The sequence below is a fragment of the Piliocolobus tephrosceles genome, chromosome 11 (genome assembly GCF_002776525.5).
Source record: "Piliocolobus tephrosceles isolate RC106 chromosome 11, ASM277652v3, whole genome shotgun sequence".
In the NCBI taxonomy this organism is placed as follows: domain Eukaryota; kingdom Metazoa; phylum Chordata; class Mammalia; order Primates; family Cercopithecidae; genus Piliocolobus; species Piliocolobus tephrosceles.
The window spans coordinates 56,605,405-56,715,742 of record NC_045444.1 but is presented as its reverse complement, the minus strand read 5'-3'; the positions used below and the strand labels follow the sequence as shown (position 1 = coordinate 56,715,742).

General features: G+C 42.1%; 3 protein-coding genes, 1 long non-coding RNA gene and 1 pseudogene across 5 annotated transcripts; 3 read left to right on the top strand and 2 right to left on the bottom strand.

The window, feature by feature from the left end:
- Window positions 1–1,374: 1,374 nt before the first annotated feature.
- ERICH2 (glutamate rich 2) lies at window positions 1,375–29,623 on the bottom strand. Of its 2 annotated transcripts, XM_023185980.1 has the most exons (10): window positions 29,118–29,623; window positions 23,141–23,171; window positions 22,893–22,941; window positions 22,642–22,678; window positions 20,441–20,536; window positions 17,938–18,086; window positions 15,514–15,695; window positions 7,936–7,993; window positions 2,245–2,316; window positions 1,381–1,584 (listed from the first exon to the last, which is right to left on the bottom strand). In XM_023185980.1, exons 1-10 carry the CDS (start codon window positions 29,621–29,623, stop codon window positions 1,460–1,462), a joined length of 1,305 nt encoding a protein of 434 aa, XP_023041748.1. In that variant the 3' UTR covers window positions 1,381–1,459. The 2 variants fall into 2 exon arrangements, with proteins under 2 accessions (XP_023041749.1, XP_023041748.1); XM_023185981.2 differs by lacking the exons at window positions 17,938–18,086; window positions 20,441–20,536; window positions 22,642–22,678; ... (1 more) ...; window positions 23,141–23,171; window positions 29,118–29,623 and adding an exon at window positions 16,485–16,559 and having other exon boundaries at window positions 1,375–1,584.
- LOC111522169 lies at window positions 29,539–104,900 on the top strand. Its single transcript, XR_002725184.1, has 6 exons — window positions 29,539–29,603; window positions 76,070–76,199; window positions 76,532–76,575; window positions 78,117–78,163; window positions 80,602–80,691; window positions 104,689–104,900. It is a non-coding gene; the product is annotated as an uncharacterized LOC111522169 (long non-coding RNA).
- SP5 (Sp5 transcription factor) lies at window positions 86,467–89,203 on the bottom strand. Its single transcript, XM_023185982.2, has 2 exons — window positions 88,983–89,203; window positions 86,467–88,287 (listed from the first exon to the last, which is right to left on the bottom strand). Exons 1-2 carry the CDS (start codon window positions 89,031–89,033, stop codon window positions 87,142–87,144), a joined length of 1,197 nt encoding a protein of 398 aa, XP_023041750.1. The 5' UTR covers window positions 89,034–89,203; the 3' UTR covers window positions 86,467–87,141.
- On the top strand, window positions 90,022–91,661 carry LOC111522168. The gene has a single exon (XM_023185984.1). The coding sequence runs from the start codon at window positions 90,941–90,943 to the stop codon at window positions 91,280–91,282; it is 342 nt and encodes a 113-aa protein (XP_023041752.1). The 5' UTR covers window positions 90,022–90,940; the 3' UTR covers window positions 91,283–91,661.
- Window positions 90,094–90,907, top strand: LOC111522167 (annotated as a pseudogene).
- Window positions 104,901–110,338: the final 5,438 nt, after the last annotated feature.

Below are 110,338 nucleotides of genomic sequence, written 5' to 3'. Positions count from 1 at the left end.
TGAAGCAGGAAGATCACTTGAGCCCAGAAGTTCAAAGCTGCAGTGAGCCATGATCACACCACTACACTCCAGCCTGGGTGATGGAGCAAGACCCTGTCTCAACACCACCACAAAAACAAAACAAAATAAAACTCATGCTGAAATTTGATCCCCAGTATGTGGTGGAGTTGGGAGGTGGGAGGGGTTTGGGTCAGGCAGGTGAGTTGAATCCCTCATGAATAGATTAATTTGGGGGCCAGGGGTGAGTGAGGTCTTAACTCTCATAAGAATTGATTAGTTCCCATGAGAGTGGGTTGTTAAGAGTCTGGCTTCCTTGGTTTCTCTTGCTTCCTCTCTTGCTGTGTGATCTCTTTGCACATGCCTGTTCCCCTTCTAGTTTCTGCCATGAGTGGCAACAGCATGAGGCCCTCATCAGATTGCACTGCTCAATCTTTAACTTCTCAGCCTGCAAAACCACAAGCTAAATAAACCTCTTTTCTTTATAAATTGCTGAGCCTCAGGTATTCTCTTATAGTACAAAAAACAGACTAAGACAGTTACCTTACAACCTAATTTGAAGGTGACAGAAATTCAACAAGGACTACAGAATCAGCACAATAAAATAGATTGATAAATAAGAATTATAAGTCCTGTAAATGTTTTATGAAATAATATAAATATTTCCATTAACTTTCACTTCATTTGGTATATATGTTCTATTATTTGCCAGGTACTTGTCTAGTTGCTAGAGATATTATGAGGAAAATGATAAAGTCCTGCTTCATGGGTGTTACATTCTCTGGCAGGTAGGGAGAAGATGAAATGAACAATTAAACAAGCATTTCAGATAGTGATACATGATGTAAAGAACACACAATGAATGGGCTGGGCACAGTGGCTCATGCCTGTAATCCCAGAACTTTGGGAGTGCAAGATGGGGGGATCATTTGAGGCCAGGAGTTTGAGACCAGCCTGGTTGATGTGGCAAGATTCCATTATCTAGACAAACAAACAAACAAATGATGAACGATATAAAAGTGCCTGAAAAGGTGGTAATTTATAGGGTACTAAATGTATGAATTCTGGGGCAATAATGTCCATGCACAAATCCAGGCTCTATAAACAAATAGGTGTATGACACTGGACAAATTATTCACCCTCTCTGTGCCTCAGTTTTCTCATCTGTAGAATGGCATAATAATAGTACTTAATGGGGTTTTTGTTTTATATAATGTGTGTAGAGCAGTTTGAACAGTACCTGGCACACAGTGCTATGCAAGTGTTTTCAACTGTTTGCCCCTCTGAGTAACTCATATATTGAGCTAAGGTCTAAATATTAGGAAGAGTCTTAAGCTAAGAATATAGATAAAAGAAACTGTACCAAATAAGGAGTAATTAGACTAAAACGCCACTGTCGTCTTTATATTTGCATGGTATACATTAATGAAAATACATGAAGCTTTAAGTATCACAGCAACACTCATGATCCATCTTCACCCTCATCAGAGCTCTCGTCGCTCAGCTCCTCATCGCTTTCTCCTTTACTCTCACCACTGCTGTCTTCATCACCGTCTTCACCATCTTGCTCACGATTCTGAGTTTTCTCTGCCACAGAAAGGAAGAGGATTGCTTAAAGTACTTCTTAATATTTCACTCTGATAAAAAATTCTCCTTGCCCCTCCCTCTACCAAGAAATACATATATTTGCAACACAAGAACTGAGTTGGACTTGGCTAACTGCACATAGGGTCAAAGTGGTAGTACAAAGAAGAAACATATTTTTACTGGCATACAGGTGTTTTTGATAATTTAAAACATAGGTCTATAAAAATATTTTACTATTGTCAATAAAATTCTATTTAATAATTTCATAGAATTATTTCTATCACAGAATTTTATTGACAGTAGTAAAATTGTCCATTGAAAGGAAGTGAGACATGGTAATTTAGAGGGTTTGGCTTCCCTTGGAATTGTGGGTAATTCCTTTAACACACAGCTGTGTTAGCATGTTCTGCTTGTCAGTACCTGATGCCTGGTCCCCAGGGAGTCTGCTCTGCTTGGGCAGTTCTGTCCCACAGAGAGAAGGGGGTCATTGTGACCATCCACAGAGGACAAGCTGTTTCACTAAACCATTTAGGACAGCCATTTAGCCTTTTCTTAACCACTTCCTAAAGATGTATTGACAATCTCCCGGGATAATGGGTTTTTAAAAAGTGAGTGCTTATAGTTCTATGAGAAAAAAGGAATTTCAATTTTTAAAATTACCCATCAGCAACATTTCTTCAATAAGTGTGAAAAACTCCTTGGCCTCAGGATTTTCTGGTTCATAGATGAGGACTGAAAATGGACCACAGAATGTGTGTTATTAACGTTCAGTGTTTCAGCAAACAGGCTCCTTAGAATGAAATTGAACTGTCGTGCGGAGCAGGTGAAATGCACAAAGTGATAAACACTAACAATTATACCACAGATATATCTGAGTGCAAACAGAGGAAATGCTGCACTTATATTTTGTGCTTTGGAAGATAAATGATCCTCATTATATTTTATTTTCTGTTTTTTTCTTTTTTTTCCTGAGACAGGGTGTCGCTCTGTCACCCAGACTGGAGTGCAGTGGCGTGATCTTGGCTCACTGCAGCCCCTGCCTCCCAGGTTCAAGTGATTCTCATGCCTCAGCTTCCCGAGTAGCTGGAACTACAGGTGTGCGCCACCACGCCTGGCTAACTTTTGTATTTTTAGTAGACAGGGTTTCACCATGTTGCCCAGGCTGGTCTCGAACTCCTGACCTCAGGTGATCCACCCCCCTCAGCCTCCCAAAGTGCTGGGATTACAGGCGTGAGCCACTGCACCCAGCCCTCATTATATTTTCTACCTCCTATCCATAGAACACAATCTCTACCACCTCAATATGGCTTCCCTCATAGGCCAGTAGCCAGAGTGTTTCATGAACATAATCATTTCTCAAAGAAGGTACAAATCCTGCAAAATATGGAGACTTTGCTAATGAGAAGACTGTGTGCCTAGAGGTCTGTTAATCCTTCATCTCATGTCATCCACCCATCTACGTGACATCCTTTACTAAAGGTCTCATTGGAACACAGAGGAAGTTTTTGTTTGTTTGTTTGTTTTTAATGCAACCTCTTCCATAGTAGAGATGCCATTTTGTTACATCTTTCCAATAGGGGAAACTGATGTTACTTCTTTCTCTTCATCTTGACAACTTTTACTATAGTCTACACTTTGGTTGTTGCCTGCTTAACAACGTTCTCCAGCTTCATTGGACCCATTGTTTTCAGCACTATTTATTCCTCTCTGCTGATTCTTTATGTGACTGTGTTACCTTTCTTTTGGACCACACCAATAGACTTTTTTAGGCTTGTTAGTATGTTACTGAAATCCTAGAGGCCAGAAAGACTTATAATCTTAGTTTCAGAGTTGTCTAGACTATTTTATTCACTTTTTTAGATCTCGCTCCACAGATCTTGCTCTACTTCTTTCTACCAGCCTTGAGGAGTATTCATAACTCCACATCATCTGTTTAATATTGTGACCCCTGCTCAATATCTTGGTGGCTTCCAAGGGGGGCACTGAAACATCAAGAGTGCTCTTATCTGGCTAAAAGTAAGAGATAATTGTGAGGCTGGGCACAGTGGCTCAGACTTGTAATCCCAGCACTTTGGGAGGCTGAGGCAGGTGGATCATTTGAGCTCAGGAGTTCAAGACCAGCCTTCACAAACCTGGTGAAACCCTGTCTCTACAAAAAAATACAAAAATTAGCTGGGTGTGGTAGCACATGCTTGTAGTCCCAGCTCCTTGGGAGGGTGAGGCAGGAGGATGACATGAGCCCAGGAGATGGAGGTTGCAGTGGGTCGAGATTTTGCCACTGCATTCCAGGCTAAGTGACTGAGGGAGACTCTGTCTCCAAGAAAAAAAAAAAAGAGAGAGAGAGAGAGAGAGAACCATTGTGGACATTGTAGATGGTTCAACTAGACCCCATTGGCTCACAGGACCCCACTCATGGCTTTCATCTTGATACACCAAAGAAGGGACTTTACTTCTTAATCTACTAACTAACAATTTGTCATCAGTCTGGGTTAGCATGACTGTGTGCTTGCTTAGAAACTGCTTTTAAGGATTCTATAGGTATTTTATGTATCATTATACATACACATAAGGTTTCTGAGCGCCGGGCGCGGTGGCTCAAGCCTGTAATCCCAGCACTTTGGGAGGCCGAGACGGGCGGATCACAAGGTCAGGAGATCAAGACCATCCTGGCTAACACGGTGAAACCCCGTCTCTACTAAAAAATACAAAAAACTAGCCGGGTGAGGTGGCGGGCGCCTGTAGTCCCAGCTACTCGGGAGGCTGAAGCAGGAGAATGGTGTAAACCTGGGAGGCGGAGCTTGCAGTGAGCCGAGACACGGCCACTGCACTCCAGCCTGGGCGACAGAGCGAGACTCCGTCTCAAAAAAAAAAAAAAAAAAAAAAGTATACTGTAGGCTAATAGGAAAGAGTGAGTTATTTTACTCAAAAATAAATAGAAGGTTTTGTAGGAACAAAATTTTCAGAAGATACAGTATATCTGTATTTGCATTAGACATATAATGGCATGAAGTATTTTGGTTTTTGAGCCATTATTCTTTAACATTTACAACTGATAATTTATGAAATAAATCTTCTAGGACCTCCATGTATTATGTAGAGAGTCTCAGGCTGTCTGGGAGCGGAAGTGTGGCACCCTAAAGAGACTGAGCTGCGGGTTTTTGACTTATAGGTGAAGTGACCAAAAAATAGGAAGATTTATTGGCACCAAATCTCATAGTCACTCATGAGATGAATGGAGAAATGTAAAGTACTTTGGACTCTTGACTTTTAGTTCCATTTAAAAACCACTTTGGGCCAGGTGCAGTGGCTCATGTCTGTAATCCCAACACTTTGAGAGGCTGAGGTGGGAGGATCGCTTGAGCCCAGGAGTTTGAGACCAGCCTGGGCAATGTGGTGAAACCCTGCCTCTACAAAAAATACAAAAATTACCTGGGCATGGGCCGGGCGCGGTGGCTCAAGCCTGTAATCCCAGCACTTTGGGAGGCCGAGACGGGAGGATCACGAGGTCAGGAGATCGAGACCATCCTGGCTAACACAGTGAAACCCCGTCTCTACTAAAACAATACAAAAACTAGCCGGGCGAGGTAGTGGGCGCCTGTAGTCCCAGCTACTCGCAAGGCTGAGGCAGAAGAATGGCGTAAACCCAGGAGGCGGAGCTTCCAGCGAGCTGAGATCCGGCTACTGCACTCCAGCCTGGGCGACAGAGCGAGACTCCGTCTCAAAAAACAAAACAAAACAAAACAAAAAAATTACCTGGGCATGGTGTTATGTGCCCATAGTCCCAGCTACTTGAGAGGCTGAGGTAGTAGGATCCCTTGAGCATAGGAGTTCAAGGCTGCAGTGAGCTGTGATTGTACCACTGCACTCCAGCCTGGGTGACAGAATGAGACCCTGTTTCAACAGTAACAATAATACTTCAGTGTTTTTATAAAAATAGAGGATTGAACATGATTCTATCAGGATTTCTTCTAATTAGAAATTCTGGCTGGATGCAGTGACTCTTGCCTGTAATCCCATCGCTTTAGGAGGCCATGGCAGGCAGATCATTTAAGCCTAGGCAGTTCAAGACCAGCCTGGAGAATATGGCAAAACTCGTCTCTACAAAAAATACAAAAATCAGTGGATGTGGTGGTATGCATCTGTAGTCCCAGCTACTAGGGAGGCTGAGGTGGGCAGATTGCCTGAGCTGGGAGATTGAGACGGCAGTGAGCTGACATTGTGCCACTGCACTCCAGCCTGGGCGACAAAGCAAGACCCTGTCTCAAAAAAAATTCTATATTTGTGGGTCACCAAAAATAATTTTGACTAAAATATTTTATTCAATGGCTCTCAGGGTCAAAAGTGCTTGAAAGGATTATTTACCTCAGACATAAGATAGGAAGTGTTGAAGTATTCAAGAAACCAATTTGTAAAATGAGCCAATGATCTAGAAGTACCCTCTCCACAACTGGGACTCTTGCGAGGCAAGCCAGGGCAGACCCTCAATCCTTGTACTACATTTTCACTTAAGGACTTTACTGTAAGAATGAATTTAAGTTTAACACTACTTAATATTTTGAGTCCTGCTATCAACAAGTTTAATTGTAGAGTTGCTATTTTCTCTTTTTTAACATATTATGACTAATATATTAGAAGAAAAAGATGCATAAAATAGTTGAAAAGATGATAAAGTTCAACAGAGAACCAGAATCTTTCCAGGTTGCTAAATGGAAATTCTAAAATGGAAAAGACAATCTTGGACTCACTAAATAGTTTTAACAGCAGAATGGACACAGCAGAAGATAGAATAAAGAAACTCAAAAACAGGTAAATAGAAAATATTAAAACTGACACATAGAAGTAAAAGAAAGAGAGCCAGGCGCCATGGCTCACGCCTGTAATCCCAGCACTTTGGGAGGCTGAGGCAGGAGACTCATTTGAGACCAAGAGTTCAAGACCAGCCTGGCCAACATAGTGAAACCCCCGTCTCTACTAAAAATACAAAAATTAGCCGGGCGTGGTGGCACAAGCCTGTAATCCCAGCTACTCGTGCGGCTGAGGCATGAGAATTGCTTGAACTCAGGATGCAGAGGTTGCAGTGAGCTGAGATTGCACCACTACACTCCAGCCTGGGTGACAGAGCGAGACCCTGTCTCAAAAAAAAATAAAAGAGAGAGAAGAGAAGAGAAGAGAAGAGAAGAGAAGAGAAGAGAAGAGAAGAGAAGAGAAGAGAAAAGAAAACAAAACACACCAGAGCGGAATATAAGATACACATGGGACACCAGGAAAAAAAAAGTCAAATTTATGTGTAATTGGAGGCCCAGGAAGATAAGAGAGAGAAAAGGGTAGAAATGGTATTTGAAAAGGTAATGGCCAAGAAATTTTCAAAGCTGACGGAAACATCAACCCACAAAGGTAAGAAACTCAGCAAATGTCCCCAACAGTACAACTGTAACAAAAAACCCACAACTATTTTGAATATCAAGTCAAACCACTAAAAACCAAAGATAGAAAGAAAAATAAGGTAGATCATATTATTGCTCTACTCAAAAGCCTGCAGAGGTTTTCCCACCTCAGGGGAAACAGGAAGGTTTTTAAATCAAGAAAAGATCCTATGCAATCTGACAACCTCCTGCCCATGACGCCTCTGACTTTATTTCCTATCACACTTCCCTCTGCTCATTCTGCTCCAGTTACACTGTCCTCCTCGCTGTTCCTTTCAGGCACGCTCCTGTCATAGCACATTTGCCATTCACCCTCCCTGGCACACTCGTCCTCCAGATATTCATGTGGCTCTTCTTCAAGTCTTTCAGTGAGGCCTTCCTGGGCCATCCTATTTAAAACTGCTTTGCCTTCCTCCACTACCTTCTATTCCTTCTTCCCTACTTTATTTCTCACCATGACACCTATCATTCATGACACACTGTCTGTTTATTGTCTTTCCAACACTAGACACAAATGTGGGATTGTCATCTGTCTGACTGACTATTGTATTTCCAGTGCCTGGAACAGTGGCTGGCACATGTAGGCACTCAATGTTTGTGGGATAAATGCATGTTCAGTTAAGGTTTGACTGCTGTACCACCTGACACTTCTCTGAAACTAAAGGTATAAAGCTACTAACCCATCATCATGAGGGTAAAATTTTTTTATTTATTTTCCAGTGATGGTAATTACATTAATTTATTCCACTGAAATGTACTCTAGAGATCTAAATTAGTCCTTATATCAATCAACCTAATTTACTATCAAGGAATCACTGAGACACTATCAGGGAATTCACTAGACTTCTGATAATCAAGCCATCTTACATATTATTGAATTCATTTTTGAAAACAAAGATTAGAAAATATGAAAGTATTTTGTACTTACTCATCTGACATAATTTTTTTGCCAACTGGTACTCTCGGGCCATTTCTGCTCTCAGGAACTGGAAAACATTAAATTCTTCAGATAAGTGAATTTAAATGTTGTCAACTCAAACACCCTAGAAAATCTTTCATTAATGCTTAGTTGTTTTGCTTTTAACATTTCCATGTTTTTCCAGGAGTCAGTCTATAACCAATCAATTAATCAAGGATATTGAAGGACCTCTGATGGCAAAGCCACATAGGGTAAGGATACCTCTGCTTTCCTGCAACCATACTGTGTATGTACTACTGAACAATTGCAGAATATGTAGGTTGATTCAACTGGCACAGATAGTGAAGACATAAATCACTTTATTTCAATATTCCTTTGGTTCAGATACAGGTTTCATTTGTAACTTAGTCCATAATTATATGACAGTTGAAAAAAATGCAAACTTACAAAATGTACACTTGATATTTTCCAGCATTGCTCTTATATCATCCAGTTTTGCTTTTATTATTTTTATTATACTTTTCTTGTTACAAAATAATACATCTTTTTATGTAGGAAATTTAAAAGCTAAATAAACACATTCTGTTCCCAATTAAGAAGCACTTACATTTCTACCATCTATGAAAAATAAACACATTTATTTTTAACATCTTCATGTATAATTTCAAGTATTATTTTCCATAAATGAACACATATGTATTTACCACATTTAATATTATTTAGTAACTTAAAAAAAAAAAACCCACAGATTGTGATCATTTTCTCCCCATGGCATGAAATATTCTTACATATTTTTTACTTACTTAGGCTACAATTTACTAAACTAATCTTCTATTATAGCTATTTAGACTGCTTCCATTAAAAAAAACGCACACAAAATCCCCTATACTTTGATGATTGTTCTTGCTTGTGTGTGACATATTCTGAACCACATGCAGGTATATGAGTTTTATTCTGTAAGAGACAGAGGCATATAGTAATATAAAAGAGACCCTTCTCATACACTTCCAGATATTTGATAAATACCCAGGTACTGTTTTCAGAAGTAGTTCTCTACCAGTTTTCTCAGTTTCTCCCATGGGTTTAAAAAATTTTTTTCTAATGTAAATATAACTCTTCCAGAGATTTTTCTGTAAGTCATTAATTTCATCAAAATTCTCATTCACATACTAATTAACATGGTATGTTCAACTCATGCAATAGAATTCTTTTATTTTCAAAATCTATTCTTGTCTAGGTTAAGACATTTTCATTTTCATTCCTATTTGTGGTTTTCTTCCATTTTAATTATGATATCTAGTAGTTCATATCTATGTCATCCTTTTTTCAAATATCCAGCTCTTGATACATTAATTTGGTTTTTAAGTTTGAATTAAAGTTTCTTTAATTATTTTTCTTGTTTTATGTTTATTTTTCTAGTTTCTGGCATTAATATTTACTTCATTTATTGTCATTCTTCCTTGAATCATCATCATATCATCATTGAAGCATTTGAAATTTTAAGCCTTTTTCAATATTTTAATATTTAGTGTTGTGGTGATCACTATTTTCCAAATAGTTTTCGAGTTTTTTTTTTTTTTTTGAGATGGAGTCTGATCTGTTGCCCAGGCTGGAGTGCATGGTGTGATCCTGGCTCACTGCAACCTCTGCCTCCTAGGTTCAAGCACTTCTCCTTGTGGGATTATAGGCATGCACCACCGCACCTGGCTAACTGTTTGTATTTTTAGTAGAGATGGGATTTTACCATGTTGGCCTGGCTGGTCTTGAACTCCTGACCTCAAGTGATTCTCCTGCCTTAGCCTCCCAAAGTGCTGGGATTACAGGCGTGAGCCACTGCACCTAGCTGAAGTTTATTTTTTATTTTTCTTTTACATTCATGCCATTTAGCAAAATTTTTTTTAGTTTTAAGTGGTTTTAATTTGTTATTGTTATTTTTGTTATTAATGCCTAGTTTAATTGATCATAGAGAATGTGATCAATACAATATGCAGCTATTTTTATATTTTTAAAATCTATTATGAAAAATTTAAATATACACAAAAATAGAGAGCATAGTAAAAGAAATCCAAGTTCCCAATTCTCAGCTTCAAAATTTGGGTTCTATCAATATCACCACACACTCTTTCCCCCGCTCTGTCTGGATTATTGTAAAGCAGTTTACGGATACCATCTCATTTTACATTACTATAAAACCCAATCCAAATATTACTATCATACCTAAACATTTAGGAATTTCTTAATATTATCTAATATGTAGTGTATTTAATGAAGTGTATTTAATTTATGTAATAATTTATGTAGTGTATTTAATATTAATAATACTAGCCTCAGAAAAATAAAAGAAGTATAGAATCAATTTCAAATTCCCTTGTATTGACCTATTTGTTGTTTTTGTTAGCATAAAATATATTTCCTTTAACAGTTCAAAAGGCAGTAAAATTACAAAATTCTTGCAATGGATGTTTTGCCAAAGCCCTCGATGAGAATTATCTAACACTCCAAAATTATGCTGAAGACAGGTTTACAAAAGTATTTGTGATATTCAGAATAAAGACATGCTTAATAACTAAACGAAAAGCATAAACACTGATGAAATCTGACTGGAAAAAAAAATCTAGCTAGAAGCTAGAAAAGCCATTTTAAAGATAAATTCAGAAATATAAATTTGGTGGAATATTATATGTTACAGAATTATTACTAATTTTCTTAGTTGTGATAAGGATATAGTGTTACACTGAAGAATGAACTTTGGAGACCCAACTTGAGTATTTATGGGTGAAGTTTCATGATGTCTACAACTAATTTCAAGTGTTTCAGTCAGAAGTATGTATCTAAGCTGGGCGCAGTGGCTCACGCCTGTAATCCCAACACTTTGGGAGGCCAAGGTGGGCGGATCACCTGAGGCCATGACTGCGAGACCAGCTTGGTCAATATGGTGAAACTTGATCTCTACTTAAAAAAAAAAAAAAAAAAAAAAAGGCCGGGCGCGGTGGCTCAAGCCTGTAATTCCAGCACTTTGGGAGGCCGAGACGGGCGGATCACGAGGTCAGGAGATCGAGACCATCCTGGCTAACACGGTGAAACTCCGTCTCTACTAAAAATACAAAAACTAGCTGGGCGAGGTGGCGGGCGCCTGTAGTCTCAGCTACTCGGGAGGCTGAGGCAGGAGAATGGCGTGAACCCGGGAGGCGGAGCTTGCAGTGAGCTGAGATCAGGCCACTGCACTCCAGTCCCGGCGACAGAGCAAGACTCCGCCTCAAAAAAAAAAAAAAAAAAAAAAAAAAAAAAATTAGCCAGGCATGGTAGTGCGTACCTGTAATCCCAGCTACTCAGGAGGCTGAGGCACGAGAATCACTTCAACCCAGAGGCAGAGGTTGCAGTGAGGTGAGATTGTGCCATTGCACTCCAGCCTGGGCGACAGAGCAAGACTGTCTCAAAAAATCAAAAAAAAAAAAAAAAAAAAAGAAGTATATGGCTAGGTTGTATCTATGCCTCTCCTACCAAAAGAGAAAGATACAGCAAATGAGGCACAATGTTAATGAGTAGTGAATCTAGTAAAGAGTATTTAGGTGTTCATTGTTCTACTCTTTCCATTTTTCTATAGGTTTTAAAATTTACAAAATTGGCTGCGCGCGGTGGCTTACACCTGTAATCCCAGCACTTTGGGAGGCCAAGGCAGGTGAATCACAAGGTCAGGAGATCAAGACCATCCTGGCCAACATGGTAAAACCCTGTCTCTACTAAAAAGACATACACACACACACACACACAAAATTAGCTGGGTGTGGTGGCATGTGCCTGTAGTCCCAGGTACTCAGGAGGCTGAGGGAGAAGAATAGCTTGAACCCAGGAGGCAGAGGCTGCAGTGAGCTGAGATCACGCCACTGCACTCAGTCTGGGCGACAGAGCGAGACTCCATCTCAAAAAAAAAAAAATTAATAAAATAAAAAAATAAAATTGGGACAATTATAAAGGGATGCACTGTGAAAACAAAAAATCTTATCCACAGTACAAAACAATGGAAGTAAGCAATCTCATATTATCTGAATTTTTACATGAAAATGAATTAATGGATGACTTTTATAATTAAATGTTGAAAAAGAAAGAAAAAAAGAAAACAAGCAACTCCAGAGAGTCTGGTTATGGTAAATAAGGTCATTGAATGCTCTATAATTCAAGAATGATTTAGGTATCTAGACAAAAGGAAGACTCAGTGAAGTCTTTCTAATATTTGGCATCAATTTTTCTTCTTCCTTCTTAAAAGCACCTTATAATATTAAGGAGGTTTCAAAATTTCCTATATATGCTTTATTCTAGGAAGGAAATATAGTAAATATAGTATGATTGATTATGTGATTCCATGGCTAGCAATTGGATTAAATTATCTAAGAAGAGAAGTACATAAGCATATTTTATTTTGTGCTAAAAATCTAATTGAGGCTTTTGGCCATGATGGAGTAACAGAGACCAGACTTACTGTCCTTCCTTAAACAACCATAAAATTGGACAAAAATATATGAAGCAACAGTTTTCAGACACTGGACAACAGGTATCACAGGACGGTGATATTTCTGAGAGAAGGGAAACAAAGTGCGTCCTATGATTGCCTTAGCTTACCACTTGTAGGCTGTTTCCAGGGGCCAGCATGAGGAAGACGAATCTAAACACAAACCAGTGATTTCTCTGGGTTGAAATGACATAGTTTGGACTGCAGAGATTACAGCCAAGGTGGCTATAATTTTCAAAAGAGGAGGGAGTTTCACAAAGACAGAGGGCTCCAGCAATCTGCAGCGGTGTCTCTTTGAGTCTTTGGCTGGTAATGATCTGCATGTGAGTGTGAAGAAACTATCTGAGCCCGGAAAAAGAATCACTAGAATGAGCAGGTGGAATAATCACTGGCTATCAGATAGGGTTGAGAGCAGCTCATGTTCTTACCAGCCCGAGTGGAAGGTCCTCCTAAATGCAGAGCACTGGGGAATCCCCATAAGGGCACTGCCTTAGTACTGTCCCTACGCTACATAAAGGCTGCCCTGGATGCTCCCTAACAAAGTTTAAAGGCAAGGGTCAAAGAGATACCTGCTTCCAAGCACCTTAGCTGTGCCCCAGAACAAATATTTACAGAAGTCCAACAATATTTACAGAAAAACAAAAAACGTTTGTACCCAAAAACATAAAATTTACAATGTTTGGGATTCAGTAAATAATTGCCAGGTACCAGGTGTGGTGGTGTGCACCTGTAGTCCCAGCTATTTGGGAGGCTGAGGCAGGACTGCTTGAGCCCAGGAGTTTGAGGGTGTAGTGTACCATGATTATGCCTGTGAGTAGTCACTGCACTCCAGCCTGGCAAAGCAAGACCCTATCTATTAAAACAAACAAACAAAATACAGGCAAGCAAATAAGGAAAAAAATAAGACCCATAAGCAGGAGAAAACAATCAGTAGAAACTGACCTAGAATTAACAAAGATGATAGAATAGCAGGCAGGCATGTTAAAACAGCTATTATAAATATATGCCATATGCTCAAAAACAGACGTAAATATGAACGTGATGATGAGAGAAATAATAGGTATAAAAATATCTAAATAGAACTTTTAGAGATGATAACTACAGTATCTGAAATGCAAAAACATATAATGCAGGATGAGATTAACAGCAGATTATAACTGCAAAGAAAAGATTATAAACTTGAAGACATAGCAATAGATACTATCTAAAAAACATATGAAAAAAACTGAAAAAATTTAAGTGGAATATCCGACTTCTGGGACAATACTGGGTGGTTCAGTGTTTTAGCAATTGTACCTTAGATGAAAAGAGGAAGAGCAGAGGTCAGAAAAAATATGTGAAGAATAACTGAACATTTTCCAAACCTGATGAAGACTATAAACTCACAGATCCAAGAATCTTAATGAGCAGAACTATGAGGAAAACTACACCTAGGCACACTATAATCAAACTGTGAAATAAAATAATATGGAAGAAAAAATTTGTATAAGACATATTATATACAGATGAATAAAGAGAAGAACAGCAGATATCTCTTCTGAAACTATGCAAGCTATGAGACAATGAAGCAACAGCTCAAAGCACTAAAAAAAATTTTGGCAATCTAGAATTCTCTAGCTAAATATTTGTTTTAAATGAAAGTGAAATTAAGACCTTTCAAGACAAAAAAAAAAAAAGCTGAGAGAATTTATTGCCAGTAGACCTGCATTATAAGAAATATTAAAAGAAGTTTTTTGGGTAAAGGGAAAATGATATCAGGTAGAAATTGGGATCTACATGAAGCTATGAAGAACACCAGAAAATGCACATATGTGGGTAAATAAAAAGGACATTTGAAAAGAGATTTTACAATCTCTTTAAAAGAGAATTAACCACTAAAAAAATGAACTGTATTGAGGGGCTTATAATATATGCATTAATAGAAGTAAAATGTATGGGAAAATAATACAAAGGATGGGAAAGGGAAATGAGTGTCCTCTTATACAATATACATGAGGTTGTATAATAATAATTAAAGGTAGACTGTGATATCACAACAAGTGAGGTAAAATTGTTTCGTCCTCCATAGAATTGTCAGTAAATGCTCATGTATAATTTCTGAGTGTGTTATTTCAGGCTTCAATGCCTTCATATGTGCCTCTTCTGATGCCAGTAATGCCTTCTCTTGTTTTAACAGTTGAATTCTATACTTGCCTCTTCCTTCAGGTTTCTAAGATTCTATTCGTGTCTCTTCCTCTAAAAGTCCTCCTCTTACTCTTTGTTCCTCCTGCTTCTTTTCTCAGTTAGCCCCTTAATCCTCCCTGTCCCCAGACACTTAATAAATACTTCTATTACTAGCATGCATTTCATCTTATTGTAATTATTTATATATGTGCCTGTTATAAAGGGCAAAGACATGTCTTATTTATTTCTATATCCCCAGCATCTAGCATAGTGCCCAGTGTACAGAAAGCTTTCCTTAAATCGGTCCTTGAAGAGTTTTATACCAACACTTCTCTTAGCCCTGCCTCAGCCTTACCAAAATATTGCATGTCCCTTCCAGAATCTTCTTTCACCTCTAACATGGTGAAAGCAGTAAGAGAGATGAGTAGCCAGGTAAGCATCTGTGTGTGGACAAGGATCTTTTTATTAATTTTTTTAAATGTTCATTTTTTATTGATATATAATATTGTACACATTTTAAGGGTACATGTTTGATACTTGTATACAATGTGTAATGATCAAATCAAGGCAATTGGATTAACCATCATCTCAAAAACATTTATCTCTTCTTTGTGCTGGGAATATTACAATTTTTCTCTTCTGGTTTAAAGTATGTAATAAACTACTGTTAACTATAATTTCCCTACTGTACTACTGAATACTAGAATTTATTCCTTCCATCTAACTGTACTTTTGTGCCGCTTTATGGACTTCTCTTTTTCTCCCTTCTTCCCGTCCAGCCTCTGGTAACCACCATTCTATGTTCTATCTCTATGAAATCTACTTTTTTAGTTCTCACAGTAGTGATTTTAAATCTTCAATCTTTAGTTATTTCAATATTAAAGTTTCTTAAATTATATGCACAAGTAAAAACTTACTTCTGCCATTAACTCTAGTGGGGCCTGAGTATTCTTTTTAGGGTTACTATCTTCATCATTATCTTCATCATTGGTATCATCATCATCATCCTCTGCTGATTCTGACAACTTATCAATATCCTGAAGGCAATATTCATTATTTTTCTCATGCTTTACAATGACTGCATCTTTGCTCACTTCACCTAAAAGAGAATATACCTAATCAATCAATAGACATCGAAAAGTTTGCAAATTAAATTTTGCCAGATCCTATTACCATTTATTAAACTGATATATTAATAAAAGTAACAATTATCATAACAAACTTATATTCAAAACACTACATATTTTAACTCATTTAAATCTCTCAACATCAATGAGGTATGTACTATTTTTATTCCCATTTATAGGTGAGGAAACTGAGGGACAGAGAGGTTAAATATACTGGCCAACTTCACACAGCTAATTAAGTGGAAGATCTGTGAGTCGGTCTGGCCCTAGAGTCCATATTCTTAACTATATCTTGTACTATTTTTACTAATACACAATAAAATAAATATACTTCTATTAAAGTAAGCTTAAATCGTCTCCTGGGGAAATACTACTGAGTGAGTCTGCTGGCTCCTTCAGCTTTGTGGAAGTCTTTCACAGTTTGAAATTGAACTTGTGTTACACCCACCCCTTCTTGTATGATTTGAGTGCCTGGGAAGTTTTTGAGATGCCTTCTTTGATGGGAAGGTGGCCATGAGCTATTCTAAATCGTGTATACCCATTTGTGTTAGAAAGAAGAAAATGAGGAAATCTAGGAGAGCTTCATATAAGACAATGTTAAGAAAAAAAAAGACCAAAGACCAAAAAAAAAAAAAAAAAAAAAGATAAAACTTATGACTTTAAAACAAACTCCTGACCCTAAACCCAACGTACTACCCTGAAAAGGAGTATCAAGTTCTTCCAAGAGTATGATGGTTGTGTTATTCAGGCCATCCACCTACCTGTTTCTGGCTCATTTACAGTCTCCATCAGCTCACAACCACCCTGATCGTCCAGTGTGCACCCAGCCTGTAGACTGACTCAAAGCACTGATGTCACCAAGGGAGGTCATAATGAGGAATTAGGGACATTTTGTGATGTCACAGGAACGATCTCATTCATGTCACAAACACTTAGCAGCATGATAGAAGTTTCCTGATCCCTAGATCTAAAGCAGCCCTCTCCCCAGGAGCTGTTTGTTTACATTATAGCATCTACCACAACCTGTAATTATCTTGCTTATGTGTTTGTGTTTTTATTTATTTTTTATTTATTTATTTTTGGAGACAGGGTCTTGCTCTTCACCCAGGCTGGAGTTCGGCTCACTGCAGCCTCTGCTCCCCAGGTTCAAGCGAGTCTTGTGCCTTAATCTTCTGAGTAGCTGTGACTACAGGTGCACCCCACCACACCTGGCTAATTTTTGTATGTTTAGTACAGACTGGGTTTCGCCATGTTGGCTAGGCTGGTCTTAAACTCCTGGCCTCAAGTGATCACCCACCTCGGCCTCCCAAAGTGCTAAGATTATAGTGTTTGTGTTTTTAATTGCTTTTTCTTTTAGACTAGTCAAGTGCAGTAGCGAGAAGGGGAGAAAGAGTAAAACAAGGAGTTAATTCTGTAGCTATGAACAATCAACTTGGATAACTTACTATCTTTACATCAGCCTATTATTTATTTTTATTTTTAATTTTCAATTTCTTTTAGACTTCTTTTTGAGACACGGTCTTGCTGTGTCACCCACCCAGTGCAGGGACATGATCATAGTTCACTGCAGCCTTGAACTCCTGGATTCAAATAATCCTCCTGTCTCAGCCTTCCTAGTAGCTAGGACTACAAGTGTATACTAGCATGCTTGGCAATTTTTTTTTTCAATTTAAAAATTTTTTAAAGGTGGGGTCTTGCTATATTGCCCAGTCTAGTCTCAAACTCTAGGTCTCAACCTGGGCTGATCCTCTTGCCTTGGTCTCCCAAAGTGCTGAGATTTATAGGCATGAGCCACTATACCTGGCCTGTTATTTATTTTTAATAGTCAGCTGTATGTCTTCTACTAGAATGTAAACTTTATAAGGACAAGGGCTTTCCCTATTTTGCCAACTATTGTATCCACAGCCTCTAAACCAGTGCCTGGCACTCTGGCTTTCAACTGTTGTTAAACATGAATGGAATGTGTTAATGCTTTCATAGGTATTTTAACTTATTCCAGGACTTAAGACTCTATAATTATCATCTTATGTAATGTATATCCATGGATCTCATATCAGGCTGAATATAAGAATCACCCAGAACATGACTTTGAAGAACTACTGATTCTCATTACCCGCCCCAGATCTACAGAGTTGTCAGTTCCCCAAGGTTGCAGAAAAGGAGGGTTCAATTAGAAGCCATAGTTAGTTAATTCAGTGAAACAAATGTTATTACCCGTGCTTTCTTTTAAGCAGGAAGATGACGGTAGGTCAGACTGTAGATTTGTTAAGATATCTTTACTTTCGATACTCCTTGAAGATACTCTATTTTCAATATTCTTTAAAGAGACTTTATTTTCAATATTCTTAGAAGGGACTTCCTTCCTATGTTAGACAGTGAAAAAATATTTTCTTAGGTCATAATTCTGTTTAATGCTTTAAACACACACACTACATTTAATATAAACATACAATATAATATGCCAACAATAAACTAAATAGCTAAAATGTAGTATCTTCTTTGTGGAAAAGCATTACAAATTATTTTACAATGATTAAAATTCTATTGCTGACTGGCATTTGTTACTGTATTCCTAGACTCTTCAGAGTTCTTTAACACACAGCATTTAAGTAATCAGTTATATAAATGTCTTTGGTACATCACAGTGACATGATGGAATAAAACTAAGAAAATTAGCCTTGAGTTTTTAAGTTTATGAATTGATTTTTGCCATTGCTAAATGCTATGCTTATGCATAGCATAATATTAGCCCTTAGTCATAATATAAAATAGCCTTTTTCATTAAGTAGCTTAACTAAAAATGGGTTAACTCTCCCTTTTAGACTTCAAACTTGAAGCTTCATGTTAGTAAACAACACACTGAAACAAGGAATTCTTAATGTGGTGCCCTCTGTTCACAAACATAGGCACCTTATGCTTGTGGAAAAAAATCCCAAGTCTCTTTTTTTGAGGCCTTGAGAACCTTTTAATTTGACTCCTTCATAAAGTTTTAAAAATTCACCTTCTAGGCTGGGCGCGGTGGCTCAAGCCTGTAATCCTAGCACTTTGGGAGGCCGAGACGGGGGGATCACGAGGTCAGGAGATCGAGACCATCCTGGCTAACACGGTGAAACCCCGTCTCTACTAAAAATACAAAAAACTAGCCGGGCGAGGTGGCGGGCGCCTGTAGTCCCAGCTACTCGGGAGGCTGAGGCAGGAGAATGGCATAAACCCGGGAGATGGAGCTTGCAGTGAGCTGAGATTCGGCCACTGCACTTCAGCCCGGGCAACAGAGCAAGACTCCATCTCAAAAAAAAAAAAAAAAAATTCACCTTCTAGTTTGCATGGAAATATATAAAAAGATGTAAAGTATTATTTGTTCCCCAAAGTTACAATGGCTCTGTTTTTTTCCTTCATGGATATATGGATCCAGAACATTAGTAGTTAAGTTAGTGGTCTTATGCACTAATTTAACAAATAGGTTGACCCGGTTGTTATATTCTTAATACTATGGGAGAGAATGGAATCTTTACTCCCCCAGTATATATGGCTAAAGCAAAACCCTTCTCTGGAAATGAAAAATGCACAGCAAAGATGATTTACATTTGTTCTGCCTCTGCCCTGCTCGATCTTCTAGTTGTGACAAAAAGCATCCAAGAAGAAACTCTACATAGGAAAAGTTGTGGAATCATTGAAATATTCAGTTTCCAGGATTGTGAGACTCCTATTATGTAAAAGGTCACCACACTAGTGATTACTAACATTTATACGCTCTCATAGCTGATCTACATAAAAGGGTTTTGATGTCTTTTTTCTTCCCTGAATTAAAGTATTTCATTGAATCTAAGATACCATCTATTTATTATAAGACATACCATTGTTTTATGTACACTAAAAAAGAAAAAATATTGCCAAATATAAGTGTAAGATGACATTGATTGTAAAAGGTGTTAAAATATGAAAAAAATGTGTGCTTTAGAATAAAATATGGCACTTCTATATTCACTGAGTTATATACCTTAAAAAAGGAATTTAGCTAGTATATTTCTAGGTATTTGAATAACTAGAAATGCCTATAATAATTTTAATGAAACACACATGGAGGCAACCAACATACTGAATGACCTGAAGATAAATGGAATATTACTATTTGGAAGCAGTGAATATGCCAGAAAAATACCTGCATGAGAGCTGATCAAATCCTGATTTTAACAGTAAGATATAAACGGCTTTTCTGTTCACTTTCTATGGTCTTTCTTGCGTAGTTTCAAAGAATCAGAGGCCCAAAGGTCAATTTCCTCTTCCCCTAAAATCTATTGACTTCTATTTGAGAAAGTGATGCTATTTATGGTCACAAGGCCCCTAACTATTTAAGAAAAACAGATAACTAGTATACTATAACATCTGTTTTTGTTAACTATAATTACAACTGAGGAAAGATTTAAAATTTTACTTTATGTAGTAATATCCTTTGGAAATGCAAAAGTATTTAATTTAGTACTTAATAAAATTACAGAGCTAATCAGGTTAGACACTCCATTGGAACATATTTATGATAGAGGGCAGATAACCTAAGTTTTAGAATTTTTTCCTCAGTGTGTTGGGTATATTTAGGAAGTATCCCAAAACTTCTATTGAAATTAATAATTTTTTCAGGAGATTTCTATTTTAAACTTTGTCATAAAATGATTTATACTTGTCAAACATGGGCCTAAAAACAAAATTAATTAAAACTTACTTTTCTGAGAATGTCTTAGCTACATTTAGAGAGACCTGTGTTGGTGGGGTATTAAGTTTGCTTGTCAATCTTGGTCTGCGTCCAAAGAGACATTTACTTGAGGTATAAAAGTGGGAATAAAAAAATAGCTCGTTATTCATTTTAGGAAAGGTTATAAAACATGTGATTATGTAAGAAAAGTCCTAGAGATACAATTTTTTTCAAGCTCAGTCAGTGTTGAGTGCTGTGGATTTGCTTCAGCCATTTTCCCCTCAATCTTTATGCTTGAAAGCTTGACCAAAAAATCAAGTAAGGTCAAAAATCTAGAAAACTTTATCCAGCATTAAATACATATTTTATTTCTACTGCTGAAAATAGTTTGTCAACTAAAAGCACTTTGCTTGGTAGACAAAATCTTTCCCACATAGGATTTCTAAGGAAAAAGAAAATGTTAAATGTGGGATTTGTGCGCCCAGAAGTTTGAAACTCATGGTTTATAGAGTTCACATACTTCCTGGGACTGGAGTGAAAAATACAAAAACTAAAGCAATGAAAACACTTTGAGTTTTCCCTAACCCAACCTAAATGAAATCTTTTGGCAAATCTCACTTGCCAGTCAGACTATGAAGCCACAGCAGCAGGGTGGAGAGTGGAATGGAAGCTACACTGAAAAAATTCATCAACTTTGCAGGTCAGTCACACTCTTCCCGTGCAAAGATCCCCCCTGATGTTTTTTCCTACTTGATCATTTTTCTTTAGGACTAGCCCTGTTTACCTTCAACTCTGGGTGAAGTACCTGAGGTGACAAAACTACACACCTGTGAAGCTTATTGGCTACACTGTCCACCCTTCTCCTTCTCTGCAAGCAAATTGAAGGGAAATGATCATTTTGACCTTGCAAGAAGCAGTTTGAGAGGCAGACGCAATTGTGACTGATATCAAGAGAACAAGTAGCCACTCTACTTTTCTATTTTGGCCTAGGCTGCATCTGATTTATCCCTGGGGTTTATCTACCTCACGAGGTGAAACGCCCCTTGCTGCAGTTCCAACACTGCTTATCACTCAAAGAACATTGGGGCTCATGGATACAACAGTAATTTCTTTTCATCTGTGATCTAGTAACTTCTATTACTATTATTGAAAGTTACATTTCAAATATCCCTCAAAGACAAGTAAACATTTTTTAGATTTTATTAAATGTTTTCAACCATGTAATAGGATACGTATAAAATTACATGTAGACTACTATATGTGACAAGGCTCTTTTTGTCTGGTTGATTGTAACTTTAAATGAAAATAAATAAGGTCCTCTGTCACTGATTTGCTATACATTACTTTCTCTTTAATAAAAAAAGTATCATATAATATGTAATATATATATAATTTACAACAAAAGCCAAGGTGGACATTTTTAGTTTTGACAATATGAAAATTTAAATATATGTTGCCTAAGGTAGAATTTTTCCCAGCCAATCTTTAGAATAAACCAAAACAATACGAATTTGAATGGAAGAACCCACCAGAACAGTACCTACTAATTTGTCAGTAATCCTCACAAATGTGTATATGATCAACTTTCGAGCTGTAATTTTTCATAGAATAAATAGAGATTTTTTTTTCAGAAAGTAAGAGATGAATACAGGAAGGGCTTTAACAGATTATCAGAATCAGAGTCTTGAACAGGGCAGATACTTAACATTTAGTTACTAAATTAATATTGTACTGTGATTTTTTTTTACACTTGATCTTAGCCAAAAGGCTGGAAATGATGTTATTTTTTTAATACCAGTTTCTTCAACTAGTTGAGGTGATTATTTTCTTTATTGAGTAGTAACAATTCATGTTATAGAAAATAATTGGTTTAATTTTAAAGTAAATATTCACTTGAAGAAATATTTTGAAAGAAGTAAGTATCAAAGGGAAATAGGAATGAGCTATGAAAATTATGATACAAGTAAAATACAGAATACAGGGTGTTTAAGCATTAAAAAGTAGAAGTGAATATTATCTACACTTCTACATTTTTATCAAAATTCATTTTTCATTTTAACTGTCCTTTTATCTAAGTAACAACTGCTTTGACTGAAGCAAAAGCTGAAGTGCTAATCCATGCATTTCTGGCCTTTCAAATTTAATTGGGTGACAAATGGCTGCATTATCTAGTTCTAATTGCTTAAAAGGCATGGGAGAAATCAGCTGCACAATCAAAGACATTTTCTTACTCTGACATTGCTTCATTAGATTCAATCATCACTTTTCCTGAAAGAGAAAAAAATACCCTCAGTATTTTATTAACAGTGATGTCCCTAACATACATTTCTAAATGGCAAATAGGAATTTTAAAAAGATGGGCAAAATAATAAAGGATTTAATTGCTAAGTCATTCAATGACACTTGCCATTCTAATATTCTTCTTAATATTTAGGACAAAATAGTGGCTAAACATATTCTTTCAAAGTAATAAATCATTTACCCTTTGGATCAGATATTAGCAATCTGCCATTCTGTCTGTTCTTTGCTGTCTAAAATAGAAGCAGAAATAAAAACTAGCATTATTATTTTAGTTTGAGATATTTGAAATAATTTACTAATAGCCTTTATGTAAACATTTCTATTATCTAGAATGAAATGCAATTTTATACTAAAGCTGATTATTTAAAAACTGTACAAATTGATGGTAAAATAGACCCAAAATATCCTAAAAAAATTATATACTCTCACCTTTACAGTATCTGTCTTGTCTACAGAAGTCCTGCAAAAACCAAAATATTTACTTCATAAGCCTCTAAACACTTATATAGATTTAAAATACAAATAGAACACAGAACACAGTCTGTCAGTTGGGTATTAAGTATGTATTTTGTTTTTGTAGTTAGTAGCATTATTTCCATTCTAACTGTAAAATCTCATTCTTCTGGATTATGAAATTTAGTTAAAAAAATCTAGAGAAATTAAGCCTTTTGCAGGGAGGGGGTGGGGAGGGAGAGAAGCACAAAAGATAACTAAGGGGTACTGAGCTTAATACCTGGGTGATGAAATAATAAGTAAAACAAACCCTCACGACACATTTACCTTTGTAACCAACCTTCACACATAACCCCAAACCTAAAATAACAGTTTAAAAAAAAAGAAATTCTCTGTTATCTTTTTGGTTTTATGTAACTTATCTGCCACATTCCAGTTTATTGGTGTCACAAAAAAACAAAACAAAACAAAAAAACACCTTTTAAGACCGGGTGCGGTGGCTCATGCCTGTAATCCCAGCACTTTGGGAGGCTGACGTGGGTGGATCACCTGAGGTCAGGAGTTCAAGACCAACCTGACCAACATGGCAAAACCCCATCTGTACTAAAAATACAAAAATTAGCTGGGCGCAGTAGTGGGCGCCTGTGATCACAGCTACTTGGGAGGCTGAGACACGAGAATAGCTTGAACCCGGGAGGCAGAGGTTACAGTGAGTCAAGATTGCGCCACTGAACTCCAGCCTGGGCAACAGAGCGAGACTGTCTCAAATAACAACAACAAAACACCTTTCAGAGTACATGTGACCAGAACAAGAAGAAATTCTTCCACAGTATTTCAAAATGTGGTATTTTTAATAAAGTATTATTTAAATACATATAGAAATGACTTTTGATTTTAAAATATAATCCTTAGCTCATAACTTCTCATGTGTTTATTAACATAAGGGTACAATGTTTTCTCTATGAATTTTTACCTAAGTTACCTGATCATAGGACTGATTTTCCTAGAAGGTAGCCTTTTATATATCTGGATAAATTTCATTCTCATAGTTAAGAGAAAAATAAACTCAAGGTTTCTTTTCAAGTATGCGAGTGGCCATACTTAAAATTTTCCTAAGTAACAATTCACTTGTTCACCCCTCTAACAGTGTTCCCACGCCCAAACCAGACTTTAAAAATTATCATAATTATTACCTACTGAGGGATTTCTGGAATATAAAATTCAGGGCCAAGACTATGGACAATAAAAGGGAAGCGTCATTATTTCATATTAAATTTTTACTTTTTTTAAGTCCAAGTCCCTTACATTGACTTATGCTCCTGAATAAAGCAGCTGTATATAAAATTTGCCTCAGGCTTTGCTTTCTGGGGAACCCTGACCTAGCCAGACATTACATATGTTAATTTGATTAGCTCTCCAAGAGGCTCACAGAGAACTAAAGTCTATCGGAACAGCACAGCATCTTTTGGGGAAACACAGTGGTGGAAGACCAAACTCTAGGATAAATGAAAGATTTTCCTCTGATTATCTAGGGCAGTAAAGCTCCAAAGAGGAAACAAAGCAATAATGAACTAAATAAGGCCTTAACAAAAGAAATCTAACACGATCTCCCCTGAGAGAGACTTTCACTTCACAGAGTTCCACAATCCCGTGGGTACCTGTGTGTCCCATAGAGCATCACCTTTATATTTATTAACAATATTATTATTGAGACAGAGTCTCACTCTGTCACCCAGGCTGGAGTGTGGTGGTATGATCATGACTCACTGCAGCCTCGATCACCTGGGCTCAAGCAATCCTCCCACCTCAGCCTCCTGAGTATCTGAGACCACAGGTGTGCACTACCACATCCAGCTATTTTTTTTATTTTTTATTTTTGAAGAGACAGGGTCTCACTTTGTTGGCCAAGCTGGTCTCGGCCCTTAAGCGATCCTCCTGCCTGGGTCTCCCAAAGTGCTAGGATTGCAGGAGTGAGGCAACATGCTGGCCCACCTTTATATTTAGAGCAGTCCTTTCCTTTCTAGCTCTAGGATCTTCAGAGATTGCAACATTCCACTCTTCACCTAGATGAAACATTCGTGCATGTAATTCTCCTCCCATTTTCACCTGGTGAAAACGTAGGATGGACAGATCCCAGCCCTTGATGGAGACCCATGCTGTGCTAGGTCTGGCTTTATCATTAGCTAGGAAATGTCCATTTCATCTCCTTTCATTACATTGAATTCCTTGGGAGACAGTACAGAATAATACTCAAAAGATGGGGCTCTTGGGATGGGCATGGTGGCTCATGCCTGTAATCCCAGCACTTTGGGAGGCTGGGGCAGGCGGATCATGAGGTCAGGAGATCGAGACCATCCTGGCTAACATGATGAAGCCCCGTCTCTACTAAAAATACAAAAAAAAATTTGGTTCGGCGTGGTGGTGCGCACCTGTAGTCCCAGCTACTCGGGAGGCTGAGGCAGGAGAATTGCTTGAACCCGGGAGGTGAAGGTGGAGGTTGCAATGAGCAGAGATCGTGCCACTGCCCTCCAGCCTGGGTGACAGAGCGAGACTTCATCTCAAAAAAAAAAAAAAAAAAAGATGGGGCTCTTGAGTGAAAGAGACTAGATTCACATCCCAGTTCCAGTCCCTTCCCAGGTGAGCCTGGACAAGTCATTTAACTTCTTTAAGCTTCCATTCTTCCATCTGAAAAATGGGGATCACTATGGTGCCACCTTTGGTGGATTATTATAAGGATTAAATGGAATAATCTGGGTAAAGTGTTCAGCAGAGCCTGGCATATAGGAAGGACACTGTTGAAACAACTCAACGTTTTATTTAAAAGAAAAGTTTGGAAAGATGTCCTATGGTGATGATTAAAATTGCTTAGGGAAGCAAAAATGGGCCTTTACTGCGATTGAGACAAGCAGATTATCTCTGAGGGCTTTTAATTAATTTCAAAAACTACCTAAACCCTATAAGTACTGACACTTGTTTAGAAAGATCAGTAAGTCCAGGGAAAAAGCAGACTAATTTAGAACACATATAAAGCTGATATCTTTTAACAGTCCTTGTGGCAATGGGAACAGCACAGTTTATGATAGTTCCAAATTTTCATGCACTATTCAGTGTCTATTTAAAACAGGTATTTGGGTCAGATGTCGTGGCTCACACCTCTAATCCCAACACTTTGGGAGATCGAGGCCAGAGGACAGCTTGAGGATAGGAGGTCGACAACAGCCTGGGCAACATAGCAAAACTACGCCTGTATAAAACATTAATTAGCCAGGCATGGTGGTGTGTGCCTGTAGTCCCAGCTACTCAAGAGGCTGAGGTGGGAGGATGGCTTGAGCCCAGGAGCTTGAGGTTACAGTGAGCTATGACTGTGCCACTGTCCTCCAGCCTGGGCAAGAGAGTGGGACTCTGTCTCTAAAAAAAAAAGACAATAAATCATACAATACTAGACATTTGATGAGCACCTACTACATGTCAGATATATGAAGATACTCTGAGAAGTTCAGAATCTTATAGGTGAAGTGGGTACTAACTTCTTATATGTATGTGACAGAGCAAGCTTCAAAGTACTGTAACAAATGCTTCCCTCTAAGGGACTACAGTGTAATTTCCCATACTGTCCAAACTGAGGAATAGTGATTACCAGGATCAATCAAATTCTTTCTTTTGGGCTCATGGACTGGAGATACCTAAGGAGAGTCAGCAGGCAGTGGAGGCAGAACTGGAAGAACAGAGGTGAAACTGCCTTTGCAAAGATTGTAACAGTGATAAAATTATGACAGTGACAGAGATCTGACCTGACTGACTCCATCTTGCTTCTAACCTCCTAGCTGCCCTTGTTCATTCCTAGGCATAGGCCAAACTAACTTTGGGAAGAAATCAGTTTATAGTTAACACTGAGACAAAGATGTCTTTGTCTCTTTGCCACTCTTTCCCAAAGCAAACCCACTTCTTGCCTGGGGACCAGACTGCCTTTTTGTAGGATTAACAGATTAGCCACAAGATTTAGAAATTGTAGTTTAGGAGTCATGCAACCAGAGGCCACAAGATTCTGAACCTCCCCAATTGGTATTATTTGGACTCCACACTCCACAGACTTCAGGAAAAACAAAACAAAACAAAACAAAACAAACAAACAAAAAAAAACAAAAACAGCTTTTATAAAATGAACTACCAACATTTAAAATTCAGATTTCAAAAAAATTTTTATTTTAGATTTATCTTGTAATATTGGAAGACATTACATGTTTTTTCTTCATCCCACTTATGCAAATATTTTACTGTTTTGTGCTACTGGTTTTTATAAGCTACCTTGTAGTCTAATAGGCAAAGACAGAATGAATAGCTAGCTAGCTACACACTCAGGCCCTGCAACTCTGCTAAGAAGGACAGACAGAGCTGATTAAGCACTATCTTCTATCCTCAGGGAGCTTGGTGGCAGAACATTACATGATGCAGGAACAATATTTCATGGCATAGCTTCAAATGTGAATACGAATGGTGTCAAGGATCATCCATCACTTACAGTCATTCTTTCAAGTGACTAAATATAAATTTTACATATTTCCTTTACAGTGTAATATAGTGCTAGGATTCCAGACTCTGGAGTCAGGTTGTCTATGTTTAAATCCCAGCAAATTGTGTGACCTTGAGCAAATTCCTTAACCTCTCTGTGATTCAGTTCCTCAACTGTAAAGTGTGGATAAAAATACCACCTATTCATAGAGTCAAATTGCAAGGATTAAAATAATTAGCTACTAATAAATAATAATAGTAGCACTCATCTCCTGCTAGAACTACAATTACTATAACTCCTCCTATACTATTGTTAATATTTACAGCCGAGGGAGGCCAGCCCTGAAGATGAACTGTCACAAATGAAGCCAGTTCTAAATGCTGAAACTGGATGGGGCAAAGAGGGGAGAAAACAGCGAGGATGTGGCTCAACCGGTGAGCATACGTGGAAAGCTATGGAATTCTGGAGTGGGTGCAGTGAAATACCTACAGAGATGCTGGAATTCAGCTCTGGAAAACTCTTAACACTTAAAGAGAAATGCTGTTGTTATTGTTGTTTTCCAGAGATTACAAAAATCAAAACAATTTTAATTCACAAAAACAAAAAAAATTAAAAAATAACAAGTTGGATTTGGGGATCATTGCATTCGATTTTTAGAAAAATGAAACATATTAAAAGACATTTCCACTGTCCTTTTCAGATTTTTAAAAAGCGACTTTCTGGGGTTCTCCTGGGGTAAAAATAGATTCAGCCAAGACATCTATGCCAAACAATAAATTGATCATTATACCATGTGTTACTTTAAATGCTACAAGGGCTCAGTGTAGAGTAGTTTGAGTAGTCAAAAGACAACAATATCAACACTTTGGAAGTTTCAAGTCAATTTCATCATCGCGTAAGATGAGAACAAGGCCCGGGAATATAAATGATTTGTCCAAATTCCATCGAAATTTGTATGGCTAGCAAGTTATATCTAGCTAGCAGTGATGTCTTCACTAATTTTCCAAAAATAAGTAAAATAATTCCGGGCAAGGGCAAGGACTGACAGAGGGGGCGGGAAGCCCTGAGATGAGCTGGGCCATCCTAGTTATTTGCCGGGAAGGAGTTGGTACGTGTGAACCGGCAGGTCAAAGCATGGTGGTGTAGACAAGCCTGTCAGAATCGCCCAGTTATCTCCACACCCGCGTAGACCCGAACAGCTATTCCTCACCTCTTCCGACCACGGCGGGAGGAGGGTGCCGCGAGCCAGGCGCACCCCGGCCGCGCGCATCCTCCCTTCCCGGCGGCGCCTGGCAGCCGCGGGGCCCAGAGCCCGAACCAGGAGCGGTAGAGCAGTCCGCAGGCTCGGGCGCCGGGTCTGGGGGTGGTCTGCTGTGGGGGCTGGGTCAGGCTGCACACCGGGCTAGGGAGAGGGAGACTGGTCTTTGCTTCGGAGTGTCTTACCAGCTGGCGGCTCCCTCCAGCCGACCATCCGAAGGGCAGACACCGAGAGCCAGCCCGGCTAGCTGCTCGCGCGGGGCTCTGGGCTCCGAGTCTGGGACGCCGCGTCGCCGTGGAGACTGCACGGCGTGTGGAGGAAGCTCGGGCAGCAGCCGAGGGTGGGGGCTGGGGGGATGGGGCGACGGCGGGGGAGGGGGCGGGGGCGGGGGCGGGGGCGGGGGCAGCCCGGGGAGCCACGGAGAGGCTGGGTGGAGGCGGGCCCAGGCCGGAGGGCGGTGGAGCGCGCGGGACGGAGCGGGCGGGGCGAGAAGGGCCCGGGGCGGGGCTGGGAGGCGGGTCCGGGGGGGCGGGGCGGGGCGGGCGGCCAGGCTGAGGGACAGCCCCGCGGTCGTGGGTGTCCCGCGGCGCCGGAAACTGGGCGCACACACCCTCGGATTGACGTGCGCACGCGCACCGGTTACCTTCAGGAGCGCCGAAGAAGGAAAGAGGGTTGGAATGTCGGTGTTCATACCTGATTCTAAGCGAGGGAGAGGGAAGGGGGCGGGGTGGCCTCAGAGTTTTAAAGTTGGGGAATAAAAAGAAGTCTTGAGTTGGGAGAGATGGGTGTCCCTGGTTGTGGATGAACAAGTGACCCCTGCAGGACTTAGTCCCCCAACCTGAGGTCGCCCCAAGAAGATTATGGGTCTCTGGGGGGAGTCCCTGGACGCCAGTTTTCCCAGAAGTCAGATTCAAGTGATTTGAACCAGAGACCCAGCTCTTCCCGCAGCGAGAGCAGCCCAGGTTCCCTCTAGCGCCGGAGCTGCTGCTCTGCCACGCCAGCCAATGGGAGGTATTAGTGTTTAAGTAACTGCTTGGGTCACAGAAGGGGGTGGGGAGCTTTTCTGTTACAGAATTCTAAAGGTCCCTCAAGCTTGGCTTCTAGGAAAGAATTGGTTATTTTTCTCCACTTAGGATGCCAGAAGTAACTAGAATCAATTTGTTGCTAGGCAACGTGTTTTGAAGGACGCCTGTTTGTTGGACTCAAATCTGGATTCGACTTTCACGTGGTAGACACATAATATCAGGTGTACTCCCTATTTAATCTCTGGAGTTGGTACCCGCTGAGGATATGTACCTTGGTAGATGGTTGTGAAGCTAAAATGACATTAAAATATGTAAAGCTCTGACATGTAGAAGATGCTTAGTAAATGGCAAATTTTACTGTTATAATAAAAATAGAACCAGCTGGACCATTTCCGGAACCAAAAGAATACAGAGACATGGTTGTTTTTTAATTCTCTTAGTCATCTGTTCATTCTTTAAATCTCCTGTGAGCCCTTGATGATAGGTAGGAGGCTAAGGAAAAATGGCAGAATGGAAGTTTTTGAAAAGAACTCAGTGGAGTCATTGACAAATACATCCCTAGTTTGATAAGGACATAGCAGGCCACTGCCTCCTCTATTACAGGAACACCCTTACTAGAAAATGTCTTGTTTGATTGAGGACTTTTCATTTAAACAAGGCAAAGGGTATGTCTTGATCAACACCTTTGAAAACATTAGTGTTGCTGAATTTGCTTAGTACTGATGAATGGGTAATGGCTGACTGGTTATTCCCACTGATCTACTACAAGGAAGTGTAAGAAAACGTCAAATTTGATTAAACTTTCTTTCTCTACCTACTTCCCCCTAACAGAAAAGCTCAAGTTCATTTGTAGAATGCAGTGTTTTTAATGTTTACTTATTGCTCCTGAAAGGGAGCAAAAATGGATTAATGGGCCGGGCACTGTGGCTCACACTTGTAATCCCACCACTTTTTGTTTTGTTTTGTTTTGAGACGGCGTCTCCCTCGGTCGCCCAGGCTGGAGTGCAGTGGCTGGATCTCAGCTCACTGCAAGCTCCGCCTCCCGGGTTCACGCCATTCTCCTGCCTCAGCCTCCCGAGTAGCTGGGACTAGAGGCACCCACCACCACACATGGCTAATTTTTTTTGTATTTTTAGTAGAGACGAGGTTTCATCGTGTTAGCCAGGATGGTCTCGATCTTCTGACCTCGTGATTCGCCCATCTTGGCCTCCCAAAGTGCTGGGATTACAGGCGTTAGCCACCGTATCCGGCAATCCCAGCATTTTGGGAGGCGGAGGTGTGCGGATCGCTAGAGCTCAGGTGTTTGAGACCAGCTTGGGCAACATGGCGAAACCCTGTCTCCACAAAAAATATAATAACTGGGCATGGTGGCACGGGTCAGGTGGGGTGGGGGGGTCGAAGTTGTAGTGAGCCTTGATTGCGCCACTGCATTCTAGCCTGGGCAACAAAGTGAGACCCTGTATATATATATATATGTGTGTGTGTGTGTGTGTGTGTGTGTGTGTGTATAAAAGATTTAGGATCTTGGAGAATAAAAGTATTTTCTCCACATTGACGAGTGGTTAGAGCGATCTGGCTTCCACCTTGGGCCTCAAGGTCTTCAAGTACCAAGTGGAAACATGTGCACTACCTGCCCCTATAGCTCAGAACATGGAATGAGAGAAAATAAAGCCCCTGACACAGAGCCTGGCACATGACAATTCCTCAACAACTCAGATAGTATTATTACTTCTACCATAATATTCTGTATATAAATAAAACTACTTTCAGGATACCTGTAAGAATTAAAGATGATTAGGTAAGGTGCCTGGCCCAGTGCCTATTTGAACCCATGATGATTACTTTCCTTCTCTGATGAAAAAGCACTACATTTCATCTTTATTTGTATAACCTGAGAAATAATTCACCTAACTTTTGTGCAGAAGTTATTATTGGTGCTATACTCAAAAATAAAGCACAGTTTAGCCCTGGCCTTTATATTTACACCACTGAATAAATTACCAAAAGTGTCTGTCTAGCGAGAGTTTGTTCTAACAAAGTGGAGAGGAAGAGCCAGTCTTATATAAATATTGAATCATCCCACAACTACGTTTCATTAAACTCCCTGATTTTTTTTTTAAACAGAGTCTTGCTCTGTAGCCCGGGCTGGAAAGCTGGAATGCAGTGGCCTTATCTCAGCTCACTGCAACCTCTGTGTCCCTCAGCCTCCTGAGTAGCTAGGACTACAGGCACAGGCCACTGCCTGTGGCCTATTTTTTTTTTTTTCTTCTTTTTTTTATAGAGACAAGGTCTCACTGTGTTGTGTAGGCTGGTCTCAAACTCCTGGGTGCAAGCAGTTCACCCACTTTGGCCTCCCAAGGTGCTGGGATTACATGGCGTGAGCTACCATGTCCGGCTAACTCCCTGATTTTTAATGGACTCATTTTTATTAAAAATCTGAATGTTAGCAGTGCCTTATGTTAAAAATGTTTAAATCACTTTTAGTGTTTTTCTGATTATAAAACGAATACAGAGAAACACAAAAGAAAAATTACTCAAGCCTGTAATCCCAGCACTTTGGGAGGCCGAGACGGGCGGATCACGAGGTCAGGAGATCGAGACCATCCTGGCTAACACGGTGAAACCCCGTCTCTACTAAAAATACAAAAAATTAGCCAGGCAAGGTGGCCGGCGCCTGTGGTCCCAGCTACTCGGGAGGCTGAGGCAGGAGAATGGCGTGAACCCGGGAGGCGGAGGTTTCAGTGAGCTGAGATCCAGCCACTGCACTCCAGCCTGGGCGACAGAGCAAGACTCCGTCTCAAAAAAAAAAAAAGAAAAAATTAAAACCATCCAGAATTCTACCACTGAGTAATAGCCTCAATCAATAATTCTATTTTTCCTTCTATCCTCTTTGTGCGCATATATATATATTTTATAAAATTTGCATTAGATGTGTACACAGTGCTAGCATCCTTTTTTGCTTAACTTTCCCTCTTAAACCTTTCCCAGATGTATTTAAGTCTCAAAACATTTTTAATGGCTGTATAATATTTATCCATAATTTATTCAAACAGTCCCCAATTTGAAAATTTTCAACTTTTCTTATGTAACTCATTGTTTCAAAAATATTTGTTGAGTACTTAGTATATACCAGGCACTATGCCAGACATAAGATTTAATTGGTGAACAGTAACTATAAAAATAAGGTTTTGATGAACAAGTTTGCAAACAAATCTTTGGTGGCATCTTTCATTTTTAGACTCAATTCCTAGGACTATGAAAACACAACTTCAAAAGGCATTCTTCAAGCTTCAAAGGCAAATTTAAGAAACCAAATTTCTGAACTGTAAAATATTAACTTTTTGGAAAACTACCAACAACGGAATTAATATTTATTTCGTGCAAAGTGTGAACTTACCCAGAAGATGCTTTCTTGTTAGTTACTGTGAAATACCCAGGGTATTTGAAGTATATTGACTTTGGCTTTTACCTCTAATTCTTTCCAGGATTTGCTGGTTTTCTCAACAGTGTGAGATTGTTTGAAGTCTATGCAAATTGCCCTACTTCCTTCTCTCACAGTTAAAATGTTAACTATTTTATTTCCAGCTTTCCTCTTGTAAGAATATGGCTTTGCTGCATTTCTTTCATTTACCTTTTCATGTGAAACATTTTGTATTTTCACATTTATTAATCTGAAGGCAGATTTTTTCTTCTAAACACAAATTATAATACATATATTCCTATGACACATGGACTTAACATATCCTGTAGTTAATATTTGTCAAGAAACATCATGTACATTAACCAATGCATTTAGGGAATTTAATAATAGATATTTATTTATTAAAAGCAACAATCTTTCCTGCAACACCCCCCCCCCACACACACACACACACAAACACACACATACCCTACTATTCTTTGACAATTAAACGTTCATATATTAGGTCAAACCATATGAAATTACCATTTGTGAATAAAAAATGGTCAAATAATGGCAACTTCATATGGCTTTATTTATATTAATATTTTATTAAGTAGTTAATATTTTTTCAACTTTCTTCAAGTATTGAACTTCCTGATTATCATACTAAGGATATACTTTATTATTGCATGAGATTGTGTTTGTTTTGACTTTCATAAATATTGGAATCTAGTCAGGAGGGTGCCATAAAATGTTTGTTTATTATTTCAAAGACAGTAGAGGGAGCCTGGAGCCAAAACATTGTTATTGTAGGCTTCGTGGAAATGATTATTATCTTCCAATTCTTGATGTGTGGATAAATGTAAATACTAGCATATATGTGAAATAGCAATTTTTTAAATATTTATTTTTAAAATGGTTGGTTGGGTCGGGCACTGTGGCTGATGCCTGTAATCCCAGCACTTTGGGAGGCCAAGGCAGGTGGATCACTTGAGGCCAGGAGTTCAAGACCAGCCTGGGCAATATGGTGAAACCCCATCTCTATTAAAAATACAAAAATTAGTTGGGCATGGTGGGCCACTCCTGTAATTCCAGCTACTCGGAAGGCTGAGGCAGGATAACCGTTTGAGCCTGGAGGTGGAGGCTCCAGTGAGCCGAAATTATGTCACTACTGCATTCTGTCCTGGGCGACACAGCGAGACTGTGTCTCAAAAAAAAAAAAAAAAAAAAAAGTTGGCTGTGCTTAAAGCTTAAATAATGACTTTCATAAGATGTGAAAGAGAAGGTTGGCAGCTGAACCTCAACTGGGCTCACACTGGGGTCAATCAGAATTTCATTGTTCTCTCTCTTCTCTGAGTATTGCTAGAGACAGCACACCTTCACACGAACACATCTGTGCTCTACAGTTTCCCCCTTTTCAACCCATAGTGTTGATCGCCATTTCATTTCCATGGGCATTAATATCATGATTCTTTATTTCAACAGAACTTCAAAATATGTTACCATTCCCAATTTTGTATCTTAAAGAGTCATTGTAGCCGGGCGCGGTGGCTCAAGCCTGTAATCCCAGCACTTTGGGAGGCCGAGACGGGCGGATCTCGAGGTCAGGAGATCGAGACCATCCTGGCTAACACGGTGAAACCCCGTCTCTACTAAAACTACAAAAAACTAGCCGGGCGAGGTGGCGGGTGCCTGTAGTCCCAGCTACTCCGGAGGCTGAGGCAGGAGAATGGCGTAAACCCGGGAGGCAGAGCTTGCAGTGAGCTGAGATCCGGCCACCGCACTCCAGCTGGGGTGACAGAGCAAGACTCCGCCTCAAAAAAAAAAAATAAATAAATAAATAAAATAAAATAAAATAAAAGTCTAAAGATTTAAAAAAAAAAAAAAAAAAGAGTCATTGTAGTTTAGTTGATGGCTTCCTGCAGACATGTAGGGAGGCACTTGGATCCTGTCACCAACTCATATCTTTCTAGGAAAGTGTTTAATAACTTTCCAATCCTTTCACGGACTGGGAATTTTGTTACCCTTAGTTAAAGATGTCTCTTGCTGAACTCTCCTCAATCATCCTTGCCCTCAGCCCAATATTTTGTTGAGTACCCGCTGACCCTGGTGTTACAAAGGGGATCTTAAGGTAATAACTGGTGATATTATCACCATTCTTTACTGTAAATAGTCTAGGGAGGGCTCCAAGTCCCTGAGGTAACAGGAATCCCTAAATCTAGAGATAAGATGGAGAAGAATCTCTCTATTGTAAAACCCAAAAGGAATCCATAGGTAGAATCAATCAGCTACAGCAGGGTTTCCTAAACTGGTGATAAGTGAAAATTCTTCTGGTATGTTATTAACATGCAGAGAAAAAAGCATTCCCCCTGGGGGAAATTAGTTTGTTTGTTAAACTGTTAAACAGAGTTTTTTGTTTAATGTAGAATGTCTCAGAGGCTTTAATATGCTAATATACTTTGTCAGTTTCTCAGAGGGAGATTTTTTTTTTTTTAATGTGTAGCCTTTCTCAAATTTATTTGACCAGGGAATTTTGCTTTTTTTTCTTTGTGCTGTTTGGGAACTCTTGAAGTACTAGATACTTCCTATGACTGTGACTTGAAGATAGCTGTGAGAAAAAGGCCCCGCCCCAACCCCACTCAATTGAGAATCAACTAACCTAAAAGCAAATAAACCTGGGGATTGTACCCAGTTATATAATGACATGAAAGGTGAAATAGTTAAAACTAAACACAAGTTGAAGGACTTTTCGTAAAAGCTGGGGAAAGCAAATGTTGGAAAAACGTTCCACTGGGGTGTTTCCCCTCAATTAATAAACAAACTTAAGTCAGTCTCAAAACAAAATGAAACAGAAAATAAAGCACATGGTCCTCAAAAGTGCCCTTTTTTGCCCTGTCCTCAGCACCGAGAGTCTCTACATGTGGGCATCCATGTTCTAATTTTCATCATTGCTCAGCATGCCCTTGCTGGCTTTGCACCGCACTGCTGAAACTGCTCTGGCAAATAGTGTCAGATTCAGGGCGGTATGTGAGAGGGACCTTCTGCTTCTTGCCTTAGGAGATTTTTCTTTTTTTTTTCTTTTTTTTTTTTTTGAGACGGAGTCTCGCTCTGTCGCCCAGGCTGGAGTGCAGCGGCCGGATCTCAGCTCACTGCAAGCTCCGCCTCCCGGGTTTATGCCATTCTCCTGCTTCAGCCTCCTGAGTAACTGGGACTACAGGCGCCTGCCACCTCGCCCGGCTAGTTTTTTTTTTTTGTATTTTTAGTAGAGACGGGGTTTCACCGTGTTAGCCAGGATGGTCTCGATCTCCTGACCTCGTGATCCACCTGTCTGGGCCTCCCAAAGTGCTGGGATTACAGGCTTGAGCCACCGTTTTTCTACTGCATTTGACATAAGTACTTCTCATTCCCCCCCCCCCCCCCCCCCTTTTTTTTTGAGACGGAGTCTTGCTCAGTCGCCCAGGCTGGAGTGCAGTGGTGCGATCTGGGTTTTACTGCAAGCTCTGCCTCCCAGGTTTACGCCATTCTCCTGCCTCAGCCTCCAGAGTAGCTGGGACTACAGGCGCCCGCCACCACGTCCGGCTAATTTTTTGTATTTTTAGTAGAGACAGGGTTTCACCGTGTTAGGCAGGATGGTCTGGATCTCCTGACCTCATGATCCACCCGCCTCCGCCTCCCAAAGTGCTGGGATTGATTACAGGCGTGAGCCACTGCGCCCTGTCTTCTGGACACTGAACCAGATTGAGAACTAGCCAGGGCCAGGACAAAAGCAGCTTTCAATCAGATATGCCCACTGTGTGCCACGTCAATTTACTATTGCCATGGTAACACTTGGTAGTTACCACCCCTTTCCATGGAAATGACGCAATGGTTACTACCCCTTCCCTAGAAATTTCTGCATAAACCATCCCTTAATCTGCATGCAAGTAAAAATGAGTATAACTATGACTGCAAAATGCCCTGAGTTGCTACCCTATGCCTGATGGGTAGCCCTGCTTTGCAGGAGCAGTTACAGAGCTGTAACACTGCCTCTTCAATAAAGCTGTTTTCTTCCACCCTTGGCCCTTAAATTCTTTCCTGGACAAAACCAAGAACCCACTGAGCTAAGGTCCACTTTAGGACTCACCCTGCATCAGCAGGGTCTTGCTCTGTGGCCCAGGCTGGAGTGCAGTGGCACTATCACAGCTCACTGCAGTTTCAACCTCCCAGGCTTAAGCTATCCTCCCACCTCAGCCACCGGAATAGCTGGGACTACAGTGTATGCCACTATGCCTGGGTAATTTTTTTATTTGTATTTTTGCAGAGATGACGCCTTCCTGTGTTGCCCCGGCTGGTCTTGAACTCCTAGGCTCAAATGATCCTCCTACCTTGGCCTCCCAAAGTGTTGGGATTACAGGCATGAGCCACCATGCCTGGCCTTTCTTGTTTCTTTTTGAAACCCTTCTGTCTTTCATGAACCTCATTCTCCCAGTTCTCCTCTTCATGAGCTTCTCTGTGTGTTTCCTGCCTGAGCTCACACTGTAAAACCTTGCTGTGCACTAAGATCCCTTCCCACCTGTCGACATGGTCTCCCTGATGATCTCATTTACACTAAAAGTTTTATCGACCACCTTTATGCTTACTGGCCCTAAACTGAGCTTCAGGTCATATATTATCTAACTACATGCTGGACAAATATACTTAAATATCCCATAGACATCTCAAACTCTATTTGTCCAGAGCTGAGCTTATAAGTTTTCCCTCTGCCCCAGTTGTCACTGTGTGACCACAACCTTCATGTCATTAAATCCAAAAGTACCTTTTCATCTCATCTTATTTGACCTTTCAGCTATATTTGACACATTGCATTCCTTTATTCTGTGAACACTTTGCTTTGTTTCTGTGGGTCTATATCTTGCTTCTGTGACATTATACCTTTCTGATTTTCTTCCTGGTTCTGACTACCTTTTTTTGTGTGTGTATGTCAATTTACATTTCTCTACTGAATATTTAAATATTGGAGTTTCTCGAGACTCCTCAGCTACTGCCTCAGTGGTCTATCACTGCATAACAAACAACCTTGAAACTTAGTGGCTAAATGTAATCCCAGCACTTTGGGAGGCCAAGGTGGGCGAATCACATGAGGTCAGGAGTTCGAGAACAGCCTGGCCAACATGGTGAAACGCTGTCTCTACTAAAAAATACAAAAATTAGCCGGGTGTGGTGGTATGCACCTGTAATCCCAGCTACTTGGGAGGCTGAGACAGAATTGCTTAGAACCCAGGAGGTGGAGATTGCAGTGAGCCAAGATTGTGCCACTGCACTCCAGCCTGGGTGACAGAGCAAGACTCTGTCTAAAAACAAAAAAGAAAAAAAAAGAAACTTAGAGTCTATAAAGTGGCAAATATTTTATTTGATCATGATTCTATGGGGTAGCAAGTTGAGGTTGGCTTGGCTGAGAGCTTCTGCCGCTCCTATCTGTGATCACTCATGACCTTGTCTGGTGGCTGACTGGGACCTCAGTAATCTATGACTTTAGTCTCATGTATGGGTGTTGGTAGTGGCTGTTGGCTGAGCCTTTGTCTCATTGTCGTTTACCTTCTCAAAGGGTTAATCTAGGTTTCTTAACATGCTGGTCTCAAGGGCAAGAGCAGAAGCTGCCAGTTCTCTTGACTTCTAGGCTCAGATTCCCACTCATCACTTTCACCATATTCTATTGGTCAGAATAAGACACAAGGCCAGTTCAGACTCCAAGGGTGGAGAAATAAACTCCACCTTTTAGTGGGAGACAAAATCACATTGCAGTCATGCAAATTTGGCAAGAGGCATATGTGGCTATTTTTTTTTTTTAACAGTATACTACAACCCATTCCTCTTCTTATTCATAATCATTTTCTAAGAGATTTCATCCATTCAGCTTGGCTCATTGTCCATCAGTAACTCCCTCATACATGTCTTCTTCTCAGACCTCACCTCTGAATTCATACAGCATGAGCCTTCTTGACTTCTTCATTTGGATGTATCAATGATACAAACTCAGTAGTTCTAAAACTATATTAATGATTTTCTACCAGAAGTCTTGTCCTCTTTCAGTCCCTATCTTAGTGACTATAACCACTGGCAAGTAAGGAGCCTGGGCAAACATCTTTTTTTTTTTTCTTTCCCCATGTCCAATTCATAACCCAGTTGTGTCAATTTTATATTTTGAGTAACTCTCCACACCACGCACTTTTCTCCATTTCCACTTCTACCACTTTAGGCCAAGCGACCAGCAACCTTTACTTGGATTACTGCAACTGTCTCCTAATATCACTTCATTCATTCTTGTCCCCACTATCAAATCCATTCTCCATTCAAGAGCCAGAGTAGTCATTTAAAATGCAATTTGAAAACTTTTTGTTCAAAGTGACAAACTAAACAGCTATGCTTATCATCTCTTCCTCCCAATACCTTTATTAAAATAATATAAAATTTTGAAAAGCCTACATCCATAACAAAGAGAATTGAGGCAGGGCTGACCGTTGTTAAGTTCAACATTTTTAGAGGGAAGAAAGCAATGGAGAAATAGTAACTGATGAATCAAGATAGAGGCAGTCTAAGCCTCTATGTTACATGGAAAATAGATCCAAAAAGAGATTCTTCTGGAAAAGGCTAGAGATTTTGGACTAGATGGCTGCAGGTATGAAAGGCGGACATGTGACATCGAACAGAAAAAAGAGAGGGTTAAGTGATGGCCTACAATGAACACCATCCTCCTCATTCATTCTAGGACAGAACAGTTGGTAGCCAAGTATTCCCTGACTTACCTTAGGCCAAAGAAGGAGGAGGAGGAGAAGGTGTACCTCCAAAAATATTAAATGAACCCTCTTCTTTTTTAAAAGATCTTCTGTCCCTCCTGTCATTCCCAAGCCATTACTGATCTGCTTTCTACCACTATAGATCTCTGTATTTTTCTACAATTTTATATCAATGGAATTATATAGTATATACTTTTTTGTCTAGCTTCTTTAACTCAGCATCATAATTTCAGATTTAATCATGTTGTAAAATCAGTAGTTCATTCCTTTTTATTGCCAAGTAGTATTCCATTGCATGGATATGCCACTATTTGTCTGTTCACTTGTTGATGGACATTTGTGTTATTTTTGGTTTCTGGCTGTTACAAATTGAGCTGTTACGAACATTCACGTATAAGACTTTAGGCTGGGTTCAGTGGCTCATGCCTGTAATCCCAATGCTTTGGGAGGCTAAGGCAGGAGGATCACTTGAGGTCAGGTGTTTGAGATCAGCCTGGGTAACATAGTGAGACTCTGTCTCTACAAAAAATACAAAAATAAAAAAAAATTAACTGGTTGTGGTGGCATGTACCTGTAGTCCTAGTTACTCAAGAGGCTGAGGTGGGAGGATCACTTGAGCCCAGGAGTTTGAGACTAGCCTGGGCAACAGAGTGAGACCCTGTCTAAAATAAAATAAAATAAGATAAGATAAGATAAAATAAAATAATTTAAAAAAACAAAAAGACTGTCTATGGACATATACTTTCATTTTCTTGGGTAAACACATAGGAGTGAAATGGCTGGGTAATTTGGTATATGTATGTTTCACTTTTTAAGACACTGGCAATGCGATTGTATGTTTTATGCCCTTAACAGCAGCATATGAAAGTTCCAGTTCCTCTACTTCCTCACCTAGTCCAGGTATAGGCAGACTTTTTTTTTTTTTTTTTTTTTTTTTTGTGATGGAGTTTTGCTCTTGTTGCCCAGGCTGGAGTGCAATGGCACGATCTCAGCTCACCGCAACCTCCGCCTCCCAGGTTCAAGTGATTCTCCATAGGCAGTCTTTTAAATTTTAGCTATTCTATTACGTCTGTTGCATTATCTCATTGTAGTTTTAATTTTAATATCCCCAATGACTAATGGTTTTGAGTGCTTTTTTCATTTGCTGTCCATATATTTTCTTTGGTGAAGTCTTTGTTCAAATTTTGGGACTGTTTAAAAATTTCCTTTCTAATTATTTAGATGGGAGGGTTTATATACAGTCTTGTATTGCTTAATGGTGGAGATACTTTCTGAGAAATGTGTCATTATGTGATTTCATCCTTGAGGGAACATCCTAGAGTGAACTTACACAAACCTAGATGATATAGCCTACTATACACCTAGGCTGTATGGTATGGCTTATTGCTTCTAGGCTACCAACCTCAATAGCATGTTACTGTACTGAATATCTAGGCAATTATAACACAATGATAAGTATTTGTGTATCTAAACGTATCTAGGCCAGGCTCGTGGCTCAGATCTGCAATTGTAGCACTTTAGGAGGCTAAGGCAGATAAATCACTCGAGGCCAGGAGTTTGAGACAAGCCTGGCCAACATGATGAAACCCTGTCTCTAGCTGGGAGTGGTGGTGCATGCCTGTAATCCCAGCTACTTGGGAGGCTGTGGCATGAGAATCACTTGAACCTGGGAGGTAGAGGTTGCAGTGAGCCAAGATCATGCCACTGCACTCCAGCCTGGGTGACACAGTAAGACTCTGTCTCAAAAATAAACAAACATATCTAAACATAGAAAAGGTACAGTAAAAATATGATACTATAATTTTATAAGACCATTGACTGCAATCTGTTCTTGACTTAAATGTTACGTGGCATAGGACTGTATATATATATGTATATATACACATATATAATATATATACACACATATATAGTATAAATATATATTTATACTAGTAAATAAATCCATATATATTGTCTTTTCATTTTCTTAAAGTGTCTTTCAAAAGCAGAAGCTTTTAATTTTGATGAGGTCTAAGTCAAATTTTTGCTTTTATAAATCACTATTGTGTGTGTGTGTGTTTTTTTTTTTTTTTGAGACAGAGTTTCGTTCTTGTTGCCCAGGCTGGAGTGCAATGGCGTGATCTCAGCTCACCTCAACCTCCACCTCCTGGGTTGAAGTCATTCTCCTTCCTCAGCCTCTCAAGTAGCTGGGATTACAGGCATGCGCCACCACACCTGGCTAATTTTGTATTTTTTTTCAGTAGAGGTGGGGTTTCTCCATGTTGGTCAGGCTGGTCTCGAACTCTTGACCTCAGGCGATCTGCCCACCTCGGCCTCCCAAAGTGCTGGGATTATAGACGTGAGCCACTGCGCCTGGCCATTTTTGTATTTTTTTGTAGAGATATGGTTTTGCCATTTTGCCCAGGCTGGTCTCAAACTGGGCTCAAGCAATCTGCCCGCCTCAGCCTCTCAAAGTGCTGGGATTATAGGCTTGAGCCACAGTGCCCAGTCATGTTTTGCAGTTTCTAGTGTACAGGTCTTGAACATCTCTTGTCAGACTTATTCCTAAGTATTTAATATTTTTTGATGCTATTGTAAAGAGTGTTTAAATTTCAATTTCTGATTATTTGCCATTAGTATATAGAAGTACAATTAATTTTTTTTTTTTGAGTTGGAGTCTCACTCTGTCACCCAGGCTGGAGTGCAGTGGCGCGATCTCGATACACTGCACCCTCTGCCTCCCGGGTTCAAGCAATTCTCTGCCTCAGCCTCCTGAGCAGCTGGGATTACGGGAGCCCACCACCACACCCCACTAATTTTTTATTTTTAGCAGAGACAGGCTTTCACCATCTTGGCCAGGCTGGTCTTGAACTCCTAACCTCGTGATCCACCTGCCTTGGCCTCCCAAAGTGCTAGGATTACAGGTGTGAGCCACTGTGCCTGGCCAATTTTTTTTTTTTTTTTTTTTTTTTTTTTTTTTTTGAGACGGGGTATCCCTCTTTCACCCAGACTGGATGGGATTTCGCCATGTTGCCCAGGCTGGTCTTGAACTCATGGGCTCAAGCAATCTACCTGCCGTGGCCTCCCAAAGTACTGAGATAACAGGTGTGAGCCACTGAGCCCAGCCAAATACTAGTAATTTCTGTATTTTGATTTGGTATCCTAAGACTTTGCTAAATTTGCTTATTTCTAGTAGTTGTTCTGTGAATTCCACTGAATTTATACATAGAAGTGGTGTGGAATACATAGAATTCCACTGAATTTATCCACTGAATTTATACATGTCATCGGTGAATAAAGACAGTTTATCATTTTCTTTCATTCTAGGAGCCCATTATTTCTTTTTTTGTCTTATTGCACTGTTTAGAGCCTCTAGTATAATGCTGTATAGAAGTGGTGAGAGTAGACATCTTTGCTTTATTTTTTATCAGAGAGGGGGAAAGCAGTCAGTCATTCAACATTAAGTATTATGCTTTTGGTATTATTTTTTTTTTAATGAATATCCTTTACAAGATTTTAAGTTTCCTTCTATTCCTGAGAATTTTTGTCAGGAATAAACATTCAATTTTGCCAAATGTTTTTTCTGTACCTACTGAGATGATCATATGGTTTTTCTTCTTAAGTTTACTATTATGTTGGCCGGGCACAGTGGCCCACATCTGTAATCCCAGCACTTTGGGAGGCCGGGGCGGGCGGATCACGAGGTCAGGAGTTCGAGACCATCCTGGCTAACATGGTGAAACCCCATCTCTACTAAAAATACAAAAAATTAGCCGGGTGTGGTGGCGGGCGCCTGTAGTCCCATTTACATGGGAGGCTGAGGCAGGAGAATGATGTGAACCCGGGAGGCAGAGCTTGCAGTGAGCTGAGACTGTGCCACTGCACTCCAGCCTGGGCGACAGAGCGAGACTCTGTCTCAAAAAAAAAAAAGTTTACTATTATGTTGAATTGCATTGATTTTTCTACTAGTAAACCTAACAATTTCTTGGGATAAACTAACTTGGCCATGATATATTGTCTTTTAAAAATATTGCTAGATTCAATCTGCTAAAATTGTATTAAGAATTTTTACATATACATTCATAATAAGGTTAGTCACTACTTTTCTTTCTTTGTAAAGTCTGTCTAGTTTTGGTATCAGAGTAATACCTTCTAGAATGGGTTGGAAAGTATTATTTCTCTTCAATTTTCTGGGAGAATTTGTATAGAATTTCTCTCTTAAATGTTTGGTAGAATTCCCAAGTGAAGCCGTCTAGACATGGAGTTTCTTTGTTGGAAAGTTTTTTTTGTTTTTGTTTTTTTTTTTGAGACAGAGTCTCGCTCTGTCGCCCAGGCTGGAGAGCAGTGGCAAGATCTCGGCTTACTGCAAGCTCCGCCTCGCGTGTTTTCGCCATTCTCCTGCCTCAGGCTCCCAAGTAGCTGGGACTACAGACGCCAGCCACCACGCCTGGCTAATTTTTGTATTTATAGTAGAGACGGGGTTTCACCGTGTTAGCCAGGATGATCTGGATCTCCTGACGTCGTGATCTACCCGCCTCGGCCTCCCAAAGTGCGGGGATTACAGGCATGAGCCACCGCGCCTGGCTGGAATGTTTTTAAAACTACAAATTCACTTTCTTTCGTAGGTATAGGGCTATTCTGGTTACCTGTTTTTTCTTAAGTGAGCTTTGGCAGTTTATGTCTTCCAAGGAATTTGTCCATTTTGTATAAGTTGAATTATTGTCATAAAGATGTTCATAGCCGTCCTTATTGTCCTTTTACTACTTATAAAATATGTATTGATGCCACTCTTCTCATTCCTGATACTGCTAATTTGGGTCTTCTCTCTTTTTTCCTTATCAGTATAGTTAGAGGTTTCATAATTGTATTTGTTTTCTCAAACCAACTTTTGGTTTCATCAATCTTCTGTATTGTTTTCTTTTTTTTTTCTGTCACTGATAGCTACTCTGATTCTATTATTATTATTATTATTGAGACAAGGTCTCACTGTGTCACCCAGGCTGGAGTGCAGTGGCACAATCATAGCTCAGTACAACTTCAAACTCCTTGGCACAAGTGTTCTTCTTGTCTCAGCCTCCTGAGTAGCAAGGATGATGGGCGTGCACCACCATGTCTGGCTTACTCTGATTTTTTGTATTTCCTTTCTTCTACTTACTTTAGGTTTCATTTGGCCTTCCTTTTCAAGTTTCTTCTTAAGATGAGAGCTCTCAGGTCAATGATTGAAGGCTTTCTTTTTTTCAAATATGAATGTTTAGTGCTATAAATTTCTTCCTAAGTTCAACTTTAGTTGCATTCCACAAATTTTGAATGTTGTGTTTTTCATGTTCATTTAGTTCTAAATAGTTCCTAAGTTCCCTTTTCATTTATTCTTTGACACATGAAGTATTTAGAAGAGTATAGCTTAGTTTTCAAATAATTATGGATTTTGCAGAGAGCTTTCTGTTGTTGATTTCTAATTCAATTCCATTGTGATCCGAGAATATACTTTGTATGACTTGAATTCTATTAAACATATCTGTACTTTATAATGGCCCAGACTATGGTCTATCCTGGTAAATGTTTTATGTGCACATGAAAAGAATATGTATTCAGCTGTTGTTACATGGGGCGTTCTATAAATGTCAATTAGGTCAAGTTGGTTGATAGTTTTGTTTAAATCTATATCTTACTGATTTTTGGTCCACTTATCCTACCAATTATTGAGAGAAGGGTGTCAAAATCTCCAACTATAATTGTATACTTATTTATTTCTCCTTGCAATTTTATCAGCTTCTCTACATGTGTTTGCAAGCTCTGTTAATAGGGACATAAACATTTACGATTGTTATAGCCTCTTGATAAATTGATCATTTTATCAAAATTAAATACTCTTTTTATCCCTGGTAATATTCTTTGCTCTGTAATCTATTTTGTCTGATATTAATACATTCCCCAGACTTTTTTTGATTTGTGTTACCATGATATATCTATCTTTTATCCCATTATTTTTACCTATTTGTGTCCTTATATATAAAGTTGGTCCCCAGTAGTTTGAATAGATTTGCATCTTGCCTTTTTAACCAATCTCACATCTCCACCTTTTAATTGACGTATTTAGACCATTTAAATTTAATATTATGTTGATATTGGGATCATATATTATTTGTTTTCTATTCATCCTACCTGTTCTTTATTCCCTTTTTCCTATTTTTCTTCATTGTCTTGGATTAAATTATTTTTATGATTAAATTGTATCTCCTTTGTTGGTTTATTAGTATAACTCTTTGCTGTATTATTTCAGTGATCGCTAAGGCATAGAGTATACATCTTTAACTTATCACAATCTATCTTTGAGTAATATTATACCACTGCACGTAGAATATAAGAAATGTAAAACATGCTTCCTTTTCTCCCCTCTTGTCCTTTGTGCTTTTGTTGTCATATATTATATTTCTATATGTGTTATATTTACATTTAGTTTCCAAATAGATAATACATTTTCTTATTCTTTGCTCTAAAGAATTGGTTATCTTTTACAGAGATTTAAATAATAAGAAAAAACTTTATATTTACCCACAAAGTTACCATCTCCAGTATACTTCATTCCTTTATGTTGATGCAGATTTATATCTGGTACCATTTCCTTCTGCTTGGAGGATTACTGTTAACATTTCTTGTAGTGCTGGTCTGGTGATGATAAATTATTTTGGCTTTTGTATGTCTAAAAAGGGTCCTTGTTTTGCCTTCCATTTTTTGACAGAGATTTTGGCTGGGTAAAGGATTTTGTGTTGCCAGTGATTCCCTCTCCTTCCCTCCCTTCAGGACATTAAAAAATGTTGCTCCATTGTCTTGCACCTTTATCTTGCCATCCTCCACTTGCATTGTTTCTAAAAAGAAATCTGTCATACTGTTCTTTGTTCTTTGGCATATGATATTGTTTTGCCTCTGTCTGCTTTTATGATTCTCTCTTTATTACTGTTTTTAAGCAATTTTATTACTATGAGCCTTGATGTAGTTTCTTCCAAGTTTCTTTTTTTTTTTTTTTTTGAGACGGAGTCTTGCTCTGTCGCCCAGGCTGGAGTGCAGTGGCCGGATCTCAGCTCACCGCAACCTCCGTCTCCTGGGTTCACGCCATTCTCCTGCCTCAGCCTCCCGAGTGGCTGGGACCACAGGCGCCCACCACCTCGCCCGGCTAATTTTTTGTATTTTTAGTAGAGACGGGGTTTCACCACGTTAGCCAGGAGGGTCTCGATCTCCTGACCTCGTGATCCGCCCGTCTCGGCCTCCCAAAGTGCTGGGATTACAGGCTTGAGCCACCGCGCCCGGCCAGTTTCTTCCAAGTTTCTTATGCTTGAGGTTTGGTGAGTGATATGGTTTCTGTGTCCCCACCCAAAATTTCATCTTGAATTGTAATCCCCATAATCCCCATGTGTCAAGGGTGGGACCAGGTGGAGTAATTGGATCATGAGGTGGTTTCCCCCATCATGTTCTCATGATAGTGAGTGAGTCTCACGAGATCTGATGGTTTTATAAATATCCAGCATTTCCCCTGCTTGTACTCACTCCGTCCTGCTGCCCCATAAAGAAAGTACCTGCTTCGCCTTTGCCTTCCCCCATGATTGTAAGTTTCCTGAGACCTCCTCAGCAGTGTGGAACTGTGAGTCAATTAAACTTCTTTCCTTCTAAATTGCCCAGTCTGGGGCAGTTTATAGCAGCTTGAGAATGGACTAATACAGTGAGCATTGTGAATATATTGGTTTATAATTTTATCAAATTTGGAAAATTTCATCCATTACTACTTGACATATTATTCTCTCTCACCTCATTTTTTTTCTGTGGGAACTTTAGTTACACATATATTAGGCCCCTTGTCCCACAGCTTGATGATATTCTGTTCATTTCTTTTTTTAATATTTTTTTCTCTGTGTGTTTCATTTTGGATAGTTTCTATGAAAATGTTTTCAAATTCACTAGTCATTTCTTCTGCAATGTCCAATCTGACGTTAATCCCATCCTGTGTGTTTTTCATATTAGACATTTTAGTTTTCATCTCTAAAAGTTTGATATGGATCTTTTTTATAACTTCCATGTCTTCAATTACATACTCAACCTTTTCTCTAGCTTCTTGACGATAATTATAATAATGGCTGCATTAATATCCTTGTCCACGAAGTCTATCATTTGTATCAAATCTAGGTTAGTTTCAAATGACTAATCGTACATACACCCCTCCCCCTGTTTTTTGCTTGTTTTTTAGAGACAGGGTCTTGTTCTGTTGCCCACGCTTCAGTGCAGCAATGTGATCATAGCTCACTGTGGCCCTGAACTCCTGGGCTGAAGTGCTCCTCCCCACTCAGCCTCCCCAGTAGCTAGCACTATGGGCATGAGCCACCTTGCCCAGCCTATTGTACCTTTTATTGTGGATAGTAATTTTTTGTTTCTTCTGGAAATTTTTGGATAGATGTCAAACATTATGAATTTTACTTTTTGGGTGCTGGGTATTTTTGTCTTCCTATAAATATATTTGAGCTTTGTTCTCTGGTGCAGTTTGATCCTTTTAGGTCTTGCTTTTAAGCTTTGATAGGGAAGGCCAGAACAGCGTTAAGCCTGAAGCTATTTTTCTTTTCCCCACTACAGAGGAAAACCTGTCTGAGTGCTCACTCTACTCTGTGCCCTGTAAGTTCTAAGGTTTTCCACCTTGGCTGGTAGGAGTAGGCCCTCTTCACAGCCTGTGGAGTCCTGTATACTGTTAGCTGTATTCCAGGCATGGGATCCTTTCCTTGGCCTCCGGTAACTTTTCTCAATTGTGTGCACTACTCATTACTCAGATGAATATTCAAGATGATCCTTGCAGATCTTTGGAGTCTTTTCTCTGTACAGCTTTCTCCTCTCTGATACTTTTTCCTGTGAACTATAGTGTCTGTTCGATGTAGGTAGACTGCTCAGGTCTGCCTAGGTTTCCCTTGCTGTGCTATAGCCTGAAAAATCTCTCCAGGCAGAAGCCAATATAACCATAGGGCTTACCTTTTCTGTTTGTGGTTTTAGGTATCATTTCTTTTGTTGCCAGATGTCTAATGTCTTGAGACCTGTTGATTAACTAAAAAAATATTTTTTTGGAGTTTTTTCAAGTTAGAGGATAAAGCCCTTCCCATTACTCCATCTTGGCCAGAAGCAGAATTCTTATTGCCTTCCTCTTAAATATAATCACGCAACCAAGGATTACCAGACATTAGAGAAAAGCCAAAAACATGCAATAAAAACAGCTTGATAAACTATCAGAAAATAAATGATGCCAGAGGACATCAGTAATTAAGGGAACAGAACAACACATAAAATACTATACTAGAAACTATCCTCAGAGAAATTTGGGAAAATACTATATTGCATCCATAAAAGACAAATAGGATGCCATAACAAAATCAATCTAAGAAGAAGAAATAGCTCTTTAAAAATTGCAAATGGTTATTTATTAAACATTTTTAATTAAAAAGGTTGGACACATACAAATGGCCAACAGATGTATGAAAAAATGCTTATCATTACTAATTATTAGGGAAATGCAAATCAAAACCACAATGAGATAACACTTTATACTTCACAGTCAGGATGGCTATGAAAAAAAAAAGATAACAAATGTTGGTGAGAATGTGGAGAAACTGGAACTTTTTCACAGTATTGGTGGGACTGCAAAATGATGCAGCTGCTGTGAAAAACAGTATGGAGATTCCCAAAGAGTTAAAGATAGAATTGACTGGGCACAGTGGCTCATGCCTGTAATTCCAGCACTTTGGGAGGGTGATGCTGATGGATTGCTTGAGCCCAGGAGTTCAAGACCAGGCTGGGCAACATGGCAAACCCTCATCTCTACAAAAAATACATTAGTTGGGTATGATGGTGTGTGTCTGTAGTCCCAGCTACTTGGGAGGCTGAGGTGCGAGGATCACCTGAGCCCAGAAGATCCAGGCTGCAGTGAACCGTGATCATGCCACTGCACTCCAGCTCAGGCCATAGAGTGAGACTCTGTCTCAAAAGAAAGAGAGAAAGAAAAAAAAGTAGATGCATATATGTATAGATTTATTATACATAATGATAAATATATAAAATAATTCTATCTTTATTATATGTATATATTTATTATACATATACAGTGATATATACATATGCATATATTTATTATATATTCATATATGTATATAGTTATTATATTACTCTATATTCATATATAAATGCATATGTAAATATTCAATATATAATTATTTAAATGCATATATTTATATATTTATACATGTATTATATATGTATAATAAATAAATGTATACATGTATATATAATCAATAAAGATAGAATTACCATATGATCCAGCAATCCCACTTCTGGGTATGTACCCAAAAGAATTGAAAATCAGGATCTTGAAGGGATATAAGCACTCCCATGTTTACTGCAACATCGTTCACAAACAATCTCCAAGATACAGAAACAACCTAATCATCCATTGACAGATGAATGGGCAAAGAAAATGTGGCATATACATATTACGGAATACTATTCTGCCTTAAAAAGAAGGAAATCTGCAATATTCAACAACATAAATGGATCTTCAGAACATTGTGCTAAGTGAAATAACTCAGACATAGAAAGACAAATACTGCATGATTTCACTCATTTGAGGTATCTAAAGGAGTCAAATTCATAAAATCAAAGACTGGAGTGGTGGTTACCAGGGGCTGGGGAGAGGGGAAACAGGAAGTTGTTTTTCTTTTCTGTTTTTTTTGAGACTGAGTCTTGCTGTGTGGCCAGGCTAGAGTGCAGTGGCACCATCTCAGCTCACTGCAACCTTCACCTCCTAGGTTCAACTGATTCCCCTGCCTCAGCCTCCTGAGTAGCTGGGACTACAGGCACACGCCACCACGCCTGGCTAATTTTTTGTGTTTTTAGCAGAGATGGGGTTTCACCGTGTTAGCCAGGATGGTCTCCATCTCCAGACCTCGTGATCCGCCCCCTTTGGCCTCCAGAAGTGCTGGGATTACAGGTGTGAGCCATCTGCACCTGGCTGGGAAGCTATTTTTTAAAAAAGATTGGAAAATAGAATTGAGGACATCTCCTGGATCGGAGAAGAAAAGAAAATTGGGAGAAAAGAGGAGAGATTTACAAGCTCAATCCAGAAGGTGTAGCCTACAAGTGGTGTAACCTAGAAAAGGAGAACGGAGAAAATGGAGGGAGGAGTATTATAAAGAAAATCATAAAAGCAAACTTCCAAGAGCTGAACTAAATCAGAAATCTTCAGATTTAAAAGGCCCAAGAAGTGCCTAGCCCATAAATGACAATAAAATACAAAACATACCAAGATGTGCACCTAAAGAAAAAAGATAAAATACAAAATACTACACTAAGCACATGTGTCCCAGTCATCAATATATTTCCTCTATGCCCCATATCCACCCTTCTTTCCCTACTTTGGATTACTGGAGGTGGGTCCTGTAAATATTTCTCCTTTCCCAGGTGACGTAACATTAGGCCTTGTCAGTAGAGGATACTGGAAGGACACTGCAAGGGGAAGAGGCTCCCCTTCCTGGTTCCAGTGATCATTTTTCTTGCTTCTGTGGTGCCAGCAGGCAGCTTCTTTCAGAGTGCTGTCAAAGTAGCTAATGGTGCATAACTGCCAGCAAATTTGAACAACACCCTGGAGGGTAGCTTCCCAGGAATTTTGCTAGTATCCCAGTGGGTAACTTCCTGCTTGCCAGCTTGAGCCCATGGCGTTTCAGCAAATTTCCAGTATACCCTTTCAATGATGTATCTTTTCCAATGACTCTGAATGTCAGCCTTGATTGAAGGTCTTCTTCCATGTTCATTCCTTCCTGGATATTCTTTTCAGTCCTAGAGGTGGTGGCTGCTCTTTACATCTGATATTTCTGCATTCTTTATCCATTTTACTAGACAATCCCCTTTCACTAACTAATAATTCTTCATATTACATTTTCTCTGATTATGTTACTATTATGGTTTCTGTCTCCTAATAATCCTGACTAATGCCACATTATTGTGAAATTTCAGAGTCAGCAAGAAGTTAAAGAAACAAGAAGCATCTTTAGTTTTTTTAAAAAAGTCACCTACAAAAGAGTTAGAATCAGACTGATATCAGACTTCTCATCAGCAATGTTTAATTCTAGAAAGCAGTCAACAATTCTTTCAAAGTCCTGAGAATTCTACACCAAGTCAAATTATTAAGTGTGACAATAGGATAAAGACATTTTTCAGATATGCAGGATATATGACTATACACGAAGTCTAAAGATGACAGCTTTGCAGCAAGCCTAGAGAGGGCTCCTGAGAATACTTGAGAAAAGAGTTCCAAGAGGACCCTTAGAACTTAAGGAAATGGGCTGGGCACAGTGGCTCACGCCTGTAATCCCAGCACTTTGGGAGGTCGAGTTGGGCAGACCACCTGAGGTCGGGAGTTTGAGACCAGCCTGACTAACATGGTGAAATCCCGTCTCTACTAAAAATACAAAAAATTAGCTGGGCGTAGTGGCACATGCCTGTAATCTCAGCTACTCGGGAAGCTGAGGCAGGAGAATCACTTGAACACGGGAGGTGGAGGTTGCAGTGAGCCGAGATAGTACCACTACACTCCAGCCTGGCAGACAATGAAAAAAAAAAAAAAAAAAAAAGGGACAAGAAAGGATATATAACCACCACAGCACAAAAATATTTACAAAGATTTTAGCTTGTGGCTTACCATGATTTCTGACACCATCTTGTCATTATTCTTGGTGATTTCAATATCCAGGGAGATAATATTTCCGACTCCTTGATTTTTTTTTTTTTTTTTGAGACGGAGTTTCGCTTATGTTGCCCTGGCTGGAGTGCAATGGCACGATTTCAGCTCACTGCAACCTCTGCCTCCCAGGTTCAACTGATTCTCCTGCCTTAGCCTCCCAAAGTGTTGGGATTATAGGCGTGAGCCACTGTGCCCGGCCCCCTTGATCTCTTTTACAATGAATGTGTCCTCTGCCTACTTCTACCATCCGTGACCTTGGTCAGCCCCTGGATCTGAGCTTTCCAATTACTGTAGCCACTAGCCACTTTTAGCTTTAAGCACCTGACATGTGGCTAGGTCAAAATGAGGTGTACCCAAGTGTAAAATATACACTGAATTTTGAAGATGTAGTTTCATAAAGAATATGAAATATCGAATGAATTTTTTTATATTGATTACATATTATAATGATAATACTTCACATGTATTTGTTAAGTAAAATGTTATCAAAAGAAATTCACTTGTTTCATTTTACTTTTTAAATGTGGCTGGTAGAATATTTTAAATTACATATGTTACTCACTTTATACTTCTATTAGCAGTGCCCTAGATTTTATTATCAATCACAGAAAATCCTCCTGAATCTCCGTTTTAATCGCCCTGTTCACTGAACACTATTTTCTCGGCTTACTTCCTATGGGACTCCACCTCTAATAACGTTTCCTTCCCACCAAACTTTTAATTCACTGATGCTATCACCTTTTCACTGAACCTTCTTCCCTCCCCTAGGGTCCTCACAGCCTTTCCTACCTAGCTAAAATGCCATGTTCAATCACTTAAAAAACACTTTTTTGAGACAAGGTCTCACTCTGTCACCCACACTCAAGTGCAGTGGTGCCATCACAGCTCATGCAGCCTTAAACTCCAGGGCTCAGGTGATCCTCCCATCTCAGCCACCTACGTAGCAGGGACTACAGGTGCATGCCACCACATCTGACCTTTTTTTTCTTTTTCTTTTTTTTTTTGAGATGGGGTCTTATTATGTTGCCCTGGCTGGACTTAAACGCTTAGGCTCAAGCAATCTGCCTGCTTTGGCCTCCCAAAGTACTGGGATTACAGGTGTGAGCCACCACATCTGGACACAATCATTTTAATCACTCCCTGGCATATACCTGTAAATCCTTTATGCTTCTGCATGGGTAATGGACTTATCAGGAACATGACAGGCTGATCTGAGACAGTATGATGAGTCAGGAGCTAAAGTCTATACAAACATGTGTTGCTGCACAATCTAGTGGTGTACTGTGATTATGTTTCCTTTCTTGTGTGGTCTTTTTTTTTTTTTCCTTCCCTATTGTTCATTGTTGGCCTGTATCACATCTTTAAATTCTCAAAACTACTTGCTTGGTTAAATCTACAACCCTGGTTAAATCCAGATCTCTAACTCCTTCATATCAGCAGACTGCGGCTGATGGAAATACATGACCAGTTTCACTTCAGATTCTTCCTGGTTAATCTCAGGAGATCCTCAGTGCAGCCCTCCCTCATACCACATGTGCTCAGTCTGTCTGCTCTCCCTCTCTCCTGTACCAGTGGTTTTCAAACTGTGATGGCTTTCCAAGGAGAAAAGAGTTCAAGGGAATTAGCTACCAGATCCTCAACATCTACATGGAGTTTCCTAAAATTCACATCACAAAATTTCTTCTCTCACTGTACAAAACAAATGCAATCTCTCACCTCCTCCAATCTCAGGGGTCAATATCTCCAGGGATAAGCCACAGGGCAGTTCCATCACCTCTGATCAAGACACAGAAACATTTAACATTTCTCTGTGTGTATTTCCATTCAAGGAAAGTCAGCATTTGACCTACATTGAAGCGTTTTCAGTTCCTATACATTGTAGAGTAGAGTGGTAGATCATTGACAATTTTCATTGAAAGACCCAGACTTTTTTTTGTCAAGAATGCATCATTCTTGGGTGAGAGTCCAGGAGAACAAAGAGATGACTAGTGAGAAATATTGGTGAGGATATTGATTGGTAAATTATTGACTATTAATGAGAAAAAAAATATTTTTTTTAGAGTCAATTAAAAAAAAAATTGAGACCGGGTCTTACTATTTTACCCAGTCTGGTCTCAAACTCTTAGGCTCAAGAGATCTTCCCTCGTTGGTTTCCCAAAGTGCTAGGATTACAGGCATGAGCCACTACACCTGGCCAAAAAAAAAAAAAAAAAAAAGAAAAAGACTTTTTAAATGTATTTAAACATTAGAAAACCTTTTTCACTATTCTCATCCTTAGGTCTATGTTATTAGCTAGGAAGAAAAAACTTTTTGAATATCAAATCAGTGTAAGTTAATAATAACAATTCTTCCACTGTAACTGGAATGACTTCTGAGACTACCAGTTTTAAAACGATATATTAAATAAAAGCTATAGATAAAACTTTTATGTGATTTCTTTCAGATTGGGTGCACTATATTAAATAATATAGTTAGTACCTATTTTATTAAATTATATCATGAAATATTTCACTTACAGTCAACTCTCATAAAGTGTTAAATATTATCTACCTCCTATTCAAAAATGGTTGCTAGTGGCTGGGTGCAATGGCTCACGCCTATAATCCCAGCACTTTGGGAGGCCGAGGCAGGTGGATTACTTGAGCTCAGGAATTCAAGACCAGCCTGGCCAACATGATGAAACCCCATCTCTACTAAACATACAAAAAATTAGCTGGATGTGGTGGTGCATGCCTGCAGTCCCAGATACTCAGGAGTCTGGGGCATGAGAGTAGCTTGAACCTGGGAGGCAGAGGTTGCAGTGAGATGAGATCATGCCACTGCACTCCAGCCTGGGTGACAGAGCGAGATTCTGTCTCAAAAAACAGAATTTTTTTTAGTCAGCTATAAAGTTTTATTTCATTAAATAAACAGGAAAATGTAATTATGATATATAATGCAATTAATGGAGTTACTTCTGATTTTTATTTAAAAGCTTTACTAAATTATTCTCAAAAGTAGACTATCAGAGATCTCATATGCACACAAACATAAATTTAAATTAACTATTTAAATTACTTAAAAATTTGTAAATAAACAATGGGACTAATAAATAATGCAATTAGAAGTAATTAACAGGGCCGGGTGTGGTGGCTCAAGCCTGTAATCCCAGCACTTTGGGAGGCCGAGACAGGCGGATCACGAGGTCAGGAGATCGAGACCATCCTGGCTAACACGGTGAAACCCCGTCTCTACTAAAAAAAAAAAAAAAAAAAAAAAAAACTAGCCGGGCGAGGTGGCGGGCATCTGTGGTCCCAGCTACTCAGGAGGCTGAGGCAGGAGAATGGCTTAAACTCGGGAGGTGGAGCTCGCAGTGAGCTGAGATCCGGTCACTGCACTCCAGCCTGGGCAACAGAGCAAGACTCTGTCTCAAAAAAAAAAAAAAGAAGAAGAAGTAATTAACAATAGGACCAACTAAACACATAATATGTGTGAGTGAAATATGACAATATTTTAATAACTTTCTTCTTGTCCTTTGATATAGCAATTTGTTTTATCTTTTTTTAACTCTATATTAGGTATTTAAATTTTGCAGGTTCTATTATTATATATTCTTTTTTTTTTTTTTGAGACGGAGTCTTGCTCTGTTGCCCTGGCTGGAGTGCAGTGGCTGGATCTCAGCTCACTGCAAGCTCCGCCTCCCAGGTTCATGCCATTCTCCTGCCTCAGCCTCCGGAGTAGCTGGGACTACAGGCACCCGCCACCTCGCCTGGCTAGTTTTTTTTTGTATTTTTAGTAGAGACGGGGTTTCGCCATGTTAGCCAGGATGGTTTCGATCTCCTGACCTTGTGATCCGTCCGTCTCGGCCTCCCAAAGTGCTGGGATTACAGGCTTGAGCCACCGCGCCCGGCCTATTATATATTCTTAAGAAAATATACATAAGATATTTTAAAAGAAGAACATAAATAGTATTATTAACCAAATATTACCTATATTTAATAAAAAATTGCAGTGACATGTTTCCTTCTGCCCTGTGATGTGGTAGGTTTTTTTAAACCTTCGGTTGTCTTTTTCTTGTTTATTTTATTTATTTAGTTTTTGAGATGGAGTTTCTCTTTTGTTGCCCAGGCTGGAGTGCAATGGCATGATCGTTCAAGCAATTCTCCTCAGCCTCCTGAGTAGCTGGGATTATAGACACGCACCACCATGCCTGGCCAATTTTGTATTTTTAGTAGAGACGGGATTTCACCATGTTAGTCAGGCTGGTCTCGAACTCCTGACCTCAGGTGATCCACCTGCCTTGGCCTTCCAAAGTGCTGGGATTACAGGCGTGAGACACCATGCCCAGCTGCCTTTTTCAATAATATTTCTCTGAACTGCCTGCAGCTTTTAGGACATCCTTCCTTCCTTTTATGCAGTGGTAAAAGTGAATACAGTCAAATGTAAATTCATTTTGACTTGCAGCTCTGCTATTATCAAGTCCATATTATAGAAGTTTATAAACAATAAAATTTCCCAGCATTTTCCTAGCAGCACCTTCTGCTGAATATGCAGATAGATGAGGAAAGTCTAGTTTTTTTTTTAACAAAATATCAACAATTTTTTGTTTTGTGCTTTCTGTAGTTTCGCTACAGAAATAAGACAATTGTTTGAAACTCCATTTTTCAAATTAAAGTAAGAGCAGGAGAACATTTTGTTGTTGCTCTAATTCGATTCATTTCTTGATATATTATAGGAGGCATGATCATAGGTACAATCTGATGAGATGAGTTCCAAAGGGTGGTACTGTGTTGAACAGTATCACCCCCAACATGAAAATTCATGTCCACCTGCAACCTGTGAATGTGACCTTATTTGGAAATAAGGGTCTTTGTAGAAGTAATCAAGTTAAGATGAAGTCATACTAGATTAGGGTGGGCCATAAATCCAATATAACTGCTGTCCTTAAAGAAGAGGGAAATTCAGACAGACAGACACACACACACACACACACGGGGAAGATGTGTGATTCCAAGTGAGGCTGGAAGGAGAAATTGGAGTGCTGTAGCTTCAGGCGAAGGCATGCCAAGGACTTCCAGGATCACCCGAAGTTAGGATGGAGGCGTGCAACAGGTTCCTCCCTAGGACCTCGGAGGGAGCACAGTCCTGCTGACACCTTGATTGCAGACTTTCCGCCTCCAGAACTATGAGAGGGTAAATGTGTTGTGTCAAGCCACCTGTTTTGTGGTACTTGGTTTTGGCAGCCCTAGCAACCTATTACAGGGCCCAACATGTCAGTTCTCAAATTTCCCCCTTTTGTTTGCCCACAGGACATTATAGCTTCAGCTTGCGAATCAGGAAATGTAACTTCACTCACTTCCATAGTGCCATCAAGAGAATGATAAAATACTGTGTGTTTGTTCATGTGGTATGCCCATACCAATTCAGTGGTCACTGTTTTTAACTGAGCATAGGTGTCTTTGGGAGACAAAAACAAAAAAACTCTTCTGATTTAGAAATTCTTCCTTGTCTAATCCCAGAATTGTGAAATCCAGCGTCCACGTGTGTTTTCGCAATCACCTTTTCTGCAATGCCCAGGCCAAAGCTGCTTTCTGCATATTGTGCAGTGTGTGACATTTTGGCGACTTACCTCCCTAATCCAGTTGTATGTGTCCTTCCTTCTGTCCTTAAAAGAACATAGTCATTTAGCCTTCCTTTTCAGCGAGATCTGGGTCATGCTGGTGATATTGTAGTTGTTCTCTTTTTCACAATCTGAACTTTTAGAAAATATTGCCACAATATTTACAATGTTAAAAATTAAACTAGCACTCTCTGGAATAAGGAGTCTGGCTCCACTCTTTGGCGTTTGGCTAGCAACAGCATTGAGCCCCACCTCTCTGTCTCTCTGTCTGCCCCACATCTGGGCAAGCTGATAAGAAAGGCTGGGTGTTCTCTCTGTGCTGTGGAGAGACTCAAACTACATAAGCTCCTTCCAACAGGGAGGAGCCCTCACCCCGCCCCCCACCCCTAACCACAATAAAACTCAACCAGTCTCTATTCCCTGCTCTCTCAAGCCATTCTGGACTTACAGAAAGGGCCGCTCTGCTTTCCCCAGAGACCTCAATTATGTAAGTAATCAACCTTTCCATTATCTCTTGAGGTGTACTTGGCATTAGGAGTCTTAACATCTGAACTGAACTTCGGGTGGGGCTTACCTAGTTCTCCAGAGCAGTCACAGTAATCCTCAGACATTTAGTGGGGTGCAATGGCTCACACCTGTAATTCCAGCTCTTTGGGAGGCCCAGGTGGGAGGATCACTTGAGCCCAGGAGTTTGAGATCAGCCTGGGCAACACAGGGAGACCCTGTCTCTACAAAAAAAAAAAAAAAAAAAAAAAAATTAGCTGGGTGTGGTGACACGTGTCTGTGGTCCCAGCTGCTCAGGAGGCTAAGGTGGGAGGATCGCTTGAGCCTGCGAAGTTAAGGCTGCAGTGAGCCATGATTGTGCCACTGCCCTCCAATCTGACAATCTGAGCGACAGAGCAAGATCCTGTCTCCAAAAAAAAAAGCACAACGGTTAATCTATAGGTGAAGTCAAACAGACTGTTAACACCCACGATTGCAACTCAAGTTGCATACTTAATTCATATTACTTGAAGTGTTGCCAGAATGGGTGATCCATTATGTCAACCACAAACCACTGTGGCCAACCTCAGTGGTCAGGAAAAATCTGATAGTGACTCCCAAAGGCAGAGAGTCGATGCTGTATCCATTTAACACTATAAATAGCACGGCTTTCAGTCTCTAGTTTTTAGGGTCACTGTATAGGTTTTGCATTTTCTCTCCAACTTCTGCCCCCATCACTGACAACCAGAACTTTTCATATCCTTGGGAGGGATTTGCCAGGACACAGGGCTTTCAGAGCTAAAACTGGGGCAGTTTCAGTGAGAGACTTCGAGCAAGAACTGCTCAGCTGAATCCTATCCAAATTCCTTACCTACAGAAACTATGAGTGATGACAGTAAATTGCTGTTTTGAGCAACTGAGTTTTTGGGGTGATTGGTTATGCAATATAGATAATTAAAACAGCAACGAGGCCAGGTGTGGTGGCTCATGCCTGTAATCCCAGGACTTTGGGAGGCCAAGGTGGGCAGATTACGAGGTCAGGAGTTCAAGATCAGCCTGGCCAGCATGGTGAAACCCTGTCTCTACTAAAAATACAAAAATTAGCTGGGCACGGTGGCAGCTGCCTCTAATCCCAGCTACTCAGGAGGCTGAGGCAGGAGAATCACTTGAACCCGAGAGGTGGAGGTTGCAGTGAGCTGAGATCGCACCATTGCACTCCAACCTGGGCGACAGAACGAGACTCTGTCTCGAAACAAAACAAAACAAAACAAAAAACAGCAACTCAAACTGGCTACAGCAGAGCCTGTATCTTTTCTTTTAAGCTGTGTTCTCTCTACAGTCGTCCCCGTCTCCTTATGTGACAACTCCGTTCTTCCAGGTGCTCAGGTAAAACCCTGGAGTCATTCTTGACTGCATTTTCTGCCACATCCAATCACCAATCATATTGGCTCTACCTTCAAAATAGATCGAGATTTTGACCTCTTCTCATCTCTTTCACTACTGTCACCCTACTTCAGGCCACCATCATCCTTTGCTTACATTGTTTTGTGTCTCCCAACTACTTTTCCTGCTTCCTCCTCACCCCCTTCAGTCTCTTCTTATCACGATATCCAGAGTGGTCTTGTTCGCATGTACGTTAGATCCTGTCCGTCCACTGCTCAAACCCTTTCAAAGGCTATCTGCCTTTGCTATAGTAAAAGCCAAAGTCCTTGCTTTGGCTTCTAAGGCCCTCCGAGATCTACTCCCCATGACTTCTCTGTCTTTATTCCCCTCTCTGTCCCCCTTGGTCAATCTTCTCCAGCCACATGAGCTTGCTTGCTATTGCTTGAATACAATAAGCACACTCCTGTCTTGGGACCTTTGTACTTGCTGTTCCCTTTGCTTGGAATGCTGTTCCAGCAGATAGCTGCTTGGCTCGATCCCTCACTTCCTTAAGTTACTTTCTCCGAGCAGTCTTCCCTGCCCAGCCTACCTAAAATTTCAGCTCCTTTGACTGACTCTTATTCTTCTTCCTTGCCTTATTCTCCTCTTAGTACTTTCCATTACCCAGCATGCTCTATAGTTTACGTATCTGTCTTGTTTTTTGTTTGTCTCCTCACTGAAATGAAAGCTCTGTGAAGGCAAGGATTTCTGTCCATTTTTTTCCCTGTTCTATCCCTAGAGCCTAGAGAACTGTACCTAAAACATAGCAAACTCTTAATAAACATTCAGTGTTCAATGGATAGTCATCATAATGATTGACACTGCATATTGATTTTCAAATTTAGAATCAGCACTTAGGAAAAGAGCAGAAGAGGGATTACAGAACAGTATGTAAATGCTTTCAACCTTAAGGATGGGACAGTATGATGACAGAGGTTTGGAAGTGATCAGGGAAGGAGAGGTGAAAAGAAGGGAAAGGACACCAATGTCTTCATCTTGCAAAGTATCAGAAACAAGAGACTGGCTCTGATGACTGGAAAATGAAGTAAAGTTATAAGCACAAAATTGAAAGTTGTAACTTATGCTTGTAAGCATAATTGATAGAACTAGAAACAATGAGTTAACATGGGAGAGAGATGGAAGTGGTGATATAAATCATAACTTTGAGTTCATCAATAATATTGGCAATGTCTGTCTTTGTCTGATTTCCCTAGAACACAGAGCCCCGAGGCAAGGCTTAAGTGCTTACACTTTTTCGGGAGGTACAGACCCAGCTCTGCGAGAGCCAGGGGAAAAGGAAGAGAGGCAGGGAAGGAATGGCAGCAAGTACAAGGTGATGAATGACTGCACTGGCCATTGCTTCATGAAGAGCCATGAATAAACAGAGCTGGTTTCTCAGCAGGTGGCTGGCTGCTCAGTCACAAAGGACCTCTTTGGACAGGCTTTATGGAAATACTGTGCCTGGGACAGTCCCTCAAAGGCAGGAGGGAGAGAAAATGCATCTGCAAGCTCACTTTGCCTTCTATCTTCTGCTGGTCAAAATGTGCTGGCTGGAGCAGTTAATGCCCACACACATCCGGGTTGTGTCACTTGGTCCCTTTGGTAGCCACTGGGGAAGCCAGATCTGAGCACGTGGCCTGATGGCTGCTGCAGTGGAACCACATGCACACACTCGGTCAGTCACCACTGGGATGGCCTGGTCAGGGCAGGCTGAGTGGCTGGGAGACCGCTGAGCCTATGATAGCTAAGCAACCTCCTGTGATGTATGCACTGCAGTGTCCAAATGTGAAAAAGCAAGAAAGCATATTTTTTTCTGGAGAGAAGGAGGAAACCACCAGGAGAATACAAACAGAAAAAAGGTAAGGTGGTTGTCTCTGGAGGTGGGAAAGAGGTTGGAGAGCAGAATGTTGCATCTTATTAGCATTCCTGTACAATTTTTTAAATGCATGGATACATTGATAGAAATCACTTTTTAAAAACTCACAAACTAGGTTTTATCACTCCCCTTTCCCAAATTCTTCAATGGTGTCCCATTGCTTTTAGGATAATTAAAACAGATTGAACAACACTATTTTCTGTGGGAATACTAACTCTTAGACACTGCAAGTTAATATTGTTGTTATCTATATAGACTAAGTTTGTTCTATTAAAAATTTACTATTCAGGCTGGGTGCAGTGGCTCTTGCCTGTAATCCTAGCACTTTGGGAGGCCAGGGTGGGTGGATCACCTGAGCCCAGGAGTTCCAGAATAGGCTTGGTCAACATGGCAAGAACCCATCTCTACAAAATGCTTTTTTTTAAAATTAGCTGGGCATGGTGGCAGATGCCTGTGGTCCCTGCTACTTGGGAGACTGAGGTGGGAGGATCGCTTGCGCTTAGGAGGTTGAGGTTGCAGTGAGCTGTGATTGCACTATTGCACTCCAGCCTGGGCAACAGAGCGAGACTGTGTCTCAAACAAATAAATCAATCACTATTCAAATACTCAGTGAAGTATCAGTGATTTTGTAGTAAACTTCCACAAGTACAACATTTAAGGGAAAAAAAGTACAGCTGCTCATGTTGATTTTAGTTTCAGTTCTGAACGAAAGTCCCTGAATATCGAGGTCCTGCTGGTCTCTCCCGCCTCACAGTGAGTGACTTCCTCTTTCTTTCTGCTCCAACCGTATTGCTTCCTTTCTGCTTGTTGGACCCCTGAGTTTTTTTTTTCCACTTCAGGCTTTTGCCCACGACTCCCCTCCTCAACCCACCCTCCAGCACACCTAGTCCAGTATTTATTAAGCTTCAGGTTTACACCTAACACCTTCATGTTTGCCCTTTCTGTGTAATGCCTACTCTATTATTTTTCTTACGATCTTTCTTTACATTTACAGCTTTTAAAATTTAAATACATTTATTTTACAAGGAAAGTTTACATGCCAATGTAAATGGAGAGCCAATTTCACTGGTCACAAATCACGCAAAACTAAAATACAGAATAATGACAATAATAATATATCTGTGTGCCACTAGTAGTTTCTGTAACATACTTTGCAACATCCTAGTTTAATTACCTTTTACTCATTATTGAGTTATTTATTAGCTTAAATATTGCTTTGTTTTAGGGAAGTCTTCTCTAACTGCTTGGACTAGACCAAGCTCCTGTGCTGCACATTCCTAGACCATGACTGCATAACATTTGTGAGCTATGCAGCACTCATAGTTACATATTTGTGTGATTATTTTAGAGTGTTTGCCTCGCCAACTGGACTTAAGTTTCATGAGAACAGGATCTGTATTAATTTTGCTCCCCTCACGTCTGTGCTGACCACAGCATGAGCCTATTGTTAATGCTTAAAAAATACCTATGGAATGAATAAATGAATACCTGTATGAAATTATCACCTGAGAGCAACCAACTTCCTTTGTTTTGCTCCCATGCCCACCAATCCATCTTCTAACTACAATGAAGTTTCCTCAAATTCTTCTTCTTTTTTTTGGAGACAGGGTCTTTCAGTCTGTCACCCAGGCTGGAGTGCAGTGGCTCAATCATAACTCAATGTAACCTCCAATTCCTGGGCTCCAGTGATCCTCCCGCCTCAGCCTCCTAAGTAGCTAGAACTACAGGCACATATCACCATGGACCACTAATGTTTTGAAAAAATTTTGTTGCCCAGGAGTCCCAGACCAGCCTGGTCAATATGGCAAGATCCCATCTCTACACTATATTGGTCAGGCTGGTCTTGAACTCCTGGGCTCAAGCAATCCTCCTGTCTCAGCCTCCTGCATAGCTGGAACTACATATTTGCATCACTGTACTCAGCTCTCAAATTACTTTTGAAAGAAAGCAGGGTAAATATAAGTAATGTATAAATAAATGAATAGATGGATTTCAGGAAGAGGGTGGCCTGGAGTGGCAAATCATAGTTACCAAAATGACTGCAACAGTCTCTTCCATTCCATGTGTTCTGCAGAGGGGCTTTGTCACTCCCACATCAAGAGACAGAATCTGGCCGCGCATGGTGTCTCATGCCTGTAATTCCAGCACTTTGGGAGGCTGAAGCAGGCGGATCACTTGAGGTCAGGAGTTCGGGACCAGCCTGGCCAACATGGTGAAACCCCGTCTCTACCAAAAATGCAAAAATTAGCTGGGCATGGTGGCACATGCCTGTAAGCCCAGCTACTCAAGAGGCTGAGGCACAAGAATCGCTTGAACCTGGGAAGCGGAGATTGTAGTGAGCTGAGATTGTACCACTGCACTCCAGCCTGGGTGATGGAGTGAGACTCTGTCTCAAAAATAAATTAATTAAAAAAGAAAAAAAAGGCAGAATCTAATTCCCTCTTTTTGAATGTATATTAGTCTAAGTGACTCACTTGAACCAACAAATGTCACTTCTAAAGCTAATCAGAAAGGTCAATCAGCTTCCACCTTTCTCTCTTAGAATATTCACAGCCTGGCTGTGCCTCTCAGGACATTCCCTCACAGGGCCCAGCCACCATGCTGTAAAGAGCCAAGTCACATGGAAAAGCCACATGGCAGGTTTTCTGGTTGCCAGCCCCAGCTGAGCCCAGTCTTCAAGCCACCCCAGCCCAGGCAACAGACATGTGAGTGGGGCAGCCACCAGGTGATTCCTGCCCCTAGTCATTCCAGTTTTCCCAACTGACACCTAGATATTGTGGAGCAAAAATAGACCATCCTTGTTCTACTGTGTCTGAATTCCTGACCCACAGAATCTGTGAGCACAGTAAGATAACTATTGTCTATGCCACTAAGTTTTAGGGGTGGTTTGTTGTGGAGTAATAGATAACCAGAACAGAATTTGGTACCTGAAAGTGGAAGTGGGATTCTCCCATAACGAAAACCCAAAACATAAGTGAAAGCAATCAGCTTTTGTTTGACTAGGCAGCAGAAAGAAGCTTGTGGAAATAAAGGAAGATCAACCACATGAGAACAACCAAAGGCTATTTATTTAGAGCTTGCTGTAGCAAGGGAGCCAGCTGCCATTACTTGCATTTTGGAAGACACTCAAAGGCAGGGAGAGGAGTGGAAAAGCTTTTAGTGGAAAAAAGGGAAGGCTTTGGGTATGCCCTATTGGAGGCTGCTGGCATTGGGAAGCTTTAGGCAGGCTAACTAGAAGTGGAGCATCCTCTTTGACTGGTTAGGCTGCACATTTGGCTTTCCCTGGTTGGCCCTAAGTTGGAAGTGGAGACAAAAATAAAAAAATTAGGGAAGCTGTCAGTTATTAATCAAGTCTTGGTCATTTGGCACCAGTTGTTCCAGAGGCTATTGTTTGGTTTCCTGGATTGTTGCTAGAGATAGCAGTCTGATTTCTAGTAGGCTTGCTTCTTGGGCTGGTTTCTCTAAATCATGGGCTGGTTTTCTAGGTTGGTTGCTGCAGATTGTGGGTCAGAGTTCTGTTTTTATATGTTGTCTGGTCATTGTCTGTATGTATATTCAGTCTTTCAAACTTAAGTGGCCTTGAGAAGTTTGTTGCTGAAAGCTGGCCTGACCTTGAGAAGACTGTCAGTGAAGGCTGGAAAGATGGGGAGGAAGTTATGACTGGAGGGTGGAAGAAAAGTGACCTTGCTAAGTGTAACAAAAGGTTTAGCAACATTGTCACCTACAGTAACAGTGAAAATAGAAAATATACCTAATGAACCAGTGGGTTTGGCCAAGGATATTTCCTGGCAGACAATTTAAAGTGTCAGTTGGTTTCTACTTATGATGAAATATGGCTGGAGAAAGAGGAACTGTTCAGTTTTCCAGCACACTTTAGAGGAAGTATGGAGGGCTCAAATCAGTCTTTCCAGTTAGCAAAGCATTTTCAAAGAAAGGTCCTCAGTGCAATGGCTGAATTAGGGGCACAGTCTGAGACTAAATTCAGTCTCAATAGCAGCTTGCATCCCTCCCACATACAAAATGCACTCTCCCTTTCCTCAAGGTCTCCCTCAGAGTCTCATCCTATTACTGCATCAGCTCAAAGTTCAAGATTTTGCTATCGAATCAGGTGCCAGTGCTGATGAGGTTTCTCAGGTACAGCCCCTTTAGGATGGTTTCTCGAAACCTGGAGGACCTGTGGGCCAAAGGCACAAGTGGTGTCTTAAGATCCTTGAGGCTGGGCGCGGTGGCTCAAGCCTGTAATCCCAGCACTTTGGGAGGCCGAGATGGGCGGATCACGAGATCAGGAGATCGAGACCATCCTGGCTAACACTGTGAAACCCCGTCTCTACTAAAAAATACAAAAAACTAGCCGGGCGAGGTGGCGGGCGCCTGTAGTCCCAGCTACTCGGGAGGCTGAGGCAGAAGAATGGTGTAAACCCGGGAGGCGGAGCTTGCAGTGAGCTGAGATCTGGCCACTGCACTCCAGCCCGGGCGACAGAGCGAGACTCCGTCTCAAAAAAAAAAAAAAAGATCCTTGAAAGGCCGACTTCTGTCTGAAAGTGTTCATGAGGTACCATCTGAAATCTTTCTGAGGTCTTATAAAAGTATTTAGAGTCACATCGTTGGCTGCATCTTTTGTATGTGGGAGGGATGTGAGCTGCTATTGCCAGAGTGTGGATTGTGACAGATGGCACTTTTCCAAAGATGATGGTGTTGATGAAAAGAGTCAAACTCTGTAAAATAGTTAAAGAGGTTTATTCTGAGCCAAATATGAGTGACCACGGCCCGAGACACAGTCTCAAGAGGTCCTGAGAACATGTGCCCAATGTGGCTGGGTTACAGCTTGATTTTATATATTTTAGGGGGACAGAAGTTACAGGCAGACACCAATCAATACACGTGAGGTGTATATTGGTTTGGTCCAGAAAGGTGAGAAAACTCAAAGCAGGGGCTTCCAGGTCACAAGTGGATTCAACAATTTTATGATTGGCCATTGCTGGAAAGAGCTAAGTTATTTTATTTTATTTTATTTTTATTTAGTTATCTTTTTTGAGATGGAGTCTTGCTCTGTTGCCCAGGCTGGAGTGCAGTGATGTGATCTCAGCTCACTGCAAGCTCCGCCTCCTGGGTTCATGCCATTCTTCTGCCTCAGCCTCCCCAGCAGCGGGGACTACAGGCACACGCCGCCATGTCCAGCTAATTTTTGTATTTTTAGTTGAGACGGGGTTCCACCGTGTTAGCCAGGATGGTCCCAATCTCCTGGCCTTGTGATCTGCCTGCCTCAGCCTCCCAAAGTGCTGGGATTACAGGTGTGAGCCACCGCACCTGGCTGGAAAGAGCTAAGTTATTATCTAAAGACTTGGAATCGGCTGGGTGGGGTGGCTCATGCCTGTAATCCCAGCACTTTGGGAGGCTGAGGTAGGCAGATTACTTGAGGTCAGGAGTTCAAGACTAGCATGGCAAACATAGTGAAACCCTGTCTCTACTAAAAATATAAAAATTAGCTGGGCATGGTGGCACGTGCCTGTAATCCCAGCTACTCGTGAGACTGAGACAGGAGAATCATTTGAACCCGGCAGGCGGAGGCTGCAGTGAGCTGAGATCATGCCACTGCACTCCAGCCTAGGCGACAGAGGGAGACTCTGTCTCAAAAACAAAAAGATTTGGAATTAATCGAAAGGAGTGACTGGGTTAAGATAAGGGGTTGTGGACACCAAAGTTTTTATTATGTAGATGAAGCCTCCAGCTGGCAGGATTCAGAGAGAATAGATGGTAAATGCCTCTTATCAGACCCTAAAGGGGGCTGGACTCTTAGTTTAATCTCTCCTGGATTAGGAAAAGACCTGGAAAGAGAAGGGGATTTTCTATAGAATGGAGATTTTTCCCCAACAGAGATAGTTTTTCAGGGTCATTGCAAAATATGTCAAAGAAACATATTTAGGGGTAAAATACTTTGATTACTTTCAGGGCCTGCTATTTGTCATGTCATGCTATACTACAGTCAGGCTGGAATTTGGTATCTTATTGTTACAGTCTCATATATATATGTGTGTGTATATATATATATATTTTTTTAAGACAGGGTCTCTCTTTGTCACCCAGGCTGGAGTGCAGTGGCACAATCTCAGCTCACTGCAACCTCTGCCACCCAAGTTCCATGATTCTCCTGCCTCAGCCTCCCGAGTAGCTGGGATTACAAGTGTGTACCATCACGCTTGGCTAATTTTTGTATTTTTAGTAAAGAGAGGGTTTTACCATGTTGGCCAGGCTGGTCTTGAACTCCTGACCTCGGGTGATCCACCCGCCTTGGCCTCCCAAAGTGCTGGGATTACAGGCATGAGCCACCATGCCAGCTCTTTTGTCAGTCTTAAGATCTCTGTTTCAGTGCTAATGCTGGTCAGTTGTGCCTGAATTTCAAGGGGAGGAAGGCATAGTGAGGCATGTCCAACCCTCCCTTCCCGTCGTCATCATCATAGTCATCGCTTGAACTAGTTTTTCAGGTTTACTTTGGAATGCCCTTGGCCAAGAGGAGGAGTCCATTCAGTTGGCTGGGGGGCTTAGAATTTTATTGTTGGTTTACAATGGCAACAAAGATGTCTCCTTTGCAATGTGAATTGGCCACTCCCCCTTCAAGTTCTGGAGGCTACTCCAGAACTAGATTCCCTTGAATCTAGGCTAACCTTAGTGATTTGCTTGTAACCAATAAAATATGACAGAATTATCATTAAAAAGACATTCCCTCTTGGAACCCAGCTGCCATGTTGTGTGAAACAAGCCATGTGTGGAGGCTACAAATAGGTGCTCTGGTTGACAGACTCAACTGAGCTCAGACTTTAATTCATGCTAGCTCAGGCACCAGGCATGTCAGCAAAGCAGTCTCAGATGATTCTAGCTCCCAGGCATTCAAGTCACCCCCAGTGGAGTCATTCCCAAAGGAGGCTCCAGACACTTTAGGACATAGCCCACTCTCACTGTGCCCTTTGTGACTTCCTGTCTTGCAGGACATGAGCATAGCACAATGGTTACTATTTTATGCCATTAAGTATTGGGGTGGTTCTACTTAGCAATAGGTAAGCCAGAACACCTGGTTATATACACAAGCATTCATAAGAATCATGTCATTTTCAAGCAGGAAAAGACCTCAAGAGATAGTCCGTCCTCCTCCCTCAGTTTTCAGATAAGGAATCAGTTACATGACTTGTCTGAAGTCATACAATTAGCTGGCAGACCAAGAATCTGAAGTCCTTTCCCATTACAATACAGACATGCTCATCATGCCCTGCAAAATCCTGTCAACTGGAACTACTGCAACTGTTCTGCCAGGGACAGGTTCTTCTCTAAAATTCCAGCTCTCCGGAGGGAGAAGGCCCTGACTTTGAGTAAGCCTTTAAACTGAAGCTCCCTGTGGGGTCTATCTAAAGAGTCACCCCTCACTTTACCAGGCTGGCCAACTTGATTCTTCCTTTTCTCAATCTTCCTTGGTCTTTCTCCGCCTCTTCCTTGTGGCTTCTGCCACTCCACTGTTTTCTTCTCTTTCCCTTTTTCAACACTGGGTATTGAAATACTATGTATCAACCAATGGCCTTCAAGGGCATAGAGTATGCTTAAAATTATGAGGTAAGACTCATAACAGAAGTGAAAGGGATCACCCAGCTGTTGGTAGTTATCAGAGGAGCTCAAGATATGAAACAGACAGAAGTAGAGCACCCCATCTACAAGGAGACTCCTGACATATCTCATCAGTCACCAGCATCCTAAGGAATCACATTTGGAAATTCTTTAATCTCTCTTCCATTTATAGATGGGGAAACTGATCTCAGAGAAGTGAAATGATTTTCCTAGATCATACATAGTCTTTGTGCCTCTTTGGAAATCCCAAAGCATCAAAATGCATTTTTCTCCTTTAAGGATTTTATTTGTGGCAGTTTAATATTAAAATCACTGATATTCAAAGGTACATTTTCAACATCACAAATTTAGACTCTATAGATAGCAACATTAAGTTCTAGCACTGGGAACACATTAAAAGGGTGCTTTTCAAGTGTTTAATGGAACATGTGTATCTTCTCAAGAGTGGTGCTTTAGCGTGAATATAAAGAAGGAAAATTCTAAACGAGGCCATATTCTTCAGAGGAAAACAATAAGCCTTATGAAGAAAGAAAACAGAAAGTCAGATTTCTAAAGCCTGGTCTGGGAAGATATTTAAGGGTTGTTTAACTAAAGTCAAGTATATCTAAGAGGTTGATAATTCATTCTGTCCCACTGAGGAGCTGGAAATATAATGGAATCTTTAAGTTTAAACCTAGTAAAATTGTTGGTTTGGGTTCTATGTTCCTGTTTTTATCTATTTTCTAGAAAGCTTTCACATTTCCAGAGAAGAAAGAGAAATGATTGTTATATATTTAGTTTTAACATAAGGTCTTGCTCTGTCACCCAGGCTGGAGGGCAGTGGCGCCATCTCTGCTTACTGCAACCTTTGCCTCCTGGATTCAAGCAATCCTCCCACCTCAGCCTCCCAAGTAGCTGGGACTACAGGCACGTGCCACCATCCTCTGCTAAAGTTTTTTGTTTATTGGTTTGTATTTATAGTAGAGATGGGTTTCGCCATGTTGCCCAGGCTGATGTCGAACTCCTGAGCTCAAGCGATCTTTCCGCCTTGGCCTCCCAAAGTGCTGGGATTACAGGTGTGAGCCACCATGCCCAGTTCAGAAAGATGAATGATTTAACTAAACACACAGATGTAGAGACTGGCGCACAAAAAGGTAAACATACTTGATCAAGGTCAAGGATTCGTTCATTTAAATCACAGTTCTCAACTGTTTTTGGATTATGAATTCTTTCAGGATTCAACTAAAGTTTGGATCCACTCTCCAGAAAAATGTGGACATTAAAAAATTTGCATACGTCTTAGTCAGTTCTGGCTACTATAACAGAGTTCCATAAACCTGGTAGCCTATAAACAACAAAAATTTATTTCTCATAGTTCTGGAGGCTGGGAGCCCAAGATAAGAGTAACAGCATGGTTGGGTTCTGGTGAGGGCCCTCTTCAGGTTTCAGACAGCCAACTTCTCATTGCATTCTCACATGGCAGAAAGAGGACTAGGGAGTTCCTTGGGGTCTCTTTTATAAGGGCAGTAATCCCATTTATGAGGGCTCACCGTCACGCCCTAATGAGCTTCCAAAGGCTCCACCTCCTAGTACCATCACATGGGGGGTTAGGATTTCAACATATGAATTTTGAGGGGACAGAAACATTCCATCTATAACAGCATGGAATGCCCATTCATGAATCCCACATCTGTGAACCTCTGGGCTAAATATAGGATAAACCCAGACAATGGATAAAGTGGTTAAAATGATGAACTCCATCTTCTATGTTTTGAAGTAGAAAATTCAGCCCCATTACTGAAAGGGTTTAAGGAGTAGACCATAGAATAGGAACATATAAGTAGTATAATACTATTTTTATTAAAATAAATATTTATATTGTGCATATATAGCAAAAAAATTTTATTGAGTACTTGTTAGTTACCATTTTTCTAAGTTCATCTATATATTGTATTTTTTAATGAATGAATTTTTTTCTTTCTTTTTTAAATTTCAATAATTTGGGGGGAACAGGTGGTGTTTGGTTGCATGGAAATGTTCTTTAGCGGTGATTTCTGAGATTTTGGTGTACCCATCTCCTGAGCAGTGTACACTGTACCCACTGTGTAGTCTTTTATCACTCACTCCCCTCCTACCTTTACCCCTGAGTCCCCAGAGTCCATTATATCATTCTTATGCCTTTGTGTCCCCATAGCTTAGCTCTTACTTATAAAAGAGAACATACAATGTTTGGTTTTCCATTCTTGAGTTATTCAATTCACTTAGTTATTCTATTCACTTAGAAAAATAGTCACTGGCCGGGCGCGGTGGCTCAAGCCTGTAATCCCAGCACTTTGGGAGGCCGAGACGGGCGGATCACGAGGTCGGGAGATCAAGACCATCCTGGCTAACACGGTGAAACCCCGTCTCTACTAAAAAAATACAAAAATCTAGCCGGGCAAGGTGGCGGGCACCTGTAGTCCCAGCTACTCGGGAGGCTGAGGCGGGAGAATGGCGTAAACCCGGGAGGCAGAGCTTGCAGTGAGCTGAGATCCGGCCACTGCACTCCAGCCTGGGCGACGGAGCCAGACTCCGTCTCAAAAAAAAAAAAAAAGAAAGAAAAAAGAAAAATAGTCTCCAACTCTATACAGGTTGCTGCAAATGCCATTTTTTCATTCCCTTTTGTGGCTGAGTAGTATTCCACATTAATCTGTATAACTTAATCCCCACAACAACCCTATAAGTTAGACACTATTATTATAACCAGTTTGCAAATGAGGAAATGACACACACACACAAACACACACACACACACTCAAACTGGAAGCCACGAGGTTAGGAATCATATCCAGCATCTGGGACAGGGCAAGGTAGACTCTGAAGGTGATACATAAAGATGTGTTGATTTAATGAATGAGCCAAATGTTAACAGTAGTTTTTTTGTTTTTGTTTTTAATGAGAGGTAGAGGATAAGGCAACCCTTTTATTGTCTACTTGCATTTTCTACTTAATTTTTTTTGTTTATTTTTAGATGGAGTTGCACTCTGTCGCCCAGGCTGGAGTGCAGTAGCACCATCTCAGCTCACTGTGACCTCCATCTCCTGGGTTCAAGCGATTCTCCTGTGTCAGCCTCCCAAGTAGCTGGGACTACAGGTGCACACCACCATGCCTGGCTAATTTTTGTATTTTTAGTAGAGACAGGGTTTTGCCATGATGGCCAGGTTGGTCTCAAACTCCTAATCTCAAGTGATCCACTCTCCTCAGCCTCCCAAAGTGCTGGGATTACAGGTGTGAGCCCCTGTGCCCAGCCTACTTGAATTTTTTTTTTTTTTTTTTTTTTTTGAGACGAGTTTTGCTCCTTTTGCCCAGGCTGGAGTGCAATGGCATGATCTTGGCTCACTGCAATCTCTGCCTCCTGGGTTCAAGCGATTCTCCTGCCTCAGCCTCCCAAGTAGCTGGGATTACAGGTGCCCACCACCATGCCTGGCTGATTTTTGTAATTTTAGTAGAGATGGGGTTTTACCACATTGACCAGGCCGGTCTTGAACTCCAGACCTCAGGTGATCCCCCTGCCTCAGCCTCCCAAAGTGCTGGGATTACAGGCGTGCCCCACCGTGCCCGGACCTACTTGAGTTTTTATGATGAGCATGTTGGCAGATCACAGTTAGTGTTCAACAAATATCCATGTGCTTCTCTATGTTTCCCATCCTCTATGCTTCTAGGTGTGTTCATGGGTCTAATTCTCACCAATGGAATGTTTGTGGAAATAATGCGTCTCCTTCAGCCGGAGGCAGTTAAGAGACAAGGACTATTGGGGGCCATCTCTGAGGCTTGCTACCACAGAGACCATAAAATATTCAGCAACGTGTAGACTCAGTTTGCCTGTGTAATTTATAGGGGACATGAAGACAAATTTCAGGTTGCTGTTTTGTGGTATAATTCCCTGAAATTTTCTTATTTGTTTATTGGTCTTTCCTGCCTTACTGGAATATCAGCTTCCTGAGAGTGTAAAGCTCGTGTCTGTTCTGCTGTCTGCTGTTTCCCTGGTGCCTGACACAGTGACTACCGCATGAGAAGAGCTCCTAAAATAGTGAAATAAATGAAGAATCACATGAGTGAAGTCCTCTGGGTACCTGAGTATGGACGAAACTGGAAAACATTGATGGAGTTTTCCATAGCAGCATCCTAAGAAGACACCCTTGAGCGGGTGAGAACTCATTTTGAGGACATCAGCAAACACAGCTTAAGAGGAGTTTAAAAGGTGATATCACCTGGGCTTGCTTTCTCAGGTACTCTTTTAAAAGGATGTAATTCTTAGCTGTCCCAGGAAGACTCACCAGGAACACTGTTAATAACTGCCTTAGAAGCATTTTGTGATCTATCATTTAGGATATTTGTTTAGTTGCTCTAATAGGCACCAAGTAACAATGGGTTAAACAATGGTCTGTCTTTCAAATAAAAGTCCAGCTGGTAGGCAGCTCAGGAAAGGTGGGCTGCTCTGCTTCATGTGATGGTCTGAGGACCCTTATGCCTTCTGTTTTGTTGCTTTGCCATCCTCTGGGGTGTTGTCCTATCCACATGATTGAGTTGAATGCCCACCATCATGTCTGCATTGCAGCCTCAAGAAAGAGAAAAGAAGAAAGGGAAAGCATGCAACTTTCTTTTAAGGATGTGACCTAGAAGTGACATACATCACTTAGGCTCACATGCCATTGGTGGAAACTTAGTCATATGGCCACTGCTAGTTGCAAATGAGGCTGGGATATGTCATCTCTAGATGGACAGTCATGTACCTCCCAAAAACTTGGGGGTTACTATTAGCAAAAGGAAGAAAGAAAATATGAATGGGTGGGGATTGGCAGTCTCTCATCAGTAGGAAAGCATCATGACTGATGCTGAGAAACTCTTTGCCCAAGTCTTTATGGCCTATATATGTAACTCCATATTACTGACAATGTGCATCACAGGGTGTGGTAGGTGGCTTCTAAAATGGCCCCAAATGATTCCTGTCTCCTGGTACTCAAGCCCTTGTGTAATCCCTTTTTCTTGAATGACTTCCTTCAAGTTAATAGACTGTTGATAGGCTGCCACTTCTATGATTAGATTATTAAAGATGTACCTCCATTTTCCTAGCAGACTTTATTGCCTTTGCAGCTTGCAAGCTTTGATGAAGCAGCCATGTTGGGAAGCCCCATATGGCAAGAAACCAAAGTCAGTCTCCAGACAATAGCCAGCAAAGAACTGAAGTCCTCAGTCCAATAACCTACAAAGAACTGAATCCTACCAATAACCACTTGAGTTTGGAAATGGATCCCTTACCAATCGAGGCTTCAGATTAGACCCCAGCCTTGGTTGACCTTCAGTGTAGCCTTATGAAAGACCCTGAAGCAGATAAAGCAACTAAACTGTGCCTGGACTTCTGATGCACAGAACTTGCGAGATAATAAATGTATGTTGTTTGAAGCCTCTAAGTTGGTGGTAATTTGTTGCAACAAAAAATAACTAATACATAGGGGTCTTTATTAAGACTGCTGCTCTGGGTCTAACTGTCTTAGGAGTACTATACCTGTTCCTTCTGAGGCATGGCCCTTCCACATCTCCATATCCATCAGTCCTCCACACAACACACATCCACACCACTACCACCTCTTCTCCATCAGAGACACTCTCCTTCTCTCTTCAGCTGTGGCTTCTTCCACCTCCTGCCTTGTGGTTTTTGCTTTTTTTTTTTTTTTTTTTTTTTGGCCTTTGAATGGTCACTCAACATACTCTTCTAAGTTAGTTTAGATTATGATAATAGCCAGGAAGGTAGTGGTAGGGGAATGTCTTTAAAAGCTGGAGAAATGAGACTTGGGGAATGCAAAGGAATGACTGTTAGACATTGGGAAGTTGAGATTACCTCAGAGAAGCCATCAGACCCAGGATTCTGGGAGAGATAGAGACAGTTAGCAGCTTCCTAGAACCACCACTGTATCCCCACTCAAACAGCTCAAGGAAGAAAGGGATTCTGGTCTTTAATCTGAACCCACCTCTTATAGATGCCAATGGGAAGAGACACTACCAGTTAAAACTATGCCTTGTTTACTATACTGACCATACTTGTAGTACCTTATATTCACAACAAAATACTTATTGAGTATATAGTATGTGCCAGGCACTATATTAGGCTCTGATATGTCGTAGTGAATAGCCTCTGCTCTCCTGGTGTTCCTAAATATTCCCTGCCAACTTTCTGTATTTCTTACTAGACTGCTGGCTCCATGAGGACAAGAACCTTGTATGACTTTTTCATGATGGATGTTCATCTGTGCCAGCTGTAAATATTTAACAAATACTTGTGGAATACACGAATCCAAAAGTGAGTGGAATGATAAAGAGGTAAGACATCAGGTGAGGGAGTAAGATTTTACAACACGGTGACTTTACTAGAATGCAAACTCTACAAGGGCTGGACCTTGATAAGTATTGGTTGCTTCATCTGTACAATAAAGAGGTTTGATTTGGTGAACTCTGAAATCATTTTGGTTATAAACCTCAATGACTCTTTGATTCTGAACTGTCACAGAAAGATATGAGCCTAGAATAAAATATCTAGAACATATATATTTAACTCAATTTTTGTGACTTCAGTTCAGAATTTAATTAATTTTAGTTGGGAATTTAGCAAACCCAAGCGATCATTTAGTGTCTTTATTCTTATATTTTGACAGGGAAAGGATCATGACATCTACTACAGCATTTGGCACAGACCCAGGTAAATAAGATAAAGCTTCTAAGTCACTTCTCTTCGAATCATGGAATATATTGTGTCAGACCTCAGCGATCAGCTGTGGACTTTTTAAAAAGGAAAATTAGATATGGATTTATTACCTGAGCATTTGCCATTGCCAAAATGTGTAGATGTTACCCCATTCACTAGTTTTCTCTCATAAGGAAGCATTTCTCTAATGGTGATCTTCCACCCACCTGTCTTAGAGTCACTGGGGTGATGGTTATAATGAAACCAGCTTCCTCACCCCTAGACCAAACGAATTAGCAGTTCTAGGGATGTAGCTCAGGATCCTCCATTTAAATAAGCATCCAAAGTAATTTTCATGAATGTAAAAATCTGAGAGCCACCATTCCTATTTCTTTGGCAACTTCAGACCAAATCTTCTCTCCATACTTCTTCCCTGAGTCTTCTCTCAGTCTCTATGCTCCTCAACCATCTCTCCCTTTGCTAGGCTGCTGGATTGCTATTGAAATGTGCTTACATGTTTTTTTTTTTTTTTTTTTTTTTGAGACGGAGTCTCGCTCTGTCACCAGGCTGGAGTGCAGTGGCCGGATCTCAGCTCACTGCAAGCTCCGCCTCCCGGGTTTATGCCATTCTCCTGCCTCAGCCTCCAGAGTAGCTGGGACTACAGGCACCCGCCATCTCACCCGGCTAGTTTTTTTGTATTTTTTTTAGTAGAGACGAGGTTTCACCGTGTTAGCCAGGATGGTCTCGATCTCCTGACCTTGTGATCCGCCCGTCTCAGGCTCCCAAAGTGCTGGGATTACAGGCTTGAGCCACCGCGCCCGGCTGAATGTGCTTACTTGTTAATGCACATGGATAATGATGGTGCATTATCTGTTTTCTCCTCTGTTAAATATCTGTTTTCTCCTCTGTTAAATGAGATGCTGTCTGTTTTCTCCTCTGTTAAATGAGAGGGTCAGAGTTGCTGATTTTTGTTTTTTTAGACAGAGTCTCCCTCTGTCACCCAGTCTGGAGTGCAGTGGCCTGATCTTGGCTCACTGCAGCCTCTGCCTCCCCAGTTCAAGTGATTCTCCTGCCTCCCGATTAGCTGGGATTATAGGCGCCTGCCACCACGCCCAGCTAATTTTTGTATTTTTAGTAAAGATGGGGTTTCACCATGTTGGCCATGGTTGGCCAGGCTTGTGTTGAACTCCTGACCTCAGGTGATCCACCCACCTCAGCCTCCCAAAGTGCTAGGATTACAGGTGTGAGCCACTGTGCCCAGCCTCATAGTCAGTGATTTTTAAGTCTCCAACCCAACATGCTAAATTCTGTAAGTTGTGGCTGGGAAGATTTATCTCATCGTTGAGAGCTCCCTTGATCTCTCAGGGATTGGGGACATCTTCGGAATATGCTACAGTCAGCATCATCCTAGCTTCTTGTTTTTGTTCACTAGGGGGCCTCCTAAAGGACCCCAAACAATGATGATTGGATAATTTAGACTTGGGGGCAGAGTGAGGAGCCCATTCTCTGAAAAAAAAAATCATAGAATCATAGAGGTATTTTCATTTATGTTACAGGCTTCCCTGGTACTGGTAATTCCCAGCAGCTTTCTATAATCCCAAAGGTCAGAAATAAACTGCCAAAAAAATTTTACTAAATCATGTTCTGGTCTGGGATACAGCCCTGAAATGCAGTTTGAGCAAGAAAGACTTTGTAGAGGAGAAAAAAGGTGGACCAATGAGGAATGGGCTAGAACCACAGGAAAGTGAACATTCTTGGTTTAAATATCCACAATGTTCTAAGTATTTCATGTATACTACAGAGAAGCTCGAGGCTTCTACACTTCCCTGTGGGTAGTTTTAAAAAGCTATTGTAGCAAAACAGAGGCTGGTGGTGACTATGCTTATCTTTTTAAAGAGTCATCATTGCATTTCTGCAGCACAGAATAGATATGTGTTTTTTACTCTTAGTGGTGGAGTTTATGTATGACTCATGATGTTTGGTTATTAATCATCTAATGACACTAAATACTGCTTAGTTAGCTGAGTATTCCCTTTAGGAAACCAGATATTGCTAAAGTCACTGTTCGACTTAATGGGGAAAATTCCACTAACATATAAAATATACGATTTATAATTCAAAAATGTAAATCCTCTATGGTATTACATACTATAAAAAGGACAATTGTCTACATAATTACATAACATGCATGTAAGGATCAATATTTAATTAAGACAATTGCTGTATTCTCGTTGGGAGTTAGAGCCCAATATTCTCAATTGGGTGAGAATTTCAGCCAAATGGTCTATCCATTTGGCTGAAAAAAAATAAATAAATTTTTTTTCTTTTTGAGACAGATCTTGCTTTGTCACCCAGGCTGGAGTGCAATGGTGGCTCACTGCAACCTCTGTCTCCTGGGTTCAAGCAATTCTCCTGTCTCAGCCTCCCAAGTAGCTGGGATTACAGGCGCGTGCCACCATACCTGGATGATTTTTGTATTTTTAGTAGAGGTGGGGTTTCACCATGTTGGCCAGGCTGGTGTCGAACTCCTGACCTCAGGTGATCTGCCTGCCTTGGCCTCCCAAAGTGCTGGGATTACAGGCGTGAGCCACTGTGCCCAGCCCATCTATCTATTTTCTATTTTCCCAAAGTAACTTGTGAGAAATGTCTTAGGCTAGAATTTGCTTACATATTTTCCATCTTGCACATGGTTAAAATGTGCAGTTTCCTAAACCAGTGGTTCTCGAACATCAGCATGCATTAGAATCACCTGGAGGGCTGGTTAAAACACAGATTCCCAGGGTTTCTGATTTAGTAAGTTCTGGTGGTTGGACCTGAGAATCTGCATTTCCAACCAGTGATCCCAAGTGATGCTGATGCTGCAGGTCTGGCGACCACACTGTCTTGAACTAACACCTCTGAATAAAAATCTAATTGGATTCTGAATGCCATAGATGCAGTTTGGAGATTGTTTTTCAAAGCAGAATATCCATTTGTGGCATAAAACAGTTTATCATTGTTATTACCTGAAGTAATTTCTCTTTCCTTTGTGTTTTTAGAGGAGTTTTGTTGGTCGCTTTTATCAGGCATTAGGCCTTGTATTATATTCATTTGTGCCTATGTTTTATCTCCTTTGTGACTGTGAGCTCTTTGAAGGACTGTGTTCATCTTTAAATCCTTATTGTACCTTACATCTTGTAGACTTCAAATCATTGTTTGGCAAATTGAATTTAGTTATGTATACATGTTTTGCGCCTAGTTTCCTACATGTAATAATTATAAATAACAAACATCAAGTTAAATATGCAGCTCATATATTCGTTTTTTTTTTTTTTTTTTTTTTTTTTGAGACAGAGTCTCACTCCGCCATCCAGCCTGGAGTGCAGTGGCGTGGTCTCTGCTCACTGCAACCTCCGCCTCCCGGGTTCAAGCGATTCTCCTGCCTCAGCCTCCCAAGTAGCTGGGATTATAGGCATGCACCACTGTGCCCAGCTAAAATAAGATTTATTCAGACTTTTTGGCTTACAGATGTTAGATCTGAGGCATTTCAGCTTTGGAACAGACCATAAGGATAATTCAAGTCCAAAGGTCCTTAAAGTCCACCACATCTCCTCTACAGCCTACTCATACTCACCTTTAGTTAAAAAAACGAAAAACACAAAACACAAAATTCCAAAAATCTGGGGTGAGGGAGGCACTTTCCTTCCTGGGGTCCATTCCAAATTTGAGAAGGTGCTCGAACCTTGCCTTTCTACTTCTACCCAATGACCCTATTTCAACCCCTTTTGATATCCTGTTTAGATAGGATGTTCCCCACGTCTGTTATTCCCCATTTGTTTCCCCTTTCCTTATTCCTAGATCTCCCTGCTCCAGAAGCAAGGGGGCAGCCACAGCCCCACAGCCTCTAGCCACTGGCTGCTCAGGGCACACAGGCTTGCTATTGACAAGTCTGAATCATGACTGATGAAGGGAGTGCTTTCTCTCTAGAGAACAATTTGGCAACTTTCTACTTCAAACCCAGGCTCACTACAGAATTTCTTACCAGGATGACTTTCCTGGCAGTTGTCTGCAGTACTATCAAGAGACAACATGGACGTCAATGATCAAAGAGGGGAGAAAAAGGTTTAAAAGAAAAACAAGTCTCCATCAAAGGTAATAACCACAATGAGAAATATACATAGCTATGTGCTTATAGGTCTTAGTTCACATTCCCCTCATTAAAATTATAGCTCAAGAAATAAAGGGCTATGTTTAATGACTTAGGTATATAAATATACTTCATTTGTATATTTTTTACTCACTAAAATCAATCCAAACAAGTATTACCTCAAACCATAATCTTCTACTATATTTTATAATTTTACTTTCAATTGCCATGTATTTTTCCCACTGATGCTCACAAATTCACAGGAAACATCAGCAATGTACTAAATAAAATATGAATGGAATCAACAAATTGAACTATAAATTTAATTCATGCACTTGTAAAATTTAGACCAAAGAATACAAATGTCTATTAAAAATACAGTCAAGCATGGTGGCTCACACCTGTAATCCCGGCACTTTGGGAGGCCGAAGTGGGTGAATCATCTGAGGTCAGGAGTTCGAGACCAGCCTGGCCAATGTGGTGAAAGTCCATCTCTACTAAAATACAAAAATTAGGGCTGGGCATGGTGGTTCACACCTGTAATCCCAGCACTTTGGGAGGCCGAGGTGGGCGGATCACGAGGTCAGGAAATTGAGAACATACTGGCTAAGACAGTGAAACCCTGTCTCTCCTAAAAATACAAAAAATTAGTCGGGTGTGGTGGTGGGCGCCTATAGTCCCAGCTACTCGGGAGGCTGAGGCAGGAGAATGGTGTGGAGGTGGAGAACCCGGGAGGTGGAGCTTGGGGTGAGCGGACACCACACCACTGCACTCCAGCCTGGGTGGCAGAGCAAGACTGTCTCAAAAAAAAAAAAAAAAAAAAAAGAAAAAGAAAAAAAAAATTAGCTGGGTGTGATGGTGGGCACCTGTAATCCCACTACTCAGGAGGCTGAGGCAGGAGAATCACTTGAATCCAGGAGGCAGAGGTTGCAGTGAGCCAAGATTGTGCCACTGCACTCCAGCCTGGGTGACAGAGTGAGACTCTGTTTCAAACAACAACAACAACAACAACAAAAAAAAAACCCCGAAACAATAGATATAAAATACTACAGTTTAGAATCCTGTTGAGTTCTGCATTATTGGGAGCAAAATAAAATCATGGACATAAATACTTTGAGAAAAGCAAGAGAGACACATGACACAAAATGAAAGTTTCCATGCTAGAGATGGACATGGATATATAGAAGACATGTGACATACACAAGTCAGAATGGAAAAGAAAGCAAGACATAGAATTTATACGAATAAAACTCACATAGAGATAAGAGAAATAAGCTTTCATGGTATCTGATGTAGACTTTTAGGAAGTTGCCACCAAATATTTTTAAAATTAGGACACATTTTCCCAACCATAAGCATAAATGAGTTAGCCTTGATATTTGCCTCATGAATTGGGTAAAATTAAGCTGAGGGCCAGATGTTTTCCATCTGTGTTTTAGATTATGCTAAACATAAAATGATTAGAAAGCACCCATATATGACTGGTTTAACTATATGAAAAAATCAGATGACATGAAGACACTGCCTTAGACTTTAGAAAATTTTAGTGTATTTTGATGTCAGAATTTTGACAAGTAATGAAAATATTAGATGAATAGTTTTACTGTTAAACAAACTTCCATTTCATAATAGGCATAATGAATCTTCATACTGCTGAAACAACTTTTTAAAAAGGGAAAGCTGCAGATTTTCCAGGTGGTATCAAACTGAGAGCTGGGTTTATTTACCCCGAATTAAATTTTGGTATTAGGTAGACAACCAAAATGTATTAGTTAATGTGGGTTATTATGTGTTGTGCAGATACTACTATAGTTCATATGCATGGGTTGATTTATGAATTAAGTCTCAAATATCCAGTGGAGGATTATACTTTAGATAATTGCTGAAGACACGGAAAGAAAAGTGCATAAGGTCTAGAAAGGGAAGTCATCAAAATGTCAGCATGAAACTATATCAATCTTCATGTACAAATCTTCAATTGGTAATAAGTTGTAATAGCAAAACAACTGAGAAACTATCAATCCATAGCTGTTTGATTACATCTTTGTTGAACAAATACCACTTGTTCATTATAGTCAGGAACATTAAATTATTCTACAATGTCCATAAATTAATCTGAAACACTGCTGTCTCTGGCAACATATCAGATTCTTTAAAAATAATCAAGGAACGTGCAACTGACATCAAGATCTTTATACAAAAATGTGTTGAGTCTGAACAACATCAGAGAAAAATTTACTGTCTATATTAAATAAATCACATGTTACACTAATCAGGTTACCATTATAGTGGTCCAATAATGAAACATGTTCTTTTGTTGTATTAATCTAAACATATATCTCATTACCAACATACATCTTATCTATTTTCCTTATTTTTTCCTACTCTATTGAACTATGTTGGTGCATAACATTTCAAAACTGCCCTGGGTCTCATACTCTTTTAAAGTTCTCTCTATCATGCAAACCAGAAGAAGGTCATGATATTTAACAGAAAATTAATATCACTTGTTTTGAGTGGCCCTCAATTTGGGACATTAGCAAACTATAATTGCACTTACTATAACACAAAGCTTAAGGTTTGAATCTGATTCTATAACACAGGCTATTTCCCAGTGAGAATGGTCAACTTACCTTGACTTGTCATTATTTAATGTGATGAGCTAATGCAAGTAAAGTGGCTTGCAATTTTAGAGTCCTAAACAACTTACTAGATGTTTACATGAATTTGAAGTCATAGCTACAGCTATAACAACATTCTGTGAAACAGTCATAGCAGAAATGAAATAAATAGAAAACACTGACGATGTTGCTTTAAACTAATACTTAAAACCCCACAATATTAGAATAGAAAATAGTACATCTTGGGGTAAAAAAAACTGACTTTTCCACAAATGTCATTGTTTCAAATAGGTTTCTGCAAGAGGCATTCTTGGCAAGATTAATTTTTTAATTGGCATGTCTTGTTTGATTAAGGTAAAATAATTTAAAAGAATATACAATATAAGGCAGGGCACGGTGGCTCACGCCTGTAATCCCAGCACTTTGGGAGGCCAAGGTGGGCAGATCATAAGGTCAGGAGATCGAGACCATCCTGGCCAACATGGTAAAACCCCGTCTCTACTAAACATACAAAAATCAGCCGGGTGTGGTGGCACGCACCTGTAGTCCCAGCTACTCAGGAGGCTGAGGCAGGAGAACTGCTTGAACCTGGGAGGCAGAGGTTGCAGTTAGCTGAGATGGTGCCACTGCACTGTAGCCTGGCGACAGAGTGAGACCCCATTTAAAAAAAAAAAAAAAAAAAAAAAGAAAATATAATATAGTCATAAGATTTAAACACTAGTTGAAACTAGAAAATAACATGGAGATTACAGTTGTATTTTCTTTAACATTATTTACTTTCATTCATTATCAGAACTATTTAAAACTAGTGATCAGTCAAGGGTATTATTACACATTTTTTTCTTGAGAAAAGCAGAAAACTACAGTGTTAATAAATTCAGAAATGCACAATTCTAAATTAACTAATTTACTGATATTTCAATTTCTCCATGTTTCCATATTCTTGCTCAAAGTGGTCCAAAAACTGTTAAAATTAAAGTAACATCACACGAATTTTAGTATTTTTAAAGAATGTAACACTCTACATTATATTTGCATGCTAACAAAACAGTTGCTTTAAAATCTACAATGTCTACTGACATTTGAGGCAATCATTAACATACTTTCTTCAATTAGTTTTTTAAACTTAATTGAATTGTGTGCTGGGATCGTTAAGTGAAACCTTGAATAAAGTTGGTGGATTAAACTTACTTTTTAAATGCTGCCTACTTTTTAAATGTTGCAAATTCTATCAGATTTGCAGTGGTACAATGAGCAAGCCTTTCAGTTGTACCAAGTTAAAGACCATACTTTTTCAATTTGCAGGTGCAATTAAGTAAAACCATAAGAAAGTTATTTTGTCATATGACTTTGTTCTGCTTTAAAAAATTATATATAGTTTATCTAGTTTTTCCTCTTAATAATCACAAAGTTATCTATCTTCAGTATCTCATTTCTTTAGATATTAAATTCCAAATACTTAACCAAAAAATTATAAGAAAACTTTATCTTCAACACTTCTTCTGTTTGGATACTAAATAAATGATTGGCTCTGTCAATAATAGCTAGTAGACTCATTTTTAAATTGCTATTTTTCTTTCTCTACCAAGGTCATTCTTTTAGATGAAAGAATCATTTCAAATCATTTCAAAAAGACCAAAGCCCTTGGTCTTTTCACTCTCTAACAAGGATTCCTCTTTCCCACCACTTTTCAAAAATCCTTTTCTGAATCTATAGTTGATCCTGGGGTATGGTTCAGATGGGAGTCTCTGTAACTTTTTAGGGAAAGGTGAGAGTTTCTGTAACTTTTCACATTGATTTATACATCAAAATGTGTAATCTTAATATAATGACTTACATCTAATGATTTTGATTAAGATTACATATTTAGGTGTATATTAATGTTACTGCCTAGCAACTTCATCACTATTGCTTGCAAAACTGCCACACTCTTGAAAATTTAACCCAAACTCCTCTTACCAGGTGAAGAACCATGAAGATTCACATTCTAATTAGTCATTAAATAGTTCCAATATCCGTTATTCTATGGCATGTTGCCACTATGAATCTAATATTCATTTACTACCTTGTCCCAAGTTACAGAATAAAAAAATGCTATTTCTTAGGAGTATAAAAGTAATTTTCACCCGAATTATGTTGATGTTTGTGTTTTACTTCATGTAAGAATTCAAGAACAACCCTCAAAGCTTTTAAGAACTGATCCTTCAGTTTGACTTCAAACAAAAGGCAAGGTAAAAGCAGTTTGTAAACTGTGAAATCCTATCAATTTGTACACACTTCTACTATCATGAAAAGATTATTCGGCTCTATTAAAATTCGGCATTAATGATGCTAGCTTAACATGTTAATAAAATTTAGAACATTTTCTGTTCTTTGCTAATCTTAAATCAGAAGATTTAACTGCTGATTAAACGTTCAGTTACAGATTTAAAAACTCAAATATTAGAAAATATCAAGGAGTTAGACACTTGATAAAACATTTGTAAACTTCAAAACTTCAACTTTTAGAGAAAGGCGAGGCACCTAGACAAAAAAACACCCTATTTCCACATTTCCAAACCATGAGTATTCCTGGTTCTTCCCTGAGAAAATCTTAGACGACTACAATGATTTAAAACATAATAAAATTCAGATACAAAATGGAACTAAACGTCCTGGCCTAACCAGAAATCCCTGGGTTGTTACTGTGAAATAAGACTTGTTAAGATTTCCACAGCAAGATTAAGAAGAAAACAAGCAAGACAACGCTGGGTATCGTGACGGGACTGAAATACAGGAGTGACGTCTGGGAAACTATCTTCTTGGTTCTTTCCCAGGCAAAGACCAACCTGAACAAGGGTCCCGTTTCTCTGTACCTCTCCACAAAATCTCACCTGTGAACAGACCCTCGCGCCTCTAATACCTCTCTTAACACCAGCATAGTTGTAAACTGTCCCGAGAGTACCAACAAATGGAAAGCCACAAGGAATTCGTCAGATAAAAGCAAACTTGGAAGAGAAACAGTCTCGGGTGAAGTCCTAAGGCCGCATGAGAAACTCAAGTTGTGATTGAAAAATCTTGCCCTACCTCTTTACCACAAAACGGAATTGCCTGCCTTTTTCCATTCCTTAACCCAACACATTTGCCCAGATTCTTCCAAACCAAAGAAACCTCCGACATAGGCAGACTATAGGAACCATCAAATTCCCGGTGAAACCCTACCCCTTAGTACAGCCTCCCAGAAGAAGAAAAGATCAAATGAGACCGGCTCAGCGGGGTCTTCCTGTAGTGACCCCTGAGTTAACGTATTTATTTTCACGGTGCAACTGCTGATCACTTTACAGAGACATATCATGCTGTAGCTCTGCATGGAGCTGAAGACAAAAGCAACATTTTTATTAATGTTATAATTATTATAATTATTTTTAACAAAGCTATTAAATAACCTGTACAAAGCCCAAACCGGTCCTAGCGAAAACCCGAGCACTATTTCAAATCTCCCAAGTTCCTTTCGCTTCAATTCAGCAGCATTTCCTATATACAAGGCCAGCCCAAGGTGGTCCCCCAAAACTGCAGGTCTCCCAGACGGTGGGAACGGTTTAGAGTTTGGAATCGCCCTGGGGTAAGGCAGAGCTCCCAATTATAACCCAAATGCCCCAGCACCAACCCTACCGCCCCGCTCCTGGGCACTGGGTCCCTGTGTCCGAGGGTAAGGGAAGCTGGGAGCCTGGCTCCATTTTGGGAGGCAGGCAACAGAGAGGGGGTCCGTCTGCTGAGTCTCCCCTCCGCCAGCTGCCCACAGGTCCTCGGATCTCCCGCAGAGGTGCTGGGAAGGGGGTCCACCTCCAGGATGGCTCACAGGTCCCGCGGGTCCTCTCGCTTAACCCCGGCCTCAGCGACTTTGAGCTTCTTATTCTGGTGCGTCTTGACGTGCTTGGCGAGGTGGTCGCTGCGCATGAAGCGCTTGCCGCACTCGGGACAGGCGAAGCGCTTCTCGCCCGTGTGAGTTCGCAGGTGCCGCTGCAGCTCGTCCGAGCGCGTGAAGCTCTTCCCGCAGAAGAGCCAGTTGCACACGAAAGGCCGCTCGCCCGTGTGCCAGCGCAGGTGCGCCTTCAGGTGCGACGTCTTCCCGTACACCTTGCCGCAGCCCGGCACGTGGCACACGTGCTGCTTCTTCTTGCCCGGCTCCGCCTCGGGGGCGCCGCCCGCCGCCTGGCAGTTGGGGCAGCGGCAGCGGCGGCACCTCCTGGCCGTGGCCGCCAGGGGGGCCTTGGTCTGCAGCAGCGCGGCGATCTGGCTCTGGTACTGCGCAAAGTCCGACGGGCCTAACACCAAGCCTCTTTGCAGGGCGGCGGCGGCCGCAGCAGCAGCGGCCGCAGAGGCAGGGAAGCGGGGCGCGTGGGGAGCCCCGGCACAGGCTCCGGAGAGGCCGCTTCCCGGAACCCCGGAGGCCCCCGGGCCGGCCCCCGCCTGCGGGATGCTCCACCACGGGAGGTCGTCGGGGGCCGGGTTGGGTGACAACTGGCGGCAGGTGGGCGGCGGGGGCGGCGGCGGCGGCGGGGGCAGCAGGTTGGAGTAGCCGGGCGGCAGCGCGGCCTGCGCCGCGTAGGGCACGTAGGCGGGCGCGCAGCTGGCGGGCAGAGCCGCCATGCTCGAGGGCAGCATCTTAACCGGCGAGAACTCGTAGGGATACGAGGGGTCGGCGGGGGGTGTGAGGGGAAGCTCGTGCGCAGCTCCGAAGGACGGCTGCAGGTGCGTCTTCTGCGGCGTCAGCCCCAGGCTGGGGTGCGGGGGCGGCAGTGCGCCTGGCGAGTGCGCCGGCATGTCGGCGGTCCACGGGTGGAAGAGCCTGGAGGGTGAGCCCAGCGCGGGGTCGTAGGGCACCTGCAGGAAGTCCGGGGGCGCCGTCGCGCCGGGCTGGCCGATGCGGCTACAGGTGGCGGCCAGCAGTGCCAGGGGCGAGTGCTTACCCAGGTCCGGGGAGGCGCTGGGGGTGCGGTCCTGCATAGGCGGCGAGGGAGGGCGGAGAAGAGACAAAAGGTTAGCTCCAAGCGCGGACTCCGGGCCAGCCCGCCTCCCCCACGCCCGCTATTATACTGCCGCCACTCCTCCGTCCCGGCTGTCCCTCCCTCGCCACAGCACTCCACGCACGCACCCACCGGCCGCGGGAAACTTTTGGTGCCTGCACTACCTGAACGTGGGGCACGCGAGCGCTTCTTGCTAAACTACTTGGTGCACTGAGACGCCGTCCAGCCTTAGAGGAAGCAGGCGCAAAGTGGGAGGGGGAGGCGTCCGACGGGCCGCTCCCGGCTCCGTGGTCCGTAAGAGTCGGGAAACACCCACGACCCTGCCGCCCAGCCACCCTCCCTCCCATCTTTTAAGCTCTCTTGTCCTCACTGCCCTCGCGCTCCTCCGCGGCCCGCCCCAGGCTGAAGTCAGCAGGAGGGCCCAGCAGGGTGAGCTCCCGTCCTATTCTCGGCCAGCCGGGCACCTCCAAACAATCCTGGATCCACGCGTCCCTCCTGCAAAGGCCACACCGGATTAGGTGTGAAATTGGCATGGGTACCCCTAGGCCTGGCTCCGGCTGCACCCATCGGTGGGGTTCCCTTTGAGGTTCAAGGTGCACGGAGTACCAGGAGAGATCCGGACGTGGCCTTTTCCACCTTTCTCCCGCCCCCTCCGGGCTTGACCCTAACCTGGAGAAAAGCCTGCAGCGAGTCGTTCCGGAGGACGGCCACCGCGGCCATGGTTACGGCTTGCAGGCCGCTGGCTGCGGAGCGGAGCGCCGCCACCGAGGCATGGACACCCGAAGGCGAGGACGAACGGCCGCCCAGCCTGCCTCCCCGGCGCCTGCTCTGCGCGCCGGGGCCCTCCCCGCCCTCGCCCCTCGCCGCACCCCGCTCGCTAGCCCCGCGCGCGGTCTGAGCGCTTCAGGATCACCTCCAAGAATTTGATAAGGACTTTGCTGGGCCGCCAGCCAGTCAGAGGGAAGATTTATGGCTTTGAAGTTTGCCGCTACCCAATCATCAAAGAATAGCGGCTCTTTCAGAAGCGAAAGCAAATCCTTTGAATCCACAAAGCTCCTATGGTGTGTTTGTTGGTCTGGATAAAAGAACTGATTATTAGGGGGGATGGGAAGGGAGGAGATAAAGGCGGGACAATTAATGAAGTAATCACTATGTGGGAAATGTATATACACAAATAATTGGATTTTCCTGATCAAAGGGGGCCTTGCCGCCTGGAGACCCGCGCTTGGGTTGCTCGAGACACACTTCCCGCCCTCCCACCCCCCCCCCATACACACTTGCAATTAAAGATTTGCACCGAGGCAGCGCCCAAAGTGACAAAGTGTCTTTGTTATCTCTAGAAAAATCTGCCTTCGGCTTCCAGGCGCCGGACTTTGAGATGGGAAGGAGTGTAACTCTCCCCTGTATTTATTTGCACACCCGGCACCCTCGCTGCACACTCACCCGCCCGCGCACACAGCGGACCCAAGCGAGGCCCCCGGTGGAGCGTGGGACCGACCGCGCCCGGCCCACCGAGTGTCCCCCGCCCGCCGCGGTGGGGACGAGGGCAGGGCTGTGACCTGGGGCGGGGCCGGGCAGCCGCCCAGCGCGGCGTTGGGTGGCGCGCACGCTCCAGGGCCACCCGCCTGACGAGCTACCGGGGCTCTCCTGTGACGTTCCTGCTGGCGACCTGGAAGTTTTCCTCAGGCCACAACTTTTGCAAAGTGTGGACCTGGGAAAAACACCCGCGCCGCGCATACCCTCAAAGCTGAGCTTGGTAGGACATCCAAGGCGACCCGTCATGCCCACCTGAGGGGGAGAAGCTGTGCTGTCCCGCCCCCTTCTCCCTAGGCCACCCTGGACCCCCAGGAGGCCCGGGCCGGCCTGTGGGGAGCCGAAAGCCCCAGTACCGCTGGTGATTTCTCGCTAGGAGCCCCGCCAAGCCAGCGCGCGCTCTCGCAAGCCTGACAGACCAACAACTACTCGAAAAAAGTGAGGCGCGGTCTAGGAAGCCTGGTTGTTGTGGTTCCACAAACCACAAATCATATGAGAGAGAACCCCGAAGCGGGGAGAAAAGTCAGTACAAATTTGTTCCTGTCACCTTTGGAAACAAAAAGTTCCTCACCAGGCGCGGGGCGTGCTTTGCCATGGGCAGGGTCGCGCTTTCGGGAGCTTGGGTGACCCCATCCCTCCCTGGACGCTCACTTCCTGCGGAGGAGGGCCGTCTGCCTCCTCCACGCCCAGGGCGCAGGGCGCGTCCTGCCCCGGCACTGCAGACCCCGGGATCACTTCCCCCGGGGTGGGCGGGGCGCCGAGGGGTCCTCACCGCCCTGGGGCATTAGGGGCGCGGAACCGTGTTGGAGGCCTCGCGGCCCCGGCTCGCGAGACCGCACTGCAGAGTGGCCGCCGGAGCTCGGCCTACTCCTTTCCCCCACCCACCTCCTGGCGAACACGGTTTCCACTCTCCAGGCTGCAGACCGTGGGGGAGCCCCTAATCAACTCGCGCCCGGCCTCTCTGCCAGTCTTCCTCACGGAACCGTACCGCGACCGGGGACCGACGGGAAACGACGGACGGGGTGACCTATCTCCCGATGCAGCGTCAGAGGTTAGCCTAACTACAGCGGACTCAGAGTCTGGGACGTATAAGGATGCCCTCCGCACTTGCATCAGGGGTCGGGGACGCGATGCCTCCGGGCCCACCTTCTCCCATGGGCGAGCCTGCGGGAGAGAATATCGTACTAAAGACGGGTGGGCTGCTTGCGACCCAAATGCAATGGGTCCCTCGCACATCCTGCACTCGCACCGCGCCCTTCTCCCGCAACGAGCTGTCCCCTCTAGAACGCGAGCGGCGACCACACGGCTTGGCCAACCCGATCTGGCTTCTGAAGATGAGATCAGCTGCTATGGGAGCGGAGAAGGGGAGAGAGTTTAGTGGTTTCATCGGAGGCGTGGCTGACCTGCTCCTTACCACGGTCCGGTCCAGGGTCTGAGTCTTGGAGAAGCGTGGGACCAGAGGGAGCCCTTTCCCGGATGCAAGTCAGAGGCCAGAGAGTCCCTTGGCACGCACTCGCGCCTGCACGTGCCCGCACCGTCGAAGCGATCTGGTGCCTTGGCGCTTGTTTCCTCTCCAGCTCCCTTGAGCTCTTCGAAGTCTCCTTTCCCAGGAAGGCGGGCAGGGCCTGGCTAAGCAGGATGGAAGGCTGCCCCTTTTGTTGAATCTGATAGCTACTTTCCCAAAAAGACCAGAAGAGCCATTTCACATCTCCATGGTTATAGGAGTTAGCTTTTTCTCCAAGATGTCCCCACTAGCCAGTTAAACCACCATCAGTGGGCAACAGGGTGAAAGTTAGTGGCTTGGTGGTTTAAGAGCTCGGAGTCCGAGCTCTCTGAAGACATTTTTCCCGCCTTGACACTTTCTAGTTGGTGACCTTGGCAAGCAAGGTACTCAGCCTCTGTGTACCTTAGTTTTGCGATTTGTAAAATGGGAGTTAGAATAGTGCACCCCTTGTAGAGTGGCTGTAGGTTTAAGAGTTAATATATGCAAGGTCTTTAGGACTGTGCTGAGCGTACAGAAGGCCTTCTCTTGAGTGGTCGCAGTCGGCTGCTCTCGGCCTCATCTCCATTTGTGAAAACCCGCCCAGAGTCCGGTCCTCCCAGGCCCCAGCTGAAGTTTGGAGAGAGACTTTGCCGAATAGCTGTTTAGTCTCCCCCAACCCCCTTGGCCCTCGGAGCTCCTGAAAAAAGTTCTTAATGAAGTAATGTTGAGAGCGTCCATTAAAAATGCAACGCTGGGAGATCAAAGTACAATATTTATTTTAGAAATTTGTTGCAATCACCAAGAGATACAGGTATCAAGGCCAAATGTCAGTTCCATTACACAAAGCTCTGCGCCCGGGAAGAGCGTGTGGCTGCTCTGCCATAATGTAAAGAGACATCAAAGACCGAGCGCGCTGCAAAAGTGCGCAGCCGGGGGGAGGGAGCATGCCCGGGAGGGCCAGGCGTGCCCCAGACAGCGCGGGGGCTGCGGGGGCGGGGGTCAGTTCAAAGAGGTATCCGCTGGGGCGCGAGTTCACAGGAGGGAAGATTTAATGGGCTTTCTTTTGTTGGTGGGTGTGTTTGGGCACGGTGGACCCAGGAACTCCTATGTGGTCCTCCTGCCTCGGGGCGGAGATGGGGGTGGGGTGGGAGCTGCGAATGTGGAGCAAACTTTAACCGTGGCGGGGGGCGGGGAGGTTGAATACCAGTCTCCTGGCTGCAGCTGGCACAGCGGAGCTGCTCTCCAAGCAGCAGGGTTCCGAGGCTGGGAAGTTTGCATTGCAGTTTCTTCGCGGGCGGGCGGCGAGGGCCAACTGCTTGCCACCTGAGAGAGGAAGAGGCGGATAGGTGAACCCGCAGCGACACTTGCTCAGGGGACGGACCAGCTCTGCGCTCTCTGGGATTAACTCGGGGGTTGCTACTTCGAGCCCAAGCTTGGTACCTCTCCTCGGGCATTTTCTTGAAGCAAGAAGGGATGCATAAATCCAACTAGTCACCCCTCTCCAGCTGATTTTTTAAAAATCTAGATATTATTTACATCATTTCAGCAAATTCGTAATTCTTTGGACTTTCACAGTAAGATGTTTCTTAACTGGCTGGATCTCCCCCTTCCTTGCCAAGGAGACTCAACTTTGCAATTGCCTATATCTACCTAGTTAAATCGTTGCTATACTAAAGGTTCTGGAAGGGTGGGGGCAGAATTATTTCCCCCGTGCTAATGCGGCAGGCACTGAATCCTAGGAGGCTGCACATGCATTTCTTCAGTTATCTACAACCAAGAATTCTCAGAGCAGTCCCTCGGCAGCCTTTTGAAGCTGTGCTAGAGCAGAAAGCTGCTATTGTTCTCATCTCTCAACAAGGAAAGGATCAAACTTTGCCTCTTCAATTTGAAAGATTTTTTTTTTTTTTTTTTTATGGTGGTGGGGGGAAGGATTGCAATCTGATACTCTAAATTAACTTTGAGGATTTGGAGTGGTCTCCCAGTTTAAGCTGCAGATCAAATCACAGATACCCTAACGCCTGCATCTCAAGTCGGGGGCACGTCATCATTAATAAGGTGGAGTAGTAAGTCACAAGCAATTATAATGTGGGTAACCTAGCCTGGTGACTGAGCTAGTTTACTTTCCGAGGAAATGGGACCATTTCCTCAACTGGAATCCTTGAATTAATTTTAAACTTAAACTTCTAATTGAAATACAATACTGGATGTAGAACTAGGAAGAATTTTTAAAAATCTAATTCTCCCTCATTTGATGGGAGGAGGAAACAGCATTTGTATGATACGAATCCTGCCTGCACAACACTGTGATCTTCAGTAGATATTCGATAAATGCTCATTGATATTGGGTGGTAGAGTGGAATTGTGTGTACCAACGTCATCTGTGTAATGACTGGTGCCGCAGAGCACACAAATGAAGTAGGAAGTCAGAGGATTGGTGAGGGCTGGAGTGGTCAAGGGAGGCTTTATCAAGGAGCTGGGGTTTGGAGGAGACTTTCAGGACCCACAGAATTTTAACTATATTTTAATTTTAGTTAATTTTAGTGCAAAGAAAGGAAGAAGGTGAAGGGGAAAGGGATAGCAGAAAGAGAATTCCACTTCAGTGAGAAGTTGAACAATGATGAAGTTTTGGGCCTTTGATCTGTTGATGTGGACATGGTGGGGTCAGATTAGAGAAGTCAGAACAAGGAGTTTGCCCTCATGCTGTATACATTATAGTAGGAACTCCTCCTTAGCAGGTAAATAATGTGAGTTCAATTCCATTTCTGAAAGCTTCTCCCCTAGAAGGGTTGGCTTGCAGAGTCTGGAAGGATAGATGCTAATGCAGTTACCTAGGTGTGAGATGGTGAAAGTTTTGATTGGGAACTGGTGGTAGTAGTGAAAGGATGACTCAACATTTTAAAGGGGAAAAAGAGCAAAATTTGGTGACAGGTTGGAATAAGACATTAAATAAAGGGGACACTCAAAAGGACTCCTCTTTTGAGCAAATGGTGCTGGGACAACTGCATATCTACATGTAAAACAATGAAGTTGGACCCTTTCCTTACAACACACACACAAATTAACTGTAATCATAGACGTAAATGTAAGAGTTAAACTCTAAAGCTCTTAGAAGAAAACAAAGGAGGCTGGGCTTGGTGGTTCATGCCTGTAATCTCAGCACTTTGGGAGGCTGAATCACAAGGTCAAGAGTTCAAGACCAGCCTGGCCAACATGGTGAAACCCTGTCTCTATTAAAAATACAAAAAATTAGTTGGGCATAGTGGCAGGTGCCTGTAATACCAGCTACTCAGGAGGCTGAGGCAGGATAATCGCTTGAAACTGGGAGGCGGAGGTCGCTGTAAGCCAAGATCATGCCACTGCACTATAGCCTGGGTGAGAGAGTAAGACTCCATCTCAACAACAACAACAACAACAACAACAACAACAAAAAGAAAATAAAGGAGTAAATCCTCATGACCTTAGGCAAAACCTTCTTAGATGTGACACCAAAAGCACAAATGACAAAAGAAAAAATAGTTAAATTGAACTTCACCACATTTAAAACTTTTGTGCTTTAATGAACACCATCAAGAAAGTGAAGACAACCCACAGAATTGGAGAAATCCTTTGCAAGTTATATATCTAATAAAGGAACCCTTGCAACTCAACAATAAAAAGACAACCCAATTTAAAACTGGATAAAGGATTTGAATAAACATTTCCCCAAAGGAAGATATACAAATGGTCAATAAACACATGAAAAGAAACCCAACATCATTAGCCATCACTGAAAAACAAATAAAAAACACAGTGAGAGAAACCCCTTCACATCTACTAGGATGACTAGATTATAGAAAAGATAGTAAGTGTTGGTAAGGATGTGGAGAACTGGACCCCTCATACTTGCTAACAGGAATGTAAAATGGTACAGAAAACAATTGAAAAACAATGTGGCAATTCCTCAAAATGTTAAACATGGAATTATAATTCTACTGCTAGGTAGATACAAAGAAAATGGAAAATATACATTCACATAAAGACTTGTACATGAATGTTCATAGCAGCATTATTCATAATAGCCAAAAGTTGGAAATCTAAATGTCCATCCCCTGACAAATGGATAATATGTGATATATCTATGTAAAGGAATATTATTCAGCTATAAAAAGGGATGAAGTACTGATACATGTTACAATATGGATGAACCTTGAAAACATGCTAAAGGAAGTCAGTCACAAAAGTCACCTATTGTACGTTTGCATGTATATGAAATGTCTAGAATGGAAAAATCCAGAGATGGAAAGTACATTAGTGGCTGCCAGGGACTTGGGGTTGGGGGAAAAAGGAATGACTGCCAATGGGGGTAAAAATAGCCTCAAATCCATTGTAGTGATGGTTGTACAACTCTGTGAATATACTTTAAAAAATTGTACAGTTTAAATGGATGAGTTATATGATATGATATGATAGATAATTCTATCTCAATAAAGCTGTTTAAAAATAACATCAAAAGGACCCCAGGGTTTTAGCCTGTGCGGCAGGAGGAATAGCTCAGTTGCTGACAAAAGCAGGAGAACAAGGAAAAGAGACACCGGAGTTAAGCAGAAGGACTGACTCAGGGTAGGCTGTTGAATCTAAGATTTTGGCTGGCTGCTCATGAAGAAATGCCTGCAGAAAGCTGTTAATGCTGGGAGTGGCAGCGAGTGTGAGGGACAGGGCTAAGGAGAAGACGGATGAACTTTTGGCAAGTAGGGAGGGCTGAAAAAGTGAGCTCATAAGAGTGGAGATCAAACAGGTAGAGAAAAGCTACAACAGGATTTGGAGATAATGCACAAATATAAGATGAGCAGAGGAAGAGAAGCCATCAAAGCAACCCAAGAAAAAAGGGTGAGAGAGGCAGGAGAAAACATAGACATAGAGAGCAGGGGTAGGAGGATGAGCAAGACCAGTGTGCCTGTCCAGGCTGGGGAAGGCAGTGGGGAGGGCTGCCTGGTGAGCAACAGGAAGAGTCTATTCGCTGGAGAGGAAGCCTTGAGGGTCCATTCGAAGAGCCTAGGTGAGGACAGAAGGGCAGAAGAGTCGAATTTAAGAAGCAGTTAGAACAGATAGCAGGGCAAGTAAAAGTTGTGTTTGTGTTTTAGGACCCGCTGAAAACGGGGAAGTGGTAGGCAGGGAGCCTAGAAAATGGCGGTTTGCAATGGCGTGTGAGTGTTTCCATTCATGAGGGGAGGAACTTCTTTTTCCCAGCTTGGGGTGAAGCAAGTATAGCCCCAGGACATAACTTCTGACCTGGGGGGAGTGAAACAAACTCAAGGAGAAGCTGCTGCTTGATTGATTTGAAAGGGTAAGGGCACAGTCGTTGCTGGGAGTGAAAGGGGTGGTCACACATTCAAAAGGCAGTAGGAAACTGGTGGCAGGTCAGCTGAGTACATTTGCTTGTGCTGTGTTTTGCTTGATCACATTCAAGCCTCACACGTTTAAATCCCGCCTTCTCTTCCACTCTGCTGCCCTTTGGATTCCCTCAGATAAGAAGGTAAGGAGAAGGGGCCGGGTTCGGTGACTCAGGCCTGTAATCCCAGCACTTTGGGAGGTGGAAGTGGGCGGATCACTTGAGGTCAGGAGTTTGAGACCAGCCTGGCCAACATGGTGAAATCCTGTCTCTACTAAAAATACAAAAATATTAGCCAGGCATGGTGGGGGTGCCTGTAATCCCAGCTACTTGGGAGGCTCATGCAGGAGAACCGTTTGAATCCAGGAGGTGGTGGTTGCGGTGAGCCGAGATCATGCCACTGCACTTGAGCCTGGGCGATAGAACGAGACTACATCTCAAAAAAAAAAAAAAAAAAAAAAAAAAAAGTAGCCGGGCGTGGTGGCTCACGCCTGTAATCCCAGCTCTCAGGGAGGCAGAGGCGGGAGGATAGCTTGAGCCCAGGAGTTCGAGACCTGCCTGGGTAATACAGCGAGACCCCGTTCTCCACAAAAAGGAAAAAAAAAAAAAATAATAATAATAGTAAGTAGAGGGGGTGCCATGAGCTGGAGCAAGGGGAGGAGTCCTGGGTGCCACTTGCCTTCCATGGCAGGGAGGTCCTCCGGTAAACCTGCTTTTCTTAGACATGCACAGTTGCTTTCAACAGTACTGCCATGGACATGGATGATCTTTACAGACAAGGCCTCCTTACAAAAGACATATGTTAGGAAAAGGTACTGCCAAAATTCCTTTATTAAGTATATATTTTCCTATTTAGTCATTAATATTCATGTTTCAAAATGACCCTGTAGCAAGTACCACTTGATATGAGAAGGAATCAAGGCATGGATAAATCCATGAACTTAAGGTCATGGCAGGAGCCTACAGAAGCTTACAGTACTGTGGCTTTGTACTCTGTGGCTCTGTCATCCATCTTTCTTTCTAGGCACAAGAAACCACATGTTTACTGAGTGCAGTGGAAGGATGCCCAGGTGAGCACAGGCACAGTGCCAGGTGCTGCAGAGGACCCGAGACGAAGAGTCACTGTGCCCTCAGAGAGTTTATAATCCAGCACTGAGGAAAAGAGAGGTCATGGGGCGCACAGGTGGGTCTCACAATCATGGGAAGAATACTGTCGGCGGCAAGGGCCTGGCAACTATGTATGACTCATGAAGAAACAGGCCCAGTGAAGTAAGGTGGCTCCTTAAGATCACAGAGTGAAAGAACTGAGTCTCACATACATTATTTGAGACAGGTTCTCTCTCTGTCACCCAGGTTGGGGTGCAGTGGTACAATCTCGGCTCACTGCAACCTCCACCTTTTGGGCTCAAGCAATCCTCCTACCTCAGCCTCCCTAGTAGCTAGGACCACAGGCATGTGCCAGCACATCCGGCTAATTTGTTTTTTATTTCCTTGTGGAGACAGGGTCTCCCTATGTTGCTCAGGCTGGTCTCAAACTCCTGGGCTCAAGTGATTCTCCTGCCTTGGCTTCCCAAAATGTTGAGATTATGAATGTGAGCCACCACAGCCAGCCCCATCATTTTTCCAGTGAACATTTTTCTAGGGAACATGAGGATTGAAAGAAAAGATTCTCCATGTACTGTTACCCATCTGTGGTGGCATTTATTTCCTGAAAAGAAATGAGTGTGATAAATCTTTCTTTTAGGCTAAGCAATAATATTTCACATATAAAATTATTGAAATTTGATCTGGATTATAGCAATAAAATAAAACATGCGTTAATCTATAGGAGAATTACTTTGTATACAAACCCAACAAAGATTTAATGAAAAACGTTGTCATATATCAAGGAATGCAAATAAAGTCTGAACCCCCCATTTCTACCCCTCTAAGTCTAGCATCCTTAGATGGAGGCGGGGGTTGGCTAACTTAGGCTGGAGAGAGGCATGCTGGTGAGGTCATGGGTTTGCTCTGGTTTGTTGGTAGTAGTCTTTTGGGCGCCACAGCCTGCACACTGTCTCCCACCCAGTGTGCTTGTTTGCCCATGTGGCTGGACGGTCATGCTGCTGCAGCCAATCACAACATGGGGTCTCATGGGATCCTCTCAATAAGTCTATTTTATAGATGGGTAATTTGCCCAAGATCCCACATCTTGTTCTTGGTATTGAATGGAGGTAATGTCACTCCAGAGGGTAACCTTTTAACCATCAGAATAGAGTGCCTCCTTGGTTGAGTGCAAATCTCTTTCTATTATTGGAAAAACAATTAAACATGTGTGTGGGTCTGTGGTGGAATTATTAAATACGAAGTCTGTCTGGGATATTTACTGGCCACATTACAGGTTGTTTATTATTTGCCTCATGGTGAAAATGTCGGTCCCACATGAGATGTTTGTCATCTGGTTTTATCCAAGAGAAATACGGGTCTTGACCTCAAGGATTATAGTTCAGATCCATGACGACTTTTTCTTTCACTTCTAGAGTACTCTTTTCTTCCCCCACTCCCTGCCCCAAGCCACCAGGGAGCACACAGAATTGGTTATTTACCTTGGAAACTTTAAGGCACTAATTTTAAGGATATAGATAAATATCAGTCCAATATCTTTAGAGGTATACTAATATCAGGTGTCCATCCCCATTTCCATTTAAAAGATCATCTCTATTTCCTTTAGGTCTGACAAGTGTCTCACCCATGGGCCTTTTGGTCTTCAGGAGGCAATGCCCTTTTTTTTGGGTTTCACTGTCATGGTGTAGTTTCAAGTTGGATTTGTCCTCCTTCCTCTGCACCTTCCCCTGCAGAATCACAGAGATATAGATCCTCCCTTCCAGGACACCAGCACCAATCCCCCTTTGCCTTTGTTCTCTTCTCCTTTTCTAGGCTTTATTCACAGCTGCTCCCTGATGCCTTTCTCATTTGTTATTTTTTAAAGGTTCTCCTGGGTAACTGTTACAAGAGGCTCTAAACCTGCATCAGAATCCCTGCTTGTCTCTTATTTACTATGTCACTGTGGCTCATTTACAGTGAACAGAACCCATTCTACCTGGTTTAAGCAGAAACTGACTTATTATAAGATATTTAATGTCTAGGCCAGGCTCAGTAGCACATGCTTGTAATTCCGGCACTTTGGGAGGCCAAGGTGGGTGGATCACCTGAGGTCAGGAGTTTGAGACCAGCCTGGCCAACATAGTGAAACCCCGTCTCTACTAAAAATACAAAAACTAGCTGAGTGTGGTGGTGCACACCTATAGTCCCAGCTATTTGGAAGCTGAAGCAGGAGAATCACTTTAACCTGGGAGGCAGAGATTGCAGTGAGCCAAGATTGCACCACTGCACTCCAGCCTGGGTGACAGTGAGACTCCGTATCAAACAAACAAACAAACAAAAATGGCCGGGCACGGTGGCTTACGCCTGTAATCTCAGCACTTTAGGAGGCTGAGGTGGGTGGATCATGAGGTCAGGAGATCGAGACCATCCTGGCTAACATGGTGAAACCCCGTCTCTACTAAAAAATACAAAAAATTAGCCAGGCATAGTGGCGGGCGCCTGTAGTCCCAGCTACTTGGGAGGCTGAGGCAGGAGAATGGCGTGAACCTGGGAGGCAGAGCTTGTAGTGAGCCGAGATTGCACCACTGCACTCCAGCCTGGGCGACAGAGTGAGACTCCGTCTCAAAAACAAAAACAAACAAACAAACAAAAAGATATTTAATGTTTTACAGAATGACTGGAGGGCAGAAGAAACAGAAATGCTACTGAGCTTTCAGGCATGATTCCCAATGCCACATCACAGACTTAGGTTTACAAGGGAGCTGCTGCTCCTGCCAGGATCAGGAGATTGTGAAATCAGAAAGCTGCCTGTCTCCTGGGAAGCCGTCATGACAGCTGCCCATCTTCAGACTTATGCCACCTCTACTGTTATCACACTGAACTTGGGTCCGCCCACCTAGCGCAGCAAAGCCAAACCTTGACACTGGGATTGCAGCAAGAGAAGTGAGGCATTTATTACATGATGACAAGCAAGAAGGACTGGGCAGCTAAAGCAGTTAAGGATTTTTAAAGGCAGGGAGGCAGATGTTATAGGCTGATATGGTTTGGCTCTGTGTCCCCACCCAAGTCCCATGTTGCACTGTAATTCCCAATGTTGTGGGAGGGACCTGCTGGGAGGTGATTGGATCATGGGGGTGGACTTCCCCCTTGCTATTCTCATGATAGTGAGTTCTCATGAGATCTGGTTGTTTAAATGTGTGTAGCACTTCCCCCTTTGCTCTCTCTCACCTGCTTTACCATGGTAAGGCATGCTTGCTTCCCCTTTGCCTTCTGCCATGATTGTAAGTTTCTTGAGACCTTCCTGCCATACTTCCTGTCTCACCTGCAGAACCGTGAATCAATTAAACCTCTTTTCTTCATAAATTACCCAGTCTCAGGTGTCTCGCTCTGTCGCCCAGGCTGGAGTGTAGTGGTGCAATCTTGGCTCACTGCAACCTCCACCTCCCTATTCCAAGCGATTCAACTGCCTCAGCCTCCTGAGTAGCTGGGATAACATGCACGCGCCACCATGCTTGGCTAATTTTTGTATTTTTAGTAGAGACAGGTTTTCACCATGTTGGTCAGGCTGATCTCGAACTTCTGACCTCATGATCCACCCACCTCAGCCTCCCAAAGTGCTGGGATTACAGGTATGAGCCACCACACCCAGCCCCTTCAGGTAGTTCTTTATGGCAGTGTGAGAATAGGCTAACACACAGGTAAAGTTATAAATCAGTTCTCACACTGCTATAAAGAACTACCTGAGACTGGGTAATTTATGAAGAAAACAGGTTTGATTCACAGTTCTGCCAAGAACTGAGTTTGAACTTGAACCAATTTGAAAACACCAATCAGAAATCTTGGGAAGACAAATTGGATTGGAAAGTGGGAAGAGGGGAGGTGTTTCCTGGGCATGTATTTATTTTGAAGATCTAGTGGGATGTTCCTGAGGAGATATCAAGGAGATAGTAATTCAGAGCTGGAACTCTAGATAAAGGTGAAGCTGGAGACAGATTTGGGAGTCCTGTGTGAGAGAGGTAGTCAAGGGAGCGCACATTGTAGGAACTCAATAAATGCTGGTTGAATGACATAATCCCTTAACAGCTGGGACCAGACTGGCTAAACCATAATTAATGTTTGTAGTGAGCAGAAAGAGCACATTGGCTTTTGGCCATAAAGGAGAAGTGAGGGTCCAGGAATGGAGACAAGGAATTAACCTGAAGCAACTGCATAATTAGCAAATATAGCAGATATTTGGATTGGTTCATTTCAGCTATTCCAATCTCTTTCTAAGACAGAAAACAAAAAACTATATTTTCCAGATTCCCTTGCAGCTAGGGTTCCCCATATATAATATTTAGATCATACCTATCAGATGCAGCATACCAAATTTGGAAAGCAGAAGTAAACAGTTGTAAGGCAAGAACTGTGCTTTGGCTGTTCCTACTAGTAAGCACAGTGGTGGTACCTAAATGACAGATGTAACAGGTCCTAAGTCTCAGCCCTACATTCATAGTTGTCAAGAGATAAGACACATATCATGGTAGTGACATGGAGCAGGAACCCCCAAGCATGGAAATAAAGGAAAACCTTGAGTTCCTTTAAGGGTAATTCCAGGCTCCTGGTTCTCCTGGTGAGAACTCAGAAGTAAATGAGCAATTGGATAAGCGAGAATGTAATTGTTGCTTAAAATAATAGCCAAGGAAGTTAGAGTCATAAGAACGTTTGGTTCCCTGTAGAAACTAAAAATAACCTTTTTTTTTTTTTTTTTTTTTTTTAGATGGAATCTCGCTGCGTCCCCCAGGCTGAAGTGCAATGGCACCATCTCGGGTCACTGCAATTTCCGCCTCCTGGGTTCAAGCAATTCTCCTGCCTCAGCCTCCCGAGTAGCTGGGATTACAGGCACCTGTCAACATACCCGGCTAATTTTCACATTTTTAGTAGAGACAGGGTTTCACCATGTTGGCCAGGCTGGTCTTGAACTCCTGACCTCAAGATCCTTCTGCCTCAGCCTCCCAAAGTGCTGGGATTACAGGCATGAGCCATCGCATCTGGCAAAAATCAATTCTTAATAAATGTCCTTGAGTTGTTTTTTAGAAACCTGGAACCCCACAAAATGGATCCCCTGGCATGCAGACCTCAGTCAGATAAGGGGGAACTGAGGACTGAACTCTGACCACTGTTCCTTGTTTCAGATTTCTTCCTGAGGGGCCTGGAGGAGGTCATACCCAGAAGCCAGAGCTAACATTCTTACTGCTGAATCCAAATTTTATTTTATTTTATTTTATTTATTTATTTTTTGAGACGGAGTCTCGCTCTGTCGCCCAGGCTGGAGTGCAGTGGCCGGATCTCAGCTTACTGCAAGCTCCGCCTCCTGGGTTTACGCCATTCTCCTGCCTCAGCCTCCCGAGTAGCTGGGACTACAGGCGCCCGCCACCTCGCCCGGCTAATTTTTTGTATTTTTTAGTAGAGACGGGGTTTCACCATGTTCGCCAGGATGGTCTCGATCTCCTGACCTCGTGATCTGCCCGTCTCGGCCTCCCAAAGTGCTGGGATTACAGGCTTGAGCCACCGCGCCCGGCCTGATTCCAAATTTTAGATGAAGCTTCACCTCCTTAACCAATTGCAAATCAGAAAATCTTTGAATTTACCTAAGACCCGTGGGCCCCCTTTGAGATGTTCCACCTTTTTAGGTCAAACCAATGCATAGCACAGGAGCCAACATGTGAGGGAAGAAGCCTTCAGGTGATCCAGCCTCCAATTTTTGGAGCCACCATAGCTGAGATGCCAGACACCATGGAGCAGAGATGAGCCATCCTCTCTGTGCACAGTCCGAATTCTTGACCCAGAAAATCCATGAGCACAATGAAATGGCTGTTGTTTTATTCCACTAAGTATAGGGTGGTTTGCTATATAGCAATAAGGAATCAAAACACCCCTCACATTCATGTTGCATATTATCTGACACCAAGCAGCTCATATTTTTATCTTGCTCAAAAAACCTTAAATCGTTCCCCCATTGAATATGGAATGAATTATATATTCTTTAGGCTTGCATTCAAGATCCTGCTCAGTTCTGAATCTTACCACCTTATCTTTCATTTTAACCTGCTACTCATTTTCAGTCCACTTGTGCCATATATCAGATCTTCACTGGGCCACAACTGATACTTTCCTATCTCCTACCCTTTCACCAGCACTGGCCTTTTGCTTGGAATTGTCATTTTCTATATTTACCAAATTCCTAGCTATCCTTCCTTCAAGCTCAGTGCAAATCTCACATCCTGTAAGAGTGTGCTGCACAACGTGGTAGCCAGTAGCCACATGTGGCTATTTACATTTTAAAAAGCACTGATTAAAATATAAAGATTAGTTCCTCAGTCTGACTGGCCACTTTCAGGGCTCAGAGGCCACATCCCAATGAACAGCACTGTCTTGTTTGCTTTTCCTTTCTCAACTAATCTCTCTTACTCCCATATGACCTTAAAACTGCATTTTTAGCAATTTTGACCTGAATATTTTTGAGGGTTGTATAATCCAAATCCATCAAATTACAGATACACCTTGGCTTTCTACCATTCTAGTCCTCTACTCTGTAAATGGGAGGTGGCTCAAATATTAACTGAGTTGGGAGGAAGCGGTGGTTAATCTCTATACTATACTAAGGGGTCTGGGTGAAATGACCTCTTATGATCTTTTCCAGTAAAATGTTCTTCAACAAACAACACAAATCTGTTATCTTCAACAACGTATAATCTACCAGGAAAGCTATTTTTCAAATCACAGATGATTTGGGAGGAAGGTCTCTTGAGAGGAGCATTCTGGTATAGACGTTTCTGTTCTCTCCAGCAGCTATTTTAGGTATTTAATTATTTTAGAGTGTGTGCTTGCATGTGTTTTGTCTCAACGTATGCCAATTTTTTGCCTAGTCCTCCTGACGTCTTAATCTATCTGCCAACGCTACATGCCATCAAGCCAAGGGAGAATTTCCTTCTCACCGTTGCTTCTCTGACTAAGGAAGACATAAGCACAACCAATCACCAGACTGATGAAATTCCTTTCAGTTTCAGAAAAGATTTTCAACAATCCCTAAATTATTAAATTCATACTAATAAAGCACAAAAATTGAATTCTAATGTTATATGCTATATGACAAGACTACTTCATTGTGTGTGTGTATGTGTAATTATTTTCAAGTTAACCATCTAAATTTTACCTGTACAAGAAAGCAGTTATTAGGCATGTGATAGATGTACTGTGTTCATTAACATGACCTTTCACAAGCCCTGTAGAGACAGCCCTTGATGGTGTTCATACATCACATGATGTGTTCATGTTAACATTATTTACTATTTTCATTTCCCTTCACTCATAGCCTGAGAGTGAGCTCCTCTTAAACCTGGGACATTTTTGAGGTTGAGGTTAATATTTACTTAATCTAAACATCACCGTGTTAGCCAGGATGGTCTCAATATCCTGACCTCGTGATCCACCCACCTTGGCCTCCCAAAGTGCTGGTATTACAAGCGTGAGCCACCTCGTCCGGCCCTATTTTATTATTTTATCATTAGTTTTTGAGACAAGAGTCTTGCTCTGTCACCCTGGCTGGAGTGCAGTGGTGCAATCTTGGCTCACTGCAGCCTCCACATCCCGGGCTCAAGCAATTCTTGTGCCTCGGCCTCCCGAGTAGCTGGGAGTACAGATGCCCACCACCATGCTTGGCTAATTTTATGTTTTTAGTAGAGACAAGGTTTTGCCATGTTGGCCAGGCTGGTCTCAAACTCCTGGCCTCAAGTGATCCACCCACCTTGGCCTCCTCCCAAAGCGCTGGGATTACAGGCGTGAGCCACCGCACCTGGCTTAAAATTCTATTTTAAATATAAAAACCTGGCCTCTGTAACAGAAGCCCCTTTTCAGTTACTCAGTAACCCTACTTTTATCTAACAGTAATACATGGGAATTTATCTGGAATAGATGCTGAAAATCAGGGCACTGCTCTTTGGTTTTGGATTTCTTGACTTTTGGATACCTTTGGACCTCTCTCCTAACTTAGCTGTTACTTTAGAATAATTTTTTTTGAGACAGAATCTCACTCTGTCACCCAGGCTGGAGTGCCATGGCGCGATCTCAGCTCAATGCAACCTCTGCCTCCCGGGTTCAAGCAATCCACCCTCCTTGGCCTCCCAAAGTGCTGGGATTATAGGCGTGAGCTACTCCACATGGCCGAGAATAATTATTATTTCAGCCACAATGACAACATCTTGTGCTCATTTTATTAGGATGTGTTTTTAAGATGCAGGAAGCAAGCCAGGCGCAGTGGCTCGTGCCTGTAATCCCAGTACTTTGGGAGGCCGAGGTGGGTGGATCACCTGAGGTCAGGAGTTTGAGACCAGCCTGGTGAACATGGTGAAACCCTGTCTCTACTAAAAATACAAAAATTAACCGAGCGTGGTGGCGAGCGTCTGTAATCCCAGCTACTCGGGAGGCTGAGGCAGGAGAATCGCTTGAATTCGAGAGGCAGAGGTTGCAGTGAGCTGAGATTGCACCACTGCACTCCATCCTGGGCAACAAGAGCAAAACTCCATCTTAAATAAATAAATAAATAAACAAACAAACGAAAACATAAGTGCCTTTGAGCCTGGGGCAAAGCAGAACTCCAGCAGGGGCATCTCAATGTGGCCTGCAGCAGGTCAGTCAGCCTCCCCCCATCCCCAGTGCTTGTAGAGGGTGAGGCCACCATCTCTTTCTTTACCAGGGAGTCTCTGCCAAGTGAATGTTGCCCTGGACACACATCCCAGGACCAGGAGGGGGTGTTAATAACTTTCCGCATAATTAGCCACAATAGCAATATCACTCTTCAGACCTCAATAACTTAGGAATATGATGGCCTACATTTAGATCTAAAAGGGAGAAACACATAAAACACCTGTGTATTTTATTTTCTACTAACCTAATTAATAATTGACAAACATGTATATTGCTGTGCACTCTTGGCATAGCATGAAGAGTTAACATTGTTTTCTTCTAAAAGCTGTACAAGAAACCACTGAAGGCTTTAACTTTCCTGTTTTTGATGACAAACTAGTAAGAAGTTCAGGCCGGGCGCGGTGGCTCAAGCCTGTAATCCCAGCACTTTGGGAGGCCGAGACGGGCGGATCATGAGGTCAGGAGATCGAGACCATCCTGGCTAACACGGTGAAACCCCGTCTCTACTAAAAAATACAAAAAACTAGCCGGGCGAGGTGGCGGGCGCCTGTAGTCCCAGCGACTCCGGAGGCTGAGGCAGGAGAATGGCGTAAAACCCGGGGGGCGGAGCTTGCAGTGAGCTGAGATCCGGCCACTGCACTCCAGCCCAGGAGACACAGCAAGACTCCGTCTCAAAAAAAAAAAAAAATAAATAAATAAAAAAAAAAAAAAAAAAAAAAAAAAAAAAGAAGTTCAGCGCTCTTTGTGAGCCCCCAGGCAGAGATGTGTGACCCTAGCAAGGCTCTTGACTATGCATTTTCGCCACCTGAAGTAAGGGACAAATTTTCTTTCTGCCTGCTTTTCTTTCTGGATTCCAACAATACAGTAATAACATTATTTTCCCTTATATGTGAAGTTTGAGAAGGTTTTTTTCCTTTTTTTTTTGAGATGAAGTCTCACTCTGTTGCCAGGCTGGAGTGCACTTGCACAATGTCAGCTCACTACAACCTCTGCCCACCCTGGTTCAAGCGATTCTCCTGCCTCGGACTCCTGAGTAGCTGGGACTACAGGCATGTGCCACCACACCTAGCTAATTTTTGTATTTTTAGTAGAGACGGGGTTTCACCATGTTGGCCAGGATGGTCTTGATCTCTTGACTTCGTGATCCACCCACCTTGGCCTCCCAAAGTGCTGAGATTACAGGCGTGAGCCACCAGCCAGTTTTTTTCCCTTTAGAAAATGTTGTTAATTGTGGTTATATATATATTTTAAAAAACCCCACAAAAAATTGACCGTCTTAATCATTTCTTAACCATTTCAGTAGTGTTAAGTATATTCACATTGTTATGTAAGTAATCTCTAGAACTTTTTCATCTGGCAAAATGAGAACTCTGTACTTGTTAAACAATAACTCCCTCTTTCTCCTCCTACCCCCAGCCCTTGGCAACCACCATTTTACTTCCTGTTCCTATGAATTTGACACTCCAGACATCTCATATAAGGGGAATCATACAGTATTCCTCCCTTTGTGTCTGGCTGATTTCACTTGGCATCATGTCCTCAAGATTCCTCTAGGTTGTATTGCGCATCAGGATGTCCTTCCGTTTTTTTTTTTTTTTGAGACGGAGTCTTGCTCTGTCGCCAGGGCTGGAGTGCAGTGGCTGGATCTCAGCTCACTGCAAGCTCCGCCTCCCGGGTTTACGCCATTCTCCTGCCTCAGCCTCCTGAGTAGCTGGGACTACAGGCGCCCGCCACCTCGCCCGGCTAGTTTTTTGTATTTTTAGTAGAGACGGGGTTTCACCGTATTAGCCAGGATGGTCTCGATCTCCTGACCTCGTGATCCGCCCGTCTCAGCCTCCCAAAGTGCTGGGATTACAGGCTTGAGCCACGGCGCCCGGCTATTTTTTTTTTTTTTTAAGATGAAGTCTCACTCTTGTCCCTCAGGCTGGAGTGCAATAGGGTGATATCAGCTCACTGCAACCTCCGCCTCCCAGGTTCAAGCGATTCTCCTGCCTTAGCCTCCCGTGTAGCTGAAATTACAGGCACCTGCCACCATGCCTGGCTAATTTTTGTATTTTTAGTAGAAACGGGGTTTCACCATGTTTGCCAGGCTGGTCTCAAACTCCTGACCTCAGGCGATCCGCCCACTTCACCCTCCCAAAGTGCTGGGATTACAGGCATGAGCCACCGTGCCCGGCCAGGGTTTCCTTCCTTTTTAAAGTCAAGACAGCAGTGTTTTTTTGTTTTTTTGTTTTTTCAAGAAACCTTGCTCCTGAAGGTAGATAAGATTATAATATTTTAGGTTAGAGATAGGCCTGGAAATCCAATTGAGGACCAGAGAAGTTACTCATAGAATGCCACCCCGCAGGTTCGTGTAGACGCCTGGGTCAGAAGTCAGGGTCTGAGGACATTCAGAGCAAGTACCTTTTCTACCACATGAGGAGATGAGGGGCTGCAGTACAGGTAATCCAAAAAGAAAGTTTACAGGGTTTAAAATAGCATTAGGGAGAAGGGAAAATAGCCTTGGTTGTGCTGGACAACAAAATATGCACCTGGGGATGTGGGGCAGAGAGCCAGGGGAGGGTTTGGAATATGAGGAGGGGGTGGGGGAAGAGGAAAGGATATGGCGAAGGGAGAAGTTAAAGGGAGAGAAAATCAAGAGAGGAGGGAAGGAGAGGGAAGGATGGAAACTTAGTGATGGTGGAAGAGCCAGGCTTTATAAAGGTGCTAGTGACCTGGCTCTGTGGCTCATGCCTATAATCCCAGCACTTTGGGAGACCCAGGCAGGAGGATCACTTGAGGTCAGGAGCCTGAGAAGAGCTTGGGCAATATAATAAGACTCTGTTTCAACAAAAATTTAAAAAGTTAGCTGGGCGTGGTGGCACATGCCTGTAGTCCCAGCTACCATGAAGGCTGAGATGGGAGGATCCTTTGAGCCCAGGAGTTGGAGAGCACAGCGAGCTATAATCATGCCCCCTAGGGGACAGAGCAACCTTATCTCCAAAAATTAAAAGGAATCTTTTTAAGTGCTAGTGAATAAAAATTACTCTTGCCCTATAGCAGCTAAATCCTATTTACTTCAGGCCCACCTCCTTCAATAAGCTAAATTTAGTGAAAAAGCATGGCTTGCTCTAGTGTCCCCCACTCCTACTTGTCCACTGATGCTTGAAATACCTGAAAGTAGGACAGTGGCTTTCAGGCAGCGGAGAGAAGTCTTAAACTGCAAATGCCTCACTGAGGTAACAGATTGATTGGCACTCTTGCCCTTTAGAATATAATCAACCAACCTTCAACAAGTGCAAGTGATTTTATCAGAAGCTTCTGGGAAGGAGAGTGAGTGGAACAGGTGGGTTGCTGGATTGCTAAAAAGGGAGCTACTGTATTCATGCAGGAGGGAACCATGGGGGAAGCCAAATCAAAGACACCTGCACTGTGGCTTGATCTCAGCCTCATTTGTTTGCAGTGGTGGTAGGCCTGGGTGGCAGACCTGCTGTGGCCAGATAATATGACTGTGAATCCATAGATTAGATTTGCATGATTTATGATGATTTCATTTTCTTTTTTTTTTGAGGCGGAGTCTTGCTCTGTCGCCCGGACTGGAGTGCAGTGGCCGGATCTCAGCTCACTGCAAGCTTCACCTCCCGGGTTTACGCCATTCTCCTGCCTCAGCCTCCCAAGCAGCTGAGACTACAGGCGCCCGCCACCTCGCCCAGCTAGTTTTTGTATTTTTAGTAGAGACGGGGTTTCACCGTGTTAGCCAGGATGGTCTCGATCTCCTGACCTCGTGATCCGCCCGTCTCGGCCTCCCAAAGTGCTGGGATTACAGGCTTGAGCCACCGCGCCCGGCCCACGATTTCATTTTCTTAACCCAGTTTCTTTAACAAGGAAGCTTTG

Bases quoted from the DNA above. Each gene is read 5' to 3' on its own strand.
- LOC111522168 (XM_023185984.1), top strand. From the start codon at position 90,941: ATGCCCTCCGCACTTGCATCAGGGGTCGGGGACGCGATGCCTCCGGGC.
- ERICH2 (XM_023185980.1), bottom strand. From the start codon at position 29,623: ATGAACACCGACATTCCAACCCTCTTTCCTTCTTCGGCGCTCCTGAAG. The intron at 22,679-22,892 runs GTAAATGATTTA...TTTCTCTTTCAG, and splicing joins GCTAATATCTGATCCAAAGG to GAAAAGTGATGATTGAATCT. The intron at 20,537-22,641 runs GTAAGAAAATGT...TTATACCTCAAG, and splicing joins TCTAATGAAGCAATGTCAGA to TAAATGTCTCTTTGGACGCA.
- SP5 (XM_023185982.2), bottom strand. From the start codon at position 89,033: ATGGCCGCGGTGGCCGTCCTCCGGAACGACTCGCTGCAGGCTTTTCTC. The intron at 88,288-88,982 runs GTTAGGGTCAAG...CCGCCTATGCAG, and splicing joins CGCTGCAGGCTTTTCTCCAG to GACCGCACCCCCAGCGCCTC.